This window comes from Cryptomeria japonica, chromosome 5, assembly GCF_030272615.1.
Source record: "Cryptomeria japonica chromosome 5, Sugi_1.0, whole genome shotgun sequence".
Classification (NCBI taxonomy): Eukaryota; Viridiplantae; Streptophyta; class Pinopsida; order Cupressales; family Cupressaceae; genus Cryptomeria; species Cryptomeria japonica.
The window spans coordinates 932,204,558-932,348,736 of NC_081409.1; the positions used below are offsets into that span (position 1 = coordinate 932,204,558).

General features: G+C 38.3%; 1 protein-coding gene across 1 annotated transcript; it reads right to left on the bottom strand.

Moving 5' to 3' along the window:
* Nucleotides 1–30,470: 30,470 nt before the first annotated feature.
* Nucleotides 30,471–50,866, bottom strand: LOC131035769 (multiple organellar RNA editing factor 9, chloroplastic). The gene is made up of 4 exons (XM_057967511.2): nucleotides 50,368–50,866; nucleotides 31,488–31,585; nucleotides 31,309–31,374; nucleotides 30,471–31,068 (listed from the first exon to the last, which is right to left on the bottom strand). Exons 1-4 carry the CDS (start codon nucleotides 50,697–50,699, stop codon nucleotides 30,827–30,829), a joined length of 738 nt encoding a protein of 245 aa, XP_057823494.2. The 5' UTR covers nucleotides 50,700–50,866; the 3' UTR covers nucleotides 30,471–30,826.
* Between the last annotated feature and the right edge of the window lie 93,313 nt (nucleotides 50,867–144,179).

The following is a 144,179-nucleotide window of genomic DNA, read 5'->3' on the forward strand; positions in this document are numbered from 1 at the left end:
AAAAAATTATATTTTTTTGTTGTAGATTGATAGGTGAGTTTTTGTTACCACCATCAAATATTCTACCTCGCTCATACCGAGAATTATCTGTCGTTATGAAAGATATTGGAATGGATTATCAAGCAATAGATGCTTGTCCCAATGATCATATTATATATCACAAACAACATGAATTTTGAACTGAATGCCCTGAATGTCATATCAGTAGATATCAAACAGATCAAATAACAAAAAGGGTTCCTCGCAAGGTTCTTCACTATATTCCCATTATTCCACGTATGCAACGATTATTCAAGTGCACTAGCTTGGCACAATTTATGGATTACCATGCACGCAATAGAAGTCAAGATGACATTATTCGAATGCCTGTGGATGGTTCAACATTTATGGACATAGAGGAAAAGTGGCCACACTTTAAAGAAGAACCTCATAATCTCAGGCTTTCATTGGCAGCGGACGGTACCAATCCATTTGGAGAGATGAGATTTGTTTACTCAGTGTGGCCTGTTTTTGTTATCAACAATAACATTTCTCCATGGATGTCAATAAAGAGGGAGCACATAATGTTGGCAATGATTGTTCCAGGTATTTTATTATTTAAATATAGTCGTCTAAATTTAATTATAAATATTACAGTAAAATGGTCATAATAATTATGTAATGTTTTTGTTCATTCGATTAGGTAAGTACCAAGTTAAAGATATGAATGTATATATCGAGCCTCTTATCAATGAGTTGCTGGTGTTATGGAATGGTGTCACTATGTATGATGTCTCTAGACCAATAGGACAAAGACAATTTCAATTCCACACGATGCTTCTATGGACAATACACGATGCCCCGGGGCTAACACATTTTTGTGGTATGTTATAGTGTTTAAGTTGTGCATGAACATTATAATTCAAAAATTATCATATTTAATCCAATTATACATTATCTTGTAGGTCTTCAAACAAAGGGAAAATTTGCATGTCCTATTTGTGGTCCAAAGATGAAATCTCGTCATTCAAAAAGTTTACGAAAGCAGGTGTTTGATGAGTATAGGCACTTTCTCCACAAAAATCATAAGTATCGAAATACTGAAAAACATCTTTTCAATGGGAAAGAAGAGAATACATCAAAGCCACGAAGAATGACACCTCACCTGTGGAAGTTGGAATATAATAGAATTACTCGTCAAGGTAATGCCATTCCATCTATTGGTTTGTCATAAAACATCTTTTTTATTTTGTTTTGTTTATTGATGATGTGATTGATGATCATGAAGGTCGTGAAGGCATAAATGACCACCTTCCTAAGGGACTAAAAAGTTATCCCCGACAATTTAGTAGGTTGCCCTACTACGAGCAGTTACAAATTGTTCATTTGTTTGATAGTATGCATATTGGAAAGAATATAACAGAGACAGTATGGAAAATATTGGATGGAAGGCGTGACAAAGAAAAAATTGTCAAAATATGTAGTGACATTCAGGATTCCAATCATGCAATGATAAATGTCATTCAATCAAATAGCCATGGAGACTAGATTAATATAAGTGAACTTCCTTAGTTATTAACGGACCAGCAAAGCAATGCTATAAAAGAAGTCATACGAAAAATTTGATTTCCCACAGGATTTGTTGTGAACATAAACAATCTCATATCAAAGAAAAGTGAATTTGGGTCAAGGATGAAAACACATGATTGGCATACCTTCATTAAGGTAATTCATGTTCTTGTGTTTTTAGTATGTATTTAAGTATTGCGCGTACGTGTACTTTTCATTATGTTACAAAAAATGAAAAGATAATTTTATAATTGTTGCAATACGTTCTACCTCTCTCTCCCAGATGACTTCAACAATAATGTCAAGCAAGTCATATATGATCTTGGAAAATACATGAGGTAAGTAGTGATATTTGTTTAGTTCATTGTATAGATATTATATTTGCGATTTGTTTTACTTGTTATGTAATATATTTTTTTGCGTCTTGAATACCTTGTAGGTGGTTGTCATGTAAAGAAATCCATAAAGACGATATAAAATATTGGAAGAGAAAAATTCCTCATTTAATGTGTGAAATGCAAAAGTGTCTACCTCCAGCTTTTTTCAATGCACAAGAACACTACCTCATACACCAAGTTGAGGAGATTGAATTGTGTGGACCTGTACACACTAGGTCAATGTGGATGGTTGAGAGGCACTTGAAATTTTTGAAGGCTTTGGTTCAACAAAGAGCACATCCTGAGGGTTCTATGGTGGAGGGATATATGGTATACCAGACTATGGTGTACATTTCTGAATATCTTCCTAAGTTTGCAGCAAAGATCCACGTGGATCGCATTTGGGATCCCAACACCATTAACAAATTCGAAGGGGAGTACTTGATGGGGAAAGGTAGATTGAGGAAAGTGAGAGGTAATTATAAGATGTTATTGTAGTTAATTAATTCTTAATCTTCAAAATAAATCGATTGTAAGATGTCTATTTATTTTTTGTACAGTTGGTCGAGAGTGGGATGTACTACATTTGTATATTGCAAACAATCTTGATTGGATGATGGTATGGATTGAATGTTGTCAACATTCTGGATGCACATTAACATGGGAAGGTGTGGCTTCATTGGTTAAAGAAGCACATCGTAATGGAGATTCCAATGTTACGCAAAGGGAAATTGATTTAGCATATGGTTTAAGAGATAAATAGGTACGTATAAATTTATTAATCACCCATATGTTTATCAACTCACAATGCAATAAATTTTACATGTTTGACATATCGCAGGTCAAATACCACAACGCTATGTGCTGCAATGGTCATAAATTTCACATAAAAAAGTTGGATGACACAAAGAAAACTTGTGATTTTGGCATCACTGCAGTCTTTGAGGTGACAAATATTTCATCAATAAATGACATTCATCCTCAACAGTCTCAAAATCGATACTATGGCATTTTGGATGATATACTTGAGTGTGACTTTAATTCCTTCAAATTAGTTTTGTTCGTCGTCAAATGGTACAGGCTATGATTGAATAAAAATGATCCTGATAGAACTGTTATTGAACATGATAATGGTTTTATAATGCTAAATACAAGGTCATTTGAACCAGTTGGGGATGAGCCCTAGGTTCTTCCAAGCCAATGTGAGCAAGTATTTTACTCAAAGGTTCCACATAAACCGGGTTGGTCATTTGTTGTTAGAGATGATCCAAGAGGAAGGTCGATAAAGTATAATGTGTTGGAAGAAGAATATACCGAAGAAGAAGATACCGAAGAAGTAGAAGATGAAGTGGATGATGATCACGATCGATAGTTTCTCAATGATGATGAAGAAGAACAAGAAGAAGAAGAAGAAGAAGAAGAAGAAGAAGAAGAAGATGGTGATGATGGTGATGATGATGGCAAAGACGTTGATGATGATGATGATGATGATGATGATGATGATGATGATGATGATGATGATGATGATGATGATGATGATGATGATGATGATGATGATGATGATGATGATGATGATGATGATGATGATGATGATGATGATGATGATGATGATGATGATGATGGTGATGGCGATGATGACTTTGATGTTCATGATGATGAACAATGAAATGTATGAGGTATGTGATTAGTATATTATCTATTTAATATTGACTTCTTGATAGAATTTTTTTTTACATAATTAATTCATTATGTTTTGAATTCTAATGCCATTACATAATTAGTTCATGATGCACCATTTAATATGGAGATGGAGATAGGGAGAGTGACTATTTATGTGACAATTTTTAAATTGTGTTTATTTATGGAAATTGGATTGTTTATTAGCTATGTGATGGATGTTGATTTAAAATACATATGTGATGGATCACATGTTTATGATGACACATGATATGTGATGCTAATTGTGATGCTCAATTACATATATGATGACACATCATGTGATGCTTCTGATGCTTATGATACATATGTATTTATTGTTTATCAACTTACAAATGTAGTAATTCTTATGATGCTCAATTGATGGTGTTGATTTCAGGTATAGTCCAATTAATGAATCCAATATACCATTTTATTATGAATTTCTTTTGCTAAGTCTATTGGTTTAATTTCGCTAACGTTTTTTATATTTTTTCTTTGTCACGGGCTGACATGGATCCATCACATATCACAGACAGAGATGTAGCTTGCGACACTTCTACCGAGCAGGTAAACCTCATTGTAATTGTACAAATTAGATAGAAGCAAACTGTTACATTATTATGTTCTTTTTTTTAGTGATTTATACTAATTTGGTAATTGTTAATGATATTCTTGACACAGACGGATGTTCGGGGAAAGGGAAAGGGAGTTGCAGTACTTGAGCACCTTTCTAGGGATGTGGAATAATTAGGGTTAAGCGATGATGACCCTGAAGATCCCACGGACCTTATGAAATTCTTAAAAATGCCTCTTATAAAAATTAGAAAAGAGATTGTTGCTTTGGCAGTCGTGCATCCTATCACTGATGAGATACGAGAGAGGGTGGCATTATTGATTCGGACAGCAGAAAACTTGCAAGTAAGCAGTAATGAAAGCTTTAATTATAACAAAAGTTCAATAATGGTTTATATTTTATTCTCTTTTATGTCATTAACTAAAATATGTACGTATTGTTTTTACAGCAATTTATCTGCCCTCAGGGTGTTGCAGGATCTTCAGGTGATGACGATTTTCTTGTATTATCACTTGCTTGGCTTATCACTCTGAGTACCCAAAACACATCATACTTGATACTGTCAATTATCAAAATAAGGTTCATCCTTGTTTACAATTCTTGCACTTTTCATATATTTAATGTTTGATATATTTAATGTATTATTATTTAGGTGTTGTCAATGTTACTGTGAAAATGTCGTCGCCACCTCATCAGAGGTTACCCTCACCTATATTGCCGACTACAATGTCAGCAACACGTAGCATGCAGACATCCTCTAGTGCACATCATATTGGCCCACCCACTGTTGGTAGATCCCTCTTTTGCTCTATCTTCTGTCATGTGTTTATTTCCCTTCAAGCGTTCTTTCTTGAATTCTAATGCCATTTCATAGTGGATTCATTTTTTGCAGGAGGAGATGCACATGAGGATGTGCCAGAGGTGACTATTGCTAATAACATACCATCATGTCCTGGATCTTCTCGTATTGCTAGTACGGGAATGTTGCAGGCCACATTGGTGGTGAGCGACGAAGAAATTATTCCCTTAAAGATACAAAAGGTTCCAGGTACTTTAAAATTATTATTATATATACTCTAATTGTAATTTACTTTATGATCACTCGTTTTGGACTAATGATCCCATGAATTTTTTGTAGGCAATGATATTTTCTATAAACATCTTAGTGACATTGCATTGCAGATATTTGGGTCCACCATACGTAAAAGGTGGTACATCATATGTGAACTAACCCTAATCCACTTTTGATTTCATATCATTGCTAGAATAGTTTTCCTTTGATCCATTTCTTGAAGTGTAATAAATGTAGCTTCAATTCATTTCTGAATCTAACAGGTTTGTTTTTTCTTTAAAAGGTGGAATGACCAAGAAAAAAGGTTAAAAGATGAATTGACAAACCAAATGGTTGAGTGGTTTGGAAATGACACCTTTGACAAAACCAAGCTCCTTGAAAAAGATGGCACATATCTAAAGTATGTGAGGGACCAATATAGGACCCATTTGGAGAGGAACCTAAAGTACGAGCGTCCCCCCATGATTCCAGAGAGGGAGTGGAAGGACTTGATTTTGGATGCCAAGGAGAAAATTGAAAGGAAAAAAGGAAATACACCACTAGATGCCAAAAGAAGGTACGGGATACTATTAAGAATGTAATTATGTACTAATTAATTACTCTTTATATTTATATAATCTAACATATTTCAAACTTTTTATAGACTGAGTGACACGTCAAAGGCAACCAAGGCAAGGCAAGAAAATCACGGGCAACATAAACTCGGCTCTGGTGGTTACATGAAACTTGCTACATGAATTGTAAGTATCTCATGTAAACGAAATATTGCATCAAAATATTAATAAATTGCAAACGTTTTTTTTTATCAAACGATGCAAGCAAAATTCACGGTACCAAGCAAAAATGCAGGGCTCTGAATTCAATAGAGCGCCCACAGAAGATGACAAGAAAATTGCCTACCAGCAAGGCTATTCAGCCGTGGCTGATCGGCTACGAGAATTGAGTGGGCATACACAACATTTGAGTGCATCCGTCACACAAGTAAATATGCTAAATGGAAGTTGTTTCAAATTGAATACTTTACCAATAATCTAATTGATGTTGAGTTCCAATATAAAGTGACTATATTTGTTTTAAATAAGCAAGCAATGATAACAATGTGCATGTCATTGGAATGCAGCCTGCTAATTGTGAAACACCACCTGCACATGAAGGTCTGGATGTGCATCCCAGTAGTGGAGGTATTAATTTGCTATTCAAATTTATTTATTTAGCTATTAATACAATTAAACATCTTAATTTGTAATTAGAGTAGTAATTAATGTAACCTTTTTTGTTAATATTTTAGAGCATGTAGTCGGTGGTGAGCAAGTGGAGCATGATTTGGGTACACAACATCAAGAACGTGATGTTCCCCACTCAGGTAAAGAGGACCACTGTTATTGCTTTAAACAAATATAATTGCAATTGGTGTTCAGCATTAATGTAACCTTTAGTATTTCAACTCTAGATGATCTAGAGGGTGTTCAGCATGTTGAGGTTGAGGCTACACAAAATGATGTGGCCCCATCAGGTAAAGAGCACAACAATTATGTTCTCTAAATTAATGAAATACTTGTAACAATAATATTTTATTTTTTTTGAATTTAACCCATTTCTTTGTTATTGCAGAGGACCCCCCTTCACTTCAGCGTCCTCGTCCTCAATATAGGACTAGGCATACATCGAGATCACGAGCAGTTGGCGGAACATCTGCAGAGGGGGGAAATGATGAAGAAACCGATGTTCCACTTAGTCTTTTCATAGCTTCAAAGAAAAAACAAAGAAAGAAATGATTGTAATCTAACTTATTTGATAATGACTAATTTTTATGTGTTGGTGAATGTAATTATGTGCTAATTAATGGTTATGGATGAATATTAATTAATATTGATGAATGTTGCGTGTTAATTAATGTTAATTAATATTGATGAATGTTGCGTGTTAATATTGATGATATGTGTTAATTAATATTGATGAATGTTGCGTGTTAATTAATGTTAATCAATGTTATGTGTTGATGAACGTTATGTGATATTAATGAATGAATGCTATATTTTATTAATGGTAGAAAAAATGAATGAATGAATGTTATAAGATGTTAACGGGAAATTTAGAGTGATGTTGGGGGGGGAGGGGCCAAATGAGCTTCCACCTTCACGTGGTTGGCCCTGTTAAGTAGAGAATATTAAACTATTCTTGAAACCAAGCGAAGCTCAACAAGATATCACACTTTTCAATATTTCATTATGTTGCACAGTTAATCTTATTGAATAATGAATATTGAATCTTAATTACAGGGTCCAACAGAGCAAACACAAACAACAACACCACAAGTTGTTGGGTATAATGAGCTCCCATATTGTCTTGTTTGTACACGAACAATATGAGTTGCTTCTAGTGTTGATATCCAAGGTAGGACTGCAAAAGTTATGAATATGCCTCATCCTTGTAAGTTTTTTTATTACTTGTAAGTCATGAATATTGCTCTTTAGTTGATTAAAATTAAATGAAAATCTTTAATGAATACACAAAACTATATACATATGCAGACACACCATGGTTGAGATGGTCCAACTCCCTAGTCTCACTCTACAACTAAGATCATGCCATATCTAAATCAAAGACATCTCAAATACATCGTCGGTGGAAAGATGCAAAATGCCATTTTCATACATAAGCAAGACATACACAATTGGGCACAATCACCAAGAGAACGGTAAAAAGTGTGTTTGAGATTGTATCATGGATGCTTTTAAGGATTGTATCATGGATGCAAAAAATCTCTTCATCAATCCTTGACTCATGATTGCTATAATACTTCTTTAGACTTCTCATGTCATTTGTTGCACTTCTTCACTATTTTGGACTGAGTTTCAACTATGTATTTGCCTTGACTTATGACTGTACCTAGCTTTGTCCTATCTTTGTAAGCTTCCTCTTTGAATTGTGGTTGTAGCTTTGATAATACCTTTTTAATGTTGCACTATTTGTAAGGAGGACAACTCCTAATGCATGTTTATTAATCCCCATATGAAACCCTTTGTTCCCACAAATCAATGCTTTGAACTTGACTGCAACTTTACAGTGTTCATTGTCTTTGTACAGTAAGCTTACTACTTTCTCAACTTTTGATATATTGGAGGCTCCTAGGATGGTTTCTATCTTATAGTCACAATACCTTGCTATATTTTGCATCTCAGATCACTGCTCAATGATCATATGATGTCTTTGTCTTTTGAATTTGACTCTCGAGCTTTCTCTATTTCGTGACCTTTTGAATAATTTTGGGCCACTATTCATTACTTTTATTACCCTATATGTAAAAGACCTTGCTCATTGCTTCCCGTACTTTTATATCGTAATATATATCGGACTGGATATCATCTACTTAATATCCAAAAGCATTTACGATTAATAGATTGAAAGTTTACATATATCTACATTATAGATTAAAAACTTATTTATCTATTTAGTAATTCTGAGTACTATTAATGTAGTATTAGGTATTATATTACATTTAGCAAATCTGAGTACTATTAATGTAGTATTAGATATTATATTACTTTTATATAGAGGGAAATTTAGAGAAAGGAGTAGATTATAGCCTCAGGCTTACCACTGTACTATTTTGGCGAATATATATAATATAATCAGTTGTTTTTCCTTTGCAAATGTGAACTTTTAGTAGTGGGGAAAGAAGGAGGAAACAAAGACTGTTCCAAATTCTCTTCTTTCCTAGTCGTGCAAATGTTGCATTCAAGGGGTATTTCCTTCCTCGTTTCCTCTCACATCAGGTATGTATCTATTTCATACCCGACTGAAATGCAGAGGTTAATCGTGTATCACTAATTGACTGTGGAAATATTACTCATTAAAAGAAAAAGTAAATTGAATTGAAAAGAATCTTGCTCTGATAGTTGTGAACATACTATCATGCCTAACTGTGATTATTTTGTCTTGCATAGCCGTGTAAATTCTGCCTTGAGTAGCCAATGTATAGTTATTGCATGTTCATGATCTTTCTTGTTAAGATAAATTGTAGAGCCTAAATGATTTACTCATTCATTATCAAGTCTTGAACTTAAGGAAGATAAATTTATTCACAGATATAAATCATGATGATATTCTGTTACTTTTCATCGAATACACTGTCTTACCTTATTCATAAGAAAATTGAATACTGCATTCATATCTTGTGCATAGTATGGTTGAGTAGCAACCTCAGAGCATTCACTATAGAATATGATTGCTAGCCCACGAGGGCATAATAGCCGAGTATTGCAGCTATTCTATGTTTATTTGTTTTCCACTCTTAACTCATAGTTCAACCGAATATGGTTCATCTTGGAATCAATGCACATCGGTTATAATCAAATTATAACCAGTCTCCATGGTTGCAAGACCTGAAGAAGGATTCTTATCATCAATTAGATGCATACTTTTGGGAATATACAAAGACAAAAAAAAATATTAGAACCGTATTTTTTGTTGAGTCATAATATGATGTGTTAATTTAGCTAAATAAGGGAACCAATGTTGTATTAGGTTTAATTCCATGATGATAGTTGAAGCTTGTTAGAGATAGGGGATTTGTAGTAATTGGCTTATAGGGTTATGTCACAATCCCATGAAGGTCCTTGTAAACCATTAATGTCAGTAGACATGAGACTGTTATGTAACAAATTGGATCAGCTAAACCTAGAAGTTTTGTAACCAATGAATCAACTGACTCAAGTGTATGTTAATTATCTTATGATGGTCATTTATGACCGTTATTCTTAGTAGACATTAAGCAGTTCGCTAGATAGTTGGTTAGTAAACCAGTGAGTTAGTTGGCTCAATTGTATGCTATTTATCATATGATGGTCATTAATAACCATTATTGTTAGTACACATCAAGCAGATGGCTTGTTTAGATGGTTGGTAACTAGTGAGTTTGTTGAGCTCAAGAATTGGATGTACAAGTCGAGAAAGGGAGGTGAACACTATAAACGCATTGGTGCTTGCAATGTTAAAACCTTGGCCAAGATGGTGATGCTTTATCTAAGTGATTGTTAGATCACATGAACTAGATACACCTACTAGTCAGATGGTCATAGTAGTTAGGGGTTACCTATAGTGTGTGACTGACTAGTTGCGTGTAGGTTTTGAACACCAAGATTAGATGGCCAGATGTAAAAGAGACCCAATCCTTAGAATGCACCCTCATGAAGGGTTGGGTCTCTTCCAATTGGAAGGGGCATGGGAGACTGGCAAGTCTACGATTGAATGGAGAAGCCTTTGATGATGCTCTCCCTATTCCAAACTATGTCGAGGCTTGATACAAAAAGTTTCAGTTGGAAAGTTAAATGAATTGTAACCTCTGAACCTTTATCTCTTCCCTCAAAAATGAAACTTGCCATTTGAATTCCTTTCTCATATTGATTAGCTTAATAATATTTGTTCAATTTTTTTTATCGTTAAAAGATTACCTTCCTTTTAGATAAATTAGTTAGATTCTTATTATGTTGAAGACCATTAGTTAGTTTTCTCCTTCAACTAAAGTAGTTATGTTTTATTTTGAAATGCTCAAATTTTTATCTTAATATAGATCACAATTTATTTTCTTTAAGTATAGAATTAATGGAATATTACATATGGTATCAGAGCAACCAAGTTCAACATTGAACCTCAGGCTTTCCACCTATAAACAAAACTATATACATATGTAGGCGCACCATGGTTGAGATAATATGCAGGCGCACTATATACAAAACTATATTCGCAAGTAAATCTTTTATTCAAATCCACAATATGAAACACAGAGTTTTACTGGAAGAACACAAGTAACCTTATCTCCTTTAGATAATATCACAAGCAACTGCCTACAGACAGATGCAGTAATCCACAACATATACACAAAGGAAAGACGACTGATTATATTATGTATGTTCGCAAAATGGTACAATAGTAAGCCTGAGGCTATATTCTACTTCTTCTCTAATGATCCTTATTGTTACAAAAGTTCCCTCATTTATATGAGGGTATACATTGTCACCAAGCATCATGGCTTTTCAGCACATAACTATTAATTAGCACTTTTGTTAACAAATTGGGAGATAAACAAGTTCGACATTCCCATGTGTTCAATGTAATTATCATCTTTATACATTAGAACATCATTGTTTAGTGTCCTCATGTCGCTTTCTGTCTGGAAATGATTGGATAGAATATGGTTAACACAAAGTGACAATTCTTTGTCCCGATCCAACTCTGCTACTGCTCGATTCTTCTCATCACTGAACTCTTGTTTCCACTATTCCAATGATACTAACTCACCATTACTGTAAAAAGAGGGCACCCTAGGGGTATTCCCATCGTCCAGCCTTTGAAGCTCTTTCCTTAATTGATTTGCCAATTCATCATGGGACTTCAAGTAAGCCTCGGCTTCAATTTTCTCACCTGGATTCATCAGACTGTTGTCATTCATCATGCCTTCCAACCGAGACCTGAGCCTTTCATGCTCTTTCAAAGCTTTGGTTGTTCTAGTGTATGTCTTCCAATAGATTCTTGCAACCTGCACCATACTTTTTAATCTATGCTCAACGACCTCAAGAACTAACTTATCCATCTTTTGTTGTTCCTTTTTTACTTGCCGAGATGTCTTTTCGGCCTTGTTCCTCCAATACATAGCGTCTGTCAAGGCATCCATGGCATCTCTTCAACACCGTATGTCATCCCTGTTTGAGTGGTACCTGTATCAATCTGAAGCAATCTTGCTTGCAGCCTCTGTTTTTCTTCATCGGCTTTCTCATATAGGCTTTTGTATGTAGAATTTTATCAGACCAGAAACTCTATCTGATCTTGGTTCAGTTTAACGACATCCAAATTTAGTTTGGCAGTTGTTCTAGGGTCAGTCTCTCCAACGTGCTACACCATCAAATGTCCAAAAGCTTCTTCTATATCAACCAATATAGGTCTTTTATCTTTGGGATAGATAGCCCACTGTAGAAGAGCCTTCTGATCTGGATCATATCCTGATCCTCTAAAGAGTTTATCAATCTCTTTTGGCATCATTTGCCTACTTGGGTCCTATTTCTTGAGGAATCCATCAAACAACAAGGCAGGGTTCATGTCCCATCCAGAGTATAATAGCACACCATCTTCCTTAAGCAACTGTCTTCCCTTCTCACGTGTCATTTCTCTCATCACAAGATCCATCTCCTCTTGTAACTTTTGAAGCTGCTACTCTTCTTCACTATTTCTCATGTTATTCCTAATTCGAGATCCTTTATGTTGATAGAGGAATGTGGTGAACTCCTTGGAAGCAATGAAGTCACTATCAGCAATGAAATCCTCATGCTCCAGGAATCTGATGTCAGCCACTTCTCGGACATTCAGTTCTCCTATTGCCAAGTCTATCGGTGTATCCTCTGCATAACCAGGGGGGTAATCCTCTCAAGCAGTGAATGGAACGATTCCAGATGTGGAAGCAGGAGACATATGAGCCAAAGGCTCTGTATTCCTAATAGTATCAATGTAATCCCTAAAAACATGAGTCAGGACTCCCTCAAGTATTTCCAATTCATGCTCCATAAGTTTGTTGGTCAACTCCAAGGGGTCTTCAATATTTTGTAGCACGTTCTCATCCATTTTCCTTCTAAAAAGCTTCCATTTATAAGCCTGCATTGCTTTCTCAAACTTTATTCGCTTCACTCTAGCCTCTTCTCTGCCAATGTTCTTAATGAGGTCATCCGATAGGTAAGATTTATGTTCTCCAGCTTTAAGCTTTTGTGATGACCAGGCTATCCTTATGTATCCTTCAGGATCAAAATTGGGCCTTGGATCCCCCATATCCATGCCATAATAATCCAATTTTGTCTGCAACGGGACATAACTCTTTGAACTTTTCACAATAAAATCTGAAAATACTAACAACCCAGGTACAATTGATTGTTTCCCATGGCTTGTCAAATGTTCTGTACTCACTATTGACAGTTGCCTCACAATTTCCAGACAAGCCACTCTGTTAGGGACTGTAAGTGGTAGTAAGTATGGTCTCCCTTCGAACCCGTATACCCTGACTTGTGTGTAGTCTGAAAAGCAATACCAATCTCCCCAATTGTGTTCAATTGAGGGATCTTCAGCGAAATCTTTTGGTCTTAGGAATCTTTGAACCTCTGGTGCGAGGGCATGATCGCACGGGCATCCCAACACTCTATATAATGGCTTGACAAAGAACTCCTCAAAATGCCAATATTGATTATTCACATACCTCTGGTCCCATGAAGAAACCCATAGTTGCACTGGTTTTCTCATCCCAGCATTGTCATATGTCCTGACACATAACTCTTTTGGCCATAACCCTTCATCTTGGCCCACATACAATAGCATATGCATAAGTAAGGAATAATGCTTGAAATGAACATTGATGACATCCCCCTTTAACTTTTCTAACCCATGATTCAAAACCTCAACCAAATAAGCAGAAAAATCAAAGAAGCGGGGGTCCTTAGACTGCAAATCGGCACAAATGACCATGGTTGCAATATCCATCAAAGGATGGGCTTTTATCCCTAGCACTTGGGCAACACAGTAATAGGTATACTTGAAATATGGATGGAAAGAGTTGACATCATAGGGAGCTTTGTCATCCTAACCTAGTGGCACTAAGGACCCTGCATTCCTAAGTCTATGTATAGGGAGTCTCCACGTTTTGTAAATGTGCTCTAGGTTAAAATATTCACTTGTTAACTTATTGAGGTCTATCAAATCTTCAAATCCCCAATCCAACTCGAACACGGTGTCAATAACCTCCTTTGTGATTGCAAGAATTGGCTCACCCATGTAGTTATGTATGGTCCTAGTTTTAGGGTCATAATTGTTTGCCAATGGCTTCATGAGCTCCACATTCACAAATACATTAGCCACAGCTAACCTTCCTAAGTTCAATCACCATAAATTGTTGATAGGTTGAGGGGCAACTCTTCTGTTGTACCCATATATGAATAATTCATACCCTTTCAATTTTGTCCATATGTCTCCAAGATCCTCAAACCGGTCCTCCAGGCCTTCCTCATCAGCTCTAATCTTCTTGGACCTCGAATTGGATGATGGGCACTGGTCAATCAGGTCCTAGGCCAAAGAACGCCCTTCCCTTTTCTGTCTTTTAGGTTTTTCTTCTGCAGTGATAGGTTCTTTTCCCTTTCTGGTCTTATTAGTTTTAGATGATGATTCCATTTGAATTTTAAAAAAGAGGTCTGTGTGCAAACAACTTACTTGGAATTACTGAGCTTTATCTATGAATTCACCCAATTCCTGCTTTCAGTTCGTCGCCTATGAATTCCTTAATGTTGTGTCCTTTGATGTTGATCCACTACTTATGGCGTATTTAATCAGTTAGTAATGGCGGTTTGGACAATGGTCACTCGGGCACACGTTTGAATTTAATGGCAATGTGACCTTCCTTGGGATTTGTTTATGATTTTCCGTGCGGCAATCAATAATCATTTCGATGAGGATATGTCTTTCGATCATTTGTTTCTTTAGTCCATCGATCTCTTTGTTTCTATCGACAATACTTTTGTTTCGAATATTACTTCGATCAAGTATTTTTTCCCTTCATCGAAATACTGTATTCGGTCAATATGGTTGTCTCCTCATCGAAACATATCTGATATCCATTGGGTCTTATGTCGAAGAAACCTTGGGCTTCGGTGTCCTCCTTTATTTTTCCATCGAAATACTTATTTCATCAATATCACTATGCTCCGTCAATGAATGAGTCTATTATCTCACCGAAGCTTTTCTTTATTTTCCCTTATCGTTCTTCACCGATAAAGTTACATCAGCAAAACCATGCATATCGAGAACATGCCTTTTAACCTCCTCGAAACCTATATCCTCATCAATATCTTTTATCAATGTAGCTTCCTTTTGTCTGATCGATATTATTCTTTCGATGAAAACGCTCCTTTCGGTGGGTCCTTTTTATGTTGCACCGATAGTATTATTTCCTCAAGAACTTTTCCCGTCGATGAAGACCCTCTCTGCTTTCTTCGATATCTTTTGTCGATGAAGTTATTATCTTCGGTGAGTCCTCTATGGAATTCATTGATGTTTCCTTCCTTCGATGGCTCTTTTATATCGATGAGACATCGCTAGGTCTCATCGATACCTTTTGAATTCGGATCGATATTATTCTTTCGATGAAAACGCTCCTTTCGGTGGGTCCTTTTTATGTTGCACCGATTTCCTCGAGAACTTTTCCCGTCGATGAAGACCCTCTCTGCTTTCTTTGATATCATTTGTCGATGAAGTTATTATCTTCGGTGAGTCCTTTCTGGAATTCATCGGCGTTTCCTTCCTTCGATGGCTCTTTTATATCAATGAGACATCGTTGGGTCTCATCAATACCTTTTGAATTCAGATCGATATTATTCTTTCGATGAAAACGCTCCTTTCGGTGGGTCCTTTTTATGTTGCACAGATAGTATTATTTCCTCGAGAACTTTTCCCGTCGATGAAGACCCTCACTGCTTTCTTTGATATCTTTTGTCGATGAAGTTATTATCTTTGGTGAGTCCTTTCTGGAATTCATCGGCGTTTCCTTCCTTCAATGGCTCATTTGTATCGATGAGACATCGCTGGGTCTCATCGATAATAATTATTTTTTTTGGATAAAAAATATCATCGTCGGAATTACGACGAATACCAAGCTTTCGACTGACGATGTAATCGGTGGACATACAGTGTCAACAGAGTCCATTGGATTATTATATTTCCGACGGGCATGGCATCGTCGACCAATCTGACGCCGAGTTTTTGACGATTGATTTTGTCGGCACTCCGACGAAAATTCGTCACAAATCCGACAAACGGCTGTCGGAAATCAGCTCTAAATCTACTAGTGATCATAAGAGGATCATATTGATGTTGGATTTCACGAGAAGGTAACTCATCTTGTGTGAATATAATTTGAGCTTTGGGTTTGTTTGTAGGATCAATCAAAGAAGCCATGTTATTAGGTGTCACTGCAGGTGGAACATCTAAGTTTTTCAAAGCATCTTGTAAGATCCCATGATAAGAAGGTGAAATTTGAACCAAATCCCAAATAGAAATATTGGCAAGAGTAGCTTTAAGTTGTTCAATGAGGTCATACTCCTTACTAAGAGTTTGTGATATACGAGGTGCTTGTGGAAGAGTAGGTTGAGAGGGAGGAAGTGAAGTTGGGATAACTGGAGGAGGACTAGGTTGCCTATTGTTTCTTGTGTTGTAGGTATGAGCAACCGTATGATAACTCTCTTCGGTGATTTTCTTAGCATACTCATAAGGGCTCTTAGTAGGATAACATCTTTGCACAGTAATAACAGGTTTCTTAGGAGTGCAAAAAGACCATTAGCATAAACACCTTGAACTGTGAAGAGGGGTTTATTAGGTGTTTCATTCACATGTATCAAATTGATTGAAGATGGTTTAGGAATATCAAAGGTGTCCCTATGAATGTTAGAAGAAGAATGGACAAGATTGTTGGAAGAATTGTTGATAGTCTCTCCTTGCACTAAAATTTTATCATGGATAAATCAATTTTAGGAGGTAGACTAGAAGTAGGCATTGATGTTTTAGAAGGAAGACTATTAGTAGGAAAGGTCATATCATCCTCTATCATCAAAGGATCTACATGGGGAATAGAATCTCTAGGAGAAGGATCAACATTACTCTCTAAAGTTTCACCTTTGAGAGGAAGACCTTTGAAAGAGATGTTAACAATCTCTTCTTGAACTAAGGTATCCTTATGAGTAGAACCTAGTTGGGGAGAAGGAGATGCCTTACCTTTAGAGGAAAAATGATTGAGATTCATGGAAGGTGAGATGCTATCAAGGGGGTTATTCTCATAGGGTAGAGAATAATCAACACCTTCTTCTAATGGTTCATCCCAAATAGTGAGGTTATTGAAAAAAATATTAGAAATATCTTGCACAAAGATGTCCTTATTGCCAATTTTGGGAGAAGGGATAACATTGTTCATTAATTCTTCACCCTTAGGAGGGAGAGCATCACTACATGTGTTTAAATCATCCTCTTGCCTCAAAATGTGTTCAATAGGATGTTTAGGGGAGATAGAATTAAATAAATTGATCATGATTTCATCTTCTTTCTCTAAGGCATTTTTATGGGTAAGACAAACTTTAGGAGAAGAGCAAGCATTTCTCATTAATGTGTCATCTCTAGTGGGAATTGTGTTGAAGTCAAAAGAGGAGATGGCATCACTAGGAAAAGTAGGGACAATACCATCTTCTTTCAAAAAATGATCCTCATGAGGGGAGTGTACTTTAGGAGGGAAATGAACATCTTTCTCCAAAGATTCATGCTTAGGAAGGAGATCTCTTAAAGAAATTCTCATAACCTCTTGTTGCACTAACATGCCCCCATTGGTAAGACCAAATGTAGGAGAAGATAAGTCAATGTCCATCAATACCTTTTCACTTAGAGAGGCATCATGTAAACAAAGTAAAGTAACACTCAGACATGTGTTTATGATATCATCCTCTTTTTCTAAGATAGCAAGATGGGAAGGGCACATTTTAGGAGAATTGTCAAGATTACTCTTCAAATCTTTATCCTTAGAGCATGGGAGAGTTTTGAAGGGGTTGTTAACAACTCTTTTAGGCACTAAAATATTGTCATAGATAGGAGGAGGTTCTTTAAGAGATGGAAATAATGAAGGGAAGTTAACCCATTATCACATTTATGAAATGAATGCATCATGACAACAATTTTCCTCTTTCAAAGGATAACATATGCAAAACAAAAGGAAATGTTCAATTTTAACCAATGCAAGCACTCTAAATGTTGATTTAGAAAATTAAATTTATGAGTGAAATGTGTTCCTAAATCAAATCTGAAATTAATGATCCAAATCAAGCTATCCACAAGTTCAATTTTGAATTGAAAAATTAGGGTTTTAACAAAATTAACCTCTAAATTTTGAAATTTGCAAGGAATTAAAATTTGTAAATGTAAATTTGAATTTGAAATAGAAAAAATACTCAGATCTGAGAACATAAATCAGAATTAAAGAAGATTGGATTCACGTCGAGTTCACCAAAATGTGGAGGCGGAAAAGCGAGATCGGGTGACTAGGACCTAATCCCACTTTTGCCAACACATTGGGAATACGAAAGAGCCTAGGGAGATAGCTCACTTTGGCTAATTCTTGTGAGAAAGAGAGAGCCAACTATTATCTCTTAGGGTTTCTATTCCTCTTTTTGTATGTGATGAGAAAAATTAGGGTTTGAATTATCCACTAGACTAGGAGATGAACAATGAAGCATATATGAACTGAAATTGAACAAACTTGCAGATCTGAAGTTGAGATATTGAAAGAAGACAAGGGGGAGGAATTTAGATGTGCACCTAATGCTGAAAGATGGACCAAACTGACCACGACCAGGGCGCCACGCCCTTGTCTCTGGTGATCTGACAGAGAGATGCAATTGAAAGGCTGAAATTTGAAGGTCCTGAACTTGCAACCTACCAAAAATCACCTGAAAGTGGGGGGACCAGGGCACCACACCCCTTTCCTTGACAGATTTGAGCAATTCTAAGACTTTTGGGTGGTACATATGCCTTTTCCTAATCTGAAACTCCTTCTGGGTACCTGTTTCTGCACCTGAAACTAAAAAGAGAGGGTTTGGGGTGGCTATATAGGGTTTTGCCTCAGTCAAACCCATGTGTTGGTGATTTCCACCTTCACAAATAGCTTATTTGTATAGTAAAATAGTGTATGCAAGAATCTTGTGTATGTTCAAGACCCTAGGATGAAAGTAAACAATCTAGAGCAACCCTTATTGCTTATAATTGACAAAGTAAATGCTCTAAATCAATAATGCAAAGTGATCTAAAGCATGAATGTAAATATGTAATTTTTTGTAATGAAGCTCATGCAAAGACATGAAAATAACATGAAACCATACCCAACCCCAAGGGAGAGGTACAAGTCAATCGTCAGTCGGTGATCTCCTATTATTCTTCAATGTCTTCAAGGCTCCTAATTGATGATGAATGCTTGACGAAATGTTGTTGAATTTTGTTGAATTTTGTTGAATGTTGTTGAAGACTCCACATAGGCTTCTCTTTCACTACATAGAAGGCTCCTTGTGCTCCAAAAACCTGCTCTTAGATTCTTAGATCCTTAGATCGATAGATGCCTTCAAATGAAGAAAGAGAACTCTTATGTATGAAACCCTAGATCTTAATTTCATCTTTAGGCCAACTTAGAGATTGAATTTCCCACCAATATTTTGGGGTTAAGCATTATATCATCATAGAATTATGCTCCCGAAATTTCGGGAAAAAAGCCAAGGACCATGTGCACTTTCAACATGGTCCGACCAACTTTTCACCAAATTTTCAAGGTCATTAGATATGATGATATTAGGGAAAATCCCAAAGTTATAGCTCATTTCGAGATGTTTTGATATGCGAAATTGGGCCTTAAAGGTCAAAATAGGACATAATTAGGGTTTATGATTTAATGATTTATAGGAGGAATAAAATAAAAGGGCACACTTAGGGTAAAGGGCCCAATTTTATGATGTATGAAGTAATGAAATATGACTTTAGATTTAATTAAATTAATTAATTATATTCTCAAAGGGAAATTACAATGCAAGATGCAAACACACTAAGGTGGGTGCTAAGCTAAGCGTGGAATTTTACCACCCTAGCAAGGGTGTACAATTTACGACACTACACTTAAAACTAGCACAATATTGTGTTGTCAATATTCACCACCTTTACTTGACTTGAATAGATTGGAGTGCAACTAACTCATTAATTCATTTAAGTATTATGGTTCATCTGACCCGAGGAAAGAATCCACGGTTTCAACACTCTCAAGACAATTGACAAAATGGTTATTAACAACCTTCAAGGTAACTTGAATTATCAACCAGCATATTGTCATCTACAGAGTATAACATATCCTAATACCTCAACAACAACATAAACCACTATCACAAATCAAACTATTCAATGCAGATTGACAAGGCATTGAAGATTTAGAAAAACATATGATATATTTAGGTAGGGGATCACAAGCACTTTCATATAAAACAACTGCACCAGCTGAGGTGGCACCATCAACAGCTTTAGGGAGATTTTGCCCACTATGAATCTCTAGATCCATTAGTCAGAGATCCAGAGAATTCGTTTAGGAATCAATTGAAAAACATTGTCCAGTTCATCAATGGGGTGATAATTCGTTGATCCTCCAATTCTAGATCCCTTTGTTAGTCGATGATACACACCCACCCATGGGAATTCATTCATTCAAGAATCAATTCAAATAGAATCATTACTCATATTTTGTGATTCCTTAATATAGGTTTACTTCTTTTAATTCAAAACATATTGAATCAATTTCTTCATTACTATTTAAGTTATCATGTAGTAATTATTCCACGAATTTAATTGGATTCTGAGCCTCTATTAATCCGCTCTACATTATAATGGTAAGGGTACGAAAGCATATTAGTAGATCTCTAGAAATGTAGGTCAATAATAATGCAAGCTCATCTAAAACGACTATGTATTCAAAGACTGAAAGAAAATTGTATTCTAGCTCATAAACCCATACCCACTATAATAGATTTGTATTGACATAAAATAAACATAGAATAATATATAAGAAAGGCAATGGTCCATGCTTGAGATAAAATGTCATTGTTCATTATTCTCCACTCAACACACTAACAAAAAATAATTCTTGATGTGATCCTACATAACAAGCAAGCATTCAATATTTCCAAAGATTTAAGTTTAATATGTATCCTTCCTCACCAAACCAACAACAATATGCTACCCACTGTGAATACAAAAAATGAATGTTATATCTTGTCGATACTAAATGCTTTCCCAAGAAGTGTCACTTCCATCCAAAATGATATTTCCTCACCTCGCCAAATGAATAAATGCATTGTGGTAGTGTAGTGACGTTTTCATGCATCACCCCACTGCAAATGGGGACCCCCTTTTTTTTCTTTTTAGGATAGGGTTTTGGCATCTTAACATTTTTTCTTTAGTCTCTAGCTTCAAAAATGAGTCAACTTTCTTGAATATGGAGAAGTCACCAGAATCAATGAAGTGAAGGAATGCTCGAAAGAATGTTTTGATGCTACGGATGGGCTTAGATAGGTCAAAGGAGTAGAATCGCAATTTCTCGGGGTCAATTCTAACAAATTCCTATTTTTAGGAAATTATGTTTTTTTCTTTTTTTTCTGAATTTAGAAAGTTTTATTTTCGGCAATTTTGGGGTCAATCCAAGAACCTGCTTTTTCGGTCTACTTTTTTCTTTTTTCAAGATCACAGGTGGTCATCGCGTCAAGAGAAATGTCAAGTCGGGAGAGTGCATCTGGAATGAATCAAGTATGAAATAGCTTTTGAATCCAGAGGATAGTTCCTAAAAAGCTAGTTGAAGATCATAAGGAAATTGCTAAGTTTGGACTCAAGACTGCTCAAATCACCAAGATCACTTGTCCATGGAAAAAAAATTTAGTCAATGATGAAGTTTGCCTTAAGATCATGGAAGAATTTCTCGTGCTATGACCAAGTCCACCCTAGGGGGTAAGAAAAATTTGGTTAAGTGTTGGCATTATGAGTAGGGAAAAGTTAAAAATATTGGTCAAGTATGGCAACATCATAAAAAATCCCTATCAAGAGGCAAAGTTCGCCCTAGGGAGAGGCATCAATTCCTTGAAGAAACATCAAATCCACCCTAGCAAGCATCAAAATTCCTAATCCAAGTTAAAGTCTGCCTAAGGAGGTTGGCAATATTCCTTGTTAAGATGGCAAGTCCACCTAGGGAGGTTGGTAATATTCCTTGTCAACATGCAAACTCTACCCCTCCCCTTGGTAATCTTCCTTTCCACATGTCCAAGTCCGCCCTCTAGGTGATAAAACAAATTCCTTGGACACACACCAAGTCCACCCTACCTCATGGGAAAAGTTCCCTAAGCTATCATGAAGTCTGCCCTTGCTAGACAAGAATGAAGCTTTAATAAAGCAAAAAGGATTGGCTTAAGGGAAAGGAAAGAGTTTGAAAACTTTGGCAAAGTGATGAATTAAGACAAGAAAAGTCGAAGATGAAATCAAAAATTCACCTGTGTTGGAAATTAAAACAAGGAAAAAGAAATAAAGCACAAGGAGAAATTTGCCTAAGTTATGGAGAAGAATTTGAAACATTCTGGGCAAAATTGGAAGTGATAAGGTTAAAACAAAAAAGATGAAACACAGAGAAAAAAAAAAAAAAAAAAAAAAAAAAAAAGGAGGAATTCTCCCGAGTCAAGTGTGGAAATGTGGCGAAGAGATTGAAGGAAAAGAAAGAAAAAAAAAACAATCAAAGCAAGAAAAGCAAAGGTTGAAGAAATCCGAAGTGAAAAATTTTATAAGTCATAGAGTTTGAAGTTTTGGCAAAATGAAGAAGGGAATTAAAACAAGAATTTGCCCATGTTTGGAAATACAACAATTAAAGCAAGGTGAAGTTCAAGAAAGGCTTCTAGAAGCAAGTGAAATTGCCAATAAGTTTTAAATCACAAAAACAAAAAACAAAAGGGAAGTTTGGTTTGGAGAGAAAAGCATGACTACATTTATTCCAATTAAAACACACAAAAAAAAACAAGGCAAGAAGAGTTTGAATTCCCTATAAACATAGGCATTGGCAAACTCAAGTTCCATCTCACACTTAGGATTTCGAACTCTTCCAAGTTTTGAGGTAGATTTTTCAGAGAGAAATTGCAAGTGCGAGATAATTTTAAGGAAGAAATCAAGCATCTAAAGGCAAATTGGAAGCAATTCTTTTGAAGAATTCCTTCAAGATTTTCAAGTTCATAAACTTTTCTAAGGTAGATTTTCAGGATTTCAATACTTCAAAGTTCTTTCTTTTAGTCTGAATTTCTATTTCTTAGACTTGCACGTGGATTTCCTTCAAAAGATTTTAAATTCCATTAAGGAACCTTGTTGCTTCTTTGTGCTTTTTCAATTTTCAAAGAAGAAATTTCACAAATTTTCAGAATTCTCGAAGTCTGATTTTAGTTTCCAGGATTTTCCAAGTCTAATTTTAGTTTTCAAAATTTTTCTGTCTAATTTTTATGCCTAAATTCATAACCAGGCTTGATTTCATCATTCCAAGGTTTTACTAACTCTAATTTTCATTTTTTAGACTAATTTTCAACTTGATTTTAAGAATTTATGAGAAAAATCAAAGTTACCCTTCGAAATTCCTTAAGGGAACATCAAGCCTATTTCTCTGACTTAAGAATTTTGTCTTTTTGGAAGTAGATGTCAGCTCAAGGAGGGGATTTCCAAAAAGGTGTCGATGAAACAAGGAACTGGTTGGAAAGATGATTCCACAATGCATGGAAGGACAACATTCACGCTTCAAGGTGGAATCCAAAGATGAATGGAACAAAGAAGAAGGACTTGCAGTTCATCAAGACATTCAAGAAGATCAAGTCATCCAAGGATGAAAGGTTCTACATCGACCTTAGGTTTCTTTTGGAAATCCAAAATCAAAAGAAAGAACTTGTCAATATGGAGGATTGTTCAAGAAGCACAAGATCGAAGCGAAGATGAGGATTAGTTCAAACATAAAGAAAAATTCATAATGATAGTGAACACAAAAGATTCCACACCAAGGAGCAATAAGTTCAATGAAGAAAATGATCAATCATCTTGAATTTCCTTCAAAAATCCAAGAGTAAGGTATCAACACTTCTTCATGATGGAGAATTGAATTTGCAAAGCAAGCTGATGTGGCATCTCAATCATCAATCACCCAATCCAAGGGTTCCAAGTCAAACATGTCCAAGTGCAATGAACCAGACTCAACAAGTGGAAGATATTAAATCGCTCCTATTTTCTCATTGGGTATCCAAATTATTGTAATTCTCATTGGCCAAAGGGGTTTTTTTGCAATTAACCCTAATTGGGGTTTTATCTGTTAATCTTGGCCATTGATCTTAGATTGATCTTGGTCATTGTTTTGTAAGGGGGTTGCCTATATAAACCACCCTCCTCTCATTTGTAAAAAGAGAGATTTCTGAGAAATTGTTGTAGTGATACTTCTTAAGTGCTAAGACATAATTCATTATTCAATTGTTGGTAAATTTTATCTACTTTTGCATGTTAGCATGGTTTCTTGGCTCTCAATAAAATAGATTTCATTTTCAAGTTGTTTAGATTGAATGAAAGATTTGATAGAATTGCTTAATGTGGAATTGATGTGTTCATACTTTTAATAATTGAATGATTTTCAATTATTGTGCAAAGTTAGCCTGAACCAATAAATGAAAACTTAACTTCTATTGCCATATTCATTGTTCAAAATGTTGGTGAATATCAATAATATGAAAATCTTTTGAATTCCTTAGAAGATAGCACCGTTCTTGTGTAGTTGTTGAATTTGGCGAAGCAAATAATGGCTTTAATTCCACTTTTGCAATTTCGTCTCTAGAGTTCATAAGATTAGCTTGGGATTAGAATTACCTTCCTAAACCCTCACCCTTTTCCTTTTTTTCCAAGTTTTAGTAGAAGTAGGATTGAAAAGAACTTACTGCAAGATTATTTCAAATAGAGAAAGTTACAAGTGTCAACAATTAGCAAAATCTTTTGATTGATTCCCTCCTAGAACAATTGTGTAAGTGCCTCTTGAGATTACCAGCATATCACAACAAACCAACTAAGACTATCTGCATGAATTAGGAACCTTGGAGTCATCATTGTGGTCACACAGTCCATTTGTTTAGCACAGAGAAGATTTTGATCAAGAGAGAATAGGATATCTCTAGGTATTTAATTATGAGTTGCGCGTGCATAAAAAACACACCAACAGGTAGCTACCGCTCCAAGAAGAGGGAGTGTGAAACAAGAAACTGAAAACGTGACAGCTCGTGCACGTAGGTGGTGGCACCAACGTTTGCAGATGAAGGAACTACGCCTTCAAACAAACCTGAACATAATATCCCCCGACTTACCAGTCAATAATAATTAAATTAGAATGGAACATATGAAAACATTAACCTATAAGATTATGTTTACTCAAGTTGTTATTATAACAATAATGCATTCAAAGTATAAATGTATTTATTTACGTACATCCTATCTATGTACATGTATAGATACATATATACATGTGAAAATAAATATAATATCACTGATTAACTACTCGCAAAAGCATAATAAGAATTATTCCAAAGTCATAAAAGAGGGATGTAACAAGTTGTCCCACTTACAAATATCACTAAAAAGGAGTTTTTGCATGGTCTAATCCGGTGCAGAAATTATATGATTTGTTTAAGCAAATCATGAGCACATGCCCTGTCTTAGCTATACATTTATTTCTCCAAGCCATTTCAGCTTGAATGTGATGCATCTAGTGATGGTACAGGTGTTGTCCTAATACAAAATAAACACCCAATTGCCTATGAGAGCAAAAACTTGAGAGGTGGAGAGAAGAGCTACTCAATCTATGACAAGGAGATGCTTGCAATTATGCACACTTTGGCCAAGTTCAAACAATACCTTGTGGGAGATAAGTTCATTGTCAAAAATAGCTTCAAGTATTTCCTAAATCAAAAGGATCTTAATGTCAAGCAATAGAAGTGGTTAAGCTACAAGCTTATGATTTTGACATTGAAAATATCAAGACTCGTGGATAAGAGAAATGTAGTGGCCGATGCATTGTTAAGAAGGCCACATTTATGTTCATTGATGGAAATTGTAGTTGACTGGAAAGAACTAATTCTTCCACGACATGCTAAAAACCCACTCACCAATAGTATTTTGGATGGTACTTTGCATGATAACATGTATAAGGTAGTGGATGAACTCATACTTTATAAGGAGAGAAACTTTTAGTACCTGAATTGAGGCTTAAGATGAAGATTATGAAGACGCTCATGATGCAGTTATTGCTGATCACCCTAGTTTCCACAAAACTTATGCTTATATCTAAAAAATATTATTTTGGGGAGGGATTAAAAATGAAGTCCTTTAGTATGTTAGAGAGTGTCCTAAATTCCAACAAAATTATAAAGAACATACTTATCCTATTGGTTTTTTGCATCCACCATCCATTCCCAAAAAAGAAGGATTGTATCTCTATGAATTACATTACACGGTTTTCCAAAGAGCAAGGTAAGGATTGCATTCTATGTTGTTGACAAATTAACAAAATTTGCACAATTTTTTGCTATTTTTACAATTTTTACAGCAGTACAATTGGCAAACTTCCTTTTTAGAGAAGTGTCCAAATTGCATGGAATGTCTTAAAACATTGTAAGTGATACGAACAAGAAGTTATTGAATTTATTTTGGCAAAAATTATTCAAATTGAGTAGGACTAAACTTACTCCTAGCACTAGCTGTCACCAACAAATTGATTGTAAAATAAAAATAATCAACAAATGGATAAAGTATACCTTCATAACTATGTTTCAAGGCATAAGAAGGCATCGATGAAATGGTCGCATTTATAGTCAATAAATGGATAAAGAATACCTTCATAACTATGTTTCAAGGCATAAGAAGGCATCGATGAAATGGTTGCATTTAGGTGAATGCTATTATAATTCCACCTATTAAAACTTACCTATTTTATGGCATTGTAAGATTATAAAGCTCCTAACTTCATTGATCCGTTGTTTGGTCAAGTGGAGCACTTAAGGCCAAGGATTTATTGCACAAGACATAATGAAATTTTTGAAAGACAACCTCCAACATGCTCAAAATCAATGGAAGTTGTATAAAAACTAGCACCGTACAAAGTGTGCATTTGAGGTATGAGACATAGTTTATTTGAGATTGCAACCTTACAAACAATCAAGTCTCAAGAAAAGTGGATCACGGAAATTGAAGCCATGTTCCTATGGCCCATTCAAATCTGCAAGAGAATCGAAGATGTGGCATATGAGTTGGCTACCAAAGAGTAAGATGTACAATGCCTTCCACATGTCTCACCTCAAAAAGGCATTTAAGACATAATGTTGTTCCCCTTTTTATGTTACCCTGAATGAGGAAGGGAAACCTATGTTGGTTCCAAAGGCAATAATTGATTATAGGAAGCATACTTTGAGGAAGATGACCATTAGGAAATACTTAGTGAAGTGTAAAAACTTATCAATGGAGTAATGCTACTTGGGAGAGTGAATAGATTTTACAACATACAGACTTGCAATTGCTTGGGGACAAACAATTATGGGGAGGGAGGACATTATTGTCCCCTTCTTGACCTTAGTCAGCAAACGTGACCATTAGTCTATTTTCAAGTTTATGTAGGCTAATTGGTATGTGTAAGAGAACTCTACAATTCTTGGAAAGCACGGATTCAATCTTTCTTGGTTTTTGTTGATGGATTGGAGCTTATTGGTGATATGGATTGCAATTACGCATTTTTAAGTATTATCGAACTTCTAGGAGGTTCTACAAACTCCTTGGAGAGCTCGTCTCTTTTTAGTGTCTCTAAGTTGGCACCAATTTTAACGCCAATGATGTATGACTTCAACGTTTATTTTATAGTCACATTGTGTTCCCCCTAAAGTGTATGCCTAAGGCACTAAAACCTGAGATGTCTAAATATTTTTAAAATTGTTTTGGGTGGAAAAGATATTATTTAAAGTTTCAAAATGGATTATTTTCCCCCAAAAGCTATGAAGCCTCTCATTTTCATTATGCAGAAAAGTACACATAAAACCTAAAGTTCTTCCAAAGATCGATTAAGAACGAAAACCCTACTTTGGTTACAAGAGTCACCATTGTATTCACAATGTTTGCAAATTCGAAGATTTAAAAAAGCCAATATTAAAAAAAAATGATATATTTTTGGTGTTTATATTTGGTGATTTTTCTGAGATTGTGTGGTGTTTTTGAAAGGTTTTTTCAGACCCTATTATTTCTAGTCGTACAGCTATGTTTCCAGTGATTCTCTAGCACGTCATACCTCATGTTTGGCATTGGAAATTTGTTGTAACGGGGTTAGATTTATTTGAAGACTGATCATATTGAATCCTACGTGTTGTGCGACCCTTTTGAAACCATTTTCCAAGTGATTATCTGCTGGTTTTAGTTTTTTAGGGAAGCTGTACAAATTCAACAGGTCATAGAAGGTGCTGTTAGCTTGGCGTGAGGATCATAGGTGGCAACGCTAGGTTTCCAGGTCTCTTTCCTCTACCAATGTTGGCGCCTAGTCTTTGTGGTCACTTGCAGGTGTTTTATGGTGCACAAATGTCTAAATTGAAAGTTGTGGATTTTGTAAGGCTGCCTTTAATGGTGAAAAAATGTCTAAATTGGAAGTTGTAAATTTTTTAAGGCTATCGTCCCTATTAGTCCAGCGCCTATACCAGTATTACAGAAATTCACTTTCAGACTTCTGTTTTTGGTGTTCCCTGATGGTTGGTAGCTGATTTGGACTAGCTGCGCAAGTAAGATGGGATTTCGATGTTTGGTAGCTGACCTGGCAAATTTAAGAGTTTTGAGAAGATACATTGCTGTTTGACCCTGCAATAGCTTGCAGCCATCTGTAACTCTGAATTTCCAGCTATAACAAACTCGCATGCTATCAATCATGCACATTACAAGGTATTCGTGCTGTGATTCATACGATTATCTTTTTCATGTAATGAAGTATCAACTTGTGTATTTATCTTTCAAGAAATTTGAAGAGCAGTTAAAGCACGTTGAAATCTATAGACCTTAATGACGGCAGTGTGTTCTATACTTGCAAATTTATATTGAGATTTATATTGCCAATAATTAAAAAATAGGGGGTGGTCATTGCATATAATTGGATTTTGAATTCTTTTATAAAGCAAATAATTCAGGCCCTTCAAATCTGGGAAAAATACCTACTCCAAAATGTTGATAAACTTCCCATATGTGACTAAGTTTCGCCATTTTTTGTTAATTCCTATAAACAAGTGCAAAATTCTATAAATTATGTAATTAGACATATTGAAATTTTACGAAAAATGCGTTAAGAAAAGCCAAATTGAATGAACAACATAACACCTATTCCTTGAGACAGCAAGCACATTATTTATAAGGAAAATTTATCTCATCTCTAGAATCAACTTAATCCATTTAAACGCCCCACAATCAAAAGCCAAATAACTCAATCAGATGAACCAAAAAAACTATAAAATTGACTCTCTAGAGTACCTGGAATGCAAGCTGCCCTAATCAACATAACTAGGATTTAAAAACGCAGCTTTATCATCTTAAAGGATCTTTTGCAACCTTTGAAGTTAGAGATACAGATCGCCAATTACATATAAGATTATCTTAGCCTCTATGGGTTTCCACAGTTTCACAGAAGTTCCTCCTTAAAAATATGTCCTGATTTTGTTTTCAAAAGTCTCTTTTTTGCCAGAGAGCAGTCCCTTTAAACTTTCTTTCAGTTATCTTAATTGGAATTGAGCAATCCAAATGGCTGAATTGCCAATTTCATTGAGATTTGTCCTTTTTCTGGGTAGACGTATATTGGTTTTCAAAATGATTTATATGGACAAAGTACATTTACTACCTGCTTTCATGGCAGACAAGAAAGTGGAGAGAAAACAATCATGATGAAGAAATATACTCTGTACAATCTTTTCAAAAGGGATCCCTTCTTTCTTATTTCCCACACAAATCTCTTGTACATAAGAGGGGCAGGTATGATGCATTTGTTCCAAAAAGTCCAAAATTGGTACCCGTGCGGTTCAATGGCCTGCTTTATAACCCCTCCATTCAGTTCGACTGTGTAAAATTCCAGTCTATGATGAATTTATCTTGGCATCTAGCTATAATAGGGCTTTGGTGAATAGAGGCTAGTACACTCATTGCATCTATGGATAAGAATAAATCAACAAACCATAATAAGTATGGTACCGATAAATAAAGGAAAAGTCCATTGGGTCAGTTCACGCCATTGGACCCAGTTTGCATTTATACAATGTGTCATTAACTTGTGCATGGACCTTACACAGCCACCACTGCTGGATTCTTGCCCGTCCCCCCACAAGAATCCTCTAGACATGAAGGTCTTTGATATGACTGAATGACTAGCATAGAGCAAACTATGATAACCTTACTTTTGAAAAATCAAACACTCATGCATCAAGCTAAATGGTAAATGGCCTGTGAAACTAATATATAGTGAATTCTAGTTAGCTGTCAACTTCTACTTCCGGCTTCAAAGCCATAGTTGAGCACGGAAAATATATAGTGAATTCATGTGAGCTTGTCGGTACTTCAAGCTTGAAAGCAAAGCCATAGTATAGTGCTGAAAATGTTTTCAAACGGGAGAACAAAAATTTAATAAGCCAAGAACAATACCCTAATTCGTATTGGATTTAATATATTGACACGAGTAGTCTGCTAAATCTCACTATAATAATAAATTCTCCCAAAAGCATCTTTGTATAAGGAATAGATGTATTCAAAGCAAACATACATCACATATCCCAACCTTCGCAAAATGTTCTGCAACTACCATCCAATCCTCCTGTGCAAAAGCCACACTACAAATTTAATGACCCCCGGGAGACAGATGAACATAAACTAGGAACTTCTGGGACCCGGTACACGTCGCTCTCCCTGCATAGAATCTCTTTGTCCCCTTGGCCGTTGATTGTTATTGTCTCTCGGTCCAAAATCTCGACGTTCACCCTGCATGTTGTCTTGTCCTTCTGCTCTCTGCCTGTCATACCTTGGCCTGTCATTAAATCTCTGTTTGGGTCTCTCATTGGAAGGCTTGGGGGGATTTGGATCAGGTGTTATTACCCCATTGTCATATCTATCACCTGATTACAAGTCACTTATATCAGTAGAAATCCAAAAATACTTCCCCTACAATTTTGTTTTCAGTTGCTGAAATAATATACAATTATAAGATTAGCCATTCCATCCAAAACTCTGTTCTTAAAGACAAATTATGTAAAAAATTAAAACCTGGGTCTCAAGGTAAACATTCTCTACTTAACATTCCCTTCAACAAACAAGACTCCCTAGCCGTGTTGGTAAACCATGTGATAGACTCATACCTGCAAATATTCCAAGTTCAGGGTCACCATAGCCATCTGGAAGCACCCAATTAACAAGAGGTTGATCTGTAAAAAATACAGAAGTCCTTATTAATATTTGGGAATTTTTATGGATATTAAAAGCAGAAATACAATTTTTCAAATAAAAGAAATGGACATTTAACTGGAAATATTAATACCCTTGAGTTTCTCTGATGTAGCTTCGTCAATCTTGCATTGGAATCCAGTATACGTGGTTGTACTCAAGGCATATATTTTCTTTTTAGCCTCCTCGACACTGTAGGACAGACAGATTAACATCTGTAGCTGGAGAAAGGATTTATGTAGTAAGGCAGAGAAACATAGAAAAGCTAATTTATTCTTAACAATATGACCTAGATTCAAATCCTTTAAGCTGCTCACAACCTTACAGAAAGCATTCAAAAGTGATGCATATTTAAAAAGCTCAAAAGAATCGTACAAGAATATACTATGTCCAAGGATAGCCTGTAATCACATGTAAAATTAAAAAATTAAAAAGCTAATTTAACATATTAGAATATGGTTTATTCCTTGATTCCCCACATATACTGAAACTGGATCTCATCGTTTTAGGCCTGTGTTGGCGGCAATATTGTACATGGAAATAAAACTAGTTAATTAAGTTGTAATTGTGTTGGTTAGTTGGCAGCCGAGGGGTGGTAGTTGTGGTACGATGGTTGGCGCTCGCACCCCCTCGGCATCTTTATATACTTCGGAATGTAACTTGTAAAGGGACGAATTATGAATGGAATAAAACATCTGATATATTGCATCTGATATCTATGGCATTGTTATTCTGCGTTATCTATGTGCTTTAAGTTATTCACCAGAGAGGGCAAACATTTGGCGCCGTTGCCTAGACGTACTCGGGAACGGAAAACGCGGATGGCACACAAACACGATGGGCCTACCCGTCGATGAGATGAACCTAGAGGCCAACGACGCGCAAACGGAACAATCGTCGTGGGACACAGAGCGTGATGGCAAGAGGCAAAGGGGAAATTGAACCCTGTAATAATCCCGGCACAATGTTGAGATAAATTGTGGCCGAAAAGAAAAATAATAAAAGTTTTTTTTTGTGTACATGGCGTGTGCTTGCTATGTACGGAAGTGATTTATGCCCAATATATTAAATAAAGATAGAAAAAAAAAAACCAAAAACGGACGAGTGGGAGGTCGCGCAGAGGGCCTTGATTCTGGAGCAGCAAGTAGAACGAAGGTGTAGGCTAAGGCAGCTTGCCAAGGGACGACCGGCCGAGGGGTTGCTTGAAGGGAACCCAGGAGGTGTCACGGAGGTTGCGGAGGCAGAGATAGACGGAGAGAAGTACACTCTCTACACTGTCGTAGGGTTGCCCGAAGGGAACCCAGGAGTCACGGAGGGTGCCGAAGGCGACCTCTATAGTTCGCCTGAATACCACCACCGTAGGGTAAGAAGTCGCGAAGATTTGGTGGAACAAACAAGGCGAAATCTAAACTTGATCGACGCTACCAGAGACCTACTAAAGAATTTGTCCATTTCGGAGGACAACCGGAGGGAGACGACCGAAGGTGACGGTACGGCCGACGGTGCCGAGGGAGCACAAGGGTACCGTACGAGAGGCAAATTGTTTGGTTCGGGGTCAACAACCTTCTCCGAAGGACCCACGAGTAGAGGGTCAGGTACAAGAGGCGGAGGTGGAGGATCACCAGGTACAAGCACACAAGGCACCAGAGGAGCGAGACCGAGCGGTGGGATGGCCAGTAAACAGAAGTTGCCGAAGTTCAACGGCGAGGGGAAGGAAGATCCCGTCCGCCATTGTCGAACGTGCAAAACCATATGGTCAGCGAATGGTGTTACTGACCAAAACGAATGGGTAACGCAGTTCCCAGCCACGTTACGTGGAGTTGCCATAGATTGGTACTCCGATGTGGACAAGCAAAAAGTGGCCACGTGGGCCAACCTACAGAAGGAATTCACGGAGGAGTTTTGATTGCTCCGTGATGACAATGAAATTGTAACAGAGATATACAGTACCAAACAAGGTACCAAGGAGACAATACGGGCATACAACAGGAGGCTGAAGGAATTGCTAGGTAAAATAGAAAGCCAACCAGCAGAGGGATCGAAGAAACGATGGTTCGTTTAAGGATTGAAATCCTCCCTACGAAAAAAGATGAAAATTGTACCCCCGACGTCATATGACGACGCCTATAATAGGGCGATGGACCTAGAGAGCGAATACAAAACGTCAAAGAAGAAGAAAAGTAATAAATATTCATCTGACGATGATGAAGACTCTGACGGGGAAAGCAGCAGCAGTGGCGAATCGAGTAAAAAGGTGCACGCTCTCCAAAAGGACATGGAACGAATGCTGAAAGAATTCAAAGCCATGAAGGGGAGTACAAGTAAGACTGAAGAAAACAACGTGTAGTGTACCGACTATAGGAGTGACGAACACACCAAGGGGTCCTGCCCCAAGAAGGCTTTCTGCGACATTTGTCAGATTGCGGGACATTTGACAAAGGAATGTCCCTACAATATGAAAACCAAGAGCCAACAAGTTCTCTTCACGCAAGAGCAACCGACCGTTGGAACTTCGCAAACCAACACAACGGCATCATCTGGAGGTTACCGAGACAACAGACGCGGTGGCAGAAGGAATAGCAACAATAACAATAACGGAAGCCGTATCCAGTATGACACCAAGGGCCGGCCAATTATCCAATGTAGGGCCTGTAATCAGTGGGGGCACTTCGCCCGTGATTGCACGAAGGAAGCCACCCCTCAGTACCTCTGTCGATGGTGTGGGCCAGGCGACCATGAGGACGCAAATTGCCCACAGGCAGGGGTTAATCTCCTCAACATTGAGAAGGCTGAGAAGACTGGTGAGAAAGAAGTACTGGCAATCACCCGCGCCCAAACAAAAAAAGCCACTTATCCCGACCCCTATACGAAGAAGGAGAGATTACGGGAGGCAAAGGCCAATATTGAACGTGAGATGACGACCGAACGACGGGACAACGAGGTGGCGAGTACATCATCCCGTACGGAAGCGGAAAATAACATCATTGGGCAAGTACTGCAGATGGAAGTACCTATAAGGGTAAAGGACCTTCTAGAAACAATGCCACAGTTAAGAACCGCCATTTTTAATTCCATACAAACCACTGTGCAGGCACCTTTGCGTGCCACACGAGCGGAAGTTCCGGTTAGCCCCTCGGCTGACCCAATGTTGTTGGCCTTAAATAGTGGTCGGCATCCTACTGTAGTAGAGATGGGAATTCTCGGGGCTATCCTCAAAGACACCATCGTGGATGGAGGTTCGGGGGTGAATGTATTGTCAGAGGATACGTGGAAGAAGCTGGGGAAGCCAAAACTATGGCCACCCACGTTCAACTTGATAGGTGCAGACCAACACGGCATCAAGCCACTCGGCACCCTGATGGCACAACCGGTCACCATCGGCACGCAACCTTTCATACTAGAATTTGTGGTAATCCCACTCAAGAAGAAGGGGTACGACGCCATCTTAGGCAGAGGGTGGTTGGTTACAGCAAAGGTGAACCACGACTGGAAAAAGAACACCCTTTCTATGGAGAAAGGGGGGCGGAAGTACACCATTGATCTGAGGAACCAGGTTGTTGACGAGGAACTGACATCATCTTCGGAATCGAAGGGTGAAGGAAAAGGCTACCCGAGGGACGAAGGACGAGGCTACAGGGAGCCCAACGATGAAGGGATTCTCAAACTAGGAGAATGCTCCGAGGATGAGACAGGGTCATTGAACGGGCTCTTCCACTGGCAAATGGAGGATTATGAAATGTTCCAGAGCTACAGGCTCGAAGTAGAGGAACCAGAGCAAGTAACAAAGGAGGTGTACCTGCCAAAATAGATAGAATATTGGAAGGGAGACGCCCCAAACCTCGGTGACGTAGATAATCCGAAGATCAATTGTGTCGGCAATGACTGGAACCCTGTGTGGAAGGCCGCAACTTTCAAAATCTTTATTATTCTTCTTCTTCTTATGTACGGGAAGGAGGCCGTCGTCCTTGTAGAATTTGTGGTTCCAGGTCTTCGGATGGCCATTGAAAATAGACTTGCCACCAACAAGTCCAAATTGAAACCCTACTACGCGAAACACGCAGGGGACCAGAGAGGCCGGAAGGGCACCCGAGAGCCCAGAGGGGGACCCGAGAGGATGGAAGGGGACTCGAGAGGCCAGGCAGGTGACTTGAGAGGCACAGGACCACAGCGAGAGACCCTCCAGCGAGGCAAACCGAAAAAAGGCGATCCCGGAGGCACGAAACCCGAGCCAAATCTGGACAATTAAAAAAAATAACTCGTACGCCAAGTGACCGTACGACATGGGGGGGAAAAAAAAAAATAAGTCGTGGGGCCAGCGGTGGGACCACCGAAGGTGGAACCACCGTGCGGTGGTCACACTGACGGTGGAACCACCGTGCGGTGGTCACACCGGCGGTGGATGCCACCGTGCAGTGGACACCCACACGCCGCACTTAAAACAAACCCTCGCACCTCGCAGCCCACTCAAGGAAAAAGAAGGAGAAGGAAACCCCGCACCACACCAAAAAAAAACGGACGAAGAGAAAAAAGAAAAAAAGGAGAGACGCGCATAGCAACGCACAAACAAACACAGTCGAACGGTGGAGGGGTGTTGACCGCACGGGAAGGTGGTCGTACGATTGGAGGTGTCACTGCTGTTGTTGACCATACGGGGAGGTTGTATGGCCGGGGTGCCATCGAGGGCATTACAGTGGACAAAAAAAAAACGACGACGACGACGACTAGAGTGGAGCCAGGACGCTGAAAATATTAGAGTGGAGAAGAAGGGTTTTTGCATCTTAAAATATCACATATATGATGTGCGCCATGGACTTTCGTGTGGTTCTGAAGGTTGTAAATTGGTGTTGACGACAGGGGCGCTGCCCCTCGACCCCACTGGGGCGCTGCCCCCAGACCCCAGTTTATTTTTGAGCTACAGTACACTTGTTGGAGTTGGATGGAGGGCATTGGAGATGTCACGGGAAGTGTTGTGGTTGTTCGTACTGTGAGAAAGAAGCCTGCAGCTAAGCATTGGCGGGGAAGCCATAAGCCGTAGAGGGAGACGGATTTGGAGGTTGGGAACAAATAGAGTTTGAGGGAAGGCATTGCAGGTCCGCGCAGTTGTATGACACCAGGGAGTTATTCAGTTCAGTTGTTAGCCTTTGGGGAGTGTGATGGAAGATTTGATATGTCTCCTAGCCTTTGTGCCAACGGGTTGTGGCCACCTCCAGGCAGGAATGGTACGCTTTGAGGAACTTGGAGTATGTCTCGGTTGGACGTGAGGTTGCCTTGGTGGATGCAGAGAGGGCTCGAGAGGAGCTGACCACCAAGTTGGAGGCAGTACTAGCGTGAGACATAGCCCAACGTACCCAGGAATTGGATGCCGAGAGGGCAGCGTGGGTGGCTATCGAGGACAAATTGGCTAGGGAGACAGTATCATTTGAGTAGTAGTTGGTGGAGGTTGAGACTGAAAAGCATGTTTTGCAGACAAGTTTGGTTTAGGCACAGGGGGATTGTGATGTCAAAGGAAGCACTAATGGTGAAATCCGCACTTGAGCATAGGATGGTAGCAGAAAAGGGTTTTTAAGCGAGGACGCAACAGGTATATAAGTTCCGGGCTCGACTGGCGTCAGCAGTTTTGTTTAATGTCATCTCTATTTTGTGTTAAGTCGTCCGGAGACGACTTCTTTTCTTTTGGGAGGGATGATGTTGGCGGCAATATTGTACACGGAAATAAAACTAGTTAATTAAGTTGTAATTGTGTTGGTTAGTTGGCAGCCGAGGGGTGGTAGTTGCGGTGCGACGGTTGGCGCTCGCACCCCCTCGGCATCTTTATATACTTCGGAATGTAACTTGTAAAGGAACGAATTATGAATGGAATAAAACATCTGATATATTGCATCTAATATCTATGGCATTGTTATTCTGCGCGAGGGCAAACAGCCTGGGTATTGTTCTCTTTTTATTAACTCATCATGTGTGGACCCATGAGCCCATTTCTTTATTTTTCCAATGGGCTGGAGAAATAATTTCAATGATATCATGATTGGGAAAATAGGCACAAAAACAAATAAATATTATAATATTTAATTTTTAACATATCTAGATATGTACTGCCAATTTCCATGAAGGGAGGCTATCACATTCTTCATTTAATTATGACAGAGCATTATGAGAGATTAACAAGTTGACTTTTAAGTGGCACTAATTTTGAGGTGGAATCTTCGCTTGAATAGCATTGGTGATTCTAAGAATTAAGATGACTAATGAGGGCATTAGGATTTGGGCCTCCTTGGTGCTAAAAATTGAGGTGTTTGGCCATCAAGATACTCTGTTTTTTCCTCATATTTTACTGGCATAGTATTCAGCTATTGATCTATGGAAGAAAATCCTTTAATCTAGAAATTAGAGGACGAAACCCCCTTGGTTTTTTGTGGGCGGTCTCATCCAAGGATTGCATTTGTGCTGAAGGTATTCCCTTTCTTTTGGCAAGTTGATTTGTGGATTGGAACAGCAATATACAACAAAACATGAGATCAGATCCCAAGAATCACTTATATGTTTTGCATATTTTTGCAGGTTATTTGCATGCAGTTACATGATATGCGGGGAACTTGAATGTTATTATTCATTGATGTAATCCAGCATATTTTGTCAATATGAATACAGCTATAGCGTGGTGAAAGTTGTGAACAATTTATAAACAAAAATTTAGAGGGCATTTCAGTTGTGTATCGAATCTATTTTCATGCCAGCCTATGAATCATAGAAAGAAAAGAAAGAAAAATGACAGGAGATGAAAGAGCGGAAGTATTTCGAGATACCTTGACAAGAATTTGAAGGGGGCAAGAAAGAATGGCAAAGCTAATGGCACAAATATTGCACCTTTGAAGTACATGCAAAATCTAAATCAACTAAAACATTTCAGAAAAAGGTAAGTTCAGCTTCACATGGCCAATCAATGGTTAGTCAAACAAGTCTCCTTCAAAAATCTGCTAAGCCCATGTTTATACAGAGAAATGAACATTAGATACTGAGACAATTACTTCAAGGGAGTTAGACACATTTTTTATTGAGTATCAAAGAAATTAGTATACTTTAAGGCTATCACGCCTTTTGTCAACTATTTGGAGATACTCAGAAAGAAGTTTCAGGGAGTTATGGCCCATAGTAGCAACAAGAATCATGAAAGGAGCAATTTTCCATCTCAGCCTGAAGCACCTAACTAGTGGACAATAAAAAGATAATTTTCAGAAAGGATGATTTAATTCATACCATTTGGGAGCTACACCTCAGCACTTGACTTGTACATGCAAGCAACCTAGCCATACCCACAAGGGGCAATTCTGAGAAGGTGGATTGACTAACCTTCCAAAGTCAGACATGACATAAGTCACCAAGCATGGCCCCGTACCTCCTTGATGGAAATCCTGCCAAAAACATTTAATGCACCCTTGTGGCTCCACAAAAGAAAGTGCACAAGTCACCAAAACTGTCGGAGCATTAAAAGCCTTGAGTGTCGATCACGCCATCCCAAAGTGTCGCCAGTCGGAAGGAAGTTCGGAGACTTTGGAAGCTCGGACTCTCGAAGTGAGGAAGACAAGGGAAGGAGCAAGGAACTTCAAAACCTCGGAGTTCCGGAGTTCCGAAGAACTTCAAAAGGCTAAGGAAAGAACTTCGAAACCTCGGGGTTTCGGAGTTCCGGAGGAACTAGAGAGAGAAGGCAAAAGGGGAAGGAACTTCAGAACCTCAGGGTTCCGGAGTTCCGGAGGGGAAGCGAGGAAGAGGACTTTGGAACCTCGAAGTTCCAGAGTTCCGAAGAAAAGAAGGAAGAAGGGCTAGGAGGGAACTTCGAAACCTCGGGGTTCTGAAGTTCCGGGGAAGGCAAGGGTGTTAATGCATGATAGCTTCGGTAAGATAAATGATTGAATGAGATATAAATTAAGTCTCTCATTCAATAATTTATCATATCGATAACTATGATAAAACCTTCAAGCAATTAATTCCTCTTTGATAGCCATTCTACATTTGCATATAAATAACCTATTCAATTCGATCAAACCCTTAGCATTGATAATCATACTATATCTTTTGTTTATGTTCATCGATTACTAAATCTTGCATTCCGATTTGTATCAATTAACATAATTGATAATAAATAAATGATTAATCAAAACACCGATTAATATCAGGTTGTATATGCTTCAATATATCGGGTGGCATGATAAAGGTTACTGATAACTATCGGTTGTTAAGCCTACACAGATAGTTATCGACTGTTAAGGCTAACCACATGCCGATAACTATCAGCTATTACTATTGTGCAAGCACTGATAGTCATCGGTTGTTAAAGTATTTACACACCGATTGACATTAACAATGAGCATGCATTTGCTTGGTATTAACAAAGAGGCATGATCAAGTAATGTCTTGATCGGTCACCACATGCCGATAACTATCAGCTGTTAGTATTGTGCAAGCACCGATAGTCATCGGTTGTTAAAGTATTTACACACCAATTGACATTAACAATGAGCATGCATTTGCTTGGTATTAACAAAGAGGCATGATCAAGTAATGTCTTGATCGGTCATGACCGATGAAGGCATTGCTTGATCGTACCCCATTTGTTATATACTTATATTGAATGGCATTCGTGAGATAGGACATAGAAAACAACAAATGCTCCTCTCACTTGCCACAAACAAGAAGATAGTCAGATTCATATATTAGTTCAGTAATATATATAACAAGATCATTTTAAATAGAATATAACTTGCATATTGAATGTAAATTGAACATCATTTACAAAGGGAAGGGAACTTCAGAACCTCGAGGTTCCGGAGAACTGCGCAAAGGAACTTCAGAACCTCGGGGTTCCGAAGGGTTCCGGAGAAGGGGCTAAGCTAGGGAAGGGAACTTCAAAACCTCGGGGTTCCGGAGTTCCGAAGAAGGGAAGGGGAAGGGAGAAGAACTTTGGAACCTCGAGGTTCCGGAGTTCCAGAGAAACTGGAGAAAAGCTAAGGGAAGGAAGGGAACTTCGGAACCTCGGGGTTCCGGAGCAGGAAAGAAAGCGGCTAAGGCAAAGAACTTCGGAACCTCGGGGTTCCAGAGTTCTGGGGGAAGAGAAAAAGAGGGCCTAGGAACTTTCGACAAGGCTGTTGATTTTGTAACTAGGTGAGAAAATAAATAGGATTCGGATTGCCCTAAGGCATCATCCGAATCCTTATAGGGCAGGGCCCTATCTATTGTATCTAATTTGTAAATCAAATAGGGCTGGCCCCCCTTATATATCCTCCACGCCAAACATAAAGAAACTCACGTTTCATTATAGGGCCGACCCTATATTGAAATGTACTAAGTTAAAGCTCCAAACGTGTGGATCTATTCACATCGTTGTTATATGCAAAATGAGTTTAGCACCCAAGGATAAATGGGCCGACCTAAAGATAAGTAAGAAGATGAACCTCCTATATATTTCAACTACTTGCAAGGTTAAAAGGACATACAACACAGAGTGAATACATTCTCCCTCTGCAGTGATCAGCGAATGTCATCTACAGTCAGCGAATATATATCCTACGGACAGCGAATGCACTTCTATGCATAGCAAACTCATTACAAGGTTAGCGAACCTTGTTCTAGGGTCAACGAACCTGAACCAAGGTGCAGCGAATCACCTTCAGAGACAGCGAACTTCCTTGTGGCAGCAAACAAGTGTATTACAGATAAGTTCTTTCATGATTGTGTATGCCCTAGTTTGAAGACACAATACCACTGTGCATAGCCTGCTGGTTCTAAATGCTTCAAGTGTTGAAGCCGAATTGTACTATCTGATTATTGCTTAATCAGATCTAAGGATCTGTTGTTGCTGGGTTTTTCCTCCTAGAGGGAGGTTTTCCCAGGGTACTTGTGTCTTTGTGTTCATTTTGCTTATCTCTATTTATCTGCAAACAACTAATTAGGAGCTAATTCTGATTTCTGGGTTCTTATATTAATCTGAAAGGCTAATTTCAACATGGTATCAGAGCTCTAGGTTCGTATAGAGGTTGTGATCAGATTTGTGCTCCTATCTAACCTGCTGTTCAAAAGTTTAGTCCTCATGGCTTCTTATATTAGGGCTGAAGATAGGTTGGAAGGTCACACAAACTACTCATCTTGGAAGGTCAAGATAATGATGGCATTGAATGATCTTGTTGAACATGTTAGCAAGAATGCTAAGGAACCTGAGGATGAAAGTGAGAAAGAAGCTTGGAAGAAGGACTTCCAAGCTCAAAGGATAATAATAGACTCCATCAAAAATCACTTGGTGCCATCCATCTCCTTGAAGAAGACTGCTAAGGAGATGTTCACCACATTGGAAAAGATGTACGAAGTCAACAATACCAGCTACATACTTGCTTTAAGGAATCAGCTCTCTTACATCAAATTAGAGAAAGAAGAACCTGTTGCTGCTTACTTCATGAGAATCTCTGAGCTAAGAGATCAGCTTGCTACAGTTGGGAAGGGCGTTGAAGACGGTGACTTATCTATGACTGCCCTAAATGGTCTTCCTCCCTCTTGGGAACCGTTTGTTCAAGGAATCAGTGCCACATTTGAGCTTCCTAAGTTTGATCAGTTAATGGGAGATTGCATTCAAGAAGAGTCTCGGCTGGCTGCAAAAGGAAAGATTAAGAACCCTACGATGAGCAACATGTCCTCTTGGCTAAAAAGGAAGGCAACCATTGGAAGAAGAATGATCTCAAGAGAAATAGAGATTTCAGATCTGCTACCCCTCATTCAAGGAAGAGACCAAGAGACCTATCTCACATCCGATGCTTCCGATGCAACAAGCTTGGCCACTTTGCAAGGGACTGTCAAACTCAGATCGAGCAAGAAGATGCAAACATAAATGAAGTATCAGATCGTGAAGATTTCCTCCTTTGATCTATTGGTTCGTTAATCTATCCGTAAGTTAAAATTCTGATCTTGTTGTTTTATTTCAGTAATAATGTATTAGGAAACTAATCCTTGCAGTTGATTTATTGGCTTACAAGCATGATCCATGAAGGCCCACTTCAGCCATTGCCTTCAGATCTAGATTTGAGAGTCTACTCTAACTTTCTCTTTATTAAGGATACAAATTTGATGAACTCTATTTAGATTTAGGCTTGAAACTTGTTGTGGACAGGCTTTTAGAGGGAGCCTCATGTTTTCTTGATTTTGCTGAGTTCTAATCATTGTGTTTCAGATAATGAAATTAATATGTCTAAATGAATTACTTGATTATTGCAAAATGTTTATTTTTGATGATACTAACCATGATACACTGGGTGTATCACTCACCCTCTGCGGAGTGCAAGGTGGCAGTCCTCTCTCACCCTCTGCGGAGTGCAAGGTGAGTCCACCCTCCGCGGAGTGCAAGGTGGCAGTTCTTTCCACCCTCTGCGGAGTGCAAGGTGGCAGTTCTTTCCACCCTCTGCGGAGTGCAAGGTGGCAGTTATTTCTCACCCTCTGCGGAGTGCAAGGTGAGTTCACCCCCTGCAGTGTGCAAGGTGACAAATTGTCCTTCTCTGGGAGAAGTTTATGTATCCTCTGCGGTTGTGCATGATTTATGTTATATGGTTATGTATTTCTGTGAGTATTAATTATTGTAGGTGTGCATATGGAAAGGTCTCTTTCATCCTCTGTGGATGTGCATGATGAAAGATAATGGTGTTATATGCAGGAAAATGTGAAGTTATGAAGCGTTGACTTCTTCCTCTGCTAGCATTGCTAGAGAAGATCATGTAAAGGTTCATTGTAACGTAAATTGCGTGATCAAATCACGAATTGTGTAACTATTAGGGCTGGGCCCTAATCCTAAAACTTGTAAATGTTCATACCATGGATTTGTCCATGTGAATTTGGTTATGTATTTATTTTCTTCCCTAGTTAAGAGGGAGTGTTGATTTTGTAACTAGGTGAGAAAATAAATAGGATTCGGATTGCCCTAAGGCATCATCTGAATCCTTATAGGGCAGGGCCCTATCTATTGTATCTAATTTGTAAATCAAATAGGGCTGGCCCCCCTTATATATCCTCCACACCAAACATAAAGAAACTCACATTTCATTATAGGGCCGACCCTATATTGAAATGTACTAAGTTAAAGCTCCAAACGTGTGGATCTATTCACATCGTTGTTATATGCAAAATGAGTTTAGCGCCCAAGGATAAATGGGCCGACCTAAAGATAAGTAAGAAGATGAACCTCCTATATATTTCAACTACTTGCAAGGTTAAAAGGACATACAACACAGAGTGAATACATTCTCCCTCTGCAGTGATCAGCGAATGTCATCTACAGTCAGCGAATATATATCCTAAGGACAGCGAATGCACTTCTATGCATAGCAAACTCATTACAAGGTTAGCGAACCTTGTTCTAGGGTCAGCGAACCTGAACCAAGGTGCAGCGAATCACCTTTAGAGACAGCGAACTTCCTTGTGGCAGCAAACAAGTGTATTACAGATAAGTTCTTTCATGATTGTGTATGCCCTAGTTTGAAGACACAATACCACTGTGCATAGCCTGCTGGTTCTAAATGCTTCAAGTGTTGAAGCTGAATTGTACTATCTGATTATTGCTTAATCAGATCTAAGGATCTGTTGTTGCTGGGTTTTTCCTCCTAGAGGGAGGTTTTCCCAGGGTACTTGTGTCTTTGTGTTCATTTTGCTTATCTCTATTTATCTGCAAACAACTAATTAGGAGCTAATTCTGATTTCTGGGTTCTTATATTAATCTGAAAGCTAATTTCAACAAAGGCAACACTTAATACCATGATTCCATTGCTTCTATCCTTGATCAACTGGGGTAGCGTTGGTCAATGGAACATATCTTTGATCGGTTCTTACTGATTAACCAAAGGTGTCATAAAATGACAACAGTAACCTTGGACGAAGAGGTCAGAAGATTGATTTCAGCTTTAGAGGGAGCTTGTGGAAGCCTTACATTTCAGCTTCAGAGGGAGCTTGGCATTTCAGCTTCAAAGGGAGCTTGTCATTTCAGTTTCAGAGAGACCCTGACATTTCAGCTTCAGAGGGAGCCACGTCATCATGAAAATTTGGTTGATGCATTTTTCTCTGTGATGGAGAAATTTGAGGTGAAAGCTGTTGCTAACGAGTTCTTCTCTGTGAGGGAGAAGTTCGAGGTGAAATCCCTTGTTAATGAGTTCTTCTCTGCGAGAGAAGTTCGAGGTGAAATCCCTTGGTTAACGAGTTCTTCTCTAAGAGAGAAGTTCGAGGTGAAATCCATTGTTCCACCCTCTGGGAGTAGCTATGGTGGATCCACCCTCTGGGAGTAGCCATAGTGGAAGTCATGTGTGTGACTTCATGACTTTATTTTCTGTTTTTCTGATTCACCCTCTAGGAGTAGCCATGGTGAATATTGTTATGCTGAGATAACATTTTTTATTTGAAAAAATCTGTGATGAGATTTTTTTATTTTATTTTTTGTTGACATTCTTTCGGTTGCAGCTATGTGTACTTGTCATGTGATGACATTTTGAAGATCTCTCTCTTGCTAAGAGGGAGTGTTGAAGATTTATAGCTGCGATAGAGATCTAAGATAATATCTAACTCCTCTCCAACGTGGAGTCTCTTCACTTTCTTGTCAGTGACTCTTCCTCTCCACCATGGAGTCTCTTCACTTCTCTGCCGGTGACTCTTCATGTCTATATGGCTGACGGTGTAGTTGTGGCTGTCGGTGACTCTTCATGTCCATATGGCTGTCGGTGAAGATGTAACTGTTGGTGTCTTTTCTTCTTCCTTTGTGGTGTCTCTTCACTTGCAATTCCGATTCTTTATATTCATTGCTCTTCTTCGGCAGATGGATAGATATATATTGCTGGCTTCTCTCGTTTGTCTGTAGCAAGTTGAGAATATTGTGTATGTAGTCTGTCAGATCAGATATATTATATGTTTTCTGTGTTCTGAATTTTCAGACTTATGAAGGTTTATAGAATGTATAAGAGATGTATCATTTGACTTCATTGTCAAGATTGATTTGTGGAGAATCAAACTTATCTTATTGAGATTGATAGTAATCTGAAACTATCAACAGTTGTATTCATTTTCAGAGATATAATAAAGTTCATTTTTGAGTGGGCTGGGTTTTTCACCCTCAAGTGTAGGGTTTTCCCAGGATAAATTCTGTGTATTTTGTTTCAGATTTCTGTGTTGCTAAAACATTAACATCATTAACTTCGTGTGCATGATAAGGACATGCACAAGGCAACCTTCATGTGTCATTGTGGACATCATGAGTTCCTATCCATGCCATTTGGGCTAAAAAAATGTTCCAAGTACTTTCCAATCAGCTATAAATCAGGTATTCAGTGACCAATTGAGAAAATTTGTTTTGGTATTTTTTTATGATATATTGATCTACTATAAAACTTGGAAGATAGGTCACATAAAACCTAGTTCTAGTCCATTTGCATCATCAATGGTGCTTGTAAAGAAAAAGATGGTACAGTAAGGGTGTGCATAGATTAGAAGGCCTTGAACAAGAAGACAATCAAAAACAAATATCCCATACCCAAGAGTTCCTATTCATGCCATTTGGGCTAAAATATGCTCCAAGTACTTTCCAATCAGCTATAAATCAAGTACTTAGTGTCCAATTGAGGAAATTTGTTTTGGTATTTTTTTTATGATATATTGATCTAATATAAAACTTGGAAGATAGGTCACATAAAACCTAGTTCTAGTCTATTTGCATCATCAATGGTGCTTGTAAAGAAAAAGATGGTACAGTAAGTGTAATGTCCCCTACTTGGGAATGCCCTAATTTAGCCCTAAATCTCAATTTCCAAATGAACAAGAGCTGGTTAGGGATACCTTTTACCCAGTTGATGCCCTGCAACAGGTTAGAAACCATTTACAACAATAATTCACTAAGCAGATCATCTTAATTAGTGATCATTACACATATAGCAGAAATATCAATTTAAACATAAGATATCTTAAGTATGTTTGAGAAAGCTCAACCACAGGAGAGCTGGGTCAAGTTGACCTAGATAGGGTGTCTCGGATCCTCTACCCTAGGCCCAAGAGCGGATATACCATCCCTCTTGGCCTCATGTGGCCTGTGCCATCCATATGAGGTGGTGTACCCAGTGAGGTGTCCCACAACCATTCCCCCTCATCTTGCCATCCATATGAGGCGGTGTACACAGTGAGGTGTCCCACAACCATTCTCCCTCATCTTGCCATCCATTTCCCACTTCCTGTGACTGGACTTTCTTGGTGTGTTGATTCACCATGATAGAGGGATGAGGTTATTCACAACAAGGTGCCCTGGAAGCCCATCTCTTCTAAAAGCCCAAAGGCAGTACCCTGTGTACCTCCTTGGCATCATGGGACCATCTGATCACCGCCATGAGGTGGCGTACCTAGAAGAGTACCCCATCACTGTACCCCTCTTGCAATCCCTCATTTCCTCTGCCATGGCTGACTTCAATAAACATTCAGAACATATGAAGAATTCCAGTATTATGCATACATTCTACATATAATAAATAAACAACAGCAAAACATTAATAAGATACAATTAATATTCACTGTGATATATAGCAGTCATAAACAACAGTGTATTGTTAATCGATAGTATGCAAAGATATATGTATATCATTTATTATGTTATGTACAGGAAATTCATACCAAACTGTAGTATTGAGTCGAACTGCTGTGTATTCAATATCTCATAAAATGCCAAGTCTGATTCCTTTGATGCTAAGTAAATACTTCTTTCGGTCTTGATTTGCTTACATCAGATTCAATACTTATTCCTATTCCTTTTCTGGATGCCCATCCTTTTTTATCAATCAGTATTAAATACCCCACCTTATTCCATTATGGAGGGTCATGCCCTTTCCCATGGTCACATCTCTTTTAAACGGTGGAATCCCTTACAGTTGACCAGTACCTTATGCTTAATTAATCCTCTGTTTTTGTCTCTTGTAATCGCAGCCTTCTTTCCTTAATATTTGCGATTAGGATATATACAGGACTTTGCCTAGGAATTGGCAGTGGGTTGGCTTAGCATTGGATTTATATTTTATTTCATTGTAAATTACGTAATACAAAAAGGGAGTTGGCCAATACTAATGATCACTGTTAACTATCATAATAGTCGGCCAATCAAAGGGGGAAATTTCCTTATGTGGTGATCTTCAGAGAAAATGGCGAAGTCTTATAAATAAGGCCATTTTCTGAATTCTATTATTAAATCTTTTAAAGATGGGGTAGATGTACCATGGCAGGGACATGACAGTAAGGATGTGCATAGATTAAAAAGCCTTGAACAAGAAGACAATAAAAAACAAACATCCCATTCCAAAGATGATGAATTTATTGATGAATTGCATAGAGTTGTATACTTGATGAAATTCGACTTGAGATCCAACTACCATCAAATTCGTATGCTTGATGAGGACATGCATAAGACAACCTTCAAGGGTTGTTATGGACACACTAAGTTCCTCGTCATGCAATTTGGGCTAACAAATGCTCCAACTACTTTCTAATCAACAATTATGAATCAAGTATTAAATGCCTCATTGAGAAAATTTATTTTGGTATTCTTTGATAATATATAGATTTGTAGTAGAATTTGGGAATATCACTTAGTTATTTAATGTTTGAAAATTAAAATGTGGCTTATGTATATTCATATTTAAATGTTTTGAATTATTAGGGCAAAATATGTGCATTTGGAAATTAAAAAGTAATATTTGATTATTTTCAAAAAGGAAAATGAGTTGGGTTTCAAAAAGGATAAATTGGTTCATTTTTTACTTACTCTATTTTGGAAGAAATGTTAGGGAAGAAAAACCATGTTTTGCTTGGATTTTCATTATTGGATTGTGAAGACATTTGTGGATGGATTGGAGTCAAATCGGTGGCATTGGGATAGGAATGGGATGATGTTCTTGCTGCTGTGTGTACTTCTGCTTTCATCTTGATCTTGTGTGTGTGAAGAGCTTGAGATTTGAATTTTGAGCTAAAATTGAAACATTCTAACTAGAGATTTCTTGAGAAATTTAAGATTTTTTATGGACTTTCCACAAACAGAATTGAATCACCAATTTATGAGAAATTCAAACCATAAGCAATTTCAACTGAGACTTCCTTTATTAGTGTGGAATTCACTTTACATGAAAGACTCTGAAGTTCTGATAGATATTAGTATTTATTACTGTTTGCAAAAGAGAATATAAACAAAAAGCAGGCCACATACGAGATCACACTCCATTAAAACTAACCCAAAGTTTCTTCATAAATCGCCTTGCAATGATGATCTGGTTGCATGCATGCTTGTCTGATATAGACTGCAATTTCTCCTTCAGTGCTGCGAATTATTTATCTGGGGTTGGCGTGAGGCTTTAGTCCCTGGTTGGTGCCATAAGCTTTAATTGTATGCTTCAGATTGCCCCAGTAATAACCCAAATCCCCTTCCACGTGATATTTGCCTTAAGAATATTGCATCAGCTGTAAATCTGGGCCCTCTGTTTGCTGTGACTACTACTGATTCTCCTGGGTTGGTGTCCAGAAGAGATACTTCACAGGGTTTGCGTCCTGGGAGGTATTTTCTTAAGTAACTTGCAGAGAAGAGAATTTGATCAGCAAAAGAATGAAAAATCATTCTCATTGACCTCCTTTATAAGCCTCAAAAAGCTGCAACTTCCTCCAAGGTCTTATGACTTAGGCAACTTAAACAATATTATTTGTCTCTAATTAATTTTAAATGCCCATCATGTCCACATCGCCTAGAATAAATAACGTTGTAACTTAAAATGGCCCCTTTATTAAACATAATGAATAATTAAAATATATTAGCTCTAAACTTCAGCTTTTTGGGCTCATTTTTCAATTATTTATTTATTCTCAATATTCCTTTATTACATTCGTTCTAACCTACAGGAATAAAAATAGGGGACATTACAAAAATTGAGGTAGGAATTTCATCTATCCTCCATTTCTCTACTTTATTGTTTCTAATTGCTTGCTAATAGTTTACTAATACATTAGAGAAGACATTTCCTTTATTCAGAGTTTTCAATGTGATGAATTAATGTAGTTTGTTTTGAGAAATTTTATCAAATTTTCAAAAATACATTGTTAATATGCCCAATTTTCCGTAGAATGGTTGAATTGTGAATTTTATGTTAGAAATGGGGTGTTGGGCACCTTAGAACCAAAAGGGTATCTTGTAACGTCCCTTTTTTTAGTTTTCTGAAATAGGATATTTTAAAAAATATTTTTTTGTTTTAAGATCTCTACGATTGTGGAAGACTAGATTTTGGGTGAAATGCTACAGGCTTGTAACTTATACTAATCGCAGAGTTGCAGTCAATGTAATAAAAGGCATGAATAGAAATGGAACTATTGGAGGTGATTGTGTGTTTTTGTTATCTATCTTGACGGTTTTGTATTGCCATGGTTGTTTTATCTGATCAGATTACTCAAAAAATAAAGGACAGCTTGCTTTATATTCATTTGGACTTGAGGTAAATGTGATTGTGCCTCTTTTCCCTTATGCTGTTTGAACTGCTTTAATATAGGGGTTAAGTTGCAGAAAACAGGAATTCATAGATGTTCAGAATGGCATGTTAGAGAGGCTCTAGGAGCATCAAAAAAGTCACAGGTGCATGCTGCGTACGCCTAGTAAGTTGTTTTAGACTTGTAGAATTTTCTATCCAGTGTATGTATTTGTATAAATACAAAAATTAAAAATATATATCTATTGCTAGAATTTTTTCTGGGTTTTGTTTATCTATGCATTTAGTTTAGATCTTTACACACATCAAAATGTACGAGTGACACACCCCATCAAGCATGTGGCATACCAAATGAATAAGGCAAGGCATAACTGATTTTTTTAGAAGAGATGCCAGTCCGTCAAACAATTTAAGCCGAATGAGCCCTGCAAAGAGAATAGAACAATCAAAAGTGGGTATAGAAAAAAGTACCTTCCAAGAACGGCAGCAAGGGTTTTGACATAGGTGTCAATCATTTCCTCCCGGGTGGGCTTTGGTTCCTTTGGAAAATCTAGTGTAATGAGCCAGTGCTTGCAGTCCTTCAGCTCTTTCCATGACCTGCAACGAGCTAACAGATGTCGCGATGCAGGGCACTGCTTTCCAAACCCAACTAGCTCGCTGTGCCCAAACAGGTGCGATTTTGTTGATAATGACGAAGAAAGAACTGCACCAGAAGAATTTCCCAATGCAGTTGAAGAAGATGAAGTTGCAAAGGCTCTTACTAAGCTCAGCATACGACGAAGGCGAAGGGATGGGAGAGCCATTGATGATGATTCAAGACCTGTACAATCCCTAACCTGTTAATGCTTGTTAGGGTTTAAGAAGTAAAGGCTTTAACTTGGAAAAACGTAGTTGCTCAATCATCTTATGAATTTCCCACATATAAAGCTTTCCATCGACAAGGTCTCCGCCTTTTTGAAAGAGAAAGGCTGGGGTCCCATGAGAGGGGAGCTTCATCTTTTAATCTTTTAAGGAGCACAAATTTATTAGAGTATATTGGAATCTTTTTAAAAATAGTTTTATAAGTTCTGAGTTTAAATTTATAGGCAATGGTTATTTTGCATATAAAATAGTATCTCATCAAAAATATAAATGTGTATAACATAATTGTTTTTCAACAGATTTTTTGTATTTTTACAGCATTGAGAAGGCAGATTAAGAGGATCAAATCAATAGAAATCATGTAAAAATCTATTGTGATTCGCAAATTTTGTGTTTTTGATCAAATGTTGTTTTGTATGAAGCATAGATGGCTCCAAATTTATAAGTTTAAATTGTACTACAAAATTCATGGGACCACCCACTCTAAAATAATCCTAAAAATTTTAAGTAGTAAAGATGTCCCCCTTCATGGAACCCCAACCTAAAGGTGTGGTTTCATGTAATTCTCGATGGCCAAAGAAGAAATATATCAATCTAATTTTGAAACAAAAAATATGAATTAGTAAATTTAGTTAACATGCAATGGGTATGTAAAAGGGTTTTTTAAAGTCATTTGCCACATCCTTCATCAAATGGTGTGTAGTTTTTATCATAAGAAAATAATTTTGTTTTCTCAATAATAATATCAACTAGCATACTTATATTTTAAAAAATCTATGTAAAATATATCCAAATATATCAAATTTGAAAAGACTGGATATACAATTAAAAGATAAAATAAATAGTAAAAATGTCACATTGCAAATTGTGGCCATCAACCATGACCATCTAAATCTACTTGTGTGGAAACAATTGTGCCCATTTAAATCTACCCACGAATTTCTAAATCCACAATAAGAAATTAAAATATCTGAACATACAACTTAAATCCATTTATTGGAAGTTGTACTACAATAAGTCAAGGACATGGGAAGAATCCTAAAACTATTTCTTCCAATTTTACCAAAATGTATGCATACACAATTGATTTTTCCTACTATTATGAATTTTCTTTTTCTAGATAAAACTGTGTATACATATTTTTGTTCAACATTTTGAATCAAATCTAGTGATTCGTCATCAGAATAGAATAAGTGAGAATTGGATTGCAGATGTAGTAATATAAAAGGAGTGGGTGAAAAGAAAAAAGAAAAATTAAATAGAAATAAGTGAAAAGAAAAGGGAAATGGAAAGGCAGAATTGAAAAAGAAAATAAGAAGATAGCAAGGCCAAAAACATATAAGGAACGAGAACAAGAAAAAAGGAGAAGAAAAGACAAACTATATGAATAACAAGCTAGATAAGGGGAAGGAGAAAACACAAGGAGAAATAAAATAAAAGTAAAAGTTTAACAAAAGAAAAAGGAAAGGAGTGAAAAAACCTTAAAACCTAAAGACAAGATAATCAAAAGAAATAAAATAGGAACAAAGAAATTAAATTTAAAATAAAATAAAAAAAGTAAACAAGTGCCACTTAGTGGCGAGTACTTTTTTTTTTTTTGGTAACTTCTACCTTTATGTGGGTAGATCCCTCTATTAAATTCAAAAAGGATTACATAGATAAAACTCTTGGAGAGAGACACCTCCTACAAGCAACATCATAGCCCTCCCTAACCATCTACTTGTGCCCCCTCATAAAATTGGTCGAAAAATTCAAGTTTAAAGACCAATTTAACGATAATATGACAGGGATCGCATGTTTCAAGTTTGGTGAAGTTTCGAGCTCAATTTACTGACCTACAAGGCTTTGGAAGTTGATTTTGACCGCGTCGTTAGGCTGGAAACCCCTAATTTTGGCTCCAAATTGGCTCCAAATAGAAATTTTGGGGTTCATTTGGCTCATTTGCATCCTTGGAGATTTTTTAGTTTAGAGCATGTTTTGTGTGATTTGGGAACATTCTAGGAGCGATGGAGGGCATTGGTAGGCAACAACACTTGTCTGAGTGGGTTCATATGTTCAACAGACCAGAGGCCTCGGGTGTCGAGGTGAGTACATCAACCCAATTTGTAAATTTTTGCCCTAATTTTTGTTTTGAAAAAATTATGCCTAATGTCAAAATTGTGAGTGTTTCACATTTGTTGATTTTATTCTTCGTTTGTTGTTTATATTTTGCAATTGTTAAGGGTTTTGCATGTGACTATCAAATTTCGCATTTATTCTACTTGTTTTTTGCATCTGTCATAATAATTTTGCATATGTTCTAGAGGTACTGCATATGTTATGATAGTTTCGCATGTGTTCTAAACTTTTTGCATTTGACTGTTATTATTGTATTTGTAAATTTAGACTTTCACAATTGTTGATTTTGCAAAAAAAAAAAATCAGTTTAGGGACAAATTTTGACATGTGCATCAGGTCTTTAAGGATTTTAGGTAAAGTTAAGGTCATAATGACATGTTTTTGCAATTTGTTCTTCTCGTTCTTGGCACGTGTGAGAATAGGCCTAAGGGTCTTGCATTACACCATCAGCTAGATGATGAGGAGCGGGCCTTTTTCAATGTGTGCATCTATATCACATTCTTTACATGCCTAAGGTTATGACCAACAGGGTCCTTATCACAACATTTGTAGAGAGATGGCACTCAAAAACATGTCCATTCCATTTACCAACTAGTGAGGCATTTGTGACCCTTGAGGACGTGTGGCGGATTATACACATTCCTATTCATGGAGATAGAGAATGGCATATGATCACCAAGTAGTGATAGTCACCTTGTGAGTTCTATGAGTGTTAGATGGATGAGCTTGGGATTGAGGCGCTTTATGAGATTGGATGGGATCATATGATGAGGGAGTATGATGATGTCAGTATTGTTTTATGCAATTTGATTGCATGTACCTTGGTTCTGGATTGACATAATCATAAATTCTCAGTGGGTTGGGGGAGGGTATTGGCTAGCATGATAGGAGACAGACGGGTTTATGCTTGAGGCCCATGTGTTATGGCCATGCTCTATTATCAAATGCACACAATCGCCTATTTGGGTGCATACTCGGTCAGTTGTGGCATCACGCTCCTTTAGGTTTGGGCATGGGAGCATATAACTATTTTTAGGCTAGTGCTACAAGTTGATTTATAAGATGAGCAGCCTCATTCTTATAGGTATGCAGGTGCAGTTCAACAAAGATGCATGGGTTACACCTTGTATTAGAGACATGACATTGATGTATTGTAGCACTTTACATGGCAACCTTATCTAGGTTGTCCAGGTTGGGTTATTTGATTGGTTGAATTGTCAGTTCTCAGTGGATCATTGATGTACAACTTCCCAACCATGTTTTGAGATAGTTTGTGTAGACACTTAAATCTGATTAATTAATTTAATCAAATTGAATTCCCTTAGTCGCTTGTATTTATTAAATAATCTATATTATTGAATTAAATATGACATCCCTTTTGGCTAGATTAATTTAATTGATAAAGCCATATCCAATTAATTGATTGATATCTTAATTAATTAATCCTTCTTTCCCCTTTTTCTACTAAATAAAATAATTTAATTGTTTTATTTAGTTCATGTCTCCTTTTTCCTCCTTTTATTTGAATTAAATTAATTCAAATAACTTAATTGAGTCACATGTCTCCTAACCTAAACCCCCATCTAACCCTTGTCCTAGCCTAACTCGTGGGTTCTAACCAACCCTATCCACTCAAACCAACCCTATCCTTTCTAACCTTCCCTTCACATGTATGTACACATTCCTAATATTCTACATATTTGAAAAAAAATATTTGTTATTTGGGTAGTTAATTCCCAAATAGACATGTATCCTCAGGGACACATGCCACTCATCTCTTTGATACTTGGTTTTTCCAAAGACACTTGTCATTATTGGTTGAGCCACTTGTCCTCTTTGAGAACAAGTGTCTCTTTTTCAAGCCCTTCCTCTCCATTTCAAATTCTATTTAATCCCTCTCTTTTTCTACCAAATCATCCACTTCCAAACAACCATACCATCGTAATGTTGAAATAACTCTCATTTGCATTCTCATTATCCAACCATCATTTGTATTTCATATTAGTTTAATTTGCACAATCATGATCATGGAGCATACCTAGCATCCTTGGAAGCACAAAATCGAGCACACATCAAATCGAACGATAATCAAATCAAAGGAACAAAATAGAGTTTGTGTCTTTATTTGTTTTTATTAATTATGCTTCATTTATTCATTTTTAGCATCCTAATTGTGAGTGTTTGGTTAATTTATGATTGCTTAGGTTGTTAGCATTATTTCAATCTTTCGTATTAGCATTCACATTTTCTTCACACTGTTTGGAGAGGTTCAGATTGTTCCAGATGGTACAACTTGTAGACACCTAAATTAATTATTTTAACCCTTCTACATAATTAATTTATTTAATTGTTTTAGTCTCTATTCTTCTCAATATTAATTAAATTTATTCTAATTAATATTGTCACTATAATCCAGTGATTGATTTATTTAATAAATCAATTTTCCCCTTCTTCCTCTAAAGTACTCAAAAATTAATTCTTCTTAATCCCCCTTTTAATTAATTAATATAGGTGATTCCTACAAATCACCTTGTCCTAATCCATCATTAGTCTAATCAATTCTTCTAGAAACTCCCTTAATCTTTCTTAGCATTATTCTTCAATTTTTAATTCCCCCCACTCATTCTCCCTCCTAGTCAAAACCTCCTACGAATCCCACTTGCTCATACTCCTTACCTAATTCTTCTAAATAATCTCCCTAATCTCCATGATTAGACACAAAAGACAACCATAGCCAATTATGGCTAAATCCTCTTTGTCCCCCTTCTTACCTTCCACCTTAAATGCTCCCTTTTTGGGTGAATGTGAGATTTTCAAAATCTCACATTCTCCCATTCTTCTCACCTTCCCAAAGAATTTTAAAATTCCTTTTCCCTTTTTCAATCCCCATGCACACAATATTTTAGGAATTTTTAATTCCATGTGCATCCCCCAAGGAATTTTTAATTCCTTTTATTCTTCCTAGGTGCATTGGGAACTCTTCCCCGTGTACCTCGAGGAGGGTGGAGACAAGAAATGCCTTTTTGGCAAATCTCTTGGTCTCCACCCCCCTTGTCATGTCGTTTTCCTTTGATCCATGTGATCCCCTTCTTCTCAAATCCTAGCCCTCCATTCCTTTTCAATCTGGACTACCCATTTTCTTCTATTCAATTCTATAAATTGGGGTCTCCATCCCCTCACTTGATCATCCACAAGCCAAGTAACTTCATGATGCTAGTTCGAGGTTGAATCCATCAATAGCATCCACATCATAGCCTTAGTTTGACTCCATAATCTATCCTTGAAACTCATCCATCCTCATCCACATTCATCCATTGTTGTGAAATTTGGAGAGCCATCCACATCTCACTATTGGACCAACCCAAACAAGTCAAGTAGGGGCGTATGCTTGGCCTCAACTAGTGTCCAAATCGGAGTAACAAGAGAGACTCCTCTCTTTCAAGGTAATATTCGTGTTATTTTATGCATTTATTTGAGTTTTTCATACCTTTTAGATTTAAAATAACCTACTAACCTTACTTGAAGTTTCCCTTGGTTCATTTTGGCATGCCCGGTGGGATACACGTCCCAAAAATCTAACATTTTTTTAAGGTTTTTCATGATTTTTAGCTGCAAGTTCCGGATCAGTGCAAGAGTCTGCAAATCAGTGTGTGTGCTTCTGCTTCGGTGTGCGCGCAAGCGCTTTAGCACGTATGCCTGTATATTAGCGCATTTGTTGTGTCTATAGGGTTTTTTTGTTTTGATCAAATTTTAAGTTTTGCAGGTCTATACGGTCAGTCAAAGACTAGAAACAGAAACTACTGACTGTTTGTTTTGCAAGACGTTGGGAGAAGACTCATTTTTTTCCACTAGTCTAGTTATCTTTCATGCATTTCTAGATTAGCACACATTTCATCTTGGGCATTAAAATTTACAAGTGTCTTCTTAGATTAGCAACACATTTTGTTTCCTTAAGGGTCAATGAACATCATGTTTGCCATGTCTTATTTTATTTTGATTGCATGTTTTTACCCTTAGAGGGCCTGCCTTCCAGATTTACTTGGCACTCCGCACAGGCATTGGTGAGAGGGGAACGACCCAAGTGATAACGGGTTAAAGCTAATCTCTTTCGAACCACTATAAATAAATGTGTTTGTGATGAAAGTTGCAAGCAATGTGTGTTAATTAGTCCATACCGACACTATGTCTCCCCATCAACCCTATAGAGCACAACCTCTATAGGCTGGGAGCCTTCCGTAACTATGGAGCATAAAGTGTTGCATGTATGGCCACACGAATGAATGCCCTAACTAAGAAATCTTGTGTTTAGAAGCCAAAAACCTTCTAGTCATTGGTGTAGGAGTTCGGACCTCTGAAGGCGCTCACATTTTTACAGCTCTTAGTAGAGATACAAAGTTCGTCATGGGGAGGTTTCATGGGAACTGATGCTTGGCTGCCCCAGAGAAGTGAGTGTCGAGGGTGGAGCCAGTGGGTTCAAGCATCTAAGTATTCACTCTGAGTAAGTGTAGCTGGGAAACCAAGTGAGATCCATGACTATTGTCCTTGCCTGCTTTAGGAAATATTGTGAAGGTGAATGATTGTCTCAGAGTCACACTTGGCCAATGTGTTTTCTATGTTTGATGTTTTCTTGCCAAGAGTAGAGTGATAAACAATCCCCTCATTTTCCATTTTTGTCAAATATTCTCAAGTCCAATTTTTCACACCTTGCATAGTCAAAGTCCAAATCTAGTCCATCACATCTTCACCTCATGTTTCATAAGCCTAAGTTCTACAAGCATCCCAAGAAGTCAATCCATCATCCAATCAAGAAGAAGAAGAAGTTCAAGCCCAACTCATTAGACGTTGAAAGCTTTGGTAGACCAACCACAAACTCTTGCTCAAATATAGGACCTTCTTGCACTGATATCACGATTATATTCATGGTCATAGCAATGAGTTTGATGCTAGTGAGGACCTAAGAGTTTGTACCCTACACCAAGGATTAGGCTTGTCTTTCAATACCAACTATCATCAAAATTGGGGTGGTCACATTCCTTCATACAGTTTTCCATCCAAACCTATCACTTATTGAGTCATTTCCATTTCAAGGATAATCGTGTCATCAATTTCTTCTAGTCATCATTATCACCCTCCTTTGATATTTCATCATTAAAATTTTCCAAGGACTTAGCACATCAATCAACCTCGTAATCCAATCAATCCTTAATCAGTCTATCTTTAATTAATCATCCTTAATCAATCATCCTCCAATTAATCATCCTTCAATCAAATCAACCTCACTCTAAGGTTTTGTACCTTGTGAAGTTTTATTTAGACCTTATCTTCAATCAATTAATCATTTGTCTTTTATGCTTGGGAAAGAATCCCCCCCCAAGTACCTTTGCCTCATCTTTTGAGTCAATCAAGACTTTATCCTATCTCTTTATTTTGCTTGGGATCATTAGTCAATCCTTAGTAGAAAGAGACTCTGATCATTATCCTAAGGTCTAAATTTTATCCAACTTGGTTGTCACCTTGTTTGTGGCTTCATCAACATCCCCCACCTAAAATCCTCATCCAAGGACTAAGGGGAAATCTTAATCAAACTCTTGTCCCGATCCAAGGACCCCACAATCATTTTATCCAACTTCATCAAATCCAAACCAAATCGAAAATACAAAATCCTAGCTAAGTCCTTTCATCAAACTTTTCTTCCAACAATTTTTCCTAAGATTATTCTTGCATGGTCACAACTTGATCTCAAAAGAAGAATATGGTCAAACAACAATATGGTATGTCGAACATTAGTGTCCTATATCAAGACCCTACACAAGATCTCATGCAAGGGCAAAATGTGCAACCTGACACTCAAGATCCACAACCACAAGGGGACCCTAACATGGTTGATCAAGATGACCTCTCCCCGGAAGTGCGAACATTCTCAGAGGATTCATACAATCAAAAAATGATGGAGAAATTCATCCGACATAATCCTAGTGGCCTTCTAAATACTCTTATTGAAAATGGAGCTCGCCTTCCTCGTGATTTTGATAGATCCATTCTTGATCAAAAACCACAAGGACAATTTTATCCTACTCACATTGTTATGCCTATCATCCAACCCTAATCAATAGCGCCTGCACCTGTCATTCAACCTTAATTAATAGCACCTGTGGTTTCCATCCAACCTTCTTCATTCTTGACATCCATATCATTATCCAATTTGATCACGTTTATTCTCCAACATGCTTCTATGTCATCTTCTTCTACTCAACCACGTGTCTCTATTCCACAATCTTCCATTCCTCTCAATAATGCCACTAATTTCATCAATGCTTCTCTTCCTCATGTCACAACAATCTATTGGTCGCGACCAATTGTCACTCAAGTCCCCATCACATCGGTCATCACGTCTCATATTCCCGCCTCTTCATCCCACCAATATATTAGTAGTGGTGGTATACCTTCCACAACTCACTAGATACTCAGGGCAAACACAGTCCATCATGTCCAAGACCCGCAACATGATATAATCAAGGAAATCCAAGACATGAAAAATATCATCAAAAACATGAAGGAAGGGACTAACAAAGGAAAACCTTATTCATTTGAGGAATTATGTCCTTGTCCTTGTGATGCTTCGATATCAGTTGCACCTTACCACCAGGGTTTGAGATACCTAAGTTCATGAAGTACGAGGGTCAAGGGGACCCCCGAGACCATGTCCATGAGTTTCACATCTTATGCCAAGAAGCCTCCTATAGTGATTTATATCTTTGTAGACTCTTCCCAAAGAGTCTCACAGGAGACGCTCTTGCATGGTTCTTGTCCTTGCCCAGAGGTTCTATCACCTCCTTTCTGGACTTAGCAAAAAAGTTTGTGGCCCACTATGCTTACAACATTGTCAATGATGTTTCCATGATGGACCTTTGTAACACAAAACAAAGGCCTCGAGAAACTTTCGCCAACTTCTTGCAAAGGTTGTGACACCTTATCAAGAAATTCTAGTGGGATATGCCAGAACAACACCAAATCGAACTATTTCAAAAAAATCTGGTACATGAACTATCAAAACCTTTGACATCTCAGTGCATAAAGTCTTTCCAAAAGTTGACTGACAAGGGCCTAGCTCTTGAGCATGTCTTGTTAGAGGAGGGTACCCTAAAGCATTATCAAAAATCAAGTCAAAATACTTCATCTTATCACAATGATAAACCAAAGTTTTGGTCTAAAAATAAGAATGTAGTTAACAAAGGTGTCACTGATGCAAAGTGGCTCCAAACCGTGGCCACTCCTCCAAAATCCACCACCACTAATCGCCAACTCAACACTCAACAAAACAATCAAAATAAATCTCAAAGGCCCCCCAACAATGTCTCGGTCTAGGGGCAACCACCCCGATTTAACAATCAGGCTCCAAGAGAGTATACTCCCCTTGCTGAGCCCATTGAGGTTGTGTTCCAAAAGCTTGTCCAAGCGGGTGCGGTTGTCTTTCTGATAACTCGCCCGTTTGATCCTAACCAACCCAAGCCTAGGTGGTATAATGAGAATGAGTATTGTAATTATCATCACATCAATGGGCATGATACATGAAAGTGTATGAAACTAAAGAATTATATACAAGATGTCATTGATAAGGGTGATATTGAGGTAGCCACAACAAAACCTGGTAACAATAACGACAAACTCAAGATGTACCAGGAACCCTTCCCGAAGCATGACAAAGGCAAGGCATCATCATCTAATGTTGTGAATTATGATTATACAAATCATATATCTGACTTTGATTCCTTGGTGGGTCGTATTGAGCTTGCAGATAACCACATCAACATCATCACTGTCCAAGGAGCTAATCCTCCCCCTTACCAAAATAGACCCAATATCATTCTTCAAGGTGGTCTTACACCTCCTCAACCGACAAGCAAACCCAACCCTGTTAAAATAGTCATTCAAAGCGCCACACCTTTCACTTCCCACTCTCAAAATGACTGCAATGTAACTACCCGTCACGGGAGGGTAACTGTCCAAGGAGCCCCACCTCCACCAAACCCTCCCCCCATGTCATCCACCCGCCAATATGACCTCCTTGACCATCTTGGGAAGACCCCCACACATATCTCCATATCAGAGCTCCTCAAGACCTCCCTTGTCCACAAGGAGATTTTGGAACGAGCCCTCCTCAAGTCACGTGTCCCCGACAACATCAATGCTACCCAATTCCAAGCCCTCATTGGAAACCTTGCTTCCCAAAAACACCTTGTTTTCACCTCCAATGATGCTCCTACAAATGATGATCATAATAAACCATTGCATATTGAAGCTCTTATCTAGAAACATGAGGTTAAATGCATCTTGATAGACAGTGGATCTGGACTCAATCTCTGTACATACAAGTTATTAAAGCAATTAGGGCTTTCTAAGGACCTGGTTGATACGTTAGGATGAATCACAATCAAATCCTATGATGATGCAAAGAGGGTTTCCAAATGAATGATCACTTTACCTCTTCGAGTGAGCCCTATTACAATTGAGACCCCTTGCAAAGTTCTGGATCTTGATCTCCCCTATAACATTCTCCTCGATCGCCCATGGATTCATTCCCTTTAAATCGTTCCCTCCACTTACCACCAATGCCTTAAATTTCCCTTCAATGGTAGAGAGATCACTATCAGAGGCTATCCACAACCTTTTCAGTGTTGCAAGCTCTTAGAGGGAAAACATCCATACCATTGCCTGTTAAATAGACTCGCTCCACCTCCTCCATTTGACGCATCTAAAGTTGCCTCCACCTCATCCCAAACAGAACCCAAGATCAAGATCATAGATAATGGTTGTGGAGAATACAAACTTGAGGATATCTTATTAATAGGCAATCTCCCCCTGTCTCCTAAGTCATTTGGTAAGCCCAAAGAAATAAAAAAAGATCAGAAACTTGTTATACGAAGTAAGGATACCACCTTCAAGCAATGGGGCCCACTTGATGAAGAGAGTCTCAAGACAGATGTTTCTTCCTGGTTATACCACAAAGAAGATGAAGAACCAGCAAAGATTCCCAAGAAGATGTATCCAAAAGCATCAACCATAGTGGATAAGATAGGTTATAAAGGACACAACCTGAGGTCGGAAGAGAAAGGAATCAAAGCACAAATAAATCCCATCTCATACAAGTATAACAGGGGCTTGGGTTATACTCCAGTACCCAATATCACTATCACTGGTACCCCTTAAAGTCCTTCCTTGGATGTCGAAGACTCTAATGAAGAGGAATTCCATGAAATGCCTTTTGAGTATGAAGAGGATATCTTCTTTGACACCCATGTCAATACCATCACCCCCATAATCCCTTCCACCCCACATGAGTTGCAACTTGTTCACCGGGAACTTATAGACTGAGACCAACGAGGCAAACCTACTTTAGACATATGTGCCGATGACAATGCTCTCATGGATCTCCTGACTATGCGCAACTTAGAAGACTACAACAAATTTTATGAGATTCAATTACATGAGAATGGATACTTTGGTAGTCAGGTCAATGCCCTTAGTCACAAAAAAGATAATAAAAATGAAAATCATGATTCCTTAGGTGAAAACCTTCGTGAGGCACCTTTGGATGAGAAAAAAGTAAAAACAAAGGGCGTATTCGAAAGTGAAAACCTGGATTAAGTGCTTGAGGATGAGGGACTTGACCTCCCTACCATTGTGCCTCCACAACAAGATAGGTCAACCTTACTGATAGAAGAAACATACACTATCAATATCGGCACTAAAGATACCCCAAAGAACGTGCTCATTGCTAAGTTCTTGTCAAATCAAGAGAAACAGAACTTTATCAATTTTCTCATTGAAACAAAGATCAATTTCGCTTGGTCATATGTTGACATGCCAAGCCTTGATCTCGACTTGGTAGTTCACAATCTTCTTGTTCATCCATATGCAAAAACAGTGAAGCAGAAATTACGCAAGATGCATCCGCACATTGCACTCCTTGTCAAAGAAGAGCTTCAAAATATGTTGGATGTTGGATTCATAAAACCAATAGATTACCTTGAATGGGTATCCAATGTTGTACTTGTCGACAAACCTGCTGGAGGCATCCACATTTGCATAGCTTTTCAAGATTTGAATAAAGCGTGCCTTAAGGATGACTTCCCTCTCCCCAACATAAACATGATCGTAGATCTCACAGCGGGACATGAAATGTTATCACTAATGGATGGATTTTCTGGATACAATTAGATCAAGACCGCAGAGGAAGACCAACACAAAATAGCATTCACAACACCATGGGGCACCTTTTGTTATCAAGTCATGCCTTTTGGTCTCAAGAATGCTGGAGCCACATAACAACGAGCAATGACAATAATTTTCCATGACCTTTTGCACAAAATCATGGAGGATTGCATGGACGATCTCTTAGGAAAATCCAAGACAAGACATGAGCACATCCCTATCCTGAAGCAAATTTTTGAAAGATTGGAAAAGTATAAATTGCGCCTAAATCCCAAGAAATGCATCTTTGACGTCACATCTGGAAAACTGTTAGGTTTCATTATTTCCCATAGAGGTATAGAGGTTGATCCTGCAAAGATGAAAGCTATCATGGAAATGCCTCCCCTTAAGACTCTCAGACAGTTGTGTAGCCTCCAAGGAAAGCTCCAATCCATCAGACGCTTCATCTCACAACTTGCGGACAATTGTAACCCATTTGCACACTTATTACGCAAGGATACCAAATTCAAATGGGACTGCCTATGTCAAAAGGATTTTGAAAACTCAAGGAATATCTTGCATCACCTCCAGTTCTTATGCCTCCCATTCCAGGACAACCACTCTTTTTGTACATATCAGCTACTGTAATGGCATTGGGGGCATTATTGGCACAAACAGATGATCAGGGAAAAGAGCATGCTATATACTACATCAGTCGCACATTAGTAGGGTATGAGCTCAATTATACCCCTATTGAAAGAGCATGCTTAGCACTCTTCTTCAACACACAAAATCTCTGGCACTACATGCTTAACAATAAAACAAAATTGATTGCTAAGATCGACCCTCTCAAGTACCTCTTATCAAAGGTTGCTCTCACTGGTAGAACTGCTAAATGGGTCATGTTACTAAGTGAGTTTGACATCGAATATGTAGATAGAAAAGAAACCAAAGGAAAAGTAATAGCAGACTAGCTAGCTGATGCTCTGCTTCCAGGTGATCTCCCTATCCTCACAAAATTTCCTGATGAATTAATAATGACTGTCACTACATATTCCACATGACAGTTATACTTTGATGGTTCTTGCACCCAGAATGGATTGAGGGTAGGCATATTGTTGATCACACCCCAAGGAGATTGCATCCCTAAATCATACAAGATAGCCTTTGCATGCACCAATAACATTGTAGAATATGAAGCACTAATTACTGGACTCTGTTTGGCTATCCAATGGAAGATATTGGAATTACATGTCTATGGTGATTCCCAACTTGTCATTAAACAAGTCAATGATGAGTATCAAACAAAAGATGACAAGCTTCTTCCTTATCGAAGTATGGTTGAGGATCTCAAGCAACACTTTACATTAATCAAGTTTGATCAGATTCCACACACAAATAATAGAGTTGCGGATGCAATGGCCACTATTGGTTCCCTCCTTCAGATGCCAACAAATAGTAAAAAATGTGAGTTTTTGGTCGAGAAACTCTTCATACCAGCATATGATCTACCAGAGTCTGAAATGGTGTGCGTACTCATTGGTCCCAAATCCCCTTGGTACCAAGAGACCTTCACTTACCTAAAAGATAACACCATTCCTCCACACCTCACCAAAACCCAACAACAAACCTTTATTCATTGTTGTGCTCGTTACACTATCCTTGCAGACACCCTATTTAGAAGGCATTTTGATGGTTCCCTCCTAAGGTGTCTAGACAAACAAGAGGCTGAATGGGCACTACGTGAAGTGCATGAAGGTATCTGTGGGGCACACTCAAGTGGTCCCACTTTGGCTAAAAAACTTTTGCGAACGGGATAGTACTGGCCTACAATGGAAGTAGATGCATAAAATAATGTGAAGAAATGTATTCCTTGCTAGAAGCATGGCGACAAGATTCATGCTTCATCACAAGATCTGCAACCTTTTATCACACCCTAGCCCTTCTCACAGTGGGGGCTCGATCTCATTGGGAAAATCCACCCGCATCCTCTAATGGCCATAAATTCATCATTGCTGCCACTGAGTACTTCACCAAGTTTGATATTCAACACCTCTTCTCCACCCCTATTACCCACAAGGAAATGGTTAGGCTGAGGCTTCTAATAAAACCTTAATCAAAATTCTTAAAAAGACAATCAATGAAGTTGGTCATGACTAGCACCTCCAACTCCACCCTGCTCTCTAGGCTTACCGTACCTCTATCCACACACCCACAGGCGCCACTCCATATTCCCTTGTTTTTGGCTCTAAAGTCTTCCTCCCTCTTGAGATCGAGATCCCCTCCCTAAGGGTGTCGCTACAAAATATCCTCCTAGATGAGGAATATAGAGTCGTCAGGCTATAAGAGCTAGAATTGTTGGATGAAAGGCAACTCAAGGCCTTAAATCATCTCTGTGTATATCAAAATCACCTATGCCTGAGCTACAACAAGAAGGTCAAAACCCGGGAATTTGAAGTGGGTGATCTTGTCCTTATGGAAAACCAGGAAAATCTTCAAGAAAGAGAAAAGAAGGGCAAGTTCGGGCCTAATTGGCTTGGACCTTATGTAATCACAACAAAGTATGGATCAAGGGCATATCAGTTGGCTACTCTCGAAGGAGATCCCTTGGATGAGCCTATGAACATCATGCACCTGAAGAGATTTTATGCCTAGTCCTCACAGGGTCGCCAATTATCCAAAAATAAAAAATAAATAAATAAATAAAAAGAAGAAAAATACAAAAAAAAAAAAAAAAAAAGCAAAAAAAAAATCAATTTGTCCATCAGTGAAAACCACTTTGTAGCTATGGGAAAGTACCTTGGTGAAAACATGTTCGCAGGTGTCGAGGTAAATAATCGGGATCCATTCTGGGTGTAAGAACTAGATATCCATACTCGCCACTGCATAAACCTTCTACCATGGCATCCCTCACCCCGTCTGCTATCAATTGTCCCTTTCATCCCACCACGAAAACTGTCCACTCATCCACTAAGTCACATTCCACAAAATGACCACCTATATGATGGCGAGTCTTTGCCTAAATCATGAATAAGGATCAGCCCATCAAACTGAGCTTTCATCCCATCAGACTGAGCTTTCATCCTAGTTAACTGAGCTTAATTCCCAGTCCCAAGCTTAAAATTCTTCTTGATTGGCGTGTTATTCAAACACCCATCCATGTGTACTCCATCAAGTCTCAGCAGTCAAGTGTCATATCTACATACATATGTTCATACCATCTACTCTATTGCCTATTCACATCCTTCAATCACTTATGCCCATCGGGATGCATCCTTCCTCTATCTGACAGTATATCCACGAATCCTAAGTCCTACTCTTGGCAAGAGATGTCAGTTGGCCTTGTGCATTTTGTTTACATGATTTGATTTGTCTACTTTGATTTGCATCACTTTGTCTTACGATTGTTCCTACCCATGGCTGCCAGGATCAATCTATATCTTGGTATTTTGTGGAAAGGGGTATACTGCGACATGTTTTTGTGGTATGGCGTGTTTGAAGATTTCCCTTGTATGTACCGACAACCCTGCATTAGTGTTTATCAACACTTGCAGGATTGTGTGTAAGGCATACTTGTTTGTTTGAGAGTCAGTCCACGCCTTGGTTTTTTCATGACATCCTGGTTCCTATAACCAGTGGTGTAGACTACCTTTGGCAATATCAAACTAGGTCGGTTCCCCGCATTTTATGCACAACAAATCTCCCTACCCATCTCGTATCATCTCATTTTTCTGATCATATCCCCCTTTCACATCTTGGAGACTTCAATTTATCCCCTGCGATGTTCTTCTACCCTACCAAAGGTCATTGTATTATGATTGGCATATTATTAAACAAATTCTGCATTATTCATATAGGTGCATTACTCATTTTTATCTGGTGCATTAATCTCTCGCGTGTTGCATTATTCATTTTTTGTCCATCGTTTAGGTTGCATTTCAAATTTTGTTGCATTATTCATTTTTATTCTATTCGGTGTGTCCATCATTTAGGTTACAGGTCAAATTTTGTTACATTATTCATTTTTCCTGTACGGTGTCCATCATTTAGGTTGCATGTCAAATTTTGTTGCATTATTCATTTTTATTTTATATGGTGTGTCCATCACTTAGTTTGCATTTTCAATTTTGTTGCATTATTCATTTTATTTAGGTTATCCATTATAGTGTGCATATTCATTATAAATCAATCCATTTAATCACATTATGCATTCTCAAATCATCAGAAAATCAAAAAATAATACATCATATATCATCCACATCATAAAATCCTAAAGCATATGCATCCATAGAGTTCGTATAAGACAAGATAATCATTTGCATCCATCAAAGTATCAATAACATATCATAAACACACGTGTATATAAGTGTCCATCTTGCATCCATCAAAGTGTCAATAACATATCATAAGCATATGCATATGCAAACACCCATCCTACATCACAAATAGGTCAGCACAACACATGTATAATCATTATCAATACATCACATCATAAAATAATAAATAATGTCCATAAAAAAGTACATGCATATATAAGCACCACCAAAAAATATATATCACATATATGTCTCTCAAAAAAATGAATATAATAGTCATAGTACAATGACCGCCCCAAAGGGTAAAAAATAATGCATAATGTCACATGGAGACTGTGTGTAGGAAAAGTGGTGCGATGAAACAAAAAATATGAATTCAGGACTGGTCCACACACCAATGGGACTCTTGGTGCAAGTTATGGAGTTATGTGGAATAACTCAACTTCCCAAGGGATGTTCCATTGTTCTCTATCTCACAAGACCCCTCAAGCCAATGCCTTTGCTCTCAGATCACTGAGCAAAGTGACTTAGGGATGACAATCATGAGAATGAGGGATACTTGATCAATCTAACATGAATGCAATCCTAAATGTGCATGATATTAACAAGTATAAATTAAACTAGCATGTATATGTGATTTATGCGAGCTCCTCTGGTATCGTTTGATGATGAAGCTCCTTCCTTGTTGTAATTTGGAAGAGGATTTTTAAACGCGTCATGATCACTGTTTGTTTTGAGACCATCGACCGTTAAATTACCTCTATCAATCATGTCTTGAACAATGTTTTTAAGCCTCATGCAATTGTTTGTTTGATGTCCTTTGTTTCGATGAAAATCACAGAAGTGTGAGTCATTCCACCAAGGTGGTTTGACTTGGGGTTCAAAGTTGTTTATGGCTAGTAATGTGATAATCTTGTTTGCCAGGAGTTCTCAGAATGTTGATTCTAAGGATTGTCCCAATGGTGTGTAGATGCATCTATTTTGGAAATTATTGGTGTTACCCCTTTGATTTGGATTAGTTCCTTGATTTGTGTTGTTGCCTTGGGCATTGTTGTTGGTATTTGGCAGATAAGTGTTAGTGCCTTGGTTAGAACCCTTTTGATTCTTGGTATCCTGGGGATTACCTGATAAAGCCAATACTGGTTGTTTGGACTTTATATCATTAGCATCAGTTCCTCCCTCATTAACAATATTTTTGTTTCTGGTCCAGAATCTGGATTTGTCTAAGGTGTTGTTGTTGTTCTGGTTGTTAAAATGAGAGTTGGACGAATTAGTTCCTTCTTTGAAGAACTTCAATGTTCCTTTCTTGATACATGCCTCCTCTACTTGGATTTCATTTTTGATTAATTTAGCAAAAGATGGTATGCACTGGAGCTTGAGTAGATTACTCATCTCACTATCAGATTGTTGATAAAGATTTCCATCTTTTCTTTCTCAGGCACATCTCGAGGATATCTTGAAACCATATGTCTCCATCGTTGAAGAAACACCATGAATGTTTCATTGTTTTTCTGTTTGGTATTACATACATCCAACATGGTGATTGTTTGTTGAATATTGTAGGAGTATTGCGTGATAAATTTATTGACCAACTCATCAAAGGATCTGACGGGAGGTGTAAGTTTAGACAACCGCTCCATTGTTTGCCCTCCCAAACTTCTTGGGAACAACCTCATCAAATAAGTGTCATCGTGAGAAAATTCAAGGCTCATGGTACAAAACTCTCGAACATGATCACGAGGATCACTCTTACCATCATATTTGTGATATTTGGGTATGTTTGAATTCGGGGGAAAAGGTATCATGTTTAATCTCCTGTCAAAGGGGTAAGGACAAATTTTGTTTAAGGAGTATCATAATGTGGTCCCCTGTTGCATGTCCTGCATTTTCCTCTACAACATTTGCATTTGTTGTGTAAGAGCAACCATAGGCGCATTTGTTTGCCGAAGAAATTGTTCTTCTCTTTCGTTATCCCTAGTTCGGGTATGGGCATGTTCTGGTATGTTATGTTGTTCAGGTATGTTTTGTTCAGGTTCACGTGTCTCCTCTTCTCTCTGTTATTCTTGATAAGCGTAATTTCAAGACCTTGTCCTAAATATTTTAGTGTCGAAGTCTTTAGAAATCCAAACTCCTTTGCTTGTTAGCATGAGCATGTATTTTTATTTGTCATCTTCTATGAGCCTTTCCATAAGTTTTTGGAATGAGAGGTTTTCTTGACATTCTTGAATAAGCTCCTCAGTAATCTTTGTGTCCTCTAGATTTGAATACTCGAAAGGATTTGATAATCGTCGACCCATACTGGACTCTGGTTGTGGTTCACTTTGCTTGTTTCATTGAGAGCGAGTGACAACAGGCATCTAATAAAAACTTTATGTGACAAAGGGGACGAACTCCTCTTCTTTGTGTTGTTTGAGGGTTGGTGGTTCAAATTGAGCTATGTTATAAGTGATGCAGACTTTTGGGAAGAAAGTTGGGTTGATCTTTCCTCCACGATTCAAGTGTTGACTGAATGTTGATTTTTGGCAAAAGGCTCTGCTTCTTAATGGTTCTTCGTCAAATTCGTTTGACTTGTCTTGAAGATATAACCACATATGACGGAGAAAGGTGCGATGTGATTTGAAGAGTTGACAATTTATATAGAGAAATCTATTTTGTTTGGCAAGTTTCTGAGAACTAAGTTGTCGTTTCTTCAACTTAGTTTTGTGATGAAGAATTTTTCTTCTCAAAATATGAGGAGTGGTCATACACAATTGATCAATGGTTTCCTTTGATGTTTGGATTGAGATACTTTGTTCGAAAACTTAAGCCTACTTTTATCAAGTAGAGGTTTAGATTCGCCTCCATGACAAAGTGCGTCAAATGATATGGATAAGAGTTTCCCGATATGGAGACTTAATTTGACGACTTAAGTTTAAACTAGGTATGTTTGGTTGATGAAATCCTTTAGATGGCAGACCTTTTGATCAATGTGATGATGTTACCTAATTTTGATAGGATAAAGTTTTTACCCCTAGCTAGTTTTAGTTCCGATAATTTTGTTCTAAGATTGGCTCGCTTGATTGATTGGAATTTTTCTCTGATGTTTTGGTTCAAGTTTTTCTTGGCAAGGTCAACTAAGGATCCAACAGGGTATCTGAGACTGATTATAATTTTTTTCAAAAATGCTCAGTTTTGCTCTCTGTTTTTCTAAGTTTTACCTATGCTCTAAGATAGAGACTGGATGTGCTAAAGTGTGATCTAGATGCACTATCAAAAGCCACCAATGTGCTAAGCTGCCTGTGCTACATGCTAAACCAGAACTTTGAATTTTTTTTGATTTGGATGGGTTACGCGCTATTATGTCATTAATACGTGCTAATGTTTAGACTCAAAGCGCTATAGTTTGCCCCCAATGCGCTAGGCTGATGCTTCAAAGCGCTAATATGGTGTCTCAGAGCGTTAGTGAAAAGTTTATCAAATTTTCAGATTGTTATGCACTAATTTTAAGAATGAGTGCGCTAAGTTTCAACTTGTATGCGCTAAAGTGTGCTCTAGATGCACTAGGAGATTGCTCCTACGTGCTAAACTGCTCTGTTTGTTCAGTTTTTGGTTTGCTTGAAAATTTTCAGCACTTGTTTAATTTTGATGGATGATTTTCTGAATTATAAACTGAAAACACAACATGAAAGAGACAACCATTTTTGCATATTCTAAACAAAGAGTGTATGTTTTGTGAGGATGTGTTCAAATCCCCAATGTTTTCACAGGTTTGGATACAAAGAAGACAATTCAGATAAACTCTTTATTCAAAGGTCATCAACAATACCATAGCCCACTAGTCTCGATACTCCGTCAGCTCAAACAGTCGTGTCACCCCCTAGGGGGCGCCCGTTTTGTTTGCCTTTTGCCAAAAATTAACCCAAAGTGAATTGCTTCACAATTAGGTAGTTATCTTGGGAGATACATGGTGAGTAATCTTGGGGGCGGATTCTTCCCCACCCTTGCACTATGATATTGAGGATGTTTGGATACTGACTCGGCTCAAGGTTTCTATTGCTAAAGTTCGTAATCAGGCTTCTGTTCGGTTTTCAGTGATAAACTCCCTCAAGAGGCTTCCCAACCTTTAGTACAAAGGCTTTATGTATCTTAAAGATACTGGGGGAAGGCTAATCGCTGAGCAAAACCGTTGAAGGGGTTTTCGTCATCCTCCACTTTTGATTATAGTGGGTTGGAACACTTGGCAATAAAGTCGTTTCCCACTTAGGTCGTTCCCCTCTCACCGACCATTTAAATAGCGCTCTAAGAGCAACTCGGGAGGGCAGGCCTACTAAAGGATTTAATTGCTTGAATTACAGAAAGCTTTAAGAGTGGTTTGTCTTTTTGGTCACCCGGTTAAGGGGAGAGCATATACCTTCCACTTATGAGACAAGGCACAAAAATGGTTCTTTTTAACCCTTCAATTCAGTGAGTTGCTAACTTCTATTGGGAGATTTTGCTCCAAAAAGGCATGGTGTTCTTTTTAACTCTCAAATCAGTGAATTTTTTTATCTAAGTAAAGAAATCCTGGTCAACAAAGCAAATTTTTCAATATGGTCAACAAATTAAATTCGATAGGGGAAGGATTTCCCTCTTTTGCTTTATCTAGAATTTGGAAATGGGGTTCTTTATGCAAAAAAAATGAAGTGGGTCCTTTTAAACACCAAAGGATGGTGAGGTTCATTTTAAAACTTTGCACAAATAAAGTTTGTCTTGTTCTTTTTAAATCTGAAAATAAATCGTTTTTCTCCCTATGAAAGCAAGATTGAAGATTTTTTTTGTTAATGTTCTTTTTAAGTAACCCAAAAGGAAAATGAGTTTATTTTTACCAATAAAGAAAATGAGAAATTTCAAATAACTAACTTAACAAAGTTAGAATCAAGGAAACTTAATCAAAATGCCTAAAATAGTAAAATGAAATCTCTCAACCTTGCAAAACAAATGTTAGTGACCTGCAATAAAACACTAGTTAGCAAAAAGAGTTTTTCAAGGTGGACTTCTACAAGTCTAAGTTTTTGTCTTGGATACAACTATGTTTTTCCCTCTGTGTTTGTTATGCACTAATCTACAGACCCTATGCGCTACAAAATTGCACCAATGCACTAACAAAAGATCTAGATGTGCTACGTTGTTGTATGGATGCGCTGAACTGATGCTTCAAAGCACTGAGGATTATCAGGAATCAACAGAAGTGTTATGCGCTAAGGTTACTACAAAACGCGCTAAGTTTTGAGTCCAATGCGCCAAACAGTGAGTGGTATGCGCCAAAAGATAGACCAGATGCGCTAAAGGATGGTACCAACAGGCTAATTCATATTTTCCGCGTACCTACAATGTTGGTACTATATCAAAAATGATTTGATAAATGGGGTTAAGCCCCACGGTGGGCACCAAAAATGTGTGCGGGAAAAGTGGTGCGATGAAACAGAAAATACGAATTCAGGACTAGTCCACACACCAATGGGACTCTTGGTGCAATTTATGAAGTTATGTGGAATAACTCAACTTCCCAAGGGATGTTCCATTGTTCTCTATCTCACAAGACCCCTCAAGCCAATGCTTTTTCTCTTAGATCACTGAGCAAAGTGACTTAGGGATGACAATCATGAGAATGAGGGATACTTGATCAATCTAACATGAATGCAATCCTAAATGTGCATGATATTAACAAGTATGAATTAAATTGACATGTATATGATGATAAGATGCAAGGATTAGTAAAAGAACTATCCTAACAGGATATACTAGCTAAATAAGATTATTATGATAATAGAAATACTTTTAAATATTTATTAGATTATTTTTATTCAAAGAGAGACTAAATGCTTTATAAAAATGAGTATAGATTAGATGCATAAAATTTGGATTATGAGTAAAATGTCTATAAGTTTGATACTAAAGACTTGGATATGAAATGGAGGAATGAGAGCTCTATTTATAGGAAGAATAGGGCAATGGATGGTCAGGATTGGATGATATTATCAAGGGGCAGGATTGAAAGTTACCAATCCATGTCTACAATTCTCACCAATGAAATGGTGACAATTGTCAACATAAGATTGCTTGAGAGGGGATGTAAGAAGCATTAAATGCTTGAGAAGATCTCATGGTTACTGTTGTCATTGAGGATTGCACCCGTGATGCTAAGTTCACAAACAAGTAATCCTATGAAACACGGAAACACCTTCGAGCCTGTGGGTTGCTCAAAGTGAAGGTGAATCTCCAGAGATCAGGCCGACTTCCTGTTCTAATGGATCTCCTACACTAACTGCTTGTGGAAAAAGGGTAAAAGTCTTGCATGTAATGAAAAACCTATCCTAATGGAGGTGATACACCAAAAATCTTATCCAAGATCTGCAACCTGCCTAACTCACAAAAAACCTTCAACAAATAACCGTGATTACTTCACAACTCAACTTTACATGAAGGGGCATAAACATTTCCTATAAAGGGATGAATTTAATGCACGCATGAAGGAAAACAACAAGTTTTCACAGCTTCAAGCAATTAAAATCAATTAACACAAACTAGAACCTGCAACTAACACGTATCTCCTTGCACCACAAATTGACTAAATGAGACAAATTAGAGGATAAAAATCACAGGAAAATATCAAATCATTCATTCACTAGATAACAAAAGAAGTGACAAGAAGGAAATTTGCTGCTATATTATTGGAAAATAAAGGAGTGTTGTTGTTACAAAAACTCAAAATACTGCTGAGCTACAATGCCTTTTTGCAAAAAAGTGTATGCAAAAAAGAAAGAACCAGAGGGAAAAAAGGAGAGAAGGAATATATAGAAATCATAATGAATCCCCTTCAAAACCCTAAAGTGACTGCATGAGAAAAGCCTTGGGCGAATATGCCCAAAAAAAAGGCATAAAAACTCATGCATAATTTGTAAAATAATAATCTTTTCTGCTCAAAAGGACTGCCACTAATCCTCCTGTTTAAAAATATGCATATCTAAATATGAAAAATAGCTATCCCCATGTGAAAGTTGCATGATGAACTGAACTGTGACTATATTAAAAAGAAATCTCACTGAGAAAATCTTATGCATTCTCTTTCAACTGCTCTCTATGTTGAAACTTCTGTTAAAAAATTATTGTGGAAATGATCTCCCTGTTTTGCGAGCTTTCCAACGGTATGTAACACTCGGATATTCAGATAATCAATAAGCATCTGCATTAATCTTTCATGCAGAAATTCATCTCCCTGCTTGGCGGACTTTTCATTGTTCAAACAACCAGTTCTGAGTCTACCGTGCAATTTTTATTTGCCAGCCATTGGATCGGCTACATGAACTTTTCATTTACTTTTTGACATGCCCCACCATTTCTTTTAGCTCTACTTGTTTGCTCTTTTTTTTTCTATCTTGGCCCCACGGGAAATGAGCGATGATAATGAACTTTGAACCATTGAACCATTTAGAAACGGTGATCCACTTTGAACCGGTGAACCACTGAACTTTTAACCATTGAACCATTTTGAAGCCTTGAGCCAATTTGAACCAGTTCAAGTTCAAGGTTGACTTAGACATCCGCTCGTCTGTAGAATTTTTCCACGTGTCAGCCTCTGATTTGCTCGCGGGTCCATTTTGTCTTCCATCTAGACCCGAACCCACCTTGTCGCCAAGTCACATCAATAATTGGGTGAGCAACGTTTTTCTTGCGGCTTAGCAACAACCATCGGATCTATCCACCCAACCATTGGATGTGATCAATCTACTCGATCTTTACTCTTGGTCTGCTCATGGTTCTTCATCTTCTCTCTATCATGTGGTGCATCTTCATTCATTTTGAGCCCACCTGGACGACCATCTGGACGACCACATCATCAGTCGCATGAGATAACTAGCAAGCATTTTTATCTTGCGGTATAGCGATAGCCCTTAGATCCTTCAGATTACCATTGATCTTTCTTCATCCTACTCACTCTTTAGCACCGACCAATCTTCTCTCTTGCGCTGCGTGTACACATGTGTCACTGCTTGATTGGCTCTGGAGATCCGCCTGGGTGCCACCTGTCCGTCGATCCTACCACACGTCTTGCTCTTTCAGATCTCTTTCTTTCAACCAAACCACTCTCTCGGTGAGCCGTTTACTAGTCTTATCGAACCTAAGGTTTCATCAATATTATTGTATCGATGAAATTGAGCCTTTGGTGAAACTCTTTCGGGACTCGTCGCGGCCAAGATCTGCTCGATGTCGCCCATCCGTGCCATGTCACCAGCCACTGGATCGCCACCTGTCTTGTCGCGTGTCACCATGTGTCAACTTGTGATTTGCTCAGAGTCCACCTCGGCACCACCTGGCCTGCCACCTATCACGAGGGTATTTGTTTCGGGCACTTCATAACCACGGTACAATGACAGTTATGGATAGCCCCGGAATGTCACTCCCTCATTCGATCTCTCTTGATCTGATGGTCGATCTTTACTCTTTGTTCTACCACATCATGAATCACCAAGTTGCTGAGATAATCCGGTGTGCATCTTTTCATTGCGACATAGCGATAGTCGTTAGATCTCTGCGATCAATGTTGATCTTTCTTCAACTTGCTTGCTCTTTAGTCTCTTCTCGCCAGTCGGTCACAAAATTAGGACGCCTTGAGATGCGCATGCACGAGGTCCACCAGGCCATGAGCTGCCTCTTCTTGCCAAAAGCCTGTAACCTTTGACACTATAGTTATATGTGGCCTTATATTTAAATGGGATAAACTCCCTCCGCGTAGCCAATGTGGGATAAAAGGTCTTCCTGCCTAGTGATTGAAACCACTTGGAAACTCTAAGGCCTTACATTTAAAACCCTCTTTGGTGCCCAACTAAAACTTTACACAGACCGATTGCATTTTGCTAAGTTTCTTTTGGCATTAAGGTTTTAATAGCTACGCCACTTTATCTGCAATGGAGCATAATATCTTTATGATCTATAACATGCAGAGCTCAACCCTCATGGGAGCCACATTTTAACCCACATGTTGTCTTACTTTCCTGTATCTGCACATGAAGCAAACAAGTTAGAAAACACTGTGCATTTCTTCCTAGTTCATGATTTGATCTTTTCAGAATGAATGAATGCAAGGCTTCATTAGGGCACCGAATTTGGCATTGTGCAAAATTTTGGTAACATTTTTGGCGACCTCTTAGGGGTGTTTGTCTGCTAAACAGTAGAATCCAGTAGCCTAGCATATCCATTGGGCATTGAGTCAATTTTGCTTTCCTCAAAATCTGGAACTGCATCTCAACATTCTAAACAAAACTGAAAAGGAAAACTACAAAGGCTCTGCATACAGCTGAGCCTGCACGCTGTGCAATCTGCACTTCTTGAAAATCAAAACTAAAAATTGAACTCAAACTGAAAAAAACTACTCTATCCTACCCTAAACAAGTGTGAAACCTGGTTATACAAAACCATTCACTGGTTTTGAGAAATAACATCCTTTTCTTCCCTGCTTAGGATGTTTCAAACTCTTATGAACAACTAACAAGAAATGATGAATGAAGAGGTTCCTCACATAATGTTGTAAGACTATTGTAAGTATGAAAATAAGGTGGCCTACCTCTTTTGTTTTCTCATATATATTTCTATCTATAAGGTTATAGGTAAGATGATAACCTTTTACTAAAGCTTCATTTTTAGGCATAAGCTCATCTTGTATTGTCTTTTTGGCCTCCAATCTGGAAAGATATCTTATAGGACAACCCCTTGTATGAACGAAGCTTGGGCTCCCCTTGCTAGTTTCTTCTTGGTTAACTATTTCTTGAACCATAACTGTTTCCTCCACCTGAGTATGTTGATAAAAAAAATTTATTTCCAAAGGTATCAAGTTATCAGCAAGATTAGAACAAAAAATTTCAATGATTTTGATAAAATACTCACTTCTTGGTCAATTTCACTATGCCGAGTATTGTTTGTTGTAATTTGCTGGTTGTTTTCAACACTCATATCTTGGAAATCTATGTCTTGCTGATTTTCTTGCTCTACCTGAACCAAATTTCCATCCAGATCAACCTCCTGAACTTGCTCAACAACGCTGCTTTTTGTTTTCTCTAATCATCCTAGAAAGAGTCCTCTTCATTATTGTTTTCAATCTATTGAGGAAGAGAATTGTCTACTACCTTGTTGCAGCTCTCTCGTGTGATCAAAACAACAATGTTTTGAACCTCTTCTTGTTGTGGTGAAGTTGGTATGGCTACAATCTGAAGTTCATTTTCCCCATCTTCCACAAAAAGTGGCAGCTCATCAAACAAATTAGTTAGAACTTGACAATTATTACCCTTTTCTGGATTTTGAACCTACACTTCTTCATTTATAACCTCTTCTTTTTGCTGTAATAGATCTAACCTATCATCTTGAATATCGTAAGCATGCATCTTAATAGGTGAGATATCTAATTTGTTTTCACTAAGTACCTCTTTTTCTTGATCCTCAACTTGAATATCTTGAGGAACCAAGATATCAATGGGTTCTTCAAGAATGAATTGTTGAGGCTCTTGAACTAAAAGTCTAAAATTTGGGAACGCAAATATGTGAGGCTATTCTTTAATAGGTTGATTCATGATGGGATCTTCTTGAATGATCTTTTTATAGGGATGCACTTGTTCAATAATAGGTTCTTGAAATGATTGAGGACTCCTAAAACTAGGAATTTGAAAATTAGGAGATTTAGAAGACTCACTATGTTTGAAACTTGGTATTTTGATCTTGGAAGTCTCTTGATTGGCAGATAATAACCTCATCTGCATCTCCTTTGTAGCGATCTGTTGTTGAATCTCTTCTTCAAACCGTCTTTTTTGCATTTCATATTGAACATTATCTACATGTGTTACCTTTTCTTTGGTAGGAGAAGGTACTGTTACTGGAGGTTCTTGGCTGAAACCAGGCATTGGAAGAATCTGATCTTTTTGAAATTGAACTGATAAAGCCTTCATTTGCTCATTTTTTGCTGCCATCACCTTTGCAAGCTGCTCTTCATGCTGCCTTTTTTGGTCCTCCATCTCTTTCTCACAAAGATAAATTTGATAAACCAGTTCATCCTCTTCGATATTATCATCTTGCTGCTTTAATGTGTCTTGCCTATCATAACAACACTCTTGAGATTCAACATGATCAATCAAATAAATTTGTGAAGTTTCTTCACAAGGCTGCTCTTGAGAAATTGTAGGCTGAATTTTCTCATATGTGGGCTCATTAAGCATGAAACACCCAATGTTAAACGAATGGATTTCCTTACCAAAGAAAGGGTTTGGAAAAATACCAGTTAGGCCTTCTTCTTGTTTAAGCACAAAATATTGCAATGAAAGAGGAGGTATTGATTGTACCTCTAACTTGGTGAGCTTCTCATCATATTGCCTTTTTTGGACTGCCAACTGATTTGCAAACCTCTTACCTTGTTCCTTCAATTTTTGCTCATAAAATTGAGCTTGCAAATCTAACTCTTCTTTCTCATGAAGATAGGCTTGATGAACCCACTCATCTTGTTGTTGATCTAAATTCTTGTTAATCTCATCGATATGCACAACATAGCCTTGCAATATACTGTTGATGGATTGTAGGTCTTTGAAATGCTTTTCCACCATATCCTTGATATGTCTAAGCTCTGAAGCATACTGATTTGCATCAATAAAAACTCCCTAAGGCTGAATATAGCCTGGGTTAGGTTGCCATGCAAACTAAGTTGTGGTGGATGGGTGGTAAGAAGGATAAACTTGCTGGTTATTAGCTGCAATATGGCTATTTGGGTTAAAACCAACAACATGGCTATTTGGGTATTGCTGATAAGAAGCATTTTGGACAAAATTCTCATAATAAGGAGGTGGGTAATTATATTGTCCCTGGAAATTATACATATTTATTCATATAAAGAGCTGGAAACTAAAAATTTAGAATTGTTTTGAATCATACCAGCACTTAGACTGCTGAAACCAGTAGATTTATAACTCGGAGTCGCTAGGTGTTGATAGATCTTACCTCCAAAGGCTGAATTTTCTAATTTTCACACCAAAAATTAGAAGTGTGTGGAAAATCTTTGGATTAAAACAATCCAAAGAGGTCCCACTGGGTGTGCCAAAAACTGCCAAAAACTGTTATCACTGAGGATTGCACCCGTAATGCTAAGTTCGAAAACAAGCAATCCTGTGAAACATGGAAACACCTTCGAGCTTGTGGGTTGCTCAAAGTGAAGGTGAATCTCCGGAGATCAGGCTGACTTCTTGTTCTAATGGATCTCCTACACTAACTTCTTGTGGAAAAAGGATAAAAGTCTTGCATGTAATGAAAAACCTATCCTAATGGAGATGATACACCAAAAATCTTATCCGAGATCTGCAACCTGCCTAACTCACAAAAAACCTTCAACAAATAACCTTGATTACTTCACAACTCAACTGAACATGTAGGTGCATAAACATTTCCTAGAAAGGGATGAATTTAATGCATGCATGAAGGAAAACAACAAGTTTTCACAACTTCAAGCAATTAAAATCAATTAGCACAAACTAGAACCTGCAACTAACATGTATCTCCTTGCACCACAAATTGACTGAATGAGACAAATTAGAGGATAAAAATCACAGGAAAATATCAAATCATTCATTCACTAGAATACAACAAGTACCAAGAAGGAAATCTACTACTATATTATTGAAAATAAAGGAGTGTTGCTGTTACAAAAACTCAAAATACTACTGAGCTACAATGCCTTTTTACAAAAATGTGTATGCAAAAAAGAAAGAACCAGGGGGGAAAAAGGAGAGAAGGAATATATAGAAATCATAATGAATCCCCTTCAAAACCCTAAAGTGACTGCATGAGAAAAGCCTTGGGCGAATCTGCCCAAAAAAATGGCATAAAAACTCATGCATAATCTGTAAAATAATAATCTTTTCTGCTCAAAAGGATTACCACTGATCCTCCTGTTTAAAAATCTGCATATCTAAATGTGAAGAATAGCTATCCTCGTGTGAAAGTTGCATGATGAACTGAACTGTGACTATATTAAAAAGAAATCCCACTGAGAAAATCTTATGCATTCTCTTGCAACCGCTCTCCGTGTTGAAACTTCTATAAAAAAATTATTGTGGAAAGGATCTCCCTGTTTTGCGAGCTTTCCAACAGTATGTAACACTTGGATATTCAGATAATCAATAAGAATTTGCATTAATCTTTCATGCAGAAATTCATCTCCCTGCTTGGCGGGCTTTTCACTGTTCGAACAACCAGTTCTAAGTCTACTGTGCAATTTTTATTTGCCAACCATTGGATCGACTGCATGAAATTTTTGTTTACTTTCTGGCGTGCCCCACCATTTGTTGTTATCTGCTTGTTTGCTTTTTTTTTATCTTGGGTCCACGGGAAATGAGTGATGATAATGAACTTTGAACCATTGAACCATTTAGAAATGGTGATCCACTTTGAACCAGTGAACCAATGAACTTTTAACCATTGAACCATTTTGAACCCTTGAATCAATTTGAACCGGTTCAAGTTCAAGGTTGACTTATACATTCACTCATCTATAGACTTTTGCCACGTGTCAGCCTTTGATTTGCTTGCGTGTCCACTTTGTCTTCCATCTGGACCCAAACCCACCTTGTCACCAAGTCGCATCGATAACTGGGTGAACAATGTTTTTCTTGTGGCTTAGCGACAACTGTCGAATTTGTCCACCCAACCGTTGGATGTGATCAATATGCTCAATCTTTACTCTTGGTCTTCTCATGGTTCTTCGTCTTCTCTCTATCATGCGGTGCATCTTCATTCGTTCTGAGCCCACTTGGATGGCCACATCATCAGTCGCCAAGTCGCATTAGATAACCAGCAAGCATTTTTATCTTGCGGTATAGCGATAGCCCTTAGATCCTTCGGATTACCGTTTATCTTTCTTCAACCTGCTCGCTCTTTAGCACCAACTGATCGTCTCTCTTGCACCGCATGTACACATGTGTCACCGCTTGATTGGCTCTAGAGATCCGCCTGGGCACCACCTGTCTGTTGGGCCTACCACGCGTCTTTCTCTATCGGATCTCTTTCTTTTAACCAAACTAATCTCTCGGTGAGCCATTTACCAGTCTCATCGAACCTAAGGTTTCATCGATATTATTATGTCAAAGAAACTAAGCCTTTGGTGAAACTCTTTCGGGACTCATCGCGTCTGAGATCTGCTCGATGTCGCCCATCTATGCCATGTCACCAGCCACTGGACCGCCACCTGTCTTGTTGCATGTCACCATGTGTCAACTTGTGATTTGCTCAGAGTCCACCTCGGCACCACTGGCCTGCCACCTGTCGCGGGGGTATTTGTTTCGGGCACTTCATAACTGCGGTACAATGACAGTTATGGATAGTGATAGGGAGTTTGCTAAAAAGTGCTCAACAAGGATGTTTAAGTCTAATGGTTCAATTTTTTTCCAAAAGACTTGTTTGTGGTTGTTGTATATGTTTGCAAAATCATTCTTGAGGTCTTCATGCTAAGCAACTCATGCATCACTTCCCTAACAAACTCCCCTTTTGAGTGAGCTCATTCCCTTACTCATCCTCTTTTGGTTATGTCAAACCATTACATTTTTTCCAACACACTCCTCTGCCCTTTTGGGCATGTTTCTAACTGTTCTCTGTCATCACAAGCACCTCCAATTGGTTTAGGGAACTAGATGAAGGTTTTGTTCAAAAAGCTTGTTTCATTTTATTGTTTTGGCTCCCTAGATTCACTTGCTCAAACCAACTCCTTAGGTCTCAAACCCAGAAATGCTTCACAAGGATGTCATGGAGGTTTCTCAAGTTTCATTCACTATCTTGGACTATCTTTCAAAGATCTCTCCAAACCGAATGAGCTCAAGGTGATCAGGTTCCTTGTTTGGTGTGTATGAGGCCTAAAAGGCTAGTAGCCCGTGGAGGGCTAATTGGCACCTTTTTACTCACCCCGTCCAACGATGGGCAAATCCTCCCCAAAATTGTCTTGGATGATGTTTTAGAGGTATAAGCTAATAGATTTTCATGGTTTAGGCCACTGTCCATGCAAAATGAGGACTGTCCACTTTTTATGGCACTTTTGGAGGGTTTCAAGAGGGTTTTCAAGTTTGCTTTGCTAGATACACATCTCCTTCACAAACCAAGGCCTAAACTAACTGAGGGAGTCTGCCATACCTTGGAAATAACAGTTCAACAATTACCACTTGTAATTTTGACAAACACTTATCATGCTAGTTGTAGGAAATGACAAAAACAGTCATTTTCATTGTTTTCACTGTCTTTCATAGTCTTTTCACTGTCTTTGCTGCAAAATGGAGGATTAAGACTACCAAATGGCTGCACCATAACATGGATAGACCTTCAAACAATCAAGTTACTATTGCATTGAACAAACAAGGTAAAGTCTCCATGCATGAGAAGCTTCAAAGACAAACTTGATACCAAAAACCATTTTATTTCCCCAAAATAGGGAATTCGCTGCCCCTCACAAACAGTGACACATAATGATGCAAAATGAGTATAATTTGGAGCTCCAGTTCCTTCAAAATTCCTTTAGGATAGGTACAGACCTCTGCCCATGTTTGGTTTCAACTTTTGATGCTTAGAATCCAAATTATGAGCCTTGAGGAAGAATACTAGCCAAGTTAGACAACTTGCCTATTAAGTGCTCAAATTCACCTTTCCAAGTATAAATCTAGCATAAAATGAACATATATACACTATATACATGCATGCCAACTTGACCAAATCCATTTGGTGGGATCCTAGGCCTGGATTAGTCAAGTTGCTAGATTTTTAAACCCCAAACCCTTGACAGGGCAGTGAGCACACAAAATGAAAGAATTTTTATCTAATCTACTTGCAAATAGAAAACCAATGCAAATATCACTTGGAGAGAATTGGAAAAGTATTAGGAACACTTCCCAGAAGGTACAGTATAGACCAATATTCTATAGTACGGATTGTTACTCCAAGGAAGGAAAAAATAGTGAAAAAACCAGAATTTCATGCTTTTCTATTAGGATTTGCTAATACAATTACCAACCCTTTCCAAGGAAAAGGGAGGCCTTTTATAGTTTTTTCCAGTTGGTTATCAAGCCCTAGTATGGACATGAGGCTTCCACAACTTCATTGTCCTAGAAAAGTCCAAAAATGACAACTTTGACAACTTTTACAAGCCCAAATGACAACATTTCTTGCTCCAAAAGATATTTTTGACAACCTAACCTCATCAACTTATCTAAACACCTTAGACATTCTTAAAAACACTTATAAAACATGTTGCAATGCTTTGGAAAGCATTTCTAGACCTTTCAAGCAATTTTTCACATTTTTGCCCTTTTTGGCCTAGAAACCCAAAATTGTCAACTCACATCCTGAAAGACAAAACTTAACCTCTTGATCACAAAATGAGATCAAAACCATTTGAAAAGACACACAACAACCTAGAACAAAATCATAAACCTAACACAAGACATTACAAACATGAAAGCATGGAAGACTCAAAAAGGAGAGTTTTTACTCAACTAGGTGCTCCTGCACCAGATAGCCTTGGAATGTCACTCCGTTGTTCGATCTCTCTTGATATGATTGTCTATCTTTTCTCTTTGTTCATCCACGTCATCAATCACCAATTCGCGGTGATAATCTGGTGTGCATCTTTTCATTGCGACATAGCGACTACCGTTAGATCTCTGTGATCACCGTTGATCTTTCTTCAACTTGCTCGCTCTTTAGTCTCTTCTCGCCAGTCGATCACAAAATTAGGACGCCTTGAGATGTGCGTGCATAGGGTTCACCAGGTCACGAGCTACCTCTTCTTGCCAAAATCCTGTAACCTTTGACACTATAGTTATATGTGGCCTTATATTTAAATGTGATAAACTCCCTTCGCGCAGCCAATGTGGGATAAAAGGTCTTCCTGCCTGGCGACTGAAACCGCTTGGAAACTCTAAGGCCTTACATTTAAAACCCTCTTTGGAGCCTAAGTAAAACTTTACATAGGCTGATTGCATTTTGCTATGTTTCTTTTGGCATTAAGGTTTTAATAGCTACGCCACTTCATCTGCAATGGAGCATAATATCTTTGTGATCTACAACATGCTGAGCTCAACCCTCATGGGAGCCACATTTTAACCCACATGCTGTCTTAATTTCCTGTATCTGCACATGAAGCAAATAAGTTTAAAAAAATAGTGCATTTCTTCCTAGTTCATGATTTGATCTTTTTAGAATGAATGAATGCAAGGCTTCATTAGGGCACCAAATTTGGCATTGTGCAAAATTTTGGTAACAAATACCTTGGGAGGTAAGGGTTAATGTTAGGTTAAGGTTATCCATTGGATAAAACTTTTACCCAAAGGATAAACTCTTTTGCAAGGGTTAAAGGAATAACCAAGGGTAAAGCCATGAATGCTTGATGAGACCCTTGGGTTAGATGAGGGTTGAGTTGGAGAGAAAGTCTCTAATCATCCAAGAGGGTTGAGTTAACCATTAATGATTTGGAAGACTTTCAAGGTTAACTTGTTGAAGACATAAAGCCTTTAATGGTTTCCAAAGACTTTGAGGGTTTGAGAAGTGACTTCCCTTTGCTTAGGGATGTGCCAATATTTAGTAGATGGGTTAGGCTAATTTAGAAGTGATTAGAAGAATCTAGAAGTGGGGGTTAGAGAGGCAAGTGGGAGATGTAGGAGAATGCAAGTGGATGGAGGGTAATTTTAATTAAAATAAATTACTCTATTTCAACTAAATAGATGCAAGTGGGGGATTTAAATAAATTAGATTTATTTATTTGCCATGAGCAATTTAATTAAATGTAGATTTAATTAAAAGGGGAGGAATGTAAATTAATTAAATAAAGTGATTTATTTAATTAAAGGATATGAAAGTCTTAGGTGAATTTAATTAAATAAATTGAATAACTTGTTTAATCAAATAGATGAATGTGAATAATTTAATTAAATAGAGGAATGAGGTTAAAATGAATATTAAATATTCACTTAGGAAAGTGGTCATTTTTATACGTCTACGGAGACTAACTCTCCCCTCTTGTCTCTTCAGCTCCCTCCTCATCCCCTCCTCCTCCTTTGGATGCCTCTTCTCCCTCTATCCTCGGTGGCCTCATACCCACAAATCCCCTTGTCCGCTGACTCTAAGTCAGGCACTGGCTATAGGTCCTGTGAGTTTGTACACTCTTTGTGCACGATGTTGCCCTCTGCTCTACTAGGACCACTCCATGATATAACCCTCTATAATACACAGCCTCTCGTCTTGCCCTCTCCGCCCTCTCTCACTGTTGAATCATGTCAAAGTACATTTGCCCTAGCCTTGCGGAGACTAACATCTATCGTGTTGAGTCCCTCTCCCCCGTAGGTGAGTCACATCTACCTCTACTCTCCGCACCCTGACCTGCAGACTCTCTAGCTCCTCATCATGCTGCTGCAGTGTGCTCTACAGCTCCCCAATGGTGGTCTGTGTCCTCACCTCCTCCAACATCCTCTTTGCCTCCTCTCCCTCCGTTCGCAGATCCTCCACCTTAGTCCAAGCCATCTGTAGGCTCTCTGTCAAATTGCCAACCTCTCACTATAACCTCCCCACCCTCGCCTACAAACTATCCCCTCTCACCCTCTCCACCTCTTTCTCATCCTCCAGTGAGTGTACTCTCGCTGTGGTAGCATCCCTCTCCTGCATGATCCTCTCAAATTTGCTTGAGAAACCCTATCACTACCCTCCACCCCAGTGTCCTGTGCCTGTACATTAGGGATATCCATGGGCATTGCCTCATATTCTCCCCCCTCTCCCTCCCCTACCACCCGCCCTATCATTGCCACCACCACTTGTATTAGAATGGTCATCTGCGGCCCTCTCCCTAGTACCACTCCTCTCCTCTGCCTCATGGCACTCCTAACTCCTCTTGTCGCAACCCTATCCCCAGGAGCATCCTCCTCTCCCCCAACTATCTCATCCATGGTATGTTGCACCTCATCGTCCTCCAACACCCTTGAAACAGTCAGTCATAATGGTCGGTGTGCCTCCCACCATCTCTGGTACCCTCCTGTAGTACCTGGATCCTCCCTCGCACCCCTCTGCTCATCCCAGACTAGGTAGGCTGTTGTCTGAAAACTGGTCCTCCCCACCAACGAACTCACAGTCTGCCCCCACAAGCCTACCTCTAGTGTAATCCATGGGTATAATGGTATATCACCCACTATGTCCTATATCTCCCCAAATTGCCTAGCCACCCTATATGCTGCATGATACTCCATAACATACACAGACCTGTCAAAAAGCCACATCTCCACACCTGCCCAATGCAGTTGCCAGTCTCCCCTCCATCGCTTGTTGTCCAAAAATGGCCGCCACGTAAACTGCACGAGCTCATAAAAAATGCGACATCAAAACCATATAGCCCCTATCCGTGTGTAGTGCAGTAATCTCCTATATCGATCTATATATGGTCGTCATGGCCACCTGTCCTGTACCCCGAGCGACCAAGTCACTACAATGTGCTTCCATGTCCATACATGAAGCAAGGTAACCCCTGTCGATAGACTCACATAATCTCTATATACGACTAAATGCATATCATTAAATAACTAGGCAAGCATCGTTGATCCCCATGCATACTCTATGCAATCATGTACCATATAGTACACACACCTGCTCCACCCAATGGGAAATCCATGCCCTCCCAAGTCAGTCATCACCCGTCCACTAATAAATCCACAGATCACGAGCACCAGACGAGGAATATGTCGGATCTCCATCGCTCGCCCCAAATGCATCTGTGCCCTGTCCATCATCGGTAGTGCATCAGCCTCCCACAAATAGAAGTCTGCTTCGTCCAGCCAGTACTCAGGAATCATACCACGAATGGGGATCTTCAAGATCCTCCATACATCTAATAATGTCACGGTGGTCTCTCTTGTGAGTAGATGGAAGGTGCAGGTTCTATTGTCCCACCTCTCTACCAACGCGGCCATCATAGCGATGTGCACTCTAATCCTCGGCCATCGATCGACAAAATCCAAGCCTATGGCACTTAATATCTCTAGCTCGTCCGCTCCTAACAACCTGTATAGCCGCATCATCACCGACCCGTGCTCTCTCGATGCCAACATTCCTAAGTCTGCCTGCATTTAGGCAAACTACTTCATTAGCCTTTGTCATTCTTCCTAACTCTACCCTATCCTATTCATGAATCATTCTAAGCTAACTTCTACACCTCCCCCCCTAACTCCTCATTATTTGCCTTTCTTGGTGCTCGCGCTGATTCATCCAGCGCACACACCAAACCTGTGGCACTCACGCCATGCCCCAGTCGAACACCCTAAAACCCCTATTCCACCCCCTAACCTGGATCAACGCGAGCGCTCATGTCAGGAGCCCCTTTTCCCACACCCCTAGATCCATGTCCTAACCTAGATCAGCATGGGCGCTCGCACCACGCTCGTATCCCCACCCCAAACCCCCTTAGACCTCCCAATCCCTGCGGGTGCTAGCGTTAATCAGCAACGCTTGCGCTAACCTAGGGGTGCGCATGTTTAAATGATGATCAACACATCCACCCCACTAGACTTGTAGCCTAATTCTAGCCCCTAAATTCTACCCTAAATCTATCAAAACACAAGGTGGACTTAGGGTACGTACCGATGGACCGTACTGGGCAACCCTCTCATGCTGACGAACCCTCTCGATGCGGTGCTCATGTGTGGGAATGCGGTCCATCTCTCCTTATGCTCTCTAGGATCTGATTTGCTCCAATAGTTATGTGTGATAATGACCCTTCATTGGGCCCCGTGTGGCTTATATGGGCCCCCCTCACGGGCCCACTCCGTCGTCTCTCCCTTTCTTCTATCTCTTCTCACATTTCCTCAAACATTTCTTCTTTTATTTCTCATCCCTTTATTATTTCTCTCTCTTTCTTTCTTCTTTACGAGATTTTTTCGCTAATTTTTTAAAAAATTCTGAAAATTCTCGAGGGGGCATATACCACCTGCACTTTAAACCGGGGCATCCTCTTTCTTCTAGCTTTTACCCATCGCCAAATTTTCCCACTACGTAAAAGAGGGGCAAAATGTAGTCACCTAAATTAATTATTTTAACCCTTCTACATAATTAATTTATTTAATTGTGTTAGTCTCTATTCTTCACAATATTAATTAAATTTAATCTAATTAATATTGTCACTATAGTCCAGTGATTGATTTATTTAATAAATCAATTTTCCCCTTCTTCCTCTAAAGTAATCAAAAATTGGTTCTTCTTAATCCCCCTTTTAATTAATTAATTAATCTAGGTGATTCCTACAAACCACCTTTCCCTAATCCATCATTAGTCTAATCAATTCTTCTAGAAACTCCCTTAATCTTGCTTAGCATTATTCTTCAATTTTTAATTCCCCCCCACTCATTCTCCCTCCTAGTTAAATCCTCCTAAAAATCCCACTTGCTCCTAATCCTCACCTAATTCTTCTAAATAATCCCCCTAATCCCTTGCTAGTACCTAATCTCCACGATTAGACACAAAAGACAACCATAGCCAGTTATGGCTAAATCCTCTTTGTCCCCCTTCTTACCTTCCACCTTAAATGCTCCCTTTTTTGGCGAATGTGAGATTTTCAAAATCTCACATTCTCCCATGCTTCTCACCTTCCCAAGGAATTTTAAAATTCCTTTTCCCTCTTCCAATCCCGATGCACACAATATCTTAGGAATTTTTAATTCCACGTGCATCCCCCAAGGAATTTTTAATTCCTTTAATTCTTCCTAGGTGCATTGGGAACTCTTCCCCATGTACCTTGAGGAGGGTGGAGATAAGAAATGCCTTTATGGCAAATATCTTGGTCTCCACCCCCCTTGTCATGTCATTGTCCTTTGATCAATGTGATGCCCTTCTTCTCAAATCATAACCCTCCATTGTTTTTTAATCTAGACTGTCCATTTTCTTCTATTCAATTCTATAAATTGGGGTCTCCATCCCCTCACTTGATCATCCACAACCCAAGTAGCTTCATGTTGGTAGTTTGAGTTTGAATCCATCAAGAGCATCCACATCATAGCCTTAGTTTAACTCCACAATCTATCCTTGAAACTCATCCATCCTCATCCACATTCATCCATTGTTGTGCAATTTGGAGATCCATCGACATCCCACTATTGGATGAACCCAAACAAGTCAAGTAGGGGTGCATGCTTGGCTTCAAATAGTGTCCAAATCAGAGGAACAAGAGAGACTCCTCTCTTGCAAGGTAATATTTGTGTTAGTTTATTTATTTATTTGAGTTTTTCATACCTTTTGGATTTAAAGTAACCCGCTAACCTTGCTTGAAGTTTCCCTTGATTCATAACTTATCTTGCTATATCGGCTCGGGAGGTCTCAGATTGGGGACCTTGTATCAGTGGGCATGTGGCCGCAACAAAGTTTGATAGTCTTCGTCATGTGCAATGGGGTTAGAATGTGGGCATGGTTGATCCAAGGATGACACCTCAGTTTGACACATGATGGGAAACACATAGGCCCAGTTCTTCGACATATCCTATAGTTCCCATTGTTAGAGGGATTGGTCGATGGATGAGATAGTGACAGGGGGCTTAGGGTGATGATGTAGGTGAAAGGGGAGATGGAGATGGAGGAGGTGACATGGGTGGTAGGAGAGAATGGAGGATGGATAGACATAGGAGAGGAGGGAGAGGTGATGAGGGTAGTGAGGGTGGTGTTGGAGGAGATGCCCTAGTTGCAGTATTCGGAGGGGAGGGGGATGACGGGATGGACATTGATATTGAGGAGATCAATGAATCAGAGGAGGATAATGATGATTCCACTTTCACATTGTCCAATATTAACAAATTTGAGGAGGATGAGGAGAGTGATGATAATGATGTCAGGGATACTAGGGTAGGTGGTGAGGAGGCTAGTGTTACGAGAGGTGATGAGGCTATAGGTGTACAATAGGTAGAGACAGGTGATCCTGATGATCAATGTCTAATTTAGAGGACGTTCTTGTTGGGGAGGATGTTGTACAGATTATCGATCCTTAGGATATTAGGGGATAAATATAGGCATTACAGGGTCAGGTCCAGGATCTTCAGGTAGCATTATGTGTAGTGCAACATCATAGGGCTAAGGACAAAGCTTGATTTACATCAGATGATGAGGCTTGGATACATGAGAGGGATGTCCTTATTGCTGAGAGGGATCAACTTTGGATTGAGCAGGACCTTGCCACCACTGAGAGAGACCTATTTTGGTGAGAGTGAGATGATGCCATGCAGAGAGCACAATTTTGTATGGATTTGTACTAGCGATATTTTGCAGCAGGGATAGATGCACAACAGATGGTTGATTTTTTATTTGAGGGTGGTTATGAGGCAACTTACAGGCACAAACATTATGAGGCAGTTGTTCCTCTAGATCAAAAGGTGCCTAGCTAACAAGCCTCTAGGTCATAGGACTGATCTAGATCACAGAGCCAAGCTACTAGTAGTGATGACATCATGATCCACCTTCACCACATCTAGGACATCCAGGGGCAGGACCTAATGGGAAGGCTCAAGGTGCTCCTACAGAGGACAATGGGAGCACAGGTTGACCTTTTGATAGACACTTTATTGAGCCTTTGGGTCATTTGTATGATGTTATACTCTAACATGCATTTTTTGTGTATATGAGATGCAATTTTGTTGATGGCCTATATGATGTATTTGATTCTTACATGCAAGATGATGTTATTTATTATGACGGTTTATGATCTATGCATAATTTTTCTATATGTTCTCTATTGTGTATACATATATATGGATGTATGGATATGTTATCGTGTTCCTATGTTCTAGATGCTTTGTGATTTGTACATTTGGATATTTATGTGCATGCAATCTATAGATGTCTTTTCATATATGCAGTCATATGATGATTGCTATATGCATTCTATAATGATCATGTGATTGCTATAACGCTTTTGTGAGTGTTAGTTATTGTGTGATATGTATGCGATGTGTATTGACATGATCCTATGTGAAGAGTGATGCATTTCTTATGTTTATTATGGAATGCACATATTTGCAATGAATCTACCATGATATGCTTATGAGCTAACATGAATGCGAGATGGATTCTCTCTTATTATTCTTTTTGTGTGCCAAAGTATTTAATGCTTCATGATCTGGTGATTTGACAAAAAAATGTTAGTATGAAAATGAATTAGTAAGAAATGAGTAAGACTGAATGATAGATGATAGCAATAAATAGAAATACCATCACAAATTCTTGTGTCTTTATTATAGCGCAACATTTTCATCATTGAGACTTATTATGTATAAATGGAATTTTGTACACCAGAGTATGACCAAGGTGTAAATGATATCCCATTGTAGTATTAAACACGTAACATACAAGGAGTGAATTCATCCATCCTAGGGTTGTTGCATTAGGGGTTGTATTAAGGGTCGAGATACATGCAATAGTCACAAGCATAACTATCCTTGTCTTTCATTTTTGCATAGGATGCTTGTCGATTGAACATACCAACGCGAAAACCCAAAATATTTGTGCCCCAAAACTTCATGGAATCACACAATAAACAAAAAACAAAGAAAAAGAACCATGAATCATCTTGGCTCCTCTAGTCACTTGTGGACATCCTCGAGTAGCGTAGGAACACAATCCATCATAAATCGATAAAGACAAGACTAACTAGGACAAAAGTTAGCAACCATATTGATTTGGGTTGTTGTTTTGATTTCTTGATGCGACGATTGATAAATAATGTTTAGTTTCAAAGAGTGAATAGCCCATATAAGATCGAATTGTCTAGTTTTGAGAGTACCCTAGATGATTGATTGATAGGGTTGGATGGATTGATTGAGAAGACATTTGATCGGTTTGATTGGAAACTTTGATAATAGTTTATTTTTGTTGACTTGTAGAATGCTTACAGGGTATATGCTCAAGTGTTTGATTTGTGCATTATAGTCTATTGCATGTATTTTTTGAGTTTATATGATTTCTTAAGCTTTATTCAAGACATTTTTTTATTTTTCCAAAAAAACTTCAGGACATTATATGATTTTATTTGGATTTTTTCAAGACTTTATATGATTTTTTTGGATTTTTTCAAATGATCAAAGATTTTCCCCCAGTTAAGACAAGGAAGATGATAATAGGAAGGGGTTAATTGGTGCCTTGTAACAAGTTCCACAATCAAAGATAACACATTCCAAGCCAGAGTGGGAATCCCTTGGTAGACTGCCTAACTCAATCATTACTTGATGATGGGACATTGCATCTCTTTTTAAACAAAATTTCAATGGCTAACGAAAATGCTACCAAACTAGACGACTAAGCAAAATAATTGACCTATGGACAAAAAGTAGAAGTCTCCACTTTGAAAAGGGGCGATGTTTAAAAACGTCACATCATCTAGCATCATCTGAATAAGTGTTCCTGGACATTTCACAGATAGAGACCCAACCCACACTTAAAATCTTTGGGAAACAACCAAAAATACAAAAATACCTAGTGACTAAGATGCATGCTTGAAAATGGAAGAAGAATCCCATATTGGATAAAGGTTCTAAGACTTTGATTACCCATGTGTGTGCAATTTTATTTATTCTGACTCATATGATCATTGTAATCCTTAGAATCCAGCGCGATTAGCTACGTGAGTTATCCTAGCTTTAAAAGCATCCTGGATAGAGCCTCGCTGCCAGCGAGCATTCATAGCCCTGATGAGGTTATCACTGTAATCTCATGAATATTGCTCCATTGTTAGCTAGGCATCCATAGTCTCGATGGAGTTACTTGCATGTTTTTTATTAAGGTAAAAATAGGTTTTGAAGGGGCCCTGAAACCCTTTACAATTCGAGCTTAACAAAAAAAGCAACAAGAAACAAAAAGGAACAGGCCGACGAAAAGCTAGCAGAAAACCAAAGAAAACTAGCAAAAGCCCCACAAAGCAACAAAACCGGCCAAACCCAAGAAGAAAAACTAATTGATTAATTTCAGGGCATTATCTGGGGTGTTGCTAATCCCATGCAGTTCTTTGATGTTATCCCTGAGATTTGGGAGATCCTTAGCAGAAGCAGCCACAACTTTCTTGACACTCGCCCTAGTCCTCTTGGCAACACCACCAACCGGAGTAGCTTCACCACTACCAATCTAGATAGTCTCATCATCCATGTCAAGTTCCACCACCGGCTTAGGAGAGTTGGTATGATCGAAGACCTTAGCAATATCCTCCAAATTTTTAGTGACAGCTGACAGGATATTCAGGATAATACCCATCAAATTTTTCATGGCCTCTCTCCCTTCTTCCAGCGATCTAACCTTCTCCTCCATATCCCGCTTCCATTTTATCTACTCCTTGTCGTCATTCTCCTTCTTCTCATCGATATTTTTTCCCTTATCCTACTCGCATGTTCCCAAAGCCAACTATTTTGATATTTCATTTTAGTTCATTTTTTTCTTTTCTTTTCTCAATTTTCCTTTTCTTGCTCATTCTTTTCTTTCGATATTTTTATATTGTTTTTCTTTTGTCATTTTTTTTCACATGTTGGATCATAAACAATGAAGCTCACGTGGGTTAGAAACTTGCAGTGGTGCAGAAGCAGAATTTTAGATTTTTCACTAGTCACATCTTCAACTAAGAAACTACAATGACTTAGAGAAAATCATTAAGTGTGTGAGATATAGAAATCCAAAGATATTGGTATCAAGATACAATAAGTGGTTCTCTCTCGAGTCGAGGACAAATCCTAACCAAAGGATAATGTTTAAGAGGAGCAACCTTGGATTCCAAAGCATTTCATGAATAGATATCTAGGAAATGAACTGAACATAAGATTGAGCATGTGCAAGCGTGTGATATAATGACATAAATGCCTATTTCACAAATGAATAATCCTACTCAAGACATCTACGAATAAGCAAATTCGACTAATGCTAAAGACTTAAAAGAAAAGTAAAATTCGTGCAGCTAAATTAAAGCAAACAAATGCTAAATGTAGTACTTCTTTAAATGCATGTTGTTGACTGGATTGGGTAATGATTCACCCTCGGTCATTGCTAGTTGATATGCATTTTTGCCAAAAACTCTTATGATCACATAAGGCTCCAACCAATTCAGTTCAAATTTACCCGACCTTTCTCTTTTTGCAAGGTTCCTTTGATTTTCCCTTAGGAGCAGGTCTTCGATTTCAAAGAATAAAACACTCACCCTCTTGTTATAACTTCTCCTTAGGTAGTTTTGATATGCTTGCAAATAATTTAAGGGAACTATGTCTTTTTTCATCAAGCATTTCCAATTCTTGCAATATGGACACCCTATAGTCTTCTTCTAAAATCATATGCGATAGTGAAACCCGAACGAATGGTAACTCGACCTTGATAGGGAGGACAACCTCAGATCGAAACACAAGAGAATAAGGAGTGGCACATGTTGGGGTGTGGACATAGGTTCGATAAGCCCAAAGAGAAGGGTTTAGCTGTAAATGCCAATCATGACCAACTTCATTGACAACTTTTTTGAGAATTTACAAAATAGTTTTATTATTTGTCTTCACTTGACCATTACTTTGTGGGTAATAGGGAGTGGCAAAATAATGTTGCATGTGAAATTGGTCAGAAAGCTCACGTACTTCCTAGTTCTTCAAGGGGCAACCATATTTGTGACTATGGTCTATGGGATTCCATATCGACATATGATGTGATTAAGAATGGAATTTGCTATTTGTTTACCAGTTATGTAAGCAAGTGGAATTGCTTCGACCCACTTAGCAAAGTACATTGTAGCAAGCAAGATAAAATTATGTCCATTGGAAGAGGTAGGGTTGATCTTCCCTACAAGGTTGAGTCCTTGTTGTGAAAAGGGCCATAGTGATGTTATAGGTTGGAGATCTTGTGCGAATGCATGAATGAGCTAACCATGAATTCAACACCGCCAATACTTTTGAACATACTTATATGCATCCTTTTCCGTGTTTGGCCAGTAATATCTAGTACGCATGATTATTTTAGCCAAAGCAGGACCACTAGAGTGAGCCCCATAAATACCTTCATGCACCTCCCTCAAAGCCAGTTGTGCTTCTTTCGCATCAAGACATTGGATAAGAGTCTCATCCAGACTTTTTCAATATAAGGTATTAGCATAAGATCATATGCATAAGATCATTCAATGCATAACTACCTTTACTCTTCCATGCATATGCATAAGATCATTCACTACTCTATCTGTAGTCACATAAATCTATCCATTTAATTAAATGAATATTTACTATTGTAGTCACATAAATTTGTCCATTTTAATTAAATGAATATTTGCTATTTATTTGATTAAAAACCCACTAGCCATCAGTTAATTAAATTAATATTTAATTAATTCATCTTCAAACATTCTCCTATTTATTAAATAAATTATTCAATTTATTTTAATTAATTCATTAAACCAAATTCACAATCAATTAAATGAATAAATTATATTTATTTCATTTAAACCCCTTTCCTCTTTTAAATAAATTAAATAAAACATTTATTTAAATCATTAAATCCCCTCCCACTTGCATTTTCCTAAAAATGCAACTTGCACCTATTTGTTGAAATAAAAGAATTTTATTTTAATAAAAATCTCATTTTCCCTCACCCACCAAACCCACTTGCAAATCCTAACCCCCTTCTAGATTCTTCTAACCCCTTTCTAATTAGCCTAATCCATCCTCTAAATATTGTCACATTCCTAAGTAACTTGGAGTCACTTCTCAAAGACTTCAAAGTCTTTGAAAAACATTAAATGCTTTGTGTGTTCAACAATTTAACCTCTAAAGTCTTCCAAACCACTTATGGCTCTTACATGACCATTAATGGTTAAATCCACTTGCACCCATGGTTAGGGACTTTGACCCCTAACTCAACCTTCATGTAGCCCATGTGTCTCCTCAAGCATTTATTGCTTTGACCATGGTTATCCTCACCAACTCTTGCACAAGAGTTTATCCATTGGATAAAAGCATTATTCCTTGAATAATGAATTTATTCACTCAACCCAACCTTAACCTTAACTCTCAAGTTAACTCTCAGGTCATCTCAAGCATTCAATGCTTATTCCCTCTCCTCTCAACCCATCTCATGTTGACACTTGTCATCCTGAGATTGGGTTGAAAGCCCTCACATGGATTGAATATCATTCAATCCTGACCCTTGTTGAGATTACTCAATCTCAACCATCCATTGCTCCATTTTTCTTATAAATAGAGCTCATTTCTTCATAATCCAGATCTTAAAAACTTGTATGCATTTACATTATAGTGAATTTTAAAGAAAGTGCATTTAGCATAAATAACATATATTGTCATTTTGGACTAAAACAAATCTTAGTTCATTTCATAGCATATCTAATTAGTTTATTTTACTTTTGTTCACATTTGCAAAACATTTTAGATTAATCATCTTTTATCTTGAACCTCCATAAGGCATCCATAGTGCAAAAAGCTACTGAGAGCTACACTAATTTGGAACTTGGAGAGGAGAGGAACAAGGGAGGAGGAGCTACAAGCATGGTAGAAGACATTTGGAGATGTCTTCTTGCATTTATTTTCATAGTTAAATGTTTTAATATGTTTTTAGTGTCTCTCTTGGTATGCCTGCTTAGACTAGTTTTTGGTTAATTAACACTAACATTTATCTTTGTTTCTTGTGTTCTTATGTGTTATACAACCACAGGTTTTAGTCTAACATTAACCCCTTTTTGCAGAGCATCATTTGGTGAACCCGACGTGAACCAAGGAGCAACTTCTTGAAAAAAACTAACTTGTTTGATTGACACACAGGTTGTGCTTCGGTGCTTTTGTTCGCGCTTTAGCGCTATCGTTATTTGGTCCTCTAGCACTTTTATTTCTACAATAGCGCTATTGTCCAAAATTTAGAGCTGTTGTCTATAGTCTAGCACTGTTGTCCCTTAATTAGCGCTTTTGTTCCTGTATTAGCACGTTTGTCTTTCGGTCTAAATATGTTCTTTTGGTGCTTTTATACTTAGTTTCGCGCTTTTGTGTTAAGTAGTGCTTCTGTTCTCACACAGAGTAGCGCTATTGTAACAGAGCATTGTAAAAAAATACCTTGTAAGCGAAAATCAAAATTTAGGCTTGTGGAAGCCCACCTAGACTGCATTTTATTGTTTTTAACTTGTTTGATTATTTGTGCAGGGTGGAGGAGTTTAGAGTAGAAAGTAGTTGCATTTATTTCTTTAACTTTGCTTTTCAAAGTTGGATAAAATGAATTCATCTTCTTTTTTTGGCTTAAATATTAAACTCACACTTCATTTTGGGTTATTAAAAAGAAGCACACCTTTTATTTGGGCTTAAAACAAACTTTATTTGTCCAAGTTAAAAAGAACAACAAACTCAAAATCCCACAAATTTACTTTCATTGCAAGTTAGGAAACACTTTATTTTGGTGATTAAAACAAGACAAATCTCATTTCTTGCATCAAACTTAAGGAAATTCACAATCAACATTTCAACTTTTTGTGCAAATAAAAAGAACAATCAATTTGTTTTGTTTTTCAAAGCGATTTATTTCAAGCAAGCGTGCTTTTCATTAAGTTGACTCGGATTTCATTTTCCTAGTTTACTCAACATATTGTCTTTGAAGGATAAAAAGAACATCATGACTCTTGGAGCAACATCTCCAAATAGTTAGATCACCATTGCAATGCCAAGTTAAAAAGAACAAGTGTATCGAGTGGTCCTACTTCTAACACACACTATCCTCTCCCTTGGCTTTCGTGGTCCTAGGTGCAAGAGAAAAGTGTTAGTAACACTCAAATTTTATCCTTTTAAGAGAGGCCTGCCAAGAGACACATCACTCTTGGGAATGACCTCGCGTGATAAATCCTTCGAGCCGCTATAGAAATCAGGTGAGAGCGAAAGTTGTAGCCTTGGGTGTAGTTGTTCCTATAGTGTAACTTGCCGAAAGGACAAATGAGCCCCACCACAAGTTATAAGGCTCTTAAGTGAGTCACTGCAAAATGAACTTATGTCCAAAAACATCAAAAATTACTAAACACCTTTAAGTAGTAGCCCACCCATTCTATTGATTGAGGATATTTGTGATAAATTCAGTGCAAGAGCATAGAAGGTTTTTCTCCCAAGATACTCACCATACATATTTACTTGAGTAGAAACATAGCTTTTTGAAAGGTTACTCGTAGCCCGATAAAAGTGGTGACTCCCCCATCATAGGGATCATCTATTTGCTATGCTCGTGCAAGACTTAGTATATCACATCCTTACTTGCCACGATGAGATTCATAAGGATGTAGTACCAAAGTTGAAGAAATATCAAGATGTGGGCTAAAATTATCGCAACTGGCCATTTGACCTTAGGGAAAAGAGTGTTTGAAGTGTTTTTCATTTTGAGTCAAGACTAGTGCAAATTGAGCCGACTTCAGGCTTTGGAAAACACCTAAAATACATTTGAAGGAAAGGGTCATAAAAAGTTCAAAGGATTGGGTTGATCTAGACCCAAACCTATTTGTGCCTTTTGAGGCAACATTCTTGTGTTTGTGTGCTTGCTTTGTTTTCTTGTCAAAAATAAACAAATCAAAAATCAGTTCCAAAAACAAGTGTTCATCCAACATAAACACTTTAAAAATACCAACAAAGATTCCAAAACAAAGAGCAATAACAAAAGTATCAAAACTATATGACCATTCTTCACATCTTGAGAAAGAAGAATCTTCATCAACATATCAACTTGAAGAACAGACCATTAAGCTCGAAGGCTTTTATCAAAAGAAGGAAATTATTTTATAGACAAATCTTTGTTTCTCATAGAACCTGCTTACGTCACATGCATCTATACCTTCAAGGGAAATCAAATGAGTTTGATCAAGAGTCATTAAACCACATAACTTTTACTCAATATAGAGCTTTGAGTTATCATCAAAATAAGCGAGGCAAGACTGCCTTCTTTCTAGATATTTGTATCACATATAACTCAACTAGGGTAGAACCACCAACCCCTGAACAAGAAGAGGAAGAGTTTGTTCCTTTTGTAACACAAAGTTTATATTGAAGTTAACATTTCATCCATTTCCCACATTCACATCATCAATCCATTTCAACTCTCAAAACATCAAGAGGTTGTTGTCCTAAGTTCTATTTTGATATTTGCTTGAATCAAACACAACACATCACTTTTTAGAGTGTCTCTACATCTAGGATAAACTCATCCTAAGAGGCATTTCTACGCAGGTTAAAACTAGTCAATGAGTGAATCCTCTCAGTACTAGGTAGTTGAGTTTGTAACACATCTCAGATCTCTCTAAACCTTATCACATCAAACTTTGTCAATCAAACACAACAAGTAATTCAAGGAAAAACTTTTGGTAACATCTACCTTTAGTGCTAGGGATCCGTATGCAAAACACTTCACCAAACATCAATCTTTCATTCCATCACCAACTTATCATCATTTTCATCAAACTTCAACAAAAACTTGTAAACAAAATGGCTCAAACCAAATCAAGGTCTAGACAACAAGAAATTGAGGAAGAAGAGGAGGAAAATATCAATGAATTCCAAGAAGCTCTTGGAGGAAATGCAAATGATGAAAATCCAAGTACTCCTACTCCTATGGCAATAGAAAGGGCACAACACAACCCTCTCTTTAATAGACTTTTTGATGAAATACTCAGGAGTAATGTTGATGCTCACTTTCTAAGACTTGCTCAAGAGGGAGCCAAACTACCCTTTGATTTTAATGTGGCACAACTAAGGCAAGCATCAGAATGCCAAAGTCGTAATAAGGATGAAAGAGGTCGAGATCACATCAGATACAACCTTCATCAAGGTAATCCCCACCTCCTCCTCCTCCAAATGAAATAGACATGTTGCGGCAACAAGTTGAGAATCTTGCCCAACAAATTCATAGTGGTGTGAAAACTAATCAATTTTCACTCAATGACATTTGTCCCTATCCCTTTGATAGGAATCTTCATATGCCACCTTTTCCACGAGGGTTTGAAACACCCAAGTTCGAAAAGTACCGAGGAAAAGGAGATCCTCGCGATCATGTTAGATAATTCCATTCAGCTTGCCTCGAAGTGGCATAGAAGGACACATACCTAATGCGACTTTTTCCCCAAAGTTTGGGAGGAACAACCACATCATGGTTTTCCTAATTACCAGGTGGCATTAGGACCTTCAAAGAACTAGTCCAGAAGTTCCTGGCACATTACTCACACAACATTGAACGTGATATCACCATGGCTGATCTGTGTAACACTAAACAAAAACCAGGAGAGATATTTTCAGTCTTTCTGCAACGATGGCGTCAAATGTCTAGCAGACGTTCTCTTCAGTTACCTGAACAAGAACTGGTGGAAATATTTATTTCCAACTTAAACGGCGAAATGGAATTTCACCTAGACGTAAAAACACAGACTCTTTCAATGACATGATCACCAAAGGTTTAAAATGTGAACGGGCTCTAATAAAGAAAGGGCTTATCAATATATACAATGAGCCAAAGGATGGCCCTCGCCCATGCTTCAATAGTGACAAGCCTAACTTCTGGAACAAAAACAAAAATGTCGTCAATGATGGGGTTGTGGATGCAAGAACTATCAAAAGTGCACAACCTGTGGTCCGATTTGCAAGACAAAACCCGCACCCAAGAATAACACAATTGCTCCTTCAAATCAAGGACGCAATATATCTTAAGAGGAACCTAGACAACGCTAACAAAATTTTAAACCAAAACGAACATACACTCCCTTAGGGGAACCTATTGAAACTATGTTACGTCAGCTAGTTTCTGAAAATCTAGTGACCTTACCCAAAACATCAAATTACGAACCTCAGGTAAAACCTTCATGGTGGAGGGATACTGAACATTGCGATTTCCATCAAGGGAAAGGGCATAAGACAAGTAATTGTCACAGATTGAAAGACCTTATTCAAGATCTTATTGACCGAGGTGAGATTGAAATTGAAGGACACAACCCAAAAACAACAAACAATGGTCATCTCATGTTCAAAAATCCACTTCTATCAAAAGATCAAAGGGGTCCTTCCACTTCAGGGCGAGACACAGATACCATTGATTATACGTGAGCCGCATATAATTACACCGTGAATCACCTATATGATGCCGATGAACAAATTGCAACTATTACCATAAAAAATCCCAGCTCCACCTGCAATGTTGTTACACATCGTGACAAGATTACCATAAAAGCAACTCCACAAGGCACCCCATCTATCCCAACGCAGTATCACCTTGTAGAACAGTTAGACAAAACACCCGCACTGATATCTATCTTAGAGCTATTGGGCCTATCCCCATCTCATAAAACAATCTTGGATCAATCTCTCCAAGAGGTGTCAATCCCTGCAAACCTAAATACAGATCAGTTCCAAGCCATGGTTGGAAATCTAAGGTCATCACCTTGTCTCACTTTCTCTGAAAGTGACAACACATCCTTCCAACAACCTCATAACACCTCACTCCATATTGAAGGATTTATCAACCAACGTAGGATCAAGCGAGTCTTGATCGACAATGGCGCCGACCTGAATATCTGTACACTACAATTAGTCACAACATTGGGATATGCAATTGAATTAGTAGATCCCCGTAAGAAGATAACAATTAAAGCCTATGATGATGCAGAGCGGTCATCCAAAGGAGATGTTGTGCTACCAATCCGAGTAGGCCTGGTGGTGAAGCACATCATCTATCAAGTTTTGAACCTTCCTCTGCCATATAATTTGTTGTTAGGAAGACCTTGGATACACGTTGTATGTGGGAAAAGCGGGTCGATAGAACTCAATATGTGAAAATATTGCTAAATACTAGTCCACACACACACACAAGACTTCTTGGTGCAAGCTATGGAGTAACGACATATTACTCAGCTTCCCAAGGGGGGTCCCATGGTTCTCTATCTCACAATGTCCCTCAAACCAATGTATTGCTCTCAGATCACTGAGCAAAATGGTTCAGGGATGGCAAATGCAAGAACGAGGGATGTTTTGATAGTTTTTAGTATGAAAGGTATGCTAAGCTATGTATGATTTTAAAATGCAATAAACTATATGATAAGATGACAAGATTAGTATGAATACTATCCTAGCATACTATATTTAGTCTATGATTGAACTAAAATGATAAAGAGAGTACTCTAAACATGCATATTTAGTCTACTTCCTGATTTAAAGAGAGGCTAAATGATGAGCATATATGAAATGAAAGCTTGAATATATTTGAGCATAAGTGTGATGCTACAAATTTGAAGGATGATTGTTAAAAATGGAGGAATGAAAGCTCTATTTATAGCTGTAGACACCTAAAAATGGTCAACGCTTGCGGGATCATACTTTAACATTTGCGCATTGCCTCATTTTAGGTTTTTGCGTTGCATTAACATTTCTCCTATGTCACGCACTTGGTCTTTATCATTTGCGAGCATCGAGTCATTCTTCTGCATTCTTCATCTGTCTCACTTTCAAATTTGGTCTTGTCGACAACAATCTTCAGTCATGATTTTGGTCGATCTTTGTCCTTGTCAATCTTGTCATATTGCGATCGATTTGTCATCGATCCTTGTCCTCTTCAATCATGTCAATTTGGATCAATTTGTCATTGTTCCTCGGCGCATTTATCAATCAAATCATTTATCAATCCAAAATCATGATCGAATCGATATCAATTATCCTTTGTCAAGACCTAATTGTCGTCTTTGCATTTCTAATTCATCTTCCAAGGTTTTATGATTTAATCATTTAACCTTGTTTGTCATTTCTCCCTTTAGGTTAAATAATTTATTTATTTATCCTAAGTCTTCTCATCACAATTAAATGTTTATTTAATTGGCTAAATATTCCTCTCTTTGTGAATTAATTAATAAATGAAAAATTATTAATTAATTCACTTAATTTCCTAATTTTCATCAATTTCCTCTTTTTCTAATTTCTTAATTCCTCATTTCTAATTTTCTAATTTTCTAAATTCTTAATTTCATTTCCTCCTATTTCTCTCCTAAATTCATGGGAATGACATAGAAATTTGTCATAATTTGTCATAATTGACAATCAATCAATTCTTGACATAGAAATTTGTCATAAATTGTCATAAATCATCAATCAACAAATTTTGCATAGAAAGTGCATAATTTGTCATAATTGACATAATTGATTTGCAATTTCCATTTGAATTGAATCATGCTAATCTTGTCATTTCTCCAATTTTTCTATAAATTGGATGATTTTCTTCAATCAAAATCCCCAATTGATCGCATTTTGAATCCCTTGATTCTTGAGCCTAATCAGATTATCGAATTTCTAATCACTTTGTCAAATCACACTTCGAGTACTCTTGCGCCAATATCTTATTTACTTGCTTTCATATCATGATCATGCACTAGTAGGTGAGATCCACAAACAAAGGCTATTTGGAGAGGAAAGAAGAACAATGGAGCCGCATAAAGGAAGCATTCAGATCTACGTTTGGTTTGCATAGTATTTAGTTTTGAATGTTTTGTCTTTATGTCTTTATTGAGTGTGTTTAGGATAGATCATTGCATTTTGAGCTTTTGTGATTGAGCTAGATTAGTTTTTATAATGCTTGTGATGATTTCCTATTTCCTAACGTACAATAGCACAAATAGGGCAATGGATGGTCAAGATTGAATGGTTTAATCAAGGGTTGAGTTTGAAAGTTGGGGATCCATGTGTACAATTGGCACCAATGAAATGGTGACAAGTGTCAATATAGGATTGGGTTGAGAGAAGGGATTAGAGGCATTAAAGGCTTGAGAAGACCTCATGGTTATCTAAAGGCTAAGGGTCAAGTCTAAGTTAGGCTTACCCACTGGATTAAGAGTTAATCCAAGGATAAACCTTTGTGCAAATGATTAAGAGATAATCATGGTCAAAGCATTAATGGCCTGATGAGACCCTTGGGTTGGATGAAGGTTGAGTCAAAACAAATGTTTTAACCATGTAGGAGGGTTTGAGTTAACCATTAATGGTTATTGGAGACTTTGGGGATTAAGTGGTTGAAGGTTGAAAGCCTTCAATGGTTTTCAAAGACTTTGAGCCATTTAGTGGTTGAAGGTTGAAAGCCTTTAATGGTTATCAAAGACTTTGATGGTTTGAGAAGTGACTTCCCTTTGCTTAGGGATGTGACAAAGTTTAGAGGAGGGGTTAGGTTAATTAGAAGCGATTAGAAAATTCTAGAAGGGATTAGAAAGGGTTTGGGATTTTGCAAGTGGATGGAGGGATAATAGGATTTAATTGAAATAATTTAATTCAATTTGGTTGCAATTTGGGGAAATTAAATAAATTAGATTTATTCAATTTGGGATAACTATTTAATTAAATTTGAATTTAATTAAAAGTGGATAGGGGGGATTTAATTGAATAAAATGATTTATTCATTAAATGGGTATAGTGAATTTAATTTAAATAAATTGAGTAATTTACTTAATTAAATAGAAGAATGTGGATAATTTAATTAAATTGGATTTAATCAAATAGAGAAATGAACATAAAATATTCATTTAGGAATATGGTCATTTTTATACGTCTACATTTTGCCCCTCTTTGAAGTGACGTGTGTGCACATGTTATTTCAAAGAAAATCATGTCCTATCATGATTTATGATCAAATGCAATTTTTGTGTCGCTCTTTTGATTTGCAAGTTGTGCCCCAGATTTGATGTGATGCCCCAGATTCGATATTTGATGGTGATGCCCCCTCGGGAGATGAATCAATATTTTGAATTTTTTTTTTTGATTTAATTTGATGAGTTGCGTATGAGGTGTATGATTTCGTGCATGTGAAAAGTGTGCAAATTGATTCATCTCCCGATAAGTTACAAATGTTACGGTATAGGGGAGACCGCGACCATATTACAGGTCCATTTGGCTAACCCTAATTTCATTTTCCTCCTATAAAAGGGGAAAAGGGTTTGATTTAGATTCATTTGTGCTTTGTTGACTTTGGAGAAAGAGAATTTGCTCTGAAGAGAAAATGCCTATTCCTTATCATAGACACCGATTCAAGCGCGTTCGGAGGTATCGGAGACCTGCAACGCGGGGTCCACCAGTAAGTCAACATTTTTGACCCTTTTTTGATTTTTGATTTTGTCATTTTTAGTCAGTTTTTGAATTTCAAAGTTCAGGTTTAATGTTTTAGCGCGTCTAGGGTCTATAATAGCGCATACGAAGTGTGAAGTAGCGCATCGAGTTCAAATGTAGGGGTCGCGTCCGAAAAAGATAGGCTAACGCATAAAATTATTAGGTTAGCGCGTGCATGTAGAATAGCACATGGAAAGTGTCGGGTAGCACGTCCATTCAACAGTTTAGCACGTAGGGGTGACCTAGCGCATAGGGGCCGCAGGGGTTCGCATAGGGAAGGGGGTTTAGCGCGTAGGACTAACCTAGCGCATAGGGCTAAACGGGTAGCGCCTAGAAGGGGTAGATTAGCGCGTAGACAAAGTCTAGCGCATAGGGTAGGTTAGGTGGCGCTCGGGGGGAAAAGATTAGCGCGTAGGGTTAACCTAGCGTATAGGGTAGATAGAATAGCACGTAGGAAAGACAGCCTAGCGCGTGGGAGGTTTTTAGCGCATTGAATATCTGTTTTAGCGCATCTGAAAATTTTTGCAAGATGGGCCGATTGGAAAATTTGTTTTGTTTGCCTGTCGTGATGTGATGGATTTATCCAATATGAATGTTTGTATAACTTGTTTTGATTTGCGTTTTTCCAAGTTATGTATAGATATCAATGTGTTGTGTTGATCAGAATATGATTTATTTGCATGTTCTGTGTCAAGTTCAATGTGTGTGAAGCCTGAGTTGTGTTACAAGCTGATATGGGTTGGAAACTTGAGTTGTTTTACAAGCTGATATGGGTGGGAAACTTGAGTTGTTTTACAAGTTTATGTGATTTTGGAGACTTGAGTTGTATTACAAGTTTTGATATGGTTTTTGAGAACTTGAGTTGTTTTACAAGTTGATATGAAATGATAGGATTTTGAACTTTGATAGAGATGAGCAAATTGTTTCATTTTGTTGATGTAAGTTTGATTTTGATATCTTTGTTTTGATGTGGAAACTGATATTGGATATGTTTTGTTTGTTGACAGGAGTGATTGGGCTTGGTACAGTCGAGAGAGAGATTCCCCAGACTGTGGACATTGATACTGCGGTTGTCGCAGGCGGATCTGGATATTATTGAGAGATGTGGATTGACCTCTCTCTTGGATATGCCTCGGTTCACTGTGAACCGGGGGCTTTTGACAGCTTTGGCAGAGAGGTGGCATAGCGACACCAACACCTTCCATTTTGCCACTAGAGAGATGACAATCACACCTGAGGATTGTTACCAGATTCTGCGCATTCCTGTGGTAGGGGCACTATTACCTTACGAGCAGTCGGAGGAGGGTGGCACAGAGGCACTGTGCCGGATTTTCCAGGATGATACTGTCTGTGGTTATGAGATCCCATGGCAGGAGTTTTTGGACCTGGACTATGCACCACTGCCATCCATTCTAGCAGGGTTCATTGGGGGATTCCTTTGTCCTGATCGTAGGTCAAAGGGATTCTCGATGGGATGGGGGTTAGTTTTGGAGGAGATGGTCACACAGGACCGGAGGTTTGCATGGGGGTCAGCTATGCTGGCTCATTTATACAGGAGTCTGTATGAGGTAGTATACCTTGGTTATGACAGTTTGTCAGCTGGTGTTACATTATTACAGGTATGGTGCTGGGAGCATATTCCAACAGCGAGGCCACTAGCCAACAAGGACAGGCCTGTAGGCGCAGCATATGCCTATGGATACAGGGGTCTAGTTGTCCAACGTAAGCTGGGCAAACTAGAGCATTGGAGGAGGGTTTTTGATGATATTGATACGGTCACCTGGAGACCGTATACAGGATGTGAGGTATGGGCAGAGGATGGGCTAGAGATGCCCTTTGTATTTATGACGAGGTACTTGATTGGGAGGACCCCATTCGTGATTGAGCGGTTTGTGGTGACCCGAGTTTTGAGGCAGTTCGGGCGCCAACAGGGTATTCCTCAGGGAGCGTGCCTTTATGCACGACGGCAGTAGGATGTGGCCGATTGGGGGCCGACTATTGATAGTGCCGTGGCGGTGGAGGAGTTTGTGGGGTTGGCCAGGCAGATATGGGATTATGCCCCGGAGATCCAGGATGCGGGCATGACAGATGAGTTCACCCGTTTGTTTGTTGCGCGGGCAGTGGCCAGGATATCCGATCCTGAGGAGATGAGGCCAGCATTTGACTCAGATGAGGAGGAGGGAGATGGGGGAGATGATGGGGAGGATGGAGGAGGAGGACGAGGGAGAGGAGGTAGAGGGAGGCGGGGAGAGAGAGGTGTGGAGAGAGCAGTGAGACAAGGGAGGATAGAGAGGGGGAGAGGTGGATTGACTATCGGAGCCGGTAGAGAGGGGAGAGTGGGGGAGGTGCTAGCTACAGTGGGTGGTGAGGAGGACGGATGTACTTCCACCTCCAGTACCGAGGACAGGCCGAGTGGGAGGGGTTCCGTTAGCACAGGTATCGCTGCGAGTGCGAGTTCCAGGTCATATGGAGGATGCGCAGATACAGACCTTGCAGATTACTGTGCAGCAGCTGCAGGCACAGATTTTGACCTATCAGCGACAGATTTCTCAGTTGACTACTGAGAGAGATACCGAGATAGAGCGGAGAGGGTGAGTGGAGGAGGTGGTGGCGAGCATGCAGAGAGCAACGGCGGGTGGTCCGATGAGAGACACCCTTAGAGAGTTGGCGCTGAGAGCGCAGGAGGCGGAGTATTATAGGCGGCATTATGAGGCTGCAGTACCCAGGGATCGGCGAGTTGAGAGTTTTGCACAGTCGAGATCGAGTCGATCTCGAGCCACTGGGTCACGATCTGAGAGCCGAGGTGTTACGGGGCCACCGAGACAGGACCCTCCTGGAGATCTAGGGGCAGGTGCATCTGGAGCGAGACCATCTCCGTCAGGGGATAGTCATACTTGAGAAACATGGTCTCCGTTGTATTTTTGAGCATTTGTTATTCTTTGTACTGGACATAGTGTTTGGACACATTTTGTAGATTTTGATCATTTTTGAGATATATATATATATATATATATATATATATATATATATATATATATATATATATATATATATATATATATATATATATATATATATATATATATATATATATATATACGGCATCATTTTTGATCATGTGATGTGTTGATATGGATGCATTTTATGTGGGTTATTTTATGTGATGATGTAATGCTTAAATATATGATGTAATGTATGATGCAGGACGTATGCTTTTATATGCTGTGAGATGTATTTGAAAATGAGATGTATGTGTTAATATGCTGCTAAATGTATCTTGATATGTAAATGATGTTAAATGATATGCAAACATGCTTAAATAATATGCAACTATTGGTAAAATGATATGCAACTAATTGTTTTTGGAGCATCCCTCATTTTGTATTTGCCATCTGATAGAACCATATGTTTGCTTTCTTTGTAGATATCATCATTGAGCATTGATTTGTTTAGGATATGTTGAAAATTTATACAAGCATAATGGTATAATTGAACCATAATGACTTGAGAAAAATTTACATGATGTTTGATTTTGCAAGATAGCACAAGCGTCAAGGTATAATTGAACCAGGACGACTTGAGTACGTATTGCGTAAATAGATAAGATTAGATCATTTGTATGCATGAAGTGGAATCAAGCCTTCAGTGATATTTGATGTATCACGTCTCGAGGCCTGTATTCATACAGTATAAGTGATCGCCTCCCAGACAGAAGACTAAGAAAATATTGGAAGTTCCCCTTGAGCTCTAGCTGTGAAGCATTTAGTGAGACAAGGAAGAGAATCCAAACATTCAAAAAGCTCAAAATGCAAAACTAGCTAAGATTTTATGCTATAGTGCAACATTCAGTACTTCAGAAAATCATCCATCCTTGGTATTTTTGTGATTTGTTTTGTTTTTGTTTTTGTGATGAAGCGTTGTTTTGGTTTGTTGGATGTTATCTTCTGTGTTTTTCATTAGATGTGATGTTTTGAATGTTTGCAAGGTTTTTAACAAGTTAATGCCCCTAGCTGAGTGTGCCTCTTGATATGATCATGTACAGTGATTCCCAAGCCATGGTGGAATGCGGTAAGAGGATAGATACAGGTGGATAACCTAGGATAGTGACTACGTTAAGTATATCCTGAATGAATATATACTAAGTGTCGGGCGATGGCCGATAGTGTTTGTATGGATAAAATGGTATGGAAATAGATAGAGGAGCCGTTCTTTCCCAAGAGCGCCTGTTTACCAGGTTTTCACCCTTTGTTTTTATTTGTACTCTTTGTTTTTGCTTTTTCTAGATTTTTTTTTGCTTATTTTGGCTTTTTCCGTGCACTAGGCTAATTAAGTATAGTACCTTTTCAGATGGATGCTGTTGGTTGGTTCGTCGAGCATATCTCCTTCAGAATTTGTTAGCTGATAGGCACCTGATCCATAGACTGATATGATAACATAGGGACCCAACCAGTTAGGTTCAAATTTCCCTTTCTTTTCTCGATCTTGCTGATTTCTTGGATTTTCTTTAAGGACTAGGTCACCAACCTTGAAGTTGCGGGGGATGACTTTATGATTGTAGCCCCTGCACATGCGCTGCTGATATGCTTTGAGATGAGTATAGGCATGTTGGCGTCTTTCATCTAATAGTTCAAGTTCTTGCAGTCGGTTAACTCGATACTCTTCATCTGGGATTAAACCTTTCAAAGAGACTCTGAGAGATGGTATTTCTACCTCCAAGGGTAAAATTGCTTCTGATCCATATACCAATGAGTATGGTGTTGCTCCTGTAGGTGTGCAGATGCTGGTCCTATATGCCCAAAGAGCTGGATTGAGTTGTACGTGCCAATCTTTGCCTGCATCATTCACTGTTTTCTTGAGGATTTTCAGTATTGTTTTGTTAGATGCTTCCGCTTGACCATTTCCCTGTGGGTAATATGGGGTAGAGAACCTATGTTGGATTTTGAATTTTTCACATACTTCTTGTACATATTGGTTTTTGAAAGGTCGTCCATTATCTGTGATGATTGAACTTGGAATACCATATCTGTAAATCAGATAATTTAGGATAAAAGAGGCAATTTGTTTCCCGGTAACTGTGGTCATGGGAACTGCTTCTATCCATTTGGTAAAGTACTCTGTTGCAGTTATAATGAACTTGTGTCCATTTGAAGATGAAGGATGAATTTTGCCGACTAAGTCCAGTCCCCACTGACAAAAGGGCCATGATGTTGTAAAGGGCTGCAGTTCCTGTGCTGGTGCATGTATGAGATTACCATGGATTTGGCATTTAGGACATTTCTTGGCGAAGTGATATGAGTCTTTTTCCATTGTAGGCCAGTAGTATCCCATCCTTAGAAGCTTTTTAGCAAGAGTAGTACCACTTGAATGTGTGCCACAAATACCTTTGTGAAGCTCATGTAAAGTTACGATCAAGGCAACGAAGAAGAGTACCATCGAGACCTCGACGATATAAAGTATCAGCGGTGAGGGTATAACGGGCAGCTTGTCGGATAAAGTTACGTTTTTGGTTACAGGATTGGTCAATGGGTAAGATATTGTGTTTGAGGTAGTCATAGATGGGTCCATATAACGGAGAATCTGAACCAGTCAAGGCATAGATAACCTGGGATTCAGAGTGGTCATAGGTGGGGGAGAACAGTTGCTCTACCAGGAACTCATAACGACTCTGTTGCTCTAGAATTTGTAGTAATGAAGCAATAGTAGCCATTGCATCAGCTGCTTTGTTGTTCAACCTTGGTATTTGCTCGAAGGTGATGTGTACAAAATACTGTTTGAAGTCATCCACCATTCGTTTATAGGGTAGTAGCTTGTCATCCTTTGTCTGATAGTCATTGTTGATTTGATGAATGACCAGTTGCGAGTCCCCATAGACTTTTAACTCTGTGATTTTCCATTCTACGACCATTTTGATGCCTATGACCAGTGCCTCATATTCAGCCACATTATTGGTGCAAGGAAACATAAGCCTATATGATCTTGGTATAGTGTGTCCTTCAGGAGTGATGAACAGAATGCCAGCCCCTGAACCATGTTGTGTATAGGATCCGTCAAAGTATAGGGTCCATTGTTTAGTAGAAAGAGTAAGAACGTCCCTGTCTGGAAATTCAATCTCCATGGTGTGTTTTCCTGGTAGCGGTGCTTCGGCCAACTGATCTGCAATTGCTTGTCCTTTGATAGCTCGTCTTTCTGTGTATTGGATGTCAAATTCACTGAGAATCATGACCCATTTAGCCAATCGGCCTGTAAGAGCTGCCTTGCTGAGTAGATATTTGAGAGGATCAATTTTTGCTACTAACTTGATGGTGTGTGCTAGCATATAATGTCGGAACTTCTGAGATGCAAAGACTACTGTTAGGCAAGCCTTTTCAATGAATGTATAGTTGAGTTCATAGCCATTTGTGTGGGGGAAAAAGTGACACTAAGCAAACATGCCCTAATCTCACTTTCAATCACACATTTGTGGAATACGAAAGAGCCTAGAGGTATCACACAATTGGTTACTTCTTTTTGTGGAAGAGAGAGCCACGGGCTACCTATTAGGATTTCTATTCCTTTGTTGTAATTGAAAGATAAAATGATGCAAGTTCAATCCCTAACCCCAAAGTGCAAGTATGAACTAATAACAAGATTGCAGAATTGAACTTAAACTATGGAAAGCTGTAAATACAAAGATAAGACAAGAATGTAAATGCGTACCCGGAGTTAAAATCTGATTGAAAATGTTCGGGACGGGGGCGCGGGCGCCACTGTCCTGATTCTGCCCCTGAAACTGCTCCGAAAACTGTTGTTTTTGCACTCTGGAAAAGCTGTCAAAAATGCTGAAAATGCTGTCTGTCAGGAGGACCAGGGCGCCCAGCGCCCCTGTCCCAGGGACCAGGGCGCCTAGCGCCCCTATCCTGGCAGGACCAGGGCGCCCCACGCCCCTGTCCTGGTCTTTTGCTCTGAAATTTGGTGCGGAGTGCTGTCTCGACCTGCTATTCCCGGATCTGCAACCTGCGGCGTCGTCCGAGTCCCGAAACCTGCACTTATATCTGAAAAGATGTTTGGGCGGCTATATAGGGTTTTGCCTTAGTCAAACCCCCGCTTCGATGATTTCCACCTCCACGAATAGCCAAGTTGTATTGTAAAATGTATTGTGTGTGCAGACTTAGTGTGTGTGCAAGGTCCTAAGATGCAAGTAAGCAAACTAGAGCAACCTAGAAAGTAAACCCTAATTGCTCATAAATGATAATGTAAATGTTCTAAATCAAGATGCAAAGTGATCTAAAGCATGAATAAAGGATATGTTGAAGCTTATGCAAAGACATGAAAACAACATGAAATCATACCCAACCCTTAAGGGAGGAGTACAAGCCAATCTTCAGTCGGTAATCTCCTATTGTTCTTCAATGTCTCCCAAGCCCTTAAATGAATGAAATTGATGAATGCTTGATGGATGGATGTTGAATTTTATTGAAGTCTTCAAAGATCTGCTCTTTCGCTGCATAGAAGGTCCTCGAAAGCCAAAGTTCTGATCCTTTCAAATGAAGAAAGAGAGCTCTTATATATGAAACCCTAGGTCTTAATTTCGACTTTTGGCCGACCTAGAGATTGAATATCCCACCAATTTCTTGGGGTTAAGCTTTATTTTATGATTGGATCGCGCTCCTAAAATTTCGGGAAAAATGTCCGGGACCATGTTGCACTCCGGGCGCCATGGTCCCGACAACTTTTCACCAGATTTTCAGGACTGTCGGATATGATGATTTTAGAGAGAATCCCGAAGTTACAGGTGATTTCAAGATGTTTTGACCCCCGAAATCAAGCCCCCAAGTTCAAAATAGGACCTAATTAGGGTTTTTGATTAAATGATGTATTGGAGGAATAAAATGAAAAGGGCACACTTTAATGAAAGGGCCCAACTTTATGATGTAGGAGATGATAAAATAGGACCTTAGACCTAATTAACTTAATTAATTAAGTGCTAAAGGGGAAATGCAATGCAAAATGCAAGATGCGCCAAGGCGGGTGCTAAACTAGGTGTGAAATTGTACCACCCTAGCAAGTGCGTACAATTTATGACGCTACACCATTCAATGTTCTATTGATATAATATATAGCGTGTTCCTTTCCTTGTTGATCTTCTTGTGCCAATAATGCCCCCAGTGATATATCTGTTGTTGAGATATATAGAATAAGAGGCTTTCCTGCGACTGGTGGGACCAGAACTGGTGGATTCATTAGGTACTGTTTGATTTGGTAAAAAGATTCTGCACACTTGGCCTCCCATTTGAATGGTACATTTTTGTATAGTAAATGGTTAAATGGGAGACTTTTATCTGCTAGCTGAGCGATGAATCGCCTGATTGATTGAAGTCGTCCTTGTAGAGATCTGAGTTGGCTGATATTCTTTGGTGGTGGCATGTCCATGATGGCTTGTACCTTTGCTGGATCTACTTCAATACCTTTAGCTGAGACTATGTAGCCTAGTAACTTGCCTGATGTAACCCCGAAGACACACTTCTTAGGGTTAAGCCTGACTTGGAATTTCTCCAATCGATCAAAAATCTTTGTTAGGATGCCAAGATGTTCTGCCCTGGTGAAGGATTTAGCTAATAAGTCATCCACATAGTCTTCCATAAATGTGTGCATCATGTCATGGAATATTGTGGTCATTGCTCTTTGATAAGTGGCCCCTACATTTTTTAAGCCAAAAGGCATAACATTCCAATAGTACGTTCCCCAAGGATAGGTGAACGTGGTTTTATCTTGATCTTCTAGGGCTATTTTGATTTGGTTATAGCCTGAGAAACCATCCATTAGTGAGAGCATTGTATGGCCTGCTGTGAGATCTACAATGATGTCGATACTGGGCAGAGGAAAGTCGTCCTTGAGACAAGCTTTGTTGACGTCTCTGAAGTTAGTGCATATTCTGATACTACCATCTGGTTTTGATACTGGAACGATGTTGGAAATCCATTCTGCATAGTCAATGGGTCGGATGAATCCGACATCTAATAATTTCTTTAGTTCAGTTTTGACCATGAGTGCCACCTGTGGATTCATCTTGCGTAGCTTTTGCTTGACTGGCTTAACTCCTGTAGAAATGGACAGATGATGCATGATTAAGTGTGGATCCACTCCAGGCATATCAACATAGGACCAAACAAAGTTAATTTGCTGTTCTTTAAAGAAAATGATGAATGCTGATCGTTCTACCTCTGTCAGAGATTCTGCAAGGTGTAGGTTCCTAACTGCTTCTGTGGTACCAATATTGATTGATTGAGTGGGCTCAATCAATATGGGCGATCGCTCATGAAAGTGCTCAGGAAGAGTGTCAAGTCTCCCATTGTTAGGTGCCTTAAAAAGGTTTTCACCCTCAGATGCGTCCTTTATTTTTACTTTTTTGTGATCTAGAGCTGCCATTGACTGGTTTTCAGCATCAGACTCTTTATTTGTTGTATTTTTGCGACTGAGAGACTTGGCACTCCCTGATTGACAGATATCGTTATTTTGTTCACTGGTAGAGCCTGTTTCTGGATTTATGGTACATAGGTAATGGATAATAGATGCATCATCTAGGAAAATTGGTATATCATGGATTTCAGGTTCGTCCCAGTCGATGAGGTCAGGAAAGACAAGTGGTAAGGAATTGTTGGGTGGATCAAGCTCTGCTAATGTAAGTGTTAGGATAGAGTTTTCATCGTGATTGTTCTTGGTTTTAAAGAAGTCCAGGATTTCGTCGAGGTCTTTGATGGTATTATCTTCTACATATACTTGCTCATAATGTTCTTGTTCACTTTCCTCGGCGTCATAGATATTCTGCGGTCCAAATTCAAGAGGTCTATCTCTTGCGTTATGTTCTTCTTGAGAAAGATATATAGAATCAGTATCATCAGGGATATCTGTAGTAGCATTGGAGCAGGTACCCCATTCATATTCATTAGAATCCGTCTCATAGGCATCATCCCAGATTCTATCTGTGCTGTAAACAGGTATGTTGTATGATGAAAACAAATCTTTGATGATGGATACCATTTTAATGGTTTTTGTTGATTCTGTGTCAGATCCATCCTCTACTTTCTGGATTTGTTCATAGACTGTACTTCCTCGAGGAGGAATAACGGTATCTGGAGATGACATGATTTGTTCTTGAGATATTGGTGTTTGAATATGAGCTACTACTGCAGATAGGGCCTTCTTATGACTTAGAAGCTTTTCCTGATGTAACTTCTGATCTTGACGTTCCCGTGCCTTGCGGATTGTTTTTGCTGATTCAAAGAGTGCTTCCTGCCAGGATTCTTCCTTATACTTTGTCTTTACTTTCCATTGAGGTTTGGTAGGTATGTGTGGCGGCTGTTTCAATAGGAACGTGAGTTTAGAACCCAATCCTGCTTTGTTTCTGCTAGGTTGTGAAGGAAGATCTATAAGTTCAGTGACTCCTTCTTTGCATTTGCCAATAGGTCCTTTACCGCCATATCCCATTTGCTTCATGATTAAGTAGCCTTTTCCATACAGGTGTGTTGGTAGAACAATGTCCAGAGCGGCTGCTCTATGATCGTCTTCTTCATCTTTATATAACCAGCTAAGAACATCTTTGTCTTCTGATTCATGTGCGAGAGTGCCCAGTTGGATAAAGGTACCATCAAATTTAGTGATGGGCTGAGTAGCCAGTTGTGTTGATGTAGTAGGCAAACCATGCGATCTAGGTGATGTTGGCAATTTGGCTAAACATAACAGCTCCAAAGAGTATTCTCCCATGCCTTGGTCTTTGATTTGCATCTTTTGTTTGAAGTCTCCCCATAAGGAGTTGGATTTTACTGTGTGTGGATCTGATGTTGAAGATTGCTGCTTTTCTCTATTATGAGGAACCAAACTATCTTGGGCTGCCCCCATTGCGTTGCAATGTTGAAATGGATTATGATCAACACATATGGATATTTCTTGTCCATCATAAGGAAACTTGACACACTGATGATACGTAGAAGGTACTGCTTGCATTTCATGTATCTAGGGTCGTCCTAACAAAATATTGTAGGTTAGATCTATGTCTAAGACTTGACAGATAGTATCCTTTTGTACTGGGCCTACTTGAATAGGTAATATCACTGTTCCTTTAGAGGACCTTTCCTCATCATCATATGCTTTTATGGTAATCTTCTTGCAGGGATCAATAGATTCCTCGGAGAAGCCTAATGCACGGATAAGCTTTAAAGTACATATATTAAGGCCGACTCTTCCATCTATTAGGACTCTTTTGACTCGGTGTTTGCAAACAATGACTTTGATATGGAGAGGAGTATTATGTGGATGGATCAAGGAAGCATCGTCATGCTCTGAGAAGGTGAGGTTATGAGGTTCAGTCATATGGGCAACCATGGCTTGAAATATGTCTGTATCCAGATTTTGGGGTACATTTGTTTCCAATAGCGCTTGCTCCAATATGTCTTTGTGCTTTGGTGATAGTTTCAATAATTCTAGGATAGATATTTGAGCCAGAGTCTTGCGTAGTTGGCTAACCAAGTCATATTGGATTTTTGGTGTGGTAGTTGTAGGTGTAGTATGTCCTTTCAAGACATATTTCTGAGTTCGGGTTGTGACATTGACTGATTCATGATCATGTCGATCTCGAATGGTGATGACATTTACTTGATGATCTTCAGCTGATATGTGGTTGATGGTGTTGTTGTAGATGTGATTAATACGAGCTCCGCGTGTATCATCTGAAGTTGATGCTCCATCTTTGTTGTAATTTGGGAGAGGATTTTTAAAGGCTCCGTGATCACCATTTGTTTTGAGACCATCGACCATTAAGTCACCTCGATCAATCATGTCCTGCACTATGTGTTTCAATCTCATGCACTCGTTTGTTCTATGACCCTTGTTGCGATGGAAATCACAATAGTGCGAATCATTCCACCAAGGTGGTTTGATTGGGGGTTCATAGTTGTTGATTGGAGGTAAAGAAAGAATCTTGTTTGCCAAAAGTTCTCTGAATGCGGATTCTAGTGATTGTCCCAGTGGTGTGAAGATACGCTTTTGGAAATTGTTCGTGTTGTTGCGTGGATTGTTGTTAGGTGCTGGATGCATGTTTTTTCTTTGAGTATCGTTGGTGTTGTTTGTGTTGAATTGTCCTTGATTAGTGTTTTGCGCATATGTGTTAGCACTGGGAGTAGCATTTTTAGGATTTTTCGTGTTTTGAGGATTTCCAGATAATGCAAGTACTGGTTGTTTAGATTTGGGATCATGTGTTTCATTGTTACCTTCGTTTTTGTTTCGAGTCCAAAATCGAGATTTGTCAAGGTTGGTGTTGTTCTGGTTATTGTAGTTTGATGAGTTTGTTCCTTCCTTGTAGAATTTGAGTGTTCTCTTTTTGACACATGCTTCTTCTACTTGAATGCCATTTTCAATCAATTTAGCGAAAGATGGTATGCATTGGAGTTTTAGTCTGTAACTCATCTCGCCATTCAAGTTATTGATGAAGATTTCCATTTTCTCCTTTTCAGGAATATCTCGAGGATATCGTGATACCATGCGTCGCCAGCGTTGAAGGAACACCATGAATGTTTCATTGTTCTTTTGTTTGGTGTTGCAAACATCTAGCATGGTTATGGCATGTTGGATGTTGTACGAATAGTGGGTTATGAATTTGTTAACCAACTCATCAAATGATCTGATAGGTGGCAAAATTTTGGATAACCATTCCATGGTTTGCCCTCCTAAGCTTCTGGGGAATAACCTCATCAAATAGGTGTCATCATGAGCGAATTCAAGGCTCAGTGTGCAAAATTCTCGAACATGATCTTGGGGATCACTTTTCCCATCATATTTATCAAATTTGGGAACGTCTGAGTTTGGAGGAAAAGGCACCATGTTCAATCTTCTGTCAAATGGATAAGGACAGATTTCGTTTAAAGAGTACCATACTGTTGTCCCTTGTTGCATATCTTGTATTTGCCTTTGCAACATTTGCATTTGTTGAGTAAGAGCAACTAAAGGCGCATTATCTGGCCGAGGAAAGAGTTCTTGCCTTGTATTGGTTCTCAGCTGAAAAGGTGTGGTAAATGGTATATTTTGCTCTGGTGTTTCTAGCTCAGGTATACGCATTTCTGGTATGCGTTGTTCTGGAATGTGCTGCTCTGGAATATGTTGCTCAGGTATGTGAGTTTCTTCTTCTCTGTGTTGTTCTTGATATGTATATTGTCGAGATCCATTTTGAAAAATGTTTGCATCGAAATCTTCAGGAAGTTTAACGCCTTTACTTGTAAGCATGAGCAAATATTTTTCTTTGTCATTTTCCATGAGCTTTTCTACAAGTTTTTGGAAGGAAGGGTTTTCTTGACATTCTCGAAGAAGGGCTTCAGTAATTTCAGGTTCTTCTACGGGTGGAACTTCAAAAGGATTTGATAATCTTCGATTCATACTTGATTCTGCGTGTGCCTCGCTTTGTTTGTCCCTTTGAGATCGAGTAACAGGCATTTTAGTAGAAACTTTCAGTGATGAAAAGGGACAAAAGCCTCGTTGATATGTTGCTCGGGGGTTGGTGGTTCTGGTCGAGATGTGTTGTACGTGATGCACTCGTCGGGCAAGAATGCTGGATTGATCCTTCCGCCGCGGTTGATGGTTTGATTAAAAGCAGACTTTTGACAGTATGCTCGTCTTCAAAGGTTCTTTGTCAAATTCGCTAGATTTGTTTTGGATATAACGTTTGACGTGATGAAGGAATACCCGATGAGATTTGAAGAGTTGACGATTGATGTATAAAAACTTATTTCTCTTGATGAATTTGGAAAAACTAGGTTGTTGTTTCTTCAACGTGATGTTACGATAGAAGTTCTTTCTTCTCAGAATAAGGGGATTAGTCATGCATGAGTGATCAACGGTTTCCTTTGATTTGTTTGGATTTAGTTGATTCTTGTTTGAAAAACTTCAAATCTTACTCTATCAGAGTGAAGGTTTAGATGCCCCTTCACGACAAAGCATGTCAAATGATATGGATAAAAGCTTCCCGATCTGGAAACTGGATTTGACAATTTGAAAATCTTAAACAAGTGTTTTTGAGATAAAAATCCGTAAGATGGTAAAGGATTTTTGTTGATACTAATGATGAAATCTTCCGGATTATGATAGGAGAGACATCCTCTATTGTGCGATTCGTTTAGGATTCTGACAACTTTTGTTTTGACACAAATTGAGCTCAAGAAATAGGTTTAGTGGTTTGTTTTTGTCACTCTGGTTTGATGAAAGATGAATTTTGATAAAAAGGGCTTCTAAAATGTTTTTGCAATTTTCAAAATTTTCTCGGTTTTGCTCTCTGTTTTTCTGTTTTAGATCACGCGCTAGAACAGAGTCTACATGCGCTACCTAAATTTCTCGATGCGCTAAAAGAATAGGCACACGCGCTAGGCTGCCCCGAGACACGCGCTAAAGTTTGGACGTATGAAAAATTTGTCTAAATGTTAAAAAATCCATGCGCTATCCTGGGTCTTCTACACGCTAACTGTTTAACTTTATGCGCTATTGTTTGGTTTCCACGCGCTAGGCTGTTTCGTCCACGCGCTAAATTTTGGACTGTTTAAAAATTGTTTGTCTAACTGTTGAAAAATCTATGCGCTACACTGGGCCTGTGACGCGCTAATTGTTTGACTTTATGCGCTAATGTTTGGGTTCCATGCGCTAAGTTATTGCTTCCACGCGCCAGACTATTTTTCGGATGCGTTAAAGGACTTTACACTGTTTTGCCTTATGATGGAAACGCTAAGAGTTTGCTTTGATGCGCTAGATTGCCTTGATGATTTTTCTTTGGTTCAATTTTTGTCGATTTTGAAATTTTTTGTGAATTTTTCAAGCTTGATGGATGATTTTCTGAGGTAATAAATGCAAGCACGACATAAAAAGTACAACCATTTTTGCTTAATCTAACAAAAAGTGTATGTTCTGTGAGGATGTGTTCAAATCCCCAATGTTTTAACAGGTTTGGATACAAGTAATACACTTCAAAAAGACTCTTTAGTCAAGGGTCATAAATAACATCATAGCCCACTAGTCTCGATACTCCGTCAGCTCAAACAGCCGTGTCACCCCCTAGAGGACGCCCTTTTTTTGCCTTTTGCCAGAAATTAACCCAAAGTGAATTGCTTCACAGTTGAGTAGTTATCTTGGGAGATATATGGTGAGTAATCTTGGGGGCGGATTCTTCCCCACCCTTGCACTATGATGTTATAAATGTCTGGTTACTGACTCGGCTCAAAGTTTCTATTTCTATGGTTCGTAATCAGGCTTCCCGTTCGGCCGTCAGTGATAAAATCCCTCAGGAGGCTTCCCAACCTTTAGAACAAAGGCTTTACGTATCTCAAGGATCTTGGGGGAAGGCTAATCGCTGCGCGCAACCGTTGGAAAGGACTTTCGTCACTTTCCACATTTGATTATAGTGGGTTAGAATTCTTGGCGTCAAAGCCGTTCCCCACTTAGGTCGTTCCCTTCACACTGACCAAAGAATGACTTTAAGAGTTTTTCAACCCCTCGGGAAGGCAGGCCTACTAAAGGTTTGTAATGCTTGAAGTACTGAAAGCTGTAAGAGTGGTCTGAAATTTTTATCACCCAGTTAAGGGGAGAGCATATTCCTTCCACTTTTGAGACAAAGCAATCAGTTTGGTTTATTTTATCCTTTCAAATCAGTGATTTGCTAAAATCTATGTGGAGATGTTGCTCCACAAAAACATGGTGTTTATTTTACCTTTTTAAAGCAGTGATTTTCTGATCTAGGAAAAAAAATTTTGGTCAACAAAGCAAAATTTTCGATTTGGCGGTTAACAAAAGAAATTGTTTTTAAAATAAAATCCCCTGCTCCACCTGCAAGAAACTGTTAGAATCCTGCAAAATACCACCACAATAGTTAGGAAAAATGGAGGATTTTGTGGACTTCAACAAGTCTAAAATTTCAGTTCCGGTTACAATGTTGTTTCTGTCTTCGATGCGCTAAATAATAAACTGCATGCGCTACTTAAGGATCAACGCGCTACTCTGTTTTCTGTATGCGCTATTATGTGTGTTGGAAGCGCTGTTCTGTCTTTTTCTCTTTCCCGCGCTGAGTCCTGCAGGAAAATTAGAAATATGATGCACTAACGTTTTAATTGCACGCGCTGGATGATGGTCTACAAGCGCTAAACTGTGGGATGGATGCACTATTCTGCTTATTGCATGCGCTACTCTGTGTTTCGCCCGCGTCGAGACCTACAGGAAAATATTAGTGGGGGTTATGCACTAAAGAAAGGTCTTTACGCGCTAAAGTATAGAGCCCACGCGCTAAACAGTGAGCGGGATGCGCTAGACTGTTAACCAGATGCGCTAGGGAATGTTTTCCACGTGCCGATTCCTGTTTCCCGTGGACCTGCAAAAGTCATTAGTTTGAAAAACCAATTTGTTATTTGGGGTTGGGCCCCACGGTGGGCGCCAGAAATGTATGCGGGAAAAGTGGGCTGATAAAACTAAATATGTGAAAATGTTCCAAAATGACTTGTCCACACACACACACAAGACTTCTTGGTGCAAGCTATGGAGTAATAACGTATTACTCAGCTTCTCAAGGGGGGTCCCATGGTTCTCTATCTCACAATGTCCCTCAAACCAATGTTTTGCTCTCAGATCACTGAGCAAAATGGTTCAGGGATGGCAAATGCAAGAACGAGGGATGTTTTGATAGTTTTTAGTATGAAAGGTATGCTAAGCTATGTATGATTTTAAAATGCAATAAACTATATGATAAGATGACAAGATTAGTATGAATACTATCCTAGCATACTATATTTAGTCTATGATTGAACTAAAATGATAAAGAAAGTACTCTAAACATGCATATTTAGTCTACCTCCTGATTTAAAGAGAGGCTAAATGATGAGCATATATGAAATGAAAGCTTGAATATATTTGAGCATAAGTGTGATGCTACAAATTTGAAGGATGGTTGTTAAAAATGGAGGAATGAAAGCTCTATTTATAGCACAAATAGGGCAATGGATGGTCAAGATTGAATGGTTTAATCAAGGGTTGAGTTTGAAAGTTGGGGATCCATGTGCACAATTGGCACCAATGAAATGGTGACAAGTGTCAATATAGGATTGGGTTGAGAGAAGGGGTTGGAGGCATTAAAGGCCTGAGAAGACCTCATGGTTATCTAAAGGCTAAGGGTCAAGTCTAAGTTAGGCTTACCCACTGGATTAAGAGTTAATCCAAGGATAAACCTTTGTGCAAATGATTAAGAGATAATCATGGTCAAAGCATTAATGGCCTGATGAGACCCTTGGGTTGGATGAAGGTTGAGTCAAAACAAATGTTTTAACCATGTAGGAGGGTTTGAGTTAACCATTAATGGTTATTGGAGACTTTGGGGATTAAGTGGTTGAAGGTTGAAAGCTTTCAATGGTTTTCAAAGACTTTGAGCCATTTAGTGGTTGAAGGTTGAAAGCCTTCAATGGTTTTCAAAAACTTTGAGCCAGTTAGTGGTTGAAGGTTGAAAGCCTTCAATGGTTTTCAAAAACTTTGAGCCAGTTAGTGGTTGAAGGTTGAAAGCCTTTAATGGTTATCAAAGACTTTGATGGTTTGAGAAGTGACTTCCTTTTGCTTAGGGATGTGACAAAGTTTAGAGGAGGGGTTAGGTTAATTAGAAGCGATTAGAAGATTCTAGAAGGGATTAGAAAGGGTTTGGGATTTTGCAAGTGGATGGAGGGATAATAGGATTTAATTGAAATAATTTAATTCAATTTGGTTGCAATTTGGGGAAATTAAATAAATTAGATTTATTCAATTTGGGATAACTATTTAATTAAATTTGAATTTAATTAAAAGTGGATAGGGGGGGATTTAATTGAATAAAATGATTTATTCATTAAATGGGTATAGTGAATTTAATTTAAATAAATTGAGTAATTTACTTAATTAAATAGAAGAATGTGGATAATTTAATTAAATTGGATTTAATCAAATAGAGAAATGAACATAAAATATTCATTTAGGAATATGGTCATTTTTATACGTCTACACACGCAATGCAAGCCGTTCCATCCACCTACCATCAGTGTATCAAGTTCCCGCATAATGGTGTAGAAATTACAATCCTGGGCGATGCAAACCCCTTTGCATATTGTCACAATATCAATCATTAACCAGAGATTACCGTTCCCAACAACAGAGAAGCCATCTCATCCACATCATATGCACGTCCAACCTCTCTTTCTAGTTCAAACACCACTATACCCAAGCAAGAGAAGTTCAAGATGAAAATAGCAGAGGAAGGTTTTGGGGAGTACAATTTAAGCCAACTCTTTTGTGTTGGACAAATGCCTACTTCTCCAAGAACTCATGGTAAACCGCAATGGTTACTTCAAACACCACTGGTCCAGCCAGCATGCACTTTGACACCTTTCATCCTTGAAAAGAGTCAAGAAGAAGAAACCAGAGATGAAGACTTAGCAGAATGGATCTATAAAGATCCTATCACCACGAACCTCCCACGAGCTAAGCTTCCCACAGATCAGTATGGAAAAGGCCTTCTCATTATGAAAAGAATGGGTTATGATGGTCAAAGTTCTTTGGGACCTTGTAAGCAAGGAAGACATGAACCGCTGCAGCCAAAATTAAAGCCCAAAGATAACACAGGCTTAGGCTTTCAAAAGGAGATTCTTCCTAAGCTTAGATTCAAAGGAAAACCCAACAAACCTCTATATCAACCTAAAAATCTAAGGAGGTCACCTTTGATTATATCAGCAACACCACAAACCACACCAACTGCCCCACTAAGGCTAAAAATCCTAGCAAAAACATCCACAATACCAATCATCCCACCAATCAAACCAGTGATCCCATCAACTACAACAATCGCATCAACAACACCATTAGCACTATCAGAACCCCTAGCAATATCTACAACACTGGCAATTCCAGCATATTCAGTAGATTCAACACTACCAATACTCTCGGTATCAAATTCTTTGATCCCCATAATTCTTCCTGCAACACCGATCATTTCATCTGCAATGGTACATCAACTGATCACACCTGCGGTGTTTAACTCGGAGAATATCCCAGTATGCTATAGTAATTGGATATTGGAAAGTGACTCAGAGACTGACTCACATGAGTGGGAATTTGATTCCATCCAACTTAATACTTCATATGAGGAAGACGCATCATTACCTCCACCTCACAAAGACATCCATGTTTATCGAGAAGCATAGATAAAGACCTCTTGGATTCCTAAATTGGAAACTTCTTCCACAGACCCTACGCCACATCCTACGCCTGATTCTGATAGGGAGAGTACCATCAACGACCTTCACTACAACATCTTGACCCTCATTGACACATCTAACGAACTTAACCTAATCGATGAAGTAATGCCCATTATCCATCCTGAACTCATCGAATGGAACCAAGCTAATCCCCCATGCCTTGACCACTTCCAAAACAATGAGGCAATCATTGACTTCTTGGAACTACGGGATAACATTCCAAGTAGGGATCACAAAGATGGATTTGCCATTGAACTTAATAGCGCAGCATACTTCCGGGCGGATACCAAACCTTTCAACAACAAAAATATCACAATAAAACATGGATCTTCCAGTGAAAACCACATTGTGGCACTGTTTGATCCCAAAAAAGTAAAAAGAAAGAGCGTATCCAATGGTGAAAACCTCTTCAAGGCGCTGGAGGATGAAAGGTTTGACATTCTCCCATCTAGTACACAGCAAGAATGATCAACAATTCTCATCGAGGAAACAAAAGAATACAACGTGGGGACTCTTGAAACTCCTCACCACATACATCTGGTATCTCTTTTAACTCCAGAGGAACAACCTAAGTTTGTCGAATTCTTCAAAAAGCGTTAGATCAACTTTGCATGGTCATATGCAGATATGCCTGGACTTGATCCTGATTTAGTAATGCACCATCTCGCCGTAGCAGAAAGAGCCAAGCTTGTCAAGCAGAAACTTCGCAAGATGCATCCCCAGATTGCGGTACTAGTCAAAGTAGAACTTAAGAAACTCCTGGATGTTGGTTTTATCAGACCAATTAATTATGCAGATTGGATATCCAATATTGTACCTGTTGGCAAACCAAATGGGGGCATCCGTATCTGTACTGACTTTGGAGATCTGAGCAAGGCATGTCCTAAAGATGACTTCCCCCTACCAAACATTGACATAATAATGGACCTAACAGCAGGACATGCCATGCTTTCTCTCATGGATGGATTTTCACGGTACAACCAGATAAAGATCGCACCAGAGGATCAACATAAGATGACCTTCACATGTCCATGGGGAACATACTACTGGAATGTAATGCCTTTTAGTCTAAAGAATGCAGGAGCGACCTATCAAAGAGAAATGACCACCATCTTCCATGACATGATGCATACCATAATGGAAGATTATGTTGATGACTTATTGGCAAAATCACTAACAAGAGAAGGTCATCTGGAAATATTAGATAAAATCTTTAGTAGACTGGAACAATATCATGTTCGACTCAACCCAAAGAAATGTGTCTTTGGAGTAACCTCAGGGAAGCTTCTAAGATACATTGTCTCAAGCAAAGGCATTGAGGTCAACCCAGCCAAAGTTAAAGCAATCATGGACATGCCACCTCCACAAAACATTAGTCAGCTAAGGACATTACAAGGACGGCTACAATCCATCTGAAGATTCATTGCACAACTAGCGGATAAGTGTCACCCCTTTACACACCTGTTACAGAAGAACACCCGCTTTCAATGGGATGCTAGATGTTAGCAAGCATTCCAGACGCTTAAGAACTATCTCATGAATACACAATTACTGATTCCACTAGATTCGAGCAGACCTCTATTGCTCTATATTTTAGCAACAAGTAAAACATTGGGAGTACTACTGGCACAACACAATGCAGAAGGGAAGGAGTTTGTTGTTTACTACATCTCTCGCACACTGGTTGGCTATGAACTTAATTACACACCTATTGAGCGAGCTTGCCTAGAAGTAATCTTGGCAGCTACTAAACTGAGACACTACTTGTTAACACATAAAGTTCAACTCATTGCCAAGATTGATCCACTAAAGTACTTACTCAGCAAAGCAGCATTGACTGGCCGCTTGGCCAAATGGGTAATGATTCTAAGTGAATTTGACATTGAGTATGTGGATCGTAAGGCTATCAAGGGTCAAGTTATTGCAGATTAGTTGGTTGATACTCCCCTCATAGGCGATCATCCTCTCATTTCCAATTTTCCAGATGAAGAGATATTCATGATCACAGAAGCACAACCATGGAAATTATACTTTGATGGTTCATACACTAGGCATGGCTCAGGGGCAGACATTCTATTTATCACACCTCAAGGTGACATTATCCCGAAGTCTTACAGGCTCACATTTCCATGCACAAATAACATAGCTGAGTATGAAGCCTTGATTACAGGACTCAGAATAGCCATACAATGGAAATTGAAAGAGCTACAGATATATGGCGACTCCCAACTGGTCATCCGACAAGTAACAAATGAATATCAGACCAAGGATGACAAAATCATGTCGTACAAGCAAATGGTGGACAGTTTAAAAGCATCATTCACTACTATCACCTTTGAGCAGATACCCAGAGATCGAAATCGAGCTGCTAATGCTATGGCTACCATTGCATCTCTCCTAGATCTTCCACATAATTCAACACGCTACGAGTTCTTGGTCGAACAACTTTGGATTCCTGCTTATGATATCCCCGAATCCGAGATGATATGTCACCTTGTCGGTTCTGAATCCCCATGGTGTGGTAAGTTCTACACCTATTTCTGTGATCACACACTTCCTCCTAACCAATCGAATAACCAACGTAAAACCTTCATTCGCCAAACCGCTCGATATACCATTATTGCTGAAACCCTATATCAATGCAGTCTTGATGGTGCTCTCCTTTGATGTCTGGAACAAGATGAGATAACAAAGGCCTTGGAAGAGGTACATGAAGGAATTTGTGGAACTCATGCAAGCGGTTTGTCACTAGCCAAGAAACTCATGCACACTGGATACTATTGGCCATCCATGGAAAAAGACTCCTATTATTTTGTCTGAAAATGCAAGAAATGCCAAGTTCATGGAGACCTGATACATGCACCAGCACAGGAATTGCAACCAATCACAACACCATGGCCTTTTTGTCAATGGGGACTTGACCTTGTGGGTAATATTCATCCATCTTCATCCAACGACCACAAATTCATCATCACCGCTACTGAATACTTCACAAAGTGGATTGAAGCTATTCCACTTACCCAAGTCACCGACAAGAAGATCGCCTCATTCATCCTTAATTACATCATCTGCCAGTATGGTGTACCCATGTCCATCATCATAGATAACGGGCTTCCATTCAAAAATTAGGATGTCTGTGACCTCTGTGAGAAGTTTCACATCCAACGCCACTTTTCCACTCCCTATTACCCACAAGGAAATGGTCAGGTCGAAGTATCAAATAAGAACATATTGAGAATCCTTGAGAAGACAGTCAATGATGCCGTTTGTGATTGGCATGTTCAATTGAATCCAACACTATGGGCGTATCGAACTAGCATTCGAACCCCTACAAGCGCAACTCCCTACTCACTGGTCTATGGAGCAGAAGCTATCCTTCCTATTGAGGTTGAGATACCATCTCTATGAGTTTCCTTGCATAATCTCATAGATGATGAAGCCTATAGAGTATCACGTCTTTAGGACTTAGAGCTACTTGATGAGAAATGACAAGATGCATACAACCACCTCAAAGCTTATCAGCAATGCATGAGCAGAAGCTATAATCATCAAGTTAGACCTCATACATTTGAGGTAGGTGATCTTGTTCTTCAAGAGAATCCTTGTAACCAACCAAACAGAGAACATCAGGGAAAGTTTGAATCAAACTAGCTAGGTCCATATGTTATCATTGTTGTATTTGGGTCCAGAGCATATCAGTTGGCTACTTCAGAAGGAGAACCGCTAGCAGATCCGATCAACAACATGCACCTCAAACGGTTTTATACATAAGCTGCATAGAGCATCAGGCTCCCCTATATACCAGAAAAACACCAAAAACATTCAGATAAATGTCCTGAAGAAAATAGTAAAGAAAATCATGCATCCAAATGGTAAACAACCACTCTAGTGGCACCTTGGGTAAGTGCGATGGTGAAAACCTGGCAAACAGGCGCCACTCGTAAAGTCTACGGCTCCATTGTCTTTCATACTTGTTGCGATCACATTCATTACATGCACGCATCCATCCGTCAAAAACCATGGCTTGTTATTGATCTGCAATCAAGAATAGTACTTCATGCGTCTTGTATCTCGCTTTTTCATAGTCATGCTTAAACTAGGGGCAATGCCCTTAACCTATTGATGGAAGTGGATTCTGCATTACTTGTGATTCATTGAGTTCTTCATTCAAAACTATCTCACAAAATCCAAAAATATTTTGAAAACATAAAAAATCAATCAAAAACATGGCAACGCTTTGTACATATGCATCCAAGCAGATACAAAACACACATTCTGAAATACTCAAACGATGACCACTTCTCACATTAACCAAACAATCAAACATCAAAATGCAAAATTGTCTTCACAAGGATGCATCCTTCCTTACCAAAACAAAGACAAGATGAAATTTTCTTTGACAAGAAAATTATGTTTAAGCTATCAAGTACTTGGTCGGTTTGATAAGTTATTTATTCATTTATATCAAGTTCCTACACTACTCCAGGATATCCACAAGTGATTAGAGTGGTCGGGGTGGTTCCTAAGCATTGTTTGTATGTCTTCTGTGAATTATTCCAATGAAGTTCTGAGGCATGTACTAATGGTGTCTAAGTGGGAAGTTCACTAAGCTACCTGATCTTATGCGAAATACAGTCATGGATCACTATGGCTTGTTGACTACAATGTATACCTCGACCATATGAGCATGAACCATTATGGAGGGTCCATATTCTTTATACTTTATTTATGCTATTTGTTTGCAGGTATAATGCTCCATCCTTGGTTCCTACTGCCTCATCCAAGTTCGATATTACCATGCTCAATGATGAAAATAAAAGCACTATGGATCATCATTCCATCTTATTTGTTTATATTGCATTCCGTTTCATATCACCCATCCATTTAACTCATTCATTATTCATATGCATGGTTTTGTATGCAAGTGTGAACAAGATTAAGATGAGAAGTTATGTGAAAATAAGTTGGTCTTGGATACAATCACAACAGAGTTCTCTGATACATCATCAGTGCATCATGCAAAGTCTACACAACCTTGCATTCATCTATCATAATCACACCATCGTTTCATTACATTTAGTTGCATTTGCATAGAGTGCATTTAATATCATTTAGTTGCATTTAAATACATATCGTTCATTATCATTTATTTACATTAATATCATCATATCATTTCATCATTGCACAACTCATGACATTTAGATTCATTTCTATAATAAATTATTCATCATTACATTTACTACCATTATTAGCCATTACTATGCATTCATTTAGTGTCATTTACACATAATCATTTATCATCATTTCAAACTTGTTTTCCATACATTTGTTTAAATTTTCGTAGTTGCATGCAGTTATTTATCTATCCATGAGTTAAGTGCATTCATTTATCCATCTAGTATATTCTTATACTCATTCATTTCATCTTACAACAAATTTCATTTAGGATTTATTATAATGCATTCATTCTCTTTTTATTGCATTGAGGTACATATATTCATTACTCATACGTTGCATTATCATCACATTATCATTTCGCTTAGCTATATTTCATCAACATTTAGAATCATAACAAAACCATTTGTCTCAACAATGGTTTATAGATCGCTCATATACATTCATATAGATATCATCATATAAACATTTGTACTTACATATGTTTATCTATATTGCATTCATCTAGAGGCATTTACATAAAACATTACATTCATTGCATTTCAATATAATCAACATCATTGCATATCATTATCTCATCATCGCATCGCCATAAAATACAAGTACTATCTATATCATCATTAGCATATTTTCATTAGGCATACATAATCATCATAGCATTTACATACATGAAACATTAACATCAACAAATCATGCATATCAATCTGCATCCACAAGTTAGCGTCACATCATAAAACATGCATATAGACATCATATAGGAATAAATAATCATGAAACATGCATAAATAAATCATCTCATCAATGCATACATATAGCAAGTACAAGTATCCATCCAAGCATACATCATAGATCATCATCTTGCATAAAAAATCATACATATCATCACAAAATATGGGATCTCCTCATATATCATATCATATCAACAAAAACATACATGTATCAAAGTACAATGAAGTCCAAAATATCGGCTACTAAGAGCCATCCAAGACACAGTCCAAAATGACAAATATACAAGAATTCCCTCTCAGATACCACTCTGACCAGATGCTGCACCACCATCACCACCTGCTCCCCCACTACCCCCTGCACCACCTGATCTATCTCTCTATGGAGGACCCATCACACCACTACTGCTTTGCATCCTCTGAGACCGCTCTGATCTCTCCCAATGCATCTGTGAATAACTCAGTGCCTGTCGACTAGATGGCACCTCCTGCTCATATAGACCCCGCCAGTAATAAACCTTTGCACCTGCTCTCTGTAACTCTCTCGCTAGGGAATCGGTCGATGGCCCATGTCCCTGTACTCCCTCCAAGGCCTGAACTCTCTCTTGTAACTGGATCACCCTGTCCACGGCCTGATCACTGCCACCTTCGCCTCCATATCCTCTAGTTGAGTCTGCAAAAATAATATCATATGATCCCGTAGATCTCCACCCCCTGTCGCTCCCTCCCCTGTATGCATAGGCGCCTCTCTAGTGTCTGTCTCTCCAGTGGCTCCTTCCCTTGTCTCCATAGGTACCTGTCCCTCACCTGCATCCCTACCACCTAATCTCATGCCTCCCTACATCAAAGGTCTCTGCGATAGCCGCAATGGCTGCCCACCTCTCCCTCTCTATTGTAATCGTCCACCACCCCCACCTCCACCTCTGAATCCACCACCTCCTCCAAAACCCCCACCCCTGATAACTCAATGATGAATAGTGAGTACCAAACTGATATTGAGAGGGGGGTGAATCAGTACAGGCACAAAAACTTTTCCTGAACTGGTTTGATTGCAGACTGTAAACTACTAGCAATCCCTAACACCGGTCCGAACTAGATTACTATCGGTTAAACATAGTGCAATTGTGAAAGACATGAACCGGTCAATCTTTTTAACTTTCCATACAACCCACTCCCTCATTTCCACTTCATCCTTATGCATAAACAAATAATTTATCATCAGAGATACAATGATTTACCACTAAACAAGAAATAACAAAACATCACATGAAAGAGGCATCACACATGACACACATATTTTTCACGTGGAAACCCAACTGGGAAAAACCACGGTGGGGATGAATACCCACAAATTGTTTTGAACTATTTAGAAGTCTTCTTTGTTAGGAGCCTAGTCCGGTTAAAGATTGTTACAATAGGTTCTGTTAGGAACCGATCTTGTTAGGGATCACCCGGTTAAGGGATGGCTAGAATACCCGGTTAAGGGTTAAACCCTGTTAGAGGTTACCTTGTTAGAGGATTTTATGAACTCAATGGCTTTGAGTCACCTTGTTAAAGGATTTACAACAAGCTGGTTAAAGCTACCCTATTAAGAGATTTTCCAACTGTTGAAGTGGTTAGAGATCAACAAGTATCACAATGATCTGGTAATAGCACTCAATGCCAATGCAAATCCGCTTTAGTTCCTTCCTTCTGCACACACACTATGCAGGTATCAATCCTCTCAATTGGTCTAGCAAGAATCACGTATCTCTGCACATAGATACACACACAAAATTTGCCAACAACCTCAGCATGAAACACCACATCGACCTTATAGGAAACAGATAGGTCGGTGGCATAAACCCTAAACCCTAAACTCTTAGGTTGAGAAATTTAGTCGGTTCAATCCTGACCATTGAACACTTTGCATTTGAATACAAGGGTCTTGAACAGATCTCAAGACATTCTCCATCATTCGTTCTTCGCCGCTTCTTGGAGGTGATAACCCATCACACGTTCTCCACCATTTGCAGAGACTTTGCACATTCCCGAGGTAGATAAGATCAATCTCCTTCATGGAAGATCCTTCACGTGCATGAGGCTGACGTGGCAACACGATCTGATCTCTATTATAATGCTAACTCATCACACAATGCCATCGGTTGAAACACACAGGCTCAAAACACTTCAACCAGAAACCCTAAAGCTGAGACTACCAACCGGTAGTCATACCATATGAACCCTTGATACAAAACATTCCGTATATCGATTCTCGTTCTGACATATCGGTTTCGGTTCACAACATCATACCGGTTCACTTGGACAAGCATACCGCTTCACTTTTTCACATATGCTGGTTCACAACATCATATCGGTTCTCTTTGTCAGTTGATTAACTTCAATAATCCTATTCACTCTTCATCATGTTACCAGTTCACTCTTCAACATATTACCAGTTCTCTTTCAACATATTGACATCAATGACAACACAATATCATCATGTCAACATATTCTGCACATATGCCAACAACCCCCTCCTCCTCCTCCATCACCACCTCCTCCATCCCCACCACCACCATCTCCTCTCCCTCGTACACCTATGCGACCTCCTCTCCTCCTTTGTCCCTGTCTCCTCTCCTCCTCAAAGGATGGAATAGGCTCCGTTGGATCTTATATCCGAGGAATCGGATGTGCCGCAATGTACTGAGTGTACTCATCTGACACCCCAACATCTACCACCCCCGACCTCATCTGCCATGGTCTCACCTGTAGCATGTGGAACTCTGCCAATGCCTGATCATAAGGTAACACTGGTCCCCATAGGAACCTCTCTCGGACTACCTTAGCATACTCTCCAGAACCACTCGGCAGTCCCTGCCTCCACCCAAACTGTCTCAGAACTCTACCCGGAAGCTGTCTCTCCACATTGTAGGTTGTCCTACCAATGAGGTATCATGTCATAAACACATATGGCAATGCCTCTGCATCATCCTCCCACAACTCAAACTCAATGTACAACCTCCAAATCACTGTATCCAAATCGTCCAATGCCCGCCGCCACCACTCTAACTTCCCCAAGTGGGGCTAACTCATCATACCTCCATACATGTATACATATGGTTGGTCCACTACTTGAAATCTCAGACTAACCGGTCAGGTAATAGGTAAGTGCTCCCATGCCCAAATATGCAGCAAAGTGATCCCCACTCCCAATGAGCCCACCCCTCGGTATGCTACCTCATGTAGATCTCGATATAAGTGCGATAGCACGCACGGTCCCCATGCAAACCAGGTCCCCTTTGTCATCATCTGCTCGATCACCTGACCCCAACCAATGGCAAGTCCATGAGATCGTCAGTCTGGACATAGCAGTCCCCCAACAATCCCTGATAGCACTGATGTTAATGGCTCATACAAGGTTGCTATATCCTCCCAGGCTATCGACCCATCATCAATGAAGACATCCTCATCAAAGAATCTCTGCACTGCTATTGTCCCCCAAGCTCAGTCAAATTTCACCAGCTCTCCTCAAATGGGAATGTGCAGGATGCACCATACATCCTCCAGTGTAACTATCATCTCCCCCTGTGCCAAGTGAAACATGCATGTCTCACTATGACCATCACTCTGCCAATGTTGTGATCAACCCATGATTCGTTCGAATCACAGGCATATACATAACATCGTATAGGCCATTCGCTGCAATGCAATCCACCTCGGCCTTTGTCAATCGATCGTGCAACACCTGTGTGGCGGGATGCCTCTCGCGCATCTGTAAGACGCGAAGATCCTCCTACACACGTGCATCAACCATCATCATTAGTTGTTTTGTTTCAAACTTTCTTAAGTTTAAACCTAGACTATCAACAGATACTTTGATCAAGTATCTTCGGGTCTCAACAAGTAAGCAATCATGGCACACCTAGACTACAAGAGGCATTTATCCTAATGACCTAAGTCTCATCAGGGCTGCTATGGTTCAAAACAACTCTCAACTCACATCTCCATCCATCCATCATTGGCATCAAGAGATTCTTTTTCAAACACACTAGGGCATCAACCTTCCTACCAAAAGCACTATTCTGCACATAACAACACTAATATGTTCACAAAAGCGCTAAACCAACAATCCAATAGCGCTACATCTACTATACAAAAGTGCTACCTAACAACAAAAGTGCTCAATCAACTACTCAATAGCGCTAAAACCACTATGCAATAACGCTACCCTTGACACAAAAGCTTAAACCACTATGCAATAGTGCTATAGCGGCACAATAGCGCTACTTAAATTGACAACAGCGCCAAAACACAGTTTTAGCGCTATTGTGTTGACTCAACTTGGACCAAGCCAAAAACCTATAAAAAATGCATGAAATTCAAAAATTCAAATTCACATATCGCTACTCCGTAGTCATTTGGCCGCTGGAATAGATAGACTTTCTCTAATCGGTGATCTGCTATGAGAACCGACATCCTGACTGCTACTTGCTCTTCCAAAAGGTCATTATTAGAGCTCAAATTTCACTATAGACGCGAATGCAAATGAGCCTTTTTTCACCCCTTTCCCCCCATATATACCCTTCGCTGTAACCTTAATTTTACCCCATTCACCGCCATGGTCCCTGTGAGCTTCCTGAGCCTCCCATTTCTCCATTTTATCTCCGATTTCTTCTATTTTTCACCAGTATTGCTAAATTCTTCTCTTCTACCACCCTGCCAATTTTCATTCTTTTTCGAGAGGTCGTCCGATTTTTCAAAATTTTCGGTCCATCTCTCGAGGGGGCATACCACCCATTAAATTAACATTTTATGGGGCATATTTCTTCACACCTGTTTTTCTTTCTTTGAAATGACACGATAAACCGCACCGTCTCAAAGAGGGGCAAATGTAGTCACATAAATCTGTCCATTTTAATTAAATGAATATTTGCTATTTATTTGATTAAAAACCCACTAGCCATCAGTTAATTAAATTAATATTTAATTAATTCATCTTCAAACATTCTCCTATTAATTAAATAAATTATTCAATTTATTTTAATTAATTCATTAAACCAAATTCACAATCAATTAAATGAATAAATTCTATTTATTTCATTTAAACCCCTTTCCTCTTTTAAATAAATTAAATAAAATACTTATTTAAATCATTAAATCCCCTCCCACTTGCATTTTCCTAAAAATGCAACTTGCACCTATTTGTTGAAATAAATGAATTTTATTTTAATAAAATTCTTATTTTCCCTCACCCACCAAACCCACTTGCAAATCCTAACCCCCTTCTAGATTCTTCTAACCCCTTTCTAATTAGCCTAATCCATCCCCTAAATATTGTCACATTCCTAAGCAACTTGGAGTCACTTCTCAAAGACTTCAAAGTATTTGAAAAGCATTAAATGCTTTGTGTGTTGATCAATTTAACCTCTAAAGTCTTCCAAACCACTTATGGCTCTTACATGACCATTAATGGTTAAATCCATTTGCACCCATGGTTAGGGACTTTGACCCCTAACTCAACTCTTATGTAGCCCATGTGTCTCCTCAAGCATTTATTGCTTTGACCATGGTTATCCTCACTAACTCTTGCACAAGAGCTTATCCATTGGATAAAAGCATTATTCCTTGAATAATGAATTTATTCACTCAACACAACCTTAACCTTAACTCCCAAGTTAACTCTTAGGTCATGTCAAGCATTTAATGCTTATTCCCTCTCCTCTCAACCCATCTCATGTTGACACTTGTCATCCTGGGATTGGGTTGAAAGCCCTCACATGGATTGAATATCATTCAATCCTGACCCTTGTTGAGATTACTCAATCTCAACCATCCATTGCTCCATTTTTCCTATAAATAGAGCTCATTTATTCATAATCCAGATCCTAAAAACTTGTATGCATTTACATTATAGTGAATTTTAGAGAAAGTGCATTTAGCATAAATAACATATATTGTCATTTTGGACTAAAACAAATCTTAGTTCATTTCATAGCATATCTAATTAGTTTATTTTACTTTTGTTCACATTTGCAAAATACTTTAGATTAATCATCTTTTATCTTGAACCTCCATAAGCATCCATAGTGCAAAAAGCTACTGAGAGCTACACTAATTTGGAACTTGGAGAGGAGAGGAACAAAGGAGGAGGAGCTACAAGCATGGTAGAAGACATTTGGAGATGTCTTCTTGCATTTATTTTCATAGTTAAATGCTTTACTCTATTTTTAGTGTCTCTCTTGGTATGCCTGCTTAGACTAGTTTTTGGTTGATTAACACTAACATTTATCTTTGTTTCTTGTGTTCTTATGTGTTATATGACCCCAAGTTTTAGTCTAACATTAACCCCTTTTTGCAGAGCATCAACTATTTATTTGATTAATAAACCAACTAGCCAACAGTTCATTAAATTAACATTTAATTAATTCCTCCTCAACCATTCTCCTATTAATTAAATAAATTATTCAATTTATTTCAATTAATTCATTAAACCAAATTCACAATCAATTAAATGAATAAATCCTATTTATTTAATTTAATCCCTTTCCTCTTTTAAATAAATAATTAAAACATTTATTTAAATCATTAAAAATCCCCCCACTTGCATTCTCCTACAAATACAAGTTGCAACCGTAATTGAAATAAATTAATTTTATTTTAATTTAAATCATATTTTTCCTCACCCACCAAATCCACTTGCAATCCTAAATCCCCTTCTAGACCCTTCTAACCACTTTCTAATCATTCCTAATTAGCCTAATCAATCCCCTAATTATTGTCACATTCATAAGCAACTTGAAGTCATTTCTGAAAGACTCCAAAGTCTTTGAAAAACATTTAATGCTTTATGTGTTCAACAAGCTAACCTCTAAAGTCTTCCAAAACACTAATGGCTCTTACATGACCATTAATGGCTCTTACATAACCATATATGGTTAAATCCACTTGCCTCCATGGTTAGAGACTTTACCTCTAACTCAACCCTCATTTAACCCATGGGTCTCTTCATGCATTTATTGCTTTGACCATGGTTATCGTCACTAACTCTTGCACAAGATTTTATCCATTGAATAAAGATATTATTTATTGGATAATGGATTTATTCTTTCAAACTCAACATTAACCTTACCTCCCAAGTTAACCCTCAAATCATATCAAGCATTTAATGCTTATTCCCTCTCCTCTCAACCCATCTCTTGTTGACATTTGTCATCTTGGGATTGGGTTGAAAGCCCTCACATAGATCATAAACCCATCAATCCTGACCCTTGATGAGAATACTCAATCTCATCCCTCCATTGCTCCATTTTATCTATAAATAGAGGTCATTTCTTCATAATCCAGATCCTGAAATCTTGTATGCATCTAACTTATAGTGAATTTTAGAGAGCATTTAGCATAATCATCTATATTTGTCATTTTGGGCTAAAATTAATATTATATAATAGATAATATATCATTTTATCTTTGTTCACATTTTCATTCTCATAATCATCCATTCTACAATCTTGAACCTCCATAAGACATCCAGAATAGTGCAAAAAGCTACTGAGAGCTACACTCATTTGGGAACTTGGAGAGGAGAGGAACAAGGGAGGAGAAGCTTCAAGCATGGTGGAAGGCATTTGGAGATGTCTTAGAGCATTTTTTTTCTTTGCTAAGCTCTCTATTTTGCTTTTAGTGTCTCTCTTGATATGCTTGCTTAGGATAGTGTTTGATTTCTGATTTTCTAACACTAACAATTGGTTTCTTGCCTGCTTGTTTGTGTTTGTCATCCTATCTAATCCTTTTTGTAGAGCATCACTATCTATCTTGAAATCATTCATTAATAATGCAAATACCATTTAAACCCTCATTAAGTTCATTTTAAGAACACCAGTCCAAATGTTCCTAATCCCAATTACTTAATCAATTCCCAACATCATCATTGTTCCATTTTCAATATGATCTATCATAGTACTAATTCATTTCCTTTAACATAACAATCATCTATGTGATACTAGATGAACATCAATAGAACCAATCACATTATTTCCATTAATGAATCAATATCCAAGATACATCATTATGTTCTCCTACAAGAGTCATAACCAAATCCTAATACAACAACTATCATACATATAAATTATCCATTTGCATCAAGACCGTAGCTCTCATTTTACAAATACAAGATCTCTTGAAGTCTACAATACATTGCCATATAAATCATGATACATCCATCTACTACAATATCCATCCATAAGCTAAAGAGATAAGAATCCACATCCACACACAAGAATCCAATGAGGAATATCCCAATGGAAGAAGGCATCAAACCACCTGACCATGTGGAACCAAAAGAACCACCCCCCATGCTAGGAGATGACACAAGGTCCCACACACACTCTAGACCTAGGCTGACACCTAACAACCAAAGAGACTTCATAACACAAGAATCCACAACATGAAGTAACACATAATCAATAAGCCAAATCTCATCACAAGGCTAATCATAAAATATAGAAACTCTTAGAGGCGTACAAACAATCATGGCATAAGGAACAAGGGCACATGTAGGGAAAGAGTGTCATTACATGCTATCCTCACATAGAAGGGAATAATGCCACAGCCTTATAGTCATGTCTCTGCATTCTATCCTCACATAGAAGGGATAATACCAAACCCTGATAGACATATGGAGCCATCTCAACTTATGAGAGAATCAAGGGAGATTGACTTACCGTCTCCATGGTCTTCCCAAGCTCATCCCGAGTCTCCACTCAAGGGCTGTGAGGTAGGGCACAAAAACCAATTCATTATCTTATTTAGGTGAGTCCTAATTACCCAACCCAACTAATTAATTTTATGGTTATCACTTATTTAAATCATGGAAAACCCCCAATCTGTTCTTGGTGTTCTAGACTTCAAGCATCCTTACAAGGAACCTCTTGACAACTTATTCTCTCTTGACCCCGACCATCACGTGGAAGCCCACTCTCCCTAACTATGTTCCATGACCTTAGAGTAAACACAACACACAATCTACAACAAGATAACAAGGAGGCTCAACCATAACATCATCAAACATCCACATAAATATATACAATAAGAATAAGGCCAATGCCACATAGCCAAGAAGATAAATCAAGAGCCTCAATATATACCAAATCAAAATAATATAATAAGGCAAGATATAAATCCATCTTGCTTAGCCAAGCTTAAACAAATCCTCAACAGGGATCTCACTGGAGCTATACAATCCATCCTCTACAACAATCTACTTCTTGTTGGAGCTAACAAAACATCCTCAACAACAAGGCACCAAACCTCTTGTTGAAGCTCAATAATAACAATATAATAGCCAAATTTGGGCACAACATAACTCTAAGAAACTCAAAAGAATCAACAGAAGCCTCTGTTACAAAAATAGAACCAGAAAAATTATTACAGAAGCCCAAAATCAACAAAATACTAATGACAGGGCAATATAGCACATTTCCAGAGCAGAATAGCGCTTATGCCAAATACACTAGCGCTTTTGATAGACAGTTTAGTGCCCATGATTCATAATATAGCGTTTATGACAAAACTATTAGCGCATATGACCATATTAAAAACACTTTTGCTTTCCAAAATAGGACATATGACTAATCGAGTAGCGCATATGACAAATTCCCTAACGCATTTGCTAAATACTTTAGCGCATATACTAAATTAACGCTTTCACTTAGAGTTATAGCACTTTTGACTCAAAACTTAGATAAAATACATAAAGGAAAAAATCACGACAAGTCTAAATAAGCATTTGAAGGTGCAAATAAATCACCGAGAAAAGGGCACAACAACATTTATTTACCTAGGAACAAGCAAACTCTCAATAGTTGATCAATTATGGATACCATTCTCACTTCTAGTTAATACAAGGAATTCACGACAAAATCACAGAGAACAGTAATAAACTCTAGCAATCGGGTATTAAGCATTAAAACAAAAAGTAGCAGGGAAACAATCGATCAATGTACAATCAATGTGATAAAACAAGTGTGACATAGGCAGACAGTATAGACAAGGAGAACAGGGAGACACATTACAAACACATACGACATTTCCAAAAGCCATTCATGAAAAACCAATAAATGAATCCCATAGAATTTATACTTATAACTCAAATTTATTATGTAACTCTATAATAATAAAAAATTACAACCATTTTGCCAAAAATCTCCTAGCAAACAACTTTCCAGAAAACACAGTGAAGACAATCTTTTCGAATGAAAATTTGCAAAAGGTAAAATTCAACCAACTTGGAACTTGAAGTTATGACAAAATGAAAACTGACGAAGAGCATTCCAAATCCACAAGCTTCAACCAAAACCCAATCCAAGCAATGCAAAAACCTCTGAAGTCACAGAAAGAACTCTTGGAAGCTAACCCAACAAAATCCTCATAAAGCTCGAGAAATAAAATTGCATTCAAAACTATGCATCAAAACTGACCAATCAAAATATTCCAAAATACTATATCATATACCAACCCCTTCCCAAATATGAGGTAAAATTATAAAATAATATTATTTACTTACCCCCAAATCTCAACCAATAATAATAGAGGGTAGGTAAAAAGATAATATTTTAATTATCCAATCTAGTAACAAGAGAATATAATAATATAAATAACCAATAAAAATTAAATAATAAATCAAAACCCAATGAAATAAATCAAGGTCAATAAAAATAAATATAAATTATAGCCAACATTAGTAATAACAATTAAACAATGAATAATAAATAATCAATTAACAATAAAACATTAAATCAATTAAAATAATAATAAAGGCACCAATTAAATATAAACCAATAAATCAAGGTTCAATTAAATATTAATAAATATCAATCCTCAATAATAAAGCACCCAAATAATAATTAAATAATCCATACTATGCAATAAATTAACTTTAGCATTAATAAATTATATTAAACAAATATTAATTAATCGCATAATCGAATACTCACAACACCTCAAGGCAACCCGACATTGGGTCGAACATCATAGAATAAAACTCTAACCAATGACTCAAGCCACGACACTAACTGACAAGGATGACAACTTAAGCCTACGGTGCGTGGAGGGAACTCATGCCATCTCCAACAACTTGCCATTGGGATAAAGACACGCTCAAACCTGTGAGACTAGGTGGAGTTGATGTCTGGTACCTATAATAGTGCAACACCAATATCCAACATAACATATATATCATAAATGATCAGACAAGTGAAGAGAATTGCAACATCATATCATGCTCATAATGAGTGGTATGGCATCGGCTTTATCACAAATACACTAGAAGACAATCACAAACACCATAGCATCATCTCATCCAATGTAATCATAAAGTGGTATCAACATAATTATGACACCATCATAATCTCATAAGCAATGTAATTCCATCTAAGAACAGTAAGTGCATAAACATAATCAAATATAAATCCATCACCAGAATAGTCTATGATATGTCAATCACCCATAGAGTCATCATATAGCATATGTCCATATAAATGTCTAGCATCATGAAATAGCGTATGAATCATAGATAGAGTCATAAGCATGAATCAAAACATCATAAAAGAGTCCAATCAAGTCTAATAATGCATAAGTCAAAAGATGAATCAAGGAGGGACACTATAGATTGTGTCCCCTTGTGGTGCTATGAACAATACTCATGCCCTCGCTCCATGATTTGTATAAGAATTATCAAAGTACAACTTCCATTCTATTGAGGCAGTTATAGTGAACACTAATTCATGAAATCAACCAACAACAAGTGATCAACCTAAAGTGGAGCTTCTACCAACTGGTCTACAAAGATTTGTCCTTTGATAGCTTTCATGTCCACATACTCAATGTTCAAGAGATATTTTAGGGGATCTATACTTGCAATAAGTTTTACCTTATGACTTAACAAATAGTGTCACAACTTTTGTGATGCAAAAATCATAACAAGACATGCTCATTCTATTGGAGTGTAGTTTAGATTGTAGCCTATTAATGTTATGTTGATGTAATATATAGCTCGTTCTCTCTCTTGGTCATCATGTTGTGCCAAAAGTGCTCCAAGAGATGAGTTGGTTGCAAAAATGTACAGTAATAAGGGCTTTCCTATGTTGGTGGTACTAGCAAGTAATATTTCAATGCTTGGAAGGCTTCCTAGCATTGTTAAATCCATTTAAATGTCACCCCTTTTCTCAAAAGATGTTGGAAAGGTTGCAACTTGTTTGCTATATGTGCAATGAATTTTTGAATGGATTGTAGTTTGCCTTGTAAACTTCTTAATTGTTTCAAATTAAAAGGGGGAGGCATCTCAAGAATATCCTTGACCTTAGTTGGGTCTACTTCAATACCCCTATTTGACACTATAAACCCAAGGAGTTTGCTTGTCGTTACCCTGAACACACACTTTTTTGGATTCAATCGGACTTTATACTATTTGAGCCTGTCAAATATTCAAGCAAGAACTGCAAGGTCTCTCTAGTCTTAGACTTGGCCAATAAATGATTGACATAGTCTTCCATGATATCATGTACCATGTCATGAAACAGTGTGATCATGGCTCTTTAGTAAGTAGCTCATGTGTTTTTTAGTCTTAATGGAATCACATTCCAACAATAAGCCCCCCAAAGGCAGGTGAAAACAATTTTGTGTTGATCCTTCGATGTTATCCTTATCTAATTACACCCTAAAAAGTCATCCATTAAAGAGAGCATCTCATGCTTGGTTGTAGTGCCCCTCCATGTTATTCTTTAGATACTTGTTACTTTGACTTGTTAGACTATGTTTTGACTCTTTATGTGTGACTTATTTCATTGCTTTGTGTGTATGAATACATTCATGTGATTTATGTTATTGGACTAATTTATGCTCATATGTTTCAGGATATGATTACTGTCATATTTCATTTGAGATAAATACATTGATGTTAGTGACGTTATACTTACTATTTTTAGTAATTTTTGTTTTTTAGTAAATCTAGTTTTAGAAAATTTTACTGTCTCCAATTGGCCTAATTTTTCATTTGGACAAACTTTCTATTTTTAGCAACATGTGAACGTTGACTGTAAATGTTATTTTTAGAATAGATCTTTATTGTATGGTTATATATATATATATATGCATGTATGTATGTATGTATGTATACATGTACATATATATATACATGTACATGTATATGTATATATGCATACATGCATACATATAGTGAAAGGAAATTGTGACATTGTATGAGCTCACGAATGAGTAATACGAAATCATTCCATTCAACCTACCCCAAGTAAACCATACAATAAAGATCTATTCTAAAAATAGCATATACATATATATATATATATATATATATATATATATATATATATATATATATATATATAGACAAAAACTTCCTTAAACTAGTTTGATTGCAAAGACTGAACTAACTAGTAAATAGTAACACCAATCTAAAGCAGGGTACTACTGGTAAAACACAGTATGACTGTGAAAGACATAAACCGA

Excerpts from the sequence above, each read along its gene's own strand:
- LOC131035769 (XM_057967511.2), bottom strand. The coding sequence starts at position 50,699 with ATGGCTCTCCCATCCCTTCGCCTTCGTCGTATGCTGAGCTTAGTAAGA. Across the intron at positions 31,586-50,367 it reads CTTGCTGCCGTTCTTGGAAG|TGTCGAGGAGGCTAAAAAGA; the intron begins GTACTTTTTTCT and ends TCTGTCCTACAG. Across the intron at positions 31,069-31,308 it reads TGAACTTGGAATATTTGCAG|GTGATAGATATGACAATGGG; the intron begins GTATGAGTCTAT and ends ACTTGTAATCAG.